The sequence below is a fragment of the Acipenser ruthenus genome, chromosome 2 (assembly GCF_902713425.1).
Source record: "Acipenser ruthenus chromosome 2, fAciRut3.2 maternal haplotype, whole genome shotgun sequence".
NCBI lineage: Eukaryota > Metazoa > Chordata > Actinopteri > Acipenseriformes > Acipenseridae > Acipenser > Acipenser ruthenus.
The window spans coordinates 88,834,200-88,978,378 of NC_081190.1; the positions used below are offsets into that span (position 1 = coordinate 88,834,200).

General features: G+C 41.2%; 3 protein-coding genes across 3 annotated transcripts; 1 reads left to right on the plus strand and 2 right to left on the minus strand.

The window, feature by feature from the left end:
- Positions 1-27,833: 27,833 nt before the first annotated feature.
- On the minus strand, positions 27,834-30,233 carry foxi2 (forkhead box I2). The gene is made up of 2 exons (XM_034013190.3): positions 29,590-30,233; positions 27,834-29,241 (listed from the first exon to the last, which is right to left on the minus strand). Exons 1-2 carry the CDS (start codon positions 30,182-30,184, stop codon positions 28,688-28,690), a joined length of 1,149 nt encoding a protein of 382 aa, XP_033869081.1. The 5' UTR covers positions 30,185-30,233; the 3' UTR covers positions 27,834-28,687.
- Positions 30,234-45,307: 15,074 nt separating this feature from the next.
- Positions 45,308-79,481, plus strand: pik3c3 (phosphatidylinositol 3-kinase, catalytic subunit type 3). The gene is made up of 25 exons (XM_034015903.3): positions 45,308-45,836; positions 46,319-46,507; positions 49,931-50,074; positions 51,094-51,223; positions 54,703-54,789; positions 56,020-56,115; positions 57,198-57,269; positions 58,228-58,332; positions 61,743-61,835; positions 62,391-62,576; positions 62,833-62,981; positions 63,349-63,439; positions 63,792-63,859; positions 64,681-64,786; positions 68,007-68,123; positions 69,162-69,293; positions 69,639-69,767; positions 70,039-70,108; positions 70,654-70,718; positions 71,881-71,965; positions 73,971-74,045; positions 75,422-75,590; positions 76,214-76,304; positions 78,551-78,676; positions 78,988-79,481. The coding sequence occupies exons 1-25, from the start codon at positions 45,769-45,771 to the stop codon at positions 79,000-79,002; spliced, it is 2,658 nt and encodes an 885-aa protein (XP_033871794.1). The 5' UTR covers positions 45,308-45,768; the 3' UTR covers positions 79,003-79,481.
- A 131-nt stretch (positions 79,482-79,612) lies between these two features.
- si:dkey-183c6.7 (urea transporter 1) lies at positions 79,613-101,959 on the minus strand. The gene is made up of 8 exons (XM_034928845.2): positions 101,955-101,959; positions 100,732-100,944; positions 99,005-99,133; positions 98,152-98,344; positions 96,004-96,151; positions 94,450-94,584; positions 83,157-83,206; positions 79,613-80,661 (listed from the first exon to the last, which is right to left on the minus strand). Exons 1-8 carry the CDS (start codon positions 101,957-101,959, stop codon positions 80,485-80,487), a joined length of 1,050 nt encoding a protein of 349 aa, XP_034784736.2. The 3' UTR covers positions 79,613-80,484.
- Between the last annotated feature and the right edge of the window lie 42,220 nt (positions 101,960-144,179).

Sequence of the window (144,179 nt, forward strand, 5' to 3'; positions counted from 1 at the left end):
CTATAGAACTGTGTGTCCAATTAAGGGGGGGCGTGGCGTACATGCTTAAAAGAGACACATTAGTGAGCGCACCCTGTCTGAACCCTGGTGGCCTCCTCCAGACCTGTGTTTAATCCTCATTCCCCGACAGTCACTCAGCCCTCCTCAGCAGTTTTCCACCCCTTTTCTCACCCCACGTCCCAGCAAGTCCCAGGAAACTAAGGGGAAGTTTAGCAAACCAAGCCAGGGGTAACCCTTAGAAAAGCTTACCAAGGCCCTGAAATTTTGCCATCTGTAACGGGCAGTGTTGTGTAATACACTGCCGTTACAGATTCTGTCCTTTCCCCTGTCAGTGACATGAGATGAGGTTAAAACCTCCAAAACAAACAGGAATGCATAGTGGTTTAGACGCTAAGATTTATGGAGATGCCCATTCCAGTGGTACTTTGTTCTCATCTCTTCTCATCCTGGGCTGACTGACAGACACGGTTAGTGTGTGACTGACCTGCTCAGTGCAGTACCCTGGTGTATCTGCTCAGGCAGGAGAAGGCAGTACCCTTGGTTACTCTAATGCAACTATAACATTGAATAAGAGAAAACAACCACAAGTTGTGGCTTTTCTCTGACGTGTCCAGTCATACTGCTGTGGTGCTATGAGTGTGCATTGTGTTGAACACAATACACAGACTTCTGAGCTATGTTGTAGTGACTTTGTGTCTATTTGTCAAGATCCCTTTGTCACAAAAAGCATCTTAAGGGTTCTTACTAGTGGTGTACTGATGCTCATATTTTTCAATTGCCTGTGAGGAAATTTGTTGTTAGCTATTCATTAAATGGAAAAAATTTGTTAATTACTCAACATAAAAATGCAGTCTCTTAGTTTCTCATGTTTGCTGTTATTATCAATCAATAACAATCTGACAGTGTTATTTACTATAGAGCTTTGTAAGTCTATATTGTTGTAAGGAGTGTTTTTTTTTTCATTATACACTATCATTGACATTTTAAATGACCCAATAATCATATAAAATGATAGTCACATGACTCAGCATGGCTGAAGCAGAATTTTCTCCAAATAAGAGGGTAAAATCATTGGTATGGCTGTATTCTGGCTACAAAAAAAGATAGAAAGGGAAATACCATAGAAAATGGCCATCCAATCTGCAAACCAAAACAACCAAAGCAGGAAGAACTTCAGACGTGATGCTTATGTACTTACCACCCAGTGGAGTTCAGAGATGTTGGGGAATCTCAGTCACTGCAATCAACAAACAAGGTAACTTTAATAACAACATAGTATATATAAGGCTCCAATTTTGTAGATTTTTGTTCAGAATTTCCCAGAACATTTTTTGGTACAGCCACTTCCGACACTGACCCCCATTATAACACCTCCTTCAGTTATCGCCACAATTGTACCTGGAACGGATTCCATTTTATTTCTACCATACTGCCACCCTCGCTGTCCACCATCAGCCAAACATTTCTTTGTACAGAAATACAGTTTTCAATTAATTTCGAAGCCGACATTCTGCAACTAACACTACTTCTTTTTTGCCTGCGTATGTAAGGTTCTGGGGGGGGGGGGGGGTTGCATTTCACTTAAGATGGCTGCAACATTTGACTTTTCTGTGTGATGCAGTAATAATGCAATCTAAACTCTTAAATGTGTTTAATTATGAAAATTTAGCAACTTACCAAAGGGTCAATACCAGAACTGGAACACAATGTGCAGTGAGGCTAATCGTGTTCCCAATTAAAAAAAAAAAGTGCAGCTTCTGTCTGTACCGTTTTCTGTATCTTAACATTTCAAAATACATGTTTAGCAATCTCTTTTTGCGTTCACTTTTCATTTTTGTCTTCAACCAAAACACCTGTTTCCAAATCAATTGTAGAACTTAAGGACAAGCTGTTTGGACCTGCTTGTTGTCATTTCTAATCGCGCAAAAAGATACATTTGCAGCGGCATGACCATACACACCGGAAGCGACACAGATGTGATGCGACAGATTGGAAAACTGTCAGATGTATAAAACTATATAAAACAAATTGCTATTGACAAAACTATGAACAAGACTGGTACAAATTTGACAACATGATGTGGAAATTATGAGTGTCTTTTCTGACGGTATTCAACATATATGGCAGTAAGTCATACATACCAAGCATATCCCTGCAGCCCCTTTAAAATGGAATCCCATATATAATCTTTCATCTCTGTATATTTATAATTGCGATGATCTTTGTCATAAAGCTCGTAAAATTTTTCCACGGCAAGTATTATTTTTTTCTCGTTCATTTTGGATACTGCTTCAGCCTGGTGGACCACGTGCATTGAAGCTGTTCTCTGATTGCTTAAAAGTTGTTGCATGAAGCAATTGCCCGGGTGTCGCTCCCGTTTCGCCTATTGCGTCACCTGGGGTGTGAAAGATACTTATCAAAAGTATATGTTCTATTAATTTTGTCACATCGCTTCATATTTTCACTTGTCTGTTGTGTAAGAGCCTTTTTTTTTAACACATCGTTATGCAGTTGAAATGAATAAGGTACCGTATCTTTGCAAAAATTCCAGTAAATATTCAGCTTGTTAAAGTCAACAAATTCTAAGCTCTTTACTTGTGCAGCAGCAGTAATAAATGCAAGTCCTAATTTCTAAAGCAGCAATATCCTTTTTGTAACGAGGTGACCAGAACTGAACACAATATTCTAGGTGAGGTCTTACTTATGCATTGTAAAGTTTCAACATTACTTCCCTTGATTTAAATTCAACACTTCTCACAATATATCTGAGCATCTTGTTGGCCTTTTTTATAGCTTCCCCACATAGTCTACTCTAGATGAAGACATTTCTGAGTCAACATAAACTCCTAGTTCTTTTTCATAGATCCCTTCTTCAATTTCATTATCTCCCATATGATATTTATAATGCACATTTTTATTGCCTGCGTGCAATACATTACACTTTTCTCTATTAAATGTAATTTGCCATGTGTCTGCCCAGTTCTGAATGCTGTCTAGATCATTTTGAATGACCTTTGCTGCTGCAACAGTGTTTGCCACTCCTCCTATTTTTGTGTTGTCTGCAAATTTAACAAGTTTGCTTACTAAACCAGAATCTAAATCATTAATATAGATTAGGAATGGCAGATGACCTAATACTGATCCCTTTGGTACACCACTGGTTACCTCGGTTACCTGGTTACTGGTTATAAGGGTATACAGGACCTTGGAATGACTACCCCCTCCCTCCCTCTCTCTCTCTCTCTGGTTGCTGTCAATAAACCTGTATGTACACTTCCATGCTGTCAGTCTACATTTTAGACTGTATATGTCTACTGGAGGACGACGTTCACCTTCGAGTCTAACCCTGCTTGTATAGCATAGCAAAGTATAGCATTCCGATAACTGTTAGGTACCTTTGTAAGATTTCATACCAATTTGTCTCAGTGATATTAATTCGCTTGAAATGTTGCGATTTTTCACATTTCTTCCCGTTCTAAGTTTTTTGGTCTTTTTCATTGTACTTCATGAGTTGGATCAGTACAAAGATCAGTAATACAAGCAAAATACCTGTATTTCTTTGAATTTAATACGCTCTTGAATTATAGATGCAGCCCAAATTTCCCACCCTCCATTTTAGGAAAAAATAAAACATCAAATAAATATGCGTTTACAAAGATACAACCTCAGTTACACATATGGAGGCAGTTTACAGCTGTCTGCTATCACACAGAGCCTTACAGTTATGTGCTGCTTCTCATTTCCAGCCCTAATTACTCACACCTGTTTTTCTCCCAATTTGTGAACTGTGGTATTGGTTGGCATGTCAAAAAATACGGGGGTCTGATCAGCATTTCATATCTGTCCAAGCTGGTACTGCTTGTTAGGAACACTGAAATTGTACAAGCTTCTCTTTGAATTCCTCAGGAAGCTAATGACGCTTCTTTAAAAATGGCTGCCTGTATGTCATGGATGATTAGAGATCGGCCAGTAATGTTTTGGTTAATCTTTTCTTGGCATTCAGTCACATTGCTGTTTGTGTGCTCAGGTAGTCACGTCTTTTGTTGGCGATTTTAATACACGCATCACTATACTGTACTCGAATTTAAGATGCAGGCTATTTTTGAGAATTAAAAAATGGTCTTAAATTCGAAGAAATACGGTAATCCATATATAAAATTAAGTCAATGTTAATTAGTATATTAGTATTTACTGTAATAATATAACAATTTATCAATGTTAATTTATTATGAAAGGTAAGATTAAAGTACACATAATAACACAGAAATACAGGAATCATAATACAGTACTTTAAACCACCTTTCTAAGCAACATGATTAAACTTTCAATATTCAATCGCAATTGTTTCTCTTTTTGAGGATGGCTGATTTTTATGCATGCATTTTTATTAGTTTGTTGCAACGTTGCCAACCTTAAAGACCAACGTTTTTTTTAGCACCGAAAAGAGTTATTTAACGACCTAACAGGAAAATGCATGATATTTAAAGTATAATATAGTTGTTTTTTTTCTTTACTCCCCTACCTCAGAAATGGATTTGGCTTGTTTTGGGCTTCTTTTGAAAGGCAGTGCCACCTTTTTTTTCTAGAGAGACTTGGCAACACTGCCAATGTAACTTTCTGTTTAGGTGTTTTTGTTATCAGACACCTTCTTTACAGGCTGAATTGGAACCACGAACGTTATTATAAATGGAACCTTACGCCGTATAGTATTTTACTACATTTAATCCTGTACTTTAGAGTACTGTAATCTGTCACAGGTGTTATTTAATCTGTAGTATTTTGTATTTAATTATATCCTGATGTAACTATCACTGACACTGTTATCTGCTCCGTTATTGAATCGTATTTTGTCATATACTTGTACTTGCTAGAACCGAAGTCATTGTATTTTATCTTGCTCTTAATTGTATTAATACTTGTACTGTGATTCTTGAAATGTATTTTTGTTTACGACTTTAAGTCGGCCTGGATAAGGGCGTCTGCTAAGAAATAAATAAATACATAAATAATAATAATAATAATAATAATAATAATAATAATAATAATAATAATAATAATAATAATAATAATAATAGTAAATTATGCATCATGTCCGCTTTCGATGTTAAATATCAAAGTAGTGTCATTAACAGTTTCAATTCAAATTTTCCTCAGCAACACAGGGAACATTCGAAATAATGCCAGACAATATTTCAACATCAGATTGTTCAGAAACAGGAGATGGAATTTGTGGCCGAATTCGACTTTCCCACTCAACGGTGTGTAGACGATTGTGCATGTGTTGTATCAGGAAATGCAAATGAAAACCAAATACGAAGGATGAAAATATGCAATATATATATATTTTTTTTAGGTCAGATCGTTCTCAAAGACCCAATTCCGAAAGGAAATACATCGTTTCTGAATCTCATTTGCTAGTTTATTTGATACGTGTCCATTCTGCAAACATTCCGAATCAGCAGGAGCTGTATCTAAGGCTTTGGGGACATATACTGAAATAACACAGTGCTGCTATAATTGTGGGTAGGTCCCTTAATTAGTTAGAAATGAGAACAGCTCCGTCTTGGGTTTTCTTTTCCCCGAAACCACTTACACAGCACAGACGTGTTTTTTTTTTTGTTTTGTTTTGTTTTTTTTTTGTAATGCAACATTAATCATAATAATACATCGAAATACAACATGCGAAGGAAACATGTAGAGTGTGAAAGATGTCTACTACACAAAACGAAAGCAGGTACAAGTTCCTTCTTTTTGGAAAATTAGACGGACCATGTTTGTAATATAGCTTATACAACGCTTCACTGGGCATGTGCCGGTATGTTTCAGAGTGAATGTGAGGGTACATGCGGAAGTCATGTGTTTTTGGCTCAGCAGATATGCTCAAGAACAGTGATTTTGGACATAGCAGCGTGGCATTATGCAGATGTTTGGGCGCATACAGATTATTATACAATGACCAAATATATTCGGAACAGCAAGGTGGGATAGTTTATGTCATCTTTCATGTAGTGCTGATGTACCATTTAACATTACTTCCCTTGATTTAAATTCAACACTTTTCCCTATATATCCAAGCATTTTGATAGCCTTTTTTTATAGCTTCCCCACATTGTCTAGATGAAGACATTTCTGAGTCAACAGGTCAACAATTCGAGCACTGGGCTTTATTCCAAATACTGGACTCATTTTTGAAGCACAGAAGCAAACGGGACTACCATGGAGAAATGAACTAAGAGAATTTTTAAAAGTTGATGAAAGAAAAACTACATTCCACTAAATTATTAATAGTTATGATTACCAAATCAATCAATCAATCTTTATTTTATATAGCGCCTTTCATAGTGGACCACCATCACAAAGCGCTTTAAAAGATGCATTAACAACAAGAAAATCCATAATACTTTAAATACAGAGAAATGCATAATACATGCTATACAGTGGAAAGTGTATAATACATGATATAGTACATTAAATACAGTGGAAAGATCACGTTTTTTACATCTGGTAAGGATCCTGGCAGCAACATTCTGAACTAGCTGCAGACAGTTTATGGTGCGTGCCAGGAGACCACCATATAGAGAGTTGCAGTAGTCGAGTCGAGGAGACAAATGCATGACAAAGTATCTCTGCATCCAGGAGGGAAAGGTAGGAACAAACTTTGGAGATGTTTCGAAGATGGTAGAAGGAAGATTTGACCACGGAGGAGATGTGGGCATCAAAGGAGAGGTTGCTGTCAAGAAGTACACCAAGGTTTCATACTGTGGGGGAACGAGCAGCAAACAGTTTCCGAGGTTCAGGGCAGCTATATTTAAATTCTTAAGTTGAGTTTTAGATCCTACTAGAAGGAGTTTAGATTTGCTAGTGTTCAGCTGAAGAAAACTGGCAGACACCCAAGCCTCGATGTCTTGAATGCAAGCCGAAAACCAGACCATGGCAGAGGGGCTTCCAGGGTCGAGTTTTAAATAGAGCTGGGTGTTGTCAGCATAAGAGTTAAACATGAGGCTTTGTTGGCGGATGAGGTGACCCAAGGGAAGCATGTAGATATTGAAGAGAAGGGGCCCAAGAACGGATCCTTGGGGAACACCACAAGTGACTGGGTTTGCAACACCTCTGCATCCAGCATAGAAAACAGATTGCATGTGTCCGGATAGGTAAGAGGACATCCAGGAGATACAGGTTCCAGAGATTCCAGCATACTTCTGAAGGCGGTCAAGAAGAATGCCATGATCTATGGTGTCAAAGGCGGCTGTTAGGTGAAGGAGGACAAGCACAGAGGGAGCACCAGCATCAGCATTAAGCAGGAGATCAGTGTAAAGATTCAAGCAGATTGTTATCCATGAGATGTTTCATCAGCTGACTGGCTACAGCCCTTTCGAGAGTTTTTGAGAGAAAAGGGAGATTGGAGATGGGATGGAAATTAGGTAAGACAGCCGGGTCAAGGGAGGGTTTTTTGAGCACTGCCATTACTCAGGAAGTCTTGAGTGCAGCAGGAACCAGGCTTGAAACTAGGGACAGGTTGAAAGTGTGCATAATGGAAAGAGCAAGATCAGAAGCACAGGGACGGACAAGGTTAGACGGCCAGGGGTCCAGGGGGCATGTGGCAGTAGTTTCAACAGTAAGCCGGAAACATCAGCAATGTAGAGAGGAGAGGAGGAGGAGAGGGCAGGAGGGGCAACCGGAGGAGTGTGAAGGTGGTCAAGTAGTAAACTGTGTTTGTGGTGGGAGAGCATAGAATAGATGTTATCAATTTTGTTCCGAAAGAAAGAGGAGAAATCATGACAGGTAAGAGAGGAGGATGAATGGGAAATTGATCTGTCGGTGGCTAAATGTAGGATTTGGTCAATGGTCTGAAATAGAACATTGGGTTTACCTTGTCCCATAGTTATGATTTCAGAGAAGTACTTCACCCTGGCCGCGGCAAGCGCAAGCCTGTAGCTCACAAGATGGTCGGTCCAGATCTCTCTGTCTAGACAACCTCCACTTGCGCTCAAGCTTGCAACAGGCAGACTTAAGCACTCGAAGTTCGAGGGTGTACCATGGGCAGTTTCAATCTTTCTTGACGGTTCTGGTTGTAAGCGGGGCAACAGCGTCGATGATATGAGTAAGGGTGGCATTGTAGAGGGTCCACATCGTCAACTGAGGACGGGAGAGTACCAGTTAGAGGGGATGCAGAGACACATTCCAAGAGTTTCAGAGGATTCAGCAGATTCTTGGGACGGAAGGAGGTAACAGTATCAGTAGCGGAGGAAGGAGCAGGGAGATTAATATTAGCAGTGATTAAGAAATGGTCAGAGAGAGAGAGAGAGATATCTGAGATGGAGAGATTGGAGATATCAAGGCCCCTGGTGATGAGCAGATCCAGGGTGAGTGGGGACGTTGAAAGATTGAGAGAGTCCAAGACAGTCCAGAATTGTGTTGAATTCGGTCACTAGCGGGGAGGACGGCAAGTCAACATGAATCATTTACTTTGTAGAGCCTTCTCATCAACAGGAAATTAGTACAAAACAAAATTATTTTAGTCACACAGCATATCTTAATGTTAACTGGTGTCATACGATGAAAGGATTGCAAAGCACAGTAAAGCCTAGTGCAAGAAAGTTAATAGAACAGGCAAGGACTGAAAAACATAGATAAGTATAGTTTACTATTCTACCAAAGCCATGGAATGCACATTATAATCATGGGAAACTGAACAATTATATTGCAAATGTACCAGGGGAAACAGTTATAATGGAGAGTACAAATACTTGTGCAGATTATCCAGCGAGTACATTTTTCTGTAGTATTTCTTCTTAATACCATTTTAACAAGGTGAAACTCCAGCAAATTCCCAAATGTTTTAGTTTTGCGGGGGTTTAAAATAATGAAAAGTTTCTATAAAACTTCTTTGTGATTTGATTTCTTTTTCTTTTTCTCAACTGAATAGCGGGTTAATAAAATGCAGTTCATGAGATAAAAGTCTGGATAACAATTTCATTTTCCCCTCTCTGCGTCTCTGCTGGCCCGCGCAGTTTCCATTGTGAGCAGGGTGCAGGTGTAGGACATGCTTTGTTGATCATAATCCTTTTTGCAGAGGAAACTTTGAATATGTTTGACATAATCATCCTGCAGCCCTTGCCTGTCCTCTTTCATACGCTGGCCATTTTCACAACCCTTTCATGGGATCCGACAGGCGGAAAAATAATTAATGTTACCTCAACCTAACAGTGACCTGGCTTCGATTCATAGGCACTGCATGTAGCGTAAACTAACCACTTAATTGAGCCAAGGGTGAAAAATAATACATCAGTTCCCCCCTCTGAGCTGAAGTTTTTAATGCGCCTGTCGAGGTTTCTTTTTCTTTTGTTTTTCAATTCACCAGAAAAAAAGAAATATCATTCAGGGAAGTAATGGTTTGTCTTACAGTGTTTATATCTTAATCCGGACATGACGTAACCAGAAACTTACTAGGGAAGTTTTCATATGGTAGTCAGGTTGAATGTTTAGAGCCAGTGCTCAAGATAAGGTTTTGGGTCTGGGAGTAACTTAGCCTCTAATTTTAACATATCGATAAATACTGTACAATCTTTAATGGTAATGGGGTAGGCATTAAAAAAAGAGCCTTCAGGGAGATGTAGTTGTTAGTGGAAGTTTTAGGGGAGGCAGAAGGGGAGGCAGACAAGCTGTGCAAGTTTTACGCATTCAATTTAATTTTATTGCGTATTTCGGATTTTAAAATGCGTAAAAACGGCAGGTACACAGCTTATCTGGACTGCTGCTCAGAGTGAAGGGTAAGGAGGGTTTCTTGTTTTGAAGCCCAGGTAAGCTAAACTAATGTATCTGTCTGTGTAGCCCAGGAACAGTGCACTAGAGATTGGGTTCTACTTGGAAAATACTTGGAAAACCCATGCACTTAATAATTAATTGATAAACATGTTTATTGATTATACAAGTAATTGTATGCATATTGAGTTTTGTTATTTCACTCCAGAAAGTAAATTGCTTTTCTTTTTCAGTTCTCGTGTGCTAATGAATATTATGTTTTTACAAGATTTCTGCATTAGGTTTTTTCGTATTGTTTATTTTAAATATATTATTAAATGCAGCAATATTCGACTTGCATACTGTAGCTTATTAGGTAAGATCCCCTGTTCTTGAAACATGCCTGTGAATGGAAGCCCTTCCAGACTTGAAGCTATCTTTTCTGTCTTCCAGAAACCAAACCTAATACTTTTCAAATATTTCATCAGAATTTGGGGAATCCTGATCAGAATCCTGCATACAATCTGCAAGATAAACGTTAAAATAGTTATTTAATTGAAGTGCAATGCTTATCCCATAGTAATGCTACAAATGTTTTGCAGCACACCCTTTATTCATCTCTGCTAAGACTTCTAAATAAAATACAGAGTTGAATATCAGAATAAATTGAAGAGTGCAGGCTGCCACACACCAGAAGTGATGAGATTTTTCATTGTGCGACAAAATACTTTCGCAGCGACATGACCATACACACCAGAAGTGACACAGAGATGATGTAACAGGTTTGAAAACGACAAGATCTATACAACTATTACAAATTGCTATTTACAAAACTACAATCAAGACTGGTACATATTCGTCAACATGGAAATGATGAGTCTCTTCTCTGACGGTATTTCAACATACAGTGCCTTGCAAAAGTATTCAGACCCCTGACCAATTCTCTCATATTACTGAATTACAAATGGTACATTGAAATTTCGTTCTGTTTGATATTTTATTTTAAAACACTGAAACTCAAAATCAATTATTGTAAGGTGACCTTGGTTTTATGTTGGGAAATATTTTTAAGAAAAATAAAAAACTGAAATATCTTGCTTGCATAAGTGTTCAACCCCCACACAAGTCCCTGCTGATGAGAAGCATCCCCACAGCATGATGCTGCCACCACCATACTTCACTATAGGGATGGTGTGTCTTGAGGCATGGGCAGTGTTAGGTTTGCGCCACACATAGCGCTTTGAGTTTTGGCCAAAAAGCTCTATCTTGGTCTCATCTGACCACAAAACCTTTTCCCACATCGCAGCTGGGTCACTCATGCTTTCTGGCAAACTCCAGATGTGCTTTCAGATGGTACTTTTTGAGTAATGGCTTCTTTCTTGCCACCCTCCCATACAGGACAGTGTTATGCAGAGCTCTTGATATGGTTGACTGGTGCACCATTACTCCACTCCCAGCCACTGAACTCTGTAGCTCCTTCAAAGTGATCGTTGACCTCTCTGTGGCTTCTCTCACAAGTCTCCTTCTTGTTTGAGCGCTGAGTTTTGAGGGATGGCCTTTTCTTGGCAGTGCCTGGGTGGTGTGATGCAGCTTCCACTTCCTGATTATTGATCCAACTGTGCTCACTGGGATATCCAAACACTTGGATATTATTTTGTACCCTTTCCCTAATCTATGCATTTGTATTACTTTATCTCTAACTTCTGTAGAATGCTCTTTGGTCTTCATTTTCCTTCAGATTCACAGCCTGACTAATGATCCTTCAACAGTGGGGTTTTTATCCAGAAAATGTGACAGCAACTTTAATGGTTTACAGGTGGAGGCCAATGGAAGGTAATTGTGTCCTCGTTAGGGCAATTTCTTTCATCGGTGTAAACTGGGAGCTTCCACACAGGTTGAATACTTATGCAAGCAAGATATTTCAGTTTTTTATTTTTCTTAAAAATATTTCCCAACATAAAACCAATGTCACCTTACAATAATTGATTTTGAGTGTCAGTGTTTTAAAATAAAATATCAAACAGAACAAAATTTCAATGTACCATTTGTAATTCAGTAATATGAGAGAATTGGTCAGAGGTCTGAATACTTTTGCAAGGCACTGTATATGGGAATATATCATACATACCAGGCTTATCCAGTTCCTTCGAAATGGAGTCCCATATATTGTCTTTCAATTCTGTATCTTTATAATTACAATGACCTTTGTCATAAAGCTCTGGGTATTTTTTCAACAGCACGTACTGTTGTTTCCTCCATCATTCTGGATACTGCTTCACCCTGCTGGACCAGGTGCATTAAAGCTGTTCTCTGATTGGTTAATTCCCTAGTTGTCGCTCCAGTGTCACCCTGGTGCGACTCCTGTGTCGCCTGTCTTGTCGCCTGTGGTGTGAAATATACATATCAGAAGTATAGGTTATTCTCATTTTGTCGCATCGATGCACAGTTTCACTTGTCACATCACGTCTGGGTGGGTAGCATGCTTAACACTCCAAGAATAACTATAAACATGCAAAAACAATAGAGCACTGTTCTCAAACCATCACACTGACATAGTATAGCTCTTGCTCTTTAATTATCCCCCCAGGCTGGTTTGCTCCCATCTTACTCTGTACAGTGTATACATTTCCGCTGTTTAGATTAAAGCTGTGCAAGGTTTTTTCTATATTGTATTTTTTTTTTTTGCTCAGTCAATTTGATTTTGCTGAAAGACTGGAAGACGACAGGGTCAGTTTGCAGGGGATCAGGAGCAAAATGACCAATTTCACTTGATAAAATGGACCGGGAGTCTATTTTTAATTCCAGGACCGAAACATCTACAAGAGCATCAGATTTGCAAACCAGCCCGGTAGCCCTTGCCTCTTCAACATTTCCAGCTGAGAAACCTTCAAACAGGTAGAGGGAAGGTTTGTGCTCTGTGGGAGCAGGACTTTACCCTTTAAACACAGATTTGGAGATGCACATTTTAAGGAACTGGCATCTCAGCCCATTGAACTGAAAGGAAAGGCAAGGGCAGAATGCAAACCAGTAACCTCACAGAGATAAACATCTTACCAACCAACTAAAGAGCAGGCTCTGTAGTAAAGAGGTAAGTGGTCGATTGGTAAATCAATTTTCTTACCCTTTTCAGCATCAGCAACTGTTTGTATTTGTTAATATGTACAGTTGACCCTGGGCATTAGTTCATGCCGTTACCCATGTTTTTGGGGTTTTTTTTTATCAGTTTATAGTCCACAGTGCACGAGACAAATAATGCTTCGTTTCCACTGCCTTTTCCCAGGTATAGCTGAGCTGGCCGGTCTACACCTAAAACAGTATAGTTTCGTATCCCATACCTAACAGGGCGGAAGTACATCATTGCAAGGTGTGTGCTAAAGAAACAAACTGTATTTGAACAATGACGGCTGTTTCCCACCGCTTTTCTCTTATTGTGTGACGATACCTCATTAATAAGACTACTGACAGCTGTATAAAGACCAAAAATAAAAAAAGCCACAAATGTTTGTCCAACTTTGTCCATCTTTGCTGTTTTGCATATATTCAAACAATCCCTCTATCCAATGTGACCTTTTTACTGCCACACTATGACCTTTACCGCTGCTATTTCCTCAGTCAGCTGTACCTGACAACATTACACTAGAGCGCAGACAGCCATCTTTAACTACACCTCACCCAGACTGTCCAGCTCAGCTATACCTGACAACATTACACTGGAACAGACAGCCATCTTTAACTACACCTCACCCAGACTGTCCAGCTCAGCTATGCCTTGGAATGTGCTGAAATCTGGCATTTTGATTGGCTGTGAGTTGCTTCATGATTTCCTTTTCTTCTTTTTCTTATTATATACTTTTCTTTCAACACAGCTGAAGAAGGGTTTTTGTCCGATATGTCCTGAAATAAATTGTTTGCCCACCTATGTGATTTATCAATCGTGTTTTAGTGCCAACCCGGCAAGTCAGTGTTAGCGCTGGACATGGGCTGAACTTTAGGGGCGTGTCCTCATTTACATACAAATGTAGCGATTTAGCAAACCATCAACAGTGTTTGCATTTGCGTTTCAATTGATATGTGAAAACCAGGTCTAAACTGTGCACAGATTACATGGTTGACTACAAATACCGCTGAAACTACCAGGGAAGCAGGCAAAGAAAAGAGAGAGAAAAAAGAAAAATAAAAGAAATATGGCGTGCTCTCTGGATTTCTACGTGGCGTTTTCTATTGAACGACCTGCACACCTAGCGTAACGTTAGCTAACTTTCTAGGAGCTTACTCTGTGGGAGTTTCAAAATGGCAGGTACAATTTTTTAGTTGCTGTATAAAAATGTTACTTGGTTGAATAATTGTTGAAAAAATAAATTGTTCTACAGTTTTTTTAAATTTTATTTTGCTGTACAACCATACTCGCATATAATAGAAACATCTTAATTGCAAGCGTAAATTGAACTGTAGCCAACTGTAAATAAAACATGCAATATGCAACAATCACAGTACTGAGGAACAATGCTCTCAACGTTCATTCAGAACAGAAAATAGGAGGCACTTTTTTACACAGAGAATTGTGAGGGTCTGGAACCAACTCCCCAATAATGTTGTTGAAGCTGACACCCTGGGATCCTTCAAGAAGCTGCTTGATGAGATTCTGGGATCAATAAGCTACTAACAATCAAACAAGCAAGATGGGCCGAATGGCTTCCTCTCGTTTGTAAACCTTCTTATGTTCTTAACTACATCACAAATGTGTACGCAAACCATCCTGGCTCCGCTCATGATTTGTTTATCCTCGCTAATTCACAGGTGGGGATTTCAGCGTTTCAGCGGGATGACAGTCTTTAGAGAGGCTGGTCGACAGGGGACAGCGGGTATCCATTGAAGCGGTGGCTACTGACACTGCTGCTGAACCCCACGACCCCTGCCTAACAGAGGTATAACCGTACCTTTAAAATGTGCTTGTACTGTAATTGAACAAGCATTTTGAATCCTTAAAATGTGATTCTGATGTTTGGATGTCTCTGGGGGAACACTACAGTACACTCCTCAAAAGGTTAACAATATCATCCTGACTGGTTGTGGTTTACACAACATAGCTCTCCGTAATGGATGTTGAATTTACAGAGAACAGATTACAGGGTTTGAGGGAAGAAGATGCTGAACTTGAAGCCCCAGTGGTGGCAGTTGCAGATGCTGCAAGTGCCAGGCAGGTCAAAAAAGCCTTATAGATGACTTTTTTTTTTAATTTCGTAAGTATTCACTCTCCACCTCCAGGCTGCTAAAAAAAACTTCACAGCCTTGCTTGAGGGGCTTGGTCTTCCTCCTCACTGGACATTTTAAATATTTTTTGCATTTTATCTCCTTTCTTCTTTTTTGGTGGGGGGGGGTTCAAAATGCCACCTGTTCGCTATCGTTCACTTACTCCCCCCACTGTGCTTTGACTGGCTGGGCACATGATTCGCTATTTGATATGCATTAGCCCACACATGAGACCCAACTTCTAAATCACATTTTTGGCTGCACACATATTTGCTAAATAGGGCCCTTTGTGTATGTCCAAATTTTTATTTTTTATTTTTATTTTATTTTTTATTTTTTGGTACAATGCAATTACATTTCCTTTAAAAAAACAAGACGTCAGCAACTGCAAAAAAATGTTAATTCTGCAATTGCACATGCAGTGGCATTGTAACTACAGACTAGTGTGTGTAATTACTGTGCTATTACAGTGTATCTGTCAGTGCAATTAAGAGACCCTTCATGTAATGGGTAATAAAGGAAGCATGCACAACAAAGAGAAAATTGCTGTTTTACTGATTTAATAATAAAAAAATGGAGCTGCCTGGACTTGTAATTTATCCATTAATGGAAATTTATAATGGACAATTGACTTTTTGTGGGAGACAATACTAATGCTAATACTAATACTAATACTAATAATAGCAACAAAAGCATATGTTTATTCTTTTGGCACAGTAATGTGGCGATGAGTTAATTGCATGATTATCAAAAAGGCAGTACAGATTTATTCGCTGCTTGGATGGCACAGCATGGTGATTTATCACAGGTGATAGTGAGGCGATTACATATCTGCCGTAGCTAAAGAGTAAAACATTTAATAACAGCCACCCCACAGCGAAAATCAAAAACTCCGACGACGTCTGGTTTAGCCATGGGTTTTAAGCAAACGCTCACCCAAGAGAAATATATTTTAAGCTTTTCAGCGCTGTATCTGCAAAATATGAGATTTTATTTATTTATTTATTTATTTATTTATTTATTTATTTATTGTTGTATTATTTTTGTACACTGCAGTTATACCTCATTTCAAGGTCACAGACAAAAGTATTTGGGCAGTTAAAAAAATGAGAAAAAACAAAGTGATTTCTATAATTTCTAATTATTCTATTGAAAGATATAAATTAAGAGATTCATCTTTATAATAAAACAGCAAATGATTACATGACATGCATAAAATGAAAAATAACATGCAAAAACTAATTTCATACTAAAAGTATTTGGGGAATCAACATATTTCGTATGAAACCCATCTCAAAATGGCAGTGATACAACTAAACGAAAAGGAGAAACTACCAGAAAAATAGCAGAAAGACATGGTTTACCGAAATCCTGTTATTGACAAACACAGGAGAACAGGAACTATTGCAACTAGCTCCAGGTGCGGAAGACCAAGAAAGATTTCTGCAAACTCTGGAAGAAGAATTGTTCGAGCGGCCCAGCAAAATCCTTGGATTACTGCAAAAGATTTGACATAAGAAATTCACAAGCGAACAATTCAACGATACCTTAACAATATGAATGTCCATGTGCAAAAACCAAGATGCAAAAGAAAGCGACTGGAGTTTTCCATTGAATACTAAATTTTATGGTCAGATGAATCCAAATATAACTTTTTTTCCACCAAGAAAGCAACAATATGTTTGGAGGAAGAGAGGAGAAGAATTTAAAGAAAAGTTTATCATGCCCAGTGTTAACATGGTGGAGTTTGCGTTGGCTTGTTTTTCTTCCTCAGGCACTGGCGATCTTTGTATTGTAGAAGGATCAATGAATGCTGCAAAATATTAAGAAACTTTGCACTCTCATTTGTTACCCAGTGCAGAAGGCTTATTGGACAGAAGTTTGTATTCCAGCAGGATAATGACCCTAAGCATATCTCCAGAAAGATGCCAGGAACTGGTTTCAAAATACAAAAAAAGACTGCAAGCTGTATGTTATGCATTTTATGTCATAATTTGTTGTTTTATTATAAAGCTGAAGCTCTACTTTTAATTTATATCTTTCAAAAAACAATTAGAAATTATAGAAATCACTTTGTGTTTTTTTCTCTATTTTGTTAACTGCCCAAATACTTAAGTCTGCAACTGTACATATATATCCCTGGCTTTCGAAGTAGCACACAGTACTGCCATTGTTAAGCACCATGCAGGTCCTGTTCATCTGAATGTTTAGAATCTTGCAATAGGTTTGTGAAAACGCATTATGCTGTTCTTTCTTTATTCATTGTGAGGTCTGTTCAATTGATATACAATGATGGCTTTCAATACTGCGACCATTTAAATATTTAATTATGAGCAAACCTGTCATTTTACTAACTTTTAAAGACTCAAGTCCATTTAAGATTGGATATGTCCTTAAAGTACCATTCTTTTATGATGTCAAGCAAGGCAGTATCTGCAAAATTAAATAATCTTAATAGACCCCTGTGAGTCGTTTTTCTGATTCCTTCATCCTGGAATACCTTCAGAGTGTAGGTATCCTGGTATCTTTCTTGTTGCTACAATAATAAGGAAGTATCTAAAGTATTGGTACATTGATTTATTTAGTATTGTATACTGTATGTACTAAGTAATGAGCTGCATAGCCATTGTATTGTTAATACAATATATATATATATATATATATATATATATATATATATATATATATATATATATGCTAAATAAAGTAGTTTAGAAGGAAGTAATATTTTAAGAGTTCAAAGAAGTATTATAGAGAAGTGCTGTAAAAGAAAACACGCACATTATAATTTTGTTTTATTTCAAAGGAAAAGAGGATGTGTGGACTTTTGAGGAAGGATGACACAAAAAGCTGTTGAAATATTGACAAGTGTCCAATAATGCTGTGTATCTGTTGTATTACCACTTTGAAAGAGCTTGTATATTGAAAATCACACAGCAACAACTTGAACATTTCACAAATTGTAATCATCACTACAACAAATCAAATCTTCTGATTCTTATATTTATTTATTTATTTAGTAAATTATTAGCATATACAGCACATATAATCTCATACTGACTACAGTGTTGTTAATATAAAATAAATACATACAATAGAAATGAATTTATTTTCAATGTATTTTGACCATAGGCTCAGAGTTTCAGCAGCACTTCCAATCTTTCATAGCACTATAACCAACTGATTCGACTCATTTATGTATGATTTATTTATGAATTTCAATTTGCTCAAAATTAACATACATAAATTTATATTTTAAAAGACAGCTGCAATATACTCAGTCATAAAATATGTACTCTTCTCTTCTTTACTCTAATGTACATCCTTATCTCCACATGCTGTAAATTTTTAAAAAATCTGTGCATTTTCAGAGAATTATGTACCATTGATAGGTAATGCAATTATATTGTTATATTCAAAATAATACTTTTGAAAGCAGCAGATTTAGCATTTTTATATACTTTCTTGATGCTTGATTGGTGAAGTCCAAATCATTCCCCCTGTAATTTCAATAATTCAGGTTGTGCAAAACCAGTGAAATGCTCATTTTACAGCTCAGTTTTTTAAATGTTGTATGTGTTTAAAAGTTTAGCATTTCAAGTAAATTTAAAGATATACAGTACACGTGGTACACTTAAGAATAATGTGTTGTGTTTTTGACACTGTTTGTACTATACCTGTAAAAACTTTGAAAGAACTTCAAAACTTAACAAATTTGAAATCAAAACCATTTCTCAGTTAACATAATAGTAATACTACGACTACTACGACTACTACTACTACTACTACTACTACTACTACTAATAATAATAATAATAATAATAATAATAATAATAATAATAATAATAATAATAATAATAATAATCAGATGAAGTATAACTTACTTCTAATGCTGCATGAACCTTCTGTAATATTGATTACCAGATTTTAATTAAATTTGCATGTAATTGATACAATTCTGTAGAATGCTTTTTCCATTTGATAGCTCTGCTTTCTGTAAGACGTTACTGCAATAACACTGATGGCTTTGTGTCTTTCTGTTTTTTTCCCAAAATAACCTGCTCCTTCTGCCAATTTATTTTCTTTTCCGTTTGTTTTGTTTTATTTTGCTAATGGATTTCCATTACACGAGAGTAGATGTTAAAACTTCATGCTGATTTGAACTCGGCTCTCGCCAAGATAAGCACCAACTAAGACGTAGCTTTACAGTAAACTAATGTGATCCATATGTGTCTCCCTCCATTTACGTTTCCTTCCATATGATGATGTAGATATCCTTCTGTCTGGTGTTAATGGCTGAAGTGTAATGCTGGCTCCAGGGATCAGCTTATTTTGCCTCCCTGGCGCATCAGCACACACAACGGCTGCGATGCTGGCTCCGGGGATCAACCAAAGTGCGGCCTCCCCAGCGCATCAGCATGACAACCGTCTGGATTGAGCTAAGTAGGGTACATCTCTGGGGTTTTCAAGTGGGCACCTTCCATCCTCAGTGTTTCGTCGACTAGCCCACGACACCTCAAGAGGGCTCGACGGTAAGTAAAGTACTTTAACTATTTCTGACGATATTGAGAGGTGGCTTTCATACACGAGTTCCATAATAATAAAAAGGTCAATAGAATATGTGCTGTAAGTATTATCCCTTGAACAAACTACATGTAAATTGTGTTTATGTATTTGTCTGATACTTAATATTGTTGTATACCTGTGAAGGAGACTGTTTGATTCGTATCACTGAGTACACCATAGGCAAGTGCACTGCATTTTGTTTTAAAATTAGGTGTTTCAATTTAAGGACATGTGGTTTATTTGTCACTTGCAATATGTTAACTGAATGGAAACTGATTTGCTCTTTTTTAAGCCACTGTTAAGCTAAAATAAAAGCTAAATTAGTTGCTAAATTGATATATTAATAAGTACAGAAAATAACAACTTGAAATATGAGTTGCAGCAAAACTTGACATTTCTTGTTAACATGTGAAAATCTAGTAGTTTTTCTTCCTTTTCAGAACAATTAGTAGAACCCTGTTTGGTAACACCATCAAACTAGTGCAGTGCATCCACAATTTCATTACAAAGCCATCCACACACCTACAAAATTATTGGGGGAAAGTGCACACTGTATCTAGCCCTCGCTTTGACTCTAGACCTATCACAACCCCTCACTTTGACTCTCACACTGAAGAGAGTCATGAAAGACCTACCCAGATACCTGCTGATGTGATCATACCATTATCACACACAATATCCTATTCCCAGGGTTGTAAGTTTATATGCATTTATTCATTTTATTTTCAAAGCAATTCATTTGGTTTTGGAACTGTTGATCCTTGTGCTTGTTGTATAACGGACACTGCTTTCCCATTGCGTTCAGTGGAGGTCAGCCATTCTGTTATTACTCAATAACAGAATGCCAAATAAAGGCCAGCTGAGAGATGACACCAATTAATGATGTCATCTGGTCTAAAACCACTGCTTACTGCTTACTGGTGAAATGCCTGACACAGATGCTTAAGCGTTAACTGCAATAATTATTTCCTCAGTAACAATGGTTCAAATATTGCCCTTGTTTGATTATTACCTTGTAACACAGCACAGCAATGCCATTATCCCTTAATTATTCCAGAAACTAAACAAAATGTGCCAGTGGCTGCGTGCCTCACGCCTCATTTGGAGGCCACATTTGGCCCCCTCAGCGCTTCAACCTCTTAGAAGATTCTGCTCTGGATTACCACTGTGAGCAGCTACAGATCCTGCTTCATATGGCTTTACAACTGGAATTTAGTCCTTTGGAGAGAGGCATAATTTCAGAACACTTAGCAGGTTTCTGGAAAAGTTCAAATATTGGGCAGGTTTAAATTTAAAGTGGAACCTGCAGTCATCATAACTCCTCAAATACACTGTCTTGCCATTCTAAAAAAACTAATAAGAATAAATAAAATAAATGCACACACAAAGTACAGCTAATTGCAAGTACAGTATGTGAATCTGGCAGGATGAATTACCATATGGGAGTCCTGCCCGATGTAAGCTTTTCTTTCACTGCAGAACGTGCAGTACATTGGGATCAGCCCAAAGTGGCCCGTTTTAATTCTGAGTTCTGGTTAAACTGAACAATGAGAAAAAGTGCTCCTGGAAACATCAAATAACCCCTAATGGACACATTTGGAACCATATGGATTTTTACTGATGGTGCATATACAGTAGCCCAGTTACATACAAACAGAAATTCCATACAAATGCAAGTACACCTAGCAACCATCTTAGGTATTTCTGTGATAATACTTAATGTATAGCCTATTCTAATCTGTCTTGTATTCCTCAAATAGAGAGAGGAGCTTGTGTGTGAACTGGGGTACTGTACTGTCATTATTTCATAAACCTCTGTATCTTGGTGAAGGAGGTTATTATATTCAGCAACGATTAAGCTGTTTTCTTAAAGGAAACTTTTTTGGCAAATTACCAAGTGTTTCCATGCATCCAGAGAACCGCGATTAAAACAGAATAATTGTGTTGAAATGTGCACTACATCTAGCCTCAGATGACTCATGTAATTTTTAAATACAGACGTGCTCAAATTTGTTGGTACCCTTACAGCTCATTGAAATAATGCTTCATTCCTCCTGAAAAGTGATGAAATTAAAAGCTATTTTATCATGTATACTTGCATGCCTTTGGTATGTCATAGAATAAAGCAAAGAAGCTGTGAAAAGAGATGAATTATTGCTTATTCTACAAAGATATTCTAAAATGGCCTGGACACATTTGTTGGTACCCCTTAGAAAAGATATTAAATAATTGGATTATAGTGATATTTCAAACTAATTGGTTTCTTTAATTAGTATCACACATGTCTCCAATCTTGTAATCAGTCATTCAGCCTATTTAAATGGAGAAAAGTAGTCACTGTGCTGTTTGGTATCATTGTGTGCACCACACTGAACATGGACCAGAGAAAGCAAAGGAGAGAGTTGTCTGAGGAGATCAGAAAGAAAATAATAGACAAGCATGGTAAAGGTAAAGGCTACAAGACCATCTCCAAGCAGCTTGATGTTCCTGTGACAACAGTTGCAAATGTTATTAAGAAGTTTAAGGTCCATGGAACTTTAGCCAACCTCCCTGGGCGCGGCCGCAAGAGGAAAATCGACCCCAGAGTGAACAGAAGGATAGTGCGAATGGTAGAAAAAGAACCAAGGATAACTGCCAAAGAGATACAAGCCGAACTCCAAGGTGAAGGTACGTCAGTTTCTGATCACACCATCCGTCGCTTTTTGAGCGAAAGTGGGCTCCATGGAAGAAGACCCAGGAGGACTCCACTTTTGACAGAAAAACATAAAAAAGCCAGACTGGAATTTGCTAAAATGCATATTGACAAGCCACAATCCTTCTGGGAGAATGTCCTTTGAACAGATGAGTCAAAACTGGAGCTTTTTGGCAAGTCACATCAGCTCTATGTTCACAGACGAAAAAATGAAGCTTTCAAAGAAAAGAACACGATACCTATAGTGAAACATGGAGGAGGCTCGGTTATGTTTTGGGGCTGCTTTGCTGCGCCAGGCACAGGGTGCCTTGAATCTGTGCAGGGCACAATGAAATCTCAAGACTATCAAGGCATTCTGGAGCGATACGTACTGCCCAGTGTCAGAAAGCTCTGTCTCAGCCACAGGTCATGGGTCCTCCAACAGGATAATGACCCAAAACACACAGCTAAAAGCACCCAAGAATGGATAAGAACAAAACATTGGACTATTCTGAAGTGGCCTTCTATGAGTCCTGATCTGAATCCTATCGAACATCCATGGAAAGAGCTGAAACTTGCAGTCTGGAGAAGGCACCCATCAAACCTGAGACAGCTGGAGCAGTTTGCTCAGGAAGAGTGGGCCAAACTACCTGTTAACAGATGCAGAAGTCTCATTGAGAGCTACAGAAAACGTTTGATTGCAGTGATTGCCTCTAAAGGTTGTGCAACAAAATATTAGGTTAGCGGTCCCATCATTTTTGTCCATGCCATTTTCATTTGTTTTCTTATTTACAATATTATGTTGATTAAAAAATCAAAAGCAAAGTCTGATTTCTATTAAATATGGAATAAACAATGGTGGATGCCAATTACTTTTGTCAGTTTCAAGTTATTTCAGAGAAAATTGTGCATTCTTCGTTTTTTGTGGAGGGGTACCAACAAATTTGAGCACCTCTGTATGCATTTTGCGGAGCAACAGCAACAGGCAAAGCCGATCTGCCTGCCCCCGCCGCTACAATATCGACTTTAAAGTACGCACAGCCCTTACAAATACTCCCTGGAAATACATTGCCACACTCATTGAATGATTGTTCTATTGATGCAGAGCCGAAAGGGTATCTAACTGAATGCCGTAAAAGCATGGCGATAAATACATTAATAGTAATCACGCGGATAAACGTCAACGAAATAATGACGCATGCCCTTATGTCAAAGTAGTGGAAAATTCAGCAATGGGCAGAATTTGGCACTAAAGCGAGAAGCAGGCTGCGCACTGAGTCATTACAGTTTTTAGGATGGCATTGACCACAAACAGTAATGTTGTTTTGTGTGTGTGTGTGTGTGTGTGTGTGTGTGTGTGTGTGTGTGCACGCGCGTGCTAAAAGCGACAAAGGAAAACTGAAGGAGACTGCCTGTATGGGCAAGCCCAATTCCGCTAGTTTTAAGCAGAACTGGCAACCGTGCATCTTATATTCACAAACGGAGGGATACTTTCTAATTGAACTTTTTTCTGTATTAGTGTACCACATTAGACAGTCATTGGTTGCAATTTAGTGTACAAGTCTGTAGCTGACATGTGTATTTACTTTTAAAATAAAAGAAACACGTTGTATCATACGAGAATGCAACCTCTAAACGTTGTTAACGATTAGCAATATTCAAAATGAATGTTACCATTGTTCAGATGCATACAAATGTATTATTTAAAAAATAGCTAAAACGAGATTTGCCTGTCCCCTTTGGTCACGGTTTTTTATTTGATTTTTTTCAAATGTTAAAACAGTTTGTGCGAACTCTATGGAGTTCGAGAATGGCTTCCCAAAACTTTGAAATAAAAAAATGATTTGCATTATAATTTATAAAAATAGGTACATAGACAGGAAACTAAATATGGTGCAATGGTACACGCAGTGACTGCATGGGGTGTATCATTTTTACAGGTGGCTAGCAAAACACCAACTGTGCTTTATAATTTTCAACCAAATACTTTTCCTCATCAGATTTAATTTTGATCATCAAAAGATGTTGGTCTCTCAAGAATATCTTTGTCAAATGTTATCGGGTATCTTACAAAGAAGGTACTCAATACCATGCACTACGTGTGCTCCCCTTTATGCTAAATTAACAGCAGATATTGAATAATACAGTGTAGAGTGTAACCTCGGTCAAGAGGGGTTGCAGACAGTGGCACTCCTCTCCCGCCCTGGGGATTATATACATTATTATTTTAAGTCATCACCGCGATTGTGATGCAGGTGATCTGTGTTTCTAATTACTCGCAGACCTGACGCCTCGACTACTGACTGCCTGGGCGTTTTCTCAAAGAAAAGGACGATTTCTTACTAATTACTACCTATAAACGTACCATTCAATCCATTCTTATTTTAGAGACTGCCTGTCTGCTGTTGACAAAATTGGCCTTTTGTTATGTAAGAAATGTGCGTTAAGTATGTGCTAGTTTCGATATATTGAATGTGTTACATTTAACTGACCACAGATTCGTGTTTATTTATTTGTATTTAAATTGCACGTGTCTTGTTTACTTAGTTCATGTTTTAGTGCAATTATGCGTTAATTTCACTTTATTTAATTGTATTATTTTCATTTTATTCACTTGTCTTTTGCTTGTGTGCTGTGCACATGCAAGCGAGCGTTTGATTGTAATTAGATAGGCCGTTGCTAACGCAATTCCCCTCAGCCAAGCTTTTCAAACAGGTATAGGGCATTAATTGTTATATATTATGAGCTCTGGTTTGTATATAGGTAGTGTTCTGTAACGGCTTTTATTAGAAAATAAAAATTATTCATACATTTTTTTATTAATAACAAAACTGGCTATTCGTTTTAGTTCTGACATGTAGACTATTCATTCATTCTGTTGTAATCCTTAAATAAAATGAAGGCATAATTGTCTAAAATATTTCTGGTGTACCAAACAATAATATATATATATATATATATATATATATATATATATATATATATATATATATATATATATATTAGTTGTAGATACAAGTGTACATACCCCAATGGAAATGTATAATTTCTAGAAATTTCTTGAAAACAAATAATTATAGGAAAAATCTTTTGTAGCAACAGTTTTGCTTTTGTAGATGAGGAAAAAAAACTTACAAGAAACAGATGTCTACAATTATTTACTTCAGCAATTTTTTGGCAAAACTCTAAAAATGCTAATTCAAAAGTATTCATACCCTTTGATGCCATGATAGTATTGTCTACAAGGTGTTAGAAATTTCAATATGATAATGCAGAACCTAATTCCAGAAAAGTCTAGAAAATGCTGGATTGTGGGTGAACTTTCTTAGAGAGTATAAAAGGATTAGGCATAGGATGACTGCTGTTATTACCAATAAGTCAATATGGGAAAAAGTAAAGAGCTATCTGAAGACCTTAGGCAGAAAATTATTTATTTTCATAAAGATAGAGAAGGATACAAGAAGATTTGCAAACATTTGAGTATCCCAGTTCAACTATTGTTTCTTATAATCAAGAAGTACAAGACTCATGGTACTGTCACAACACTCTGTCGGTCTGGAAGAAAGAAGGTTCTTTCACCAAGAACAAGTAAAAGAATTGTGAGGAAGGTTAATAACAATCTGAGATTGACTGCCAAAGATATTCAAAGTGAATTGGCTGCAAGTGTGACTGGGGTTTCCATTTTAACCATAGTTCGAGTATTGCATGGTGAAGGTCTCAATGGTCGCAGGCCAAGGAAAAAGCCACTCTTAGGAAAACGTCACAAGGAAAGAGAATCAATCTATTTGGTCACACTGATAGTTGTTACTTTTGGAGAAAGTCTGGTGAGAACACCAGACCTACTGTCAAGCATACAGGTGGTAATATCCTTATATGGAGCTGTTTTTCCTCTAATGGCACAGGAAGTTTAGTTTCAATACATGGTAAAATGGATTCCATAGCACACCAAAAGATATTGGCCAATCATCTGAAACCCTCATGCTTAATATGGCAAACCATATGAAAATGAACAACGTGCCACTATTAAAATGTAAAACTGCAACTGAACTAAAACTGTTGGCCAATATTGCAAATTGGCACACTTAAAGAAAGTTGATCTGTTACGTTTACTCTGCAGCAACTTTCTAGATTATTATTATTATTATTATTATTATTATTATTATTATTATTATTATTATTATTATTATTATTATTATTATTATTTAATTACCTCGCCTGACTCGGGAAGATCAAGGAAGTCTGGTCCTAACTGAGACACACATACATTCGCTGTACCTGTTGTATTCGGTAACTTTTACGGCATCATGTGCAGCTCATATATGTGAAATGAAGATTCAAGAAATTACACTATAAATAAGCATGTGTAGAAACGAACACTGAAGTGTCCAATTATTTCAGCTATAACTGAATTGTAAACATGCTTAACAACCAATCATTCAACATTAATAAATGTTTTATGTTTATAATGCACAACTAAAATGGAACAATCTTGTGTTTCTTGAAAAATAAGAAATAGAAATGTCCACTACATTATTTTGTTTCTAAGTAGGCCTACCCGTAGCGTTTATTTAAACATTCAGCAAACCGAATTCACTTCCAATATGACACAGATGATTCTTTCTTACCTATTGCCTATACAACAAGCAAGCACCCGTTACACAAATCTACCAAAAACAAAAACAAAACAAAACAAACACAAAAAAAACGGTTCCTGCTTTGCAAAATTGCAATCAAAATAGTGAAAGCAATAATTATCAGAATTGGGGAAAAAATCTATTTGCACAACAAATTGCAAGACAGATCAATTTAAGTGTGTTGCCAAAGCTCACTTCTTTGCACAATTGTTATTAGACAAAAGGCGAATCCCATCATCTTGATGTGTTTTTTTTTTCTTTTTCTTTTTTTTTCTTTCTCTGTGTGGAAAGTTTGCGGCATTTTTTGTATTGTTGAAAAGGAAAGGGTTCACTGCATCTCACTCTAACCCAATCTAGTAGGCCTACTCAAGAAAACAAAAGCCTATTGCGGGCACAAAATACGCATGAAGAAAATATTAAAATCTTGCAACCTCACAGCAGTTTCTTAACCCCTTGACTTGCAATGAGTTAAAACAATGCAGCCAACCGGGGACCGACCATTTAACCTGTTTGATATACAATGCACATGCGTGCACTTGCCGTCATTAACTTCTTGTTTTTGATGACGGGAAATTTAGCCCGAACTTCAGCTGAAGTGTTCCAAGGTTTTCAAAGTTGGCATGCTGGCAGTATTCTTTCTTCCACAGCGGAATAACACGAGCTTACACTTATGTTGGTGTTTACTCTGGTTTTCAGTTAAATTCATAGACCACTGATAACAATTATTATAGCTGACAAAATTATTTTTTTCAAAATATATATGTGCGGACATGTGTCTTACAGATCAAACATAAATAACTTTAATAACTAAACAAGACTTGAACTAAACGAACTTGTTTTGTTTAGTCGTTTGTCTTAAGTAATCAAATACCTTCAAATTGTGATTAGCATAAATTGCGTTCAGTCAGAAATGATGAAAATTAAATACTCATGGTGATACTCCAGATTGTAATAAACTCAGAAAGCCGACGTTTAGTTCATATTTTTTATTATGATTTTTTTTACAATCTACGTTAAAACAAAATTACATTTGTACGTCACTTTGCAGCTTATAAATAAGTACAATTTGAATGGCATAATTTACAAAAATATAGAAATACAAATATATATTTACATGAATAGCAAACTAACGTATTTGAAGTCAATAGAAAAACGTTTTCATGTAGGCTACGAAAAATAATTTCTAACAGTTGGAAAACAATTAAAAGTTGTTTTCCTTCGGCAGTTTCTTTTGTAAAATGTAGTTGTTGTTATTTCTGTTTTGTATATAAAACATCGAGACAAAATATAAGACGAGAAATATGATTCTCATCTTAAAATAACCTTCAAATAAGTAAACCTACTCCTTTGATCGATGCATTGCATTTTCATCGTGTTTCAACTACAGTCCAAGAGACATCAATCTCACTCGTCTGTGTAAATGTTTTTCAAGTACAGTACGATATAGCCTACAGCAAGTAGCCATATATCAATTACAGCATCTTCTCTCAGTTCAGTAAATATTTACTATATCCTAAAGAACACAGTGATTGTTCAGTGCAAAAAAAACCACTAAGTGTCCCGGTTACTGGGTTTTAGATTACATAACAGCAGTGGCACTAAATAACTGGACGACACACGCAGATTTAAGTACGTGACTATACTTAATAGGAGGCTTTGTGCTATATGCACTTAATATTTAACAAGCAGGGCAGTTTTGGCTGATAATGAACATGACCCAACACCAATGTTTCTATATTGAATGGTTTTGGGTTCTTTCCACTAAGGCGTTTCTACTACGAGGCTTTTAAAAAAAAATACCAATCGTTTTTTTCACCCAGTGTCTCTACACCTCAGTCCCTTCTCTGGGGTATATTAAACTGTTCACGCTAAAACTGTTGTAGAAATGGCCGTTGAATTGGTTCGCCTGATTTCCGGCGAAGGAGTTGTAGTAACCCGTTCGGTTGAGGTGCAGAGTGTCTGTAAGGTCCGTGCTGCTGCCACTCTCGTGTGAACCGTTAGAGGAGTACGAGTTCAGTCCGGAGATGTTACGCTGAGAAAGCTCGTTCATGATCCCCAGCGACACCTGTCTGTTTACAGGCCCCGTGCCGATTGCACTCATGCTGCTGAAGAAGTTATTGAAGCAAGGACTGGAGTTCATTCCTGGAGTTGGGGAACTTTTATGATCCTCCGTGACGGGTTCCAGCTCTGGGGAGGAAGGCTCTATGATCGACGGGCTCTCTGCAGACTTTAACGCCGGGGTGGGGCGCACTTCCTCGGGTTTGGAGATGCCATTGATCCCGTTGCTGGTGTCTGACCTGCGCTTTCTCTTTCTACGGAAATTGCCATTGTCAAACATCTTTTCACAGTTCGGGTCCAGGGTCCAGTAGTTGCCCTTTCCTATAAGAATAAATAAATACATAAATAAATAAATAAATAAATAAAACCTCTTATTAGACAACCTTATTTTCCAGTCAGCAACTGGTGCACCATAGCAACCCTTTATGTATAAATGGCAACTGAAGTTTGACACAAAACACCTTCATTAGCCTGTTAAGTCAATGCGCTTTAACTGGTTTTTTTTTTTTTCTTTAACCAGATGCGACTGTGATTGCCAATACATTTTACTGTGTAAAGACTGAATGCAAAATGTATGATGGAAATTATACACACTATACATACACAGATAATACATGACATTTAATAAATATTTCTGTAAGAAGTAGCCTATATAGGTGATAATCTTACCCGGATCGTCCTCGTCTCTGGGCACCTTTTTAAAGCAGTCGTTCAGTGACAGGTTATGTCTGATGGAGTTTTGCCACCCCGCTTTGCTCTTCTTGTAGAACGGAAAGTTTTCTGCCACGTACTGATAGATTTGGCTCAAAGTTAGTTTCTTCTCCGGCGCGTTCTGGATCGCCATGGCAATGAGAGCAGAATACGAGTACGGGGGTCTCACAAGCTTCAGGAGCTCCTCCTGGCTAGCTATGGACAGCCAGCCCAGGTCAGCCCCTCCTAAGCCCGCAGAATTGGGCAGAAACTGCCTCTGAGATCCATAGGAAGGGGGCATGAAGGAAGCTGAATTGTTCCCGTGTAAGTATGGAGAGGAGCTGTTCACCCCGGGTCCGTTGAGCCAGAGGTAGGGGTTGCTTGACGGAGCATAGTCCCCGAGTCCATAGTTTGTCGGCCGCTGCGAGGTGTGGAGGTTCTGCTGGTGGTACATGCTGAAGTTGTCACAATACACAGTCATCTCTGGAGCTTCCTGTGCGCTTTTGGGGTGGGGTTGGTGTGGGCTTGATACTGGAGAACTCTGCTGGTGGGCTTGCGAATCAATTGAGTTCATAATCTCCACAGGCACCCACTTAAAAACTTTTTTTTTTTCTCAAGGTGTTCAGTATAACAACAAGTGCCAAACCATGGGCCTGGGAGGCACTATTTATACCTCCTTGTTAGGCGCGAGTCTCCACCCCCGCCCCACCCCGACCCACGCAGGGGCTGTGCAGAGGGAGTTCCTTAGTCGGTGACTCTCAGGGGACCAGTTGGAACGCTATAAACAGAAGGGGTGTGGCCAAGGAAAGCGCCCGTAACCAATCAGAGGGACATGAGATCATCATTTTATTGTCATTGATTGTAGCCCGCCTCCCCTCCCATCCTATCTATCGCAGCTACAGACAACTTTTTAACGCCTGTGGGTATTTAACAGGAATATCGCCCCAAAGTTTAAGAACAGTTTACCACCTAAATAATTAATTCCCTTTGATCTGGACTGTAATCATGCCATTTAATCCCTTTCTGTCTTTGTACTTCGTATTACAAGACCACTATACACATTACAAAACTACCCGCCGTGCCGCAGTTTAATTCTTCAGATGGCATGGATAATATTGAATAGCAGAGATCTACACAATACAGTATAATACATATAAATAAATGAATAAACACAAAGGGAAATTATTCAGGACAACACTGTTTGTGTTTAAACTTGTTAATTTATATTAATATATTTATATTAGCTTGAGCATATACTTTTTATATACAATATCATTAAATATTCCTGATTCAAATAAATCAGCTAGCTATGCGGAAAAACCCCCCCCCCAAACTTAAAAGCCTATTAATAACTACATCAATTAATGGCAACAACATACAAAGCATTTCGTTTTTGAAATTTCCATTATCTATTGTATTATTTCCATTCACCTGTTCCAAATAAAACACACTCGTGCAACAGTCTATAAACGCCGACTTTTTCGTGTTTTGATCATAAGTTTCCAAAATAAATACATAAATAAACGGGTTAAGGAAAAACCCCGTTGTGTTTCTCTGAATAAGAACCACACAGAAGCGGTACAGTTTAGAAAAGTGTGTGCTGTAAACACAGATATTGAGAATCAAACATATATCGCTTGCAACAAGTGTTATCAAAACAAATAATTATTAATTATTAAAACGTGTTTACAAATATGTTGCGTAAGCTTTAAGTTAAATTCTCAAACAACTGATATTCAGTATATAGGCCTACGCAAGGTAGTTTCCAATTTAGTTGGTACTATACTAGAAATACTAAAAGAAACTTAATAAATTCAATGACAAACGTTTCGACTAGAAAACCTTAAAAAAGACTTATATAGTCCAACCGTTTGTCATTGAATTTATTAAATTTATTTGAGTATTTCTAATTGAGCGTTTAAAGGCCCTAGCTATAGGTGATACCATAAGATCATATTTACATTACATGAAAACATTTCCCAACATGTTTTAATGTAATGTTACACTGATAGTTTAACCAAACATATTACACCTTGGAGAAACAAATAACAGATGTTGCATAAGGGTACACTGTACGCCCACGAACTCTAAACGGGACACATCGAGGCTTTACATCTCTCCGTTTTAAGCTAAAATAAAAGACAAATAAGAACAAAAAGAAAGACAGTTTATGTGTACATATCACAATGATACATATTAGCAGTAGTCGTAGTAGTAATAATTCAATTTAGCATCCTCAAACAGAGGATTCTAACAGAGATGATCATTAAACTGATTTGAAATAATAAAACCGGTTAAAACAGACTGTAAATTAAACAACGACATCTCAATTTAGAGCCCACTGGTCGACGAAGGCCATCATGTCACCAGCGGACTCCGCATTGGCCTGTTAGTAGGCCTAGTAGTGGTAGTCGTAGTCGTAGTATACTACGGTGAACTAAATTATTAATTTGGAAGAAAAAAATGAACTAAAAATCGGTAACAACAAAGTTATAATCACATGAGGACATTGTATATGAGGTGCAATATTATAACTAATGAGATATGAGGAAATAAATCTAAATGTATATTTCATCTAAACACCCTGCCTCAATTACACAAATGACACGCTTCAACATGACTCTGCTCTAGACCAGTGGCCACACATTGAATGTGCATTCATCGGTCCGACTTGTAATGGCACAAATCCTACAAAGTTGCAGGCAATTAATTATTATGAGCTAATCGGCGTTTAGATTATTATTATTATTATTATTATTATTATTATTATTATTATTATTATTATTATTATACTACTACTACTACTAAAAATAATAATGCAGCGGGAATTATTGGAGATCAGGTCTCAGGAACACGTTTATTTGAATGTGCTTTTAAATAATTAGTTGTAATGGAGTGAGTGTATTAGCCTATATGAGCTGTCTTGTTTTGTTTCTGACTTTGTACAGCGCACTGGGATGCCATATAAAAGTAAATGGCGTGAATAGCGCTATATACAAATTAATTTGTATTGTATTGTATTGCATTGTATTGTATTGTGTTTATTCAGTCTCCGGTTTTGTATATTCTAAACTAATTTCTAATATTTTAATATCAAAGCTATTTATCCAAAGACTCGGAAAAAAACAAAACTCACCTTTTTTTCCGCCTGAAGACTTGCTTTATTAAATAAACTTAATACACTATTATTATTATTATTATTATTATTATTATTATTATTATTATTATTATTAGCAGTAGGCCTAGTAGTTTGCAATAAAAAGCCGAAGTTAACTAAAGTCACCCTGGCTGTACCAGATTAGTCACACATTGACACTAGATCTCTTGTTCAAGTTGCATTGCCTTTTTAGAGGTCGATTGTGTTGCCCCAAGGATTTTATTAATTGAATGACAGACTGCACATTACTGGTAAGTATCACCCTACGCGATAATTCAAATAATAGCCAATATTATTATAAAACGAATTATTTGTTTATTTTAACAGCTAATTCACAATTATGAAAGAGCACACATTGTAAAAGTGCAGTTTGAGAAAGCTGTCTTTCAATCGCTTGTTTACTGTACTTCGTTTTTAGGTGTTCTCGTTTGCAGGGCTCCCTGTGCAAACAAAAATCCACCTGCCGGTGTTTGCACAGGGTTTCTGTGACTTGCCTGTTTCTTTTCTTTAGGCCGCCGGGATTATGGCGCCACATAGAGGCAGAAAGTGGAACTCACTCCAAGCACCGGGTGAGAATGGAACTCTGCATTATCTTGTGACCTCCGAGTCGTTGAGTTTCACACAGAAGCGAATAATATTTGTTTGTGTTTTCTGTGTTTGCACACCCCGTGCCCCGCCACCGCCTCCATCCACCAAAATACCTGACCATATTAATAACTCGAAGACATTAATTAATGAATTAGTTAGTTCGTTAATTAATTATTATCGATCGATTATTATAAATGATAACAATGTATGTCATCAACATATCCTTTCTAAAATTAACATTTAATATTAAAAATACAACACAGCGTTTGCTAAGAAGTATAAGGGAGTTTTTCCCCCCAACAATTAAACAACAACAAAATAGGTCATATAAAAATAATTTGTGAAGTTTATGTTTGCTGGCGTTCGTTTTGTGAAAGGTGCTGAGGCGTTTCAAAATGGCTCAGCAAGAGACGTGTTGCTGCCAAACCCAGTCTCTTAAATGGTTACAGTTATTTTCTTTATAGCTGAGTAGAAACATTTATTAACAATTACAAACTACTGTACATACAGCACGGCACCAGGATTCTAAAAGCAACATGCACAGTGTACATATATGTAGAACACTAACAACATACCTGGATCATAGAAGTAGTGCTGAATACTAATTAAGGGATATTGTTTTACAGTTACGGTTCACAGTGTCACTATTTTATATGGTGCTTCCTATCCAGACGACTGAGACAAAATGGGCATCAATATGTCAGACGGGTAATTGTAGTGTTAATATAGTGTCAACATAATCAGTGCAGTTTTTTTAATCCAAAACATTTCTTGCAACATTATTATCATTATTTTTTTATCCAAAACATTTCTCGCAACATTATTATCACCCGATGCGGCCGATTCAGGGCTGTGATTACATCTAATGGCAGACCTAATGCCTCGACCAAAATGTTTATCAAAGCTTGCTGAGCACATTGGAATAAGTAATTTGGGGTAAAAAAAAAAAAAAAAAAAAAAAGACACGATCCGCCCAGGTGATTCATTGATAAAGGACTGTCCCTATTACCGTCTCCGACTCCAAGGGACCATGTGTCTTAGGGCTTCAGGTAAATTGTTTGTGATTGATTGCGGTATACTATGTATCTCCTTCACGACTGACGCCTGCCATGATTGGCCTTTTTGTAATATGTCGGGCCTGGATGCAATGATACAGTTTTATTGCACTTAAAAGATACAAAACTGCATAAGATCCAATACTTAACTGTTTAGTCCAATCCTAACCGTAACCCAAGCAATATAGATTGTTTAAGACCAACTTTTTATAGCACCTCTAAACTGTGGAAATGGGCTGTCCATCAGTCATATAATACTTACCAATGACCCACTAATATGTTTTGAAATTGCCCTTTGCTGTTCATTATTAGGTTGCAGAATGACTACCTAACTATTCAAATATAGCTACCTTATTTCTGTAAACCTGGTATAACATATGGTAGCCTTTTTTTAATAACCTATTTTAAAAAAAATCAATTTTAGTTGCTTAACTACAGTAACCTAAAAAGCAATCTTCCCTAAAAAGATTCAACATCTTGGGAACTAGACACTAAAAGTTCCCCATAGTAAATACATACAAAGTATGACAAAGCATAGTGCAAGCATGGTAAAGCATATGCAAGCATTGCAAAGCCCAGAGAGGTATGGTTAATCATTGCGAAACTGCAAAATGAAGTGCAAATACACAGTGGTAAACATTTATGAGGTACATTAGTAAACAACTCTCATGTTTACAGTGGGTCATGGTATGTAATGGTTAGAACTGTATGGGTCACTTTGTGCTGATGCTGGTGCCCAGGTTCAGAACCCCTACCGGGTCAGCAGAGGGGCTGTAGAAAGCATTGGATTGACTGCTCACTATGGTCACTATTGTTCTGAACTCTTACGTGACATAATATGGAATGCAGAAGAACTGGGCACATCCACCTTTTGTCCTTAAATTCTGCAGCTGTTGTTGGACCATGGGACTGCATTCCAAGTGGACAAGGGGCTTGATATGCATCCTGCCAAAATGCATAACGGCATACATACTGTGCCATTTACATGTATAAACCCACCTGGCACATGATATATGTGCCCAAGAAGATACCCATTAACACAATTTTTGAAGCATCCTTTTTCAGCTTGTGGCAAGATGGCTTGGTGGTGATGTCAGATCAGGGAGGAGATAGACACAGTACTGGGGTATGGAAGCGCTGATGCACTAGTTTAATAATAAATAAGCAAATAAAATGTTTGAACATAAAACAAAACACTCAACACATAAAACGGCATGATGGCCAAAATAAACAGACAAACAAAACAGACGAAATGAAACAAAACAAGTATTGTGTTTTTGTAAAACCAGCACAGGTAACAATTGTTATCTTCTTTTAATTTTAGTTTCACTTTTCAGGACTCATGTCTCATTCCGCCTCTGAACACACTAACCATGTTCAGCTAAAGCTGTAGGTTTTTATATTGTGGCTGAGGGATTAACTGGCTATTAATTACCTAGTTTATCCCTCAATCACATTTGGCACAGGGTTTCTCATACGCGTGGTCAACAGCCAGTTTGTCAATAATCACTCGCTGTTGACCACGCATTCTCACGATTTTATCTGGGTGGGGCATTTTAACCCCATCCAGGCTGTAATCAATAATAACAAAGCATTGTGTTTTAAAACACATCAAACTATACAGTAAAACAAAATAATACAAAATAATACAATATACACACAAGGACGGGGTGTACCCCATGTAGCACACATGGCCTCAAAGGCCACCTCCCCCCTTAAAAGCCCAAAAGTCTTGGTCAGGGTTCTGGGCCAGGAACGGAGGCATCAATGGGCCCATAAACAGCTATATTGAAGGTTTCAGGCAAGTCATGCTGTTCCTTTTTTCAGGGGTTAGTTTGTGCCAGATTTTTTGTCTGACAGACGAGAATTATACAGTTTGCAAATGAAGAACTTAATAATTTTTTTTTTTTTTGTCACAACTGGTATTGTTCAGACCTGAAAATTATGTTAAAACCTGACTAGGCTAAGCTTGGCATGCTGCTACCGACACCAACAATAATGTTCAAAACCAACAAGCTACTGCATTAGAAACAAAAATGCTATCCCTCTTACTTAATTATCAGATCTTATGTCTTTTTGTTTCCAAATGAACCCCTGCTCTTATTATATCGAGAGGTCAGGGGAAGTCACAAAGACACACCGTAGGGTGCTGATAGGTTTTTTTGCACCCATTTCAGACCTCAACCGCCCTCCTGCTAGTTTAGCAATCTACACCTCTCAAAGTTCCCACAAAGACACACGAGAGTTGATAAAAATGCTTGTTCACGCTGATGGGAAAAGTGAAGATCAAAAACTGAGACAGCTTGATAGACAAAGAGAGAGAGAGAGACAGAGAGAGAGAGGGTTTGTGTTATTTTAGAAGAAACAGTTTCCCTTTGATGTGAGGCCCAGGCTGTATCTGAGATGAGACAGTGAACTCCAGCAGGTGTACAATAGCAGCAACTTCACTCACCTTGAAGACTCCAGTGTTTACCCTTACCCAGACTCACCCTCCCCTCACTTCCTCCTCGCTGCTGGTCTGGGACACGGCTCATACTTCACGGTGAGTCTCACACGCTTAACCTCTCACCCACCTTCTCTGAGAGCCTTTGAAACCTCCATTAGGAACCCATAAAAAAACTGCCTGTGAATGGATGCAAACCACAGTGTTTTTAAAGTGCATTAAAACTATTGCACTGTGACAGCGTTGTAATGGCAATCTGGTCTCACCATTACAGAACATTCTAAATGTAGTCAGAAAAGCACCAAAACCCAGTGTAACCCCAGTCTACACAGGTTTGCAGCAATTTCTAGCACCTGAACAGAGTTGTGATTTGACAGAGTTCTGTTATAAAATCAAGTGTTGAGGTTTGTCTTCAAGTTTTCTTTTTCTTTTTCTCAGGAACAGACTTGTAATCCTTGCACTTGCAAATCTAGAATTAAAGTTAAAAAAAACACAACAAAAATATGCAGTATGCATTGTACAAAAAACATACACGTTATTTAAAATTGTGTTTGGAAAAGCTTGCATGTTATGAGGCATATCAATAACTTAAAGATTTTATTTGACAATCATTTTTTGGTCAACAGAGCGACCATATAAACCACCAGAGATGGTGTCACTGGAATATGAATCTGTGTGTGTCCAAAGTTGAGTAGAGAACATGCAAGATGCATTTTTATACATGGGGCACCATTCACCATTTATTTAGAACAATTTACTTTCGGAGTGTGTAAGTTTTAAAAAAGGCTGTATTTGACCTGATGTTTCTGTTACAGATAGTGGTTACATTGTATAAATAACTGTATTGCCTACACTATGTTTATGCAACAAAGTATCAAATAATTATTCTTGTCTGGTTCGTAGTATCTGGTTGGTCTCAAAACTTTATCAAGTCGGGTCTTATGATTTCCATTACATGTGAATAGATGTTAAAACTTGCTGATTTGAACTTGGCTCTCGCCAAGATAAGCACTAACTAAGGTGTAGCTTTACAGTAAAATAATGTGATCCATCTGAGTCTCCATCCATAAAGGAACCCAGTGATTCAGTATAAACAACATGCTAGGTAACCCATTCCATGTGCTCACCACATTTTGTATTGATGTGTCTCCTACCCTATGTCCTAAATCTGTCTACACCTGTATCCATCCTGGGATAAAACTAAATAACAAATCAATAAAACAATAAACACGTGATCAGTGAAGACCCCAAGAGCAGGGTGTCTGCCTTCGAGCCTTGTATGCGACTCAGGCTCAGGTGAAGGGGTCAGGTGGACCGCCCCTCCCTCCAGAGTCCTGTCCTCCGGGCATCTGAGGAGCTGCTCAGGAAGAAGGATGAGGGATCCAGTATCACAGAGAGACGCACGGGCGATGACAGACTCGGGATGCGCTGGAAACCTGAGTGCAGCTGTCAGACATGCTTCCCTCCTCCAGTTTATTAATGGCTCTTCTCCTTCTGGACTCTCAAGCATCACTGAGTTTCGGAATTCTAAGCTCTTTCCGTTGAGCTCTGACGTGTGCATGGTCACTCGCAGGTCTGCTTCTCCTGCAGCATCTCTCCACTATCAATTTGCAGACTGTTATTACATATCTTGTTATTAAATTAGATCAGTGTCCCATTTAGATTATTCAAACACTTAGCATTGCCATACTGAATCTTTTAAACCTGCTGTAAGATAGACCTGTGGCAATCTGTACTGGGTGCCAGGCCCTCACAGGTCGGGCGTGCCAGTGTAAAAGGGGTAATAGAGGCCGGCTGGGAGACAACAAGATAGTCAGCTCAGAGCCCTGTCAGGCACTGGAGATACCAGGTGAGGAGAGCAGAGGGTTTGTACTCAATCTCTTCCACAGAGATGAGAGACGTATTACAGGGAGCCGTGGAGAGGAGAGGAGTGCACTGAGCGACGTTTTAAAAACGAAACACCTGGGGCCTGATCTTGGGCTGATCTGCAGGGTGTGATTGCCTTTACACATTAGTTCACGTTTGGAAACCTGCACCACTCAATAGTGTAGTCTGTGTGTGTGTGTGTGTGTGTGTGTGTGTGTGTGTGTGTCTGTGTGTGTGTGTGTGTGTGTGTGTGTGTGTGTGTGTGTGTGTGTTTCATTGTGGATTGTTTGACTCACAAATAATGTTTACCAGCATCAAATAACTGGAATAATTTCCTTTGTATAATTGTAAGTCGCCCTGGATAAGGGCGTCTGCTAAGAAATAAATAATAATAATAATAATAATAATAATAATAATAATAATAATAATAATAATACTTTGTACTAATGTTCTTATTTTTCTCATGGTCAGTCATCTTTATATCTGATTGATCACTTTGGTAAGAAACAATAAAAACTAGGCATGCTTTGAGATCACCATCAGCCTTTCACAATGAAAAAACACAGTCAAGAAGGCTTTGGGGGAAATCACTCTTTCCTGCACCTAGTGGTTTAAATAAATCACTAAGTACAATTATAAGTCGCATCCCCACAGGAACCTATTAGAGACATCTAAACTTATAATTTCGCTGAGTGTGTAGAGCTCGCACTCAGAATGTGAATGACAAAGCATTCAGATGTTCGTTGGCTACCTCTAATAAAGTTGAGAGTGTACTTTCTCTTACACTCTCGTGTCTGACACACTAAAGAGTGCCCAAGCAATACACTCTCAACTTGATTTGAGGTAGCCACTGAACACTTACAAGCATACAGGCGAGATTAGTCTTTTATGTTAGTTTTAAAACAAGGCTGTTTAATTACACATGTCATGCACTTGCTAAACTACAAAATACATTCCAGTATATACATGTGCAATACATAAATAAGATTAGTACAAACGAGATAACCTCTACATCTCAAGAGATTTATCTCACTGAAGTTTCATATTTATTTTTTGGTTAAAAGGGCAGATACTGAACTGTAGTTCTATGCACTCTACACTAAGTTCATGCAATATAACAAGACCATGCACAAGACATAAATTCGCTGTAACTTTAGCACGCTACCTTAGTTCTTAAATTGCATTTGTCTTTAAAAATACAGCATTTAAACAGGTAAATAAACGGCAGTCATTGTCCTTACTTATATATACTCTTGTCTTTTTTGTCCCAGGTACTTAGCTATCAAAGACTCCTGAATAGCTGGTTGACCTCTAATTGACTGGCTAATCCGTCAGCAGCCTAGCTCCTTTAAAGAGATCCACCTTCACACTGTGCTCCCATCAAAGGCAGCCTGCATAGAGATCCTTCGGGAGATTAGACGCTTCACTTCAGGATTAGCAAAACACAGAAAAGATAGGGGTGTCAGTGACCACTCTACCTGTTCTGTTATTAACCCCCTCCCCATTACCTGCTGAGCTGAGAGCACTAATCTCTATTTGCAGAACAATGAAGCCCTGCTGAGTCCCATTACTGCTGCACTGAAGTGCTGGGAGGCTAAGCCAGCTCAATGGAAGAGAATGAGAGCTCGGAACCGCACACTCACAGCTACACTTGTTTCGATCACACAGTGGATAAGATCACATTCATATATACAGTACTGACACAAATGACCAAAATCAACAATAATTTACTAAGACAAATGGTGGGGCTGTTATTGGCCATTTTTCCTCACTCCCCTTACTTACTAAATACCTTGTTATCTCTATAGAATAGATCATTGTCACCTCTTTAAAAAATATGCAAAAGGCTTTAATGAGCAATACATCTCACAAGTACCATGGTTCCCACTCACTATCTTATTATCTTCCAGGGGTTGCGCAACAAATGTAAAAATGAAGGCTGTAAACTCCTGTAGAATATAGTGATGTAAACGTTTAATTATAATAACAAGGTGTACTGTTGGAGGAGCTGAGAAACACTTTAGGTTCTTTATCGTGTTGCTGCAGACTCATTGTTTGCAGGGTGAGTCATACAGTCAGAGGAGCGCAGGTTTGAATCCTGGCTGTGTGAAGTCTCTTGGGAATCCTGGAGGAGCTTCACATTAGCCCTGGCACTCTCATGGGTTAGGGAGGCAAAACCGTCAGGGATTGTTTCTCCTCATCACGCTACAGCGGACCCTACCGGCCAGGCACCTAGCGAGCTCAGGCAGACACCAAGCCAGTTTCCTCTTTTATAACCAGGAACTCGAGACTTCCTGGATGCAAAAGAGGAAGCTGGCTTGGTCGTGGTATCAAATTAGTTTATTTTTCTAATTCTAAAGTAAAATAAGAAACTAAGTAAAGATGGCACTAGCTGAAACATTTGTTACGTCTCTTAGGCTCTTATAAGTTTTACCTTACAATTATGGATGATCTTTTTCTATATCAACTGATTGATAATTCAAGGAAAGATACAACCCCAGACTACCAATAACCTTGTGTTAGATGCATAATGGAAAACTACAATTTTTGCAAATTAATTGGGGAATGATGCAGAATATGCATAGAATTCCTTATAACAAAGTTTACATTCATAGTTGAGTGATTAGGAAATATGTCACACACAATCCTACATGTAGACTTTTGCACTGCAGTAACTCTGCTGAGTAATGAGTCAGAGTAATAAAGAAGTAATTCTGTGTTACTGATCTATGCTTCTCACCTTGCCTTTGTGAAGGGGCTGAATTATCCTGGTGTAGAGGGATTCTCAATATGGGTTCCATTATCATTATATTATCAACTTTACTGTCTTAAAAAAATACAGTGTGGTGGATTTCAGTAATAACGCTAAACCATTAATAAGTTGCTGAGGTAACAGGGTGGAGGCTTGGAGTGAACCGGTGACCCTGCACACCACAAGGGATTACCTTAACCTCAATGAAATTCTGCATTTGTGGTTTTAGAGCTTTTGACCTCATCTCATCTCACCAACTGGGGACAGAATCTGTTACACTGACATACTGCAGCCTTTCATTTTTCCATCAGTCTGGGGTCAGTACCATGAAAACGTAGGTCAATAATCTTCAAGAACGTATTGTAACAAATATCCACGCAGAGTTTCATCCAATCTGGGTAAGATTCTGAAGAACCCTCAAGAACACTGTGAAGGAAACACCATGTCAAGCGCCACCAGTGTTTCTGAAGATACAGCTAAAATATACTATATGTGTGACACAGTTGTCAGAGATACAGTACGATATAGCACAGAGAACCAGGACAATAAAGGCAGACCAAGGATACTTATTTGGCTCAGTGGAAGGCCAACTAACAGAAGATACCAGGAGATAGTAAAAAAAAACAACAATAACCAACACCCAGGGATGTCTACAGCAATTCTACAGAGAGATGTGTTTTGGGGCACTCTTCCTTCAGAACTTGAACTCATACAATGCCCCAGCATTTTCTTTTACAATATTTTAAATAAAAACAAGTTTGTTGGCAAATTTGCCTAAATTCCAATGTGTGTCAAAACTCCTGTCCTGAATAAATTCCCCTTACACCATAATAAAAAAGTCATCATATCCCTAAAGACTGGCTCATACTTCCGTCTTAATACCAGCAGGAGATGGCTATAGAACCAGCTAGAGTTAAGCAAGATTTAACTCTGGCGACCAGTCAACTGAATCACCAGTCATTCACACTGCTAGAAATCGACCTCAGAGACCCTCGCACAATTTGAAGAATGAACCAGCTTTTAAAAATGAGATGCTGCACCCCAGTCAAGCGGAAGACTACAGATACTGTATAACAACCTAAGGCAAAAACTGTTACACTTTGTGGCCTGCAAAAGTTAGAAAAGTAATCGTTCTGATAACACTGCCTCTGCTCATTATTACTTAACCCTATTAATGCAGAACAGAAGCATTTTTGATACTGTCACTCAATATTACAAGCATCTGACTTGCTATTGAATACTTCCCAACCCAACAGGTGTCAGGTTTCCCTGCAACTGAGCGAACCTCCGAGCTGAGGACCGGGTCCTAATTAAAGGTGTGAGAGTTTTAATTCCCAGCCTCGGGGGTGTTCCCAGGGAGAATTAGTGGGATAAGGAAGGAAGCGGGATTGTAATCCCTTTAACAGCAACGGCAGAGGTTTCGGGTTGCTAAAAGGAATTCTTTTCAGGCATCGCACTGCCTTTGTGTGAAAGGGGAGGTTTAGAAACTACACAGGATGGACATTACTGTACTAACATCACATCCTTCTTAAACCTCCATCAATCGGATTTAGGTTTGTATGTATTTCTCCTGAACAACTCTCAAAGCACTTTGCAATACCATGGTGCATTTCCCTGCTGCTGTAGATAACAGGGAATTCAACTAAAGGAAATCTGCAGTAAAGTGGGAGAGTCAGCATTATGTCATCAGTGCCACTGCAACCTGGGTCAACAATTTTACTTTACAATGTTACCCCCATTTTTCTCAGTTCAAATGTCGCCTCACCACTGCGGCCGATTTAAGGCTGCTACCCACCAGACGCGATGCGGCAAGCGAAACTGTGCAGCGATGCGACAAAATGAATAGAACCTATACTTTTGATTAGTATCTTTCACACCACAAGCTACGCGAGAGCGGCACCACAGCGGTACTGGAGTGACTCGAAATAAATAGGATTGAATCCTATTTTTTGCGGTTTGTCGTGTGTCAACTAGGACATTGAGCAATCAGAGAACAGCTTCAATGCACATGGTCCAGCAGGGTGAAGCAGCATCCAGAATGATTATTATTATTATTATGATTTGTTTATTTAGCAGACGCCTTTATCCAAGGCGACTTACAGAGACTAGGGTGTGTGAACTATGCATCAGCTGCAGAGTCACTTACAACTACGTCTCACCCAAAAGACGGAGCACAAGGAGGTTAAGTGACTTGCTCAAGGTCGCACAATGAGTCAGTGGCTAAGGTGGAATTTGAACCGGGGACCTCCTGGTTACAAGCCCATTTCTTTAACCACTGGACCACAGCCTCCTATATGATGGAGGAAAGAATGATGGAGGAAAGAATACTACACCCTCTCGTGGCTGAAAAAATACCCAGAGTTTTATGACAGGTCATCGCAATTATAAAGATACAGATTTGAAAGACAATACATGGGAGTCCATTTCGAAGGAACTGGTTAGCCTGGTGTGTATGATTTATTGCCATATATATGTTGAAATACCGTCAGTGAAGGCACTCACAATTTCCAAGTAATGTTGACGAATATGTCTTGATTATAGTTTTGTCAATAGCAATTTGTAATAGTTGTGTTTCCCTTAGGACCCTGGGTCCACCTTTGTGGACATAATATCATGTGTGAAACAAATAAAATTACTATTTTAACACACACACACACACACACACATACAGAGATAGATATATATATAGATAGATAGATAGATAGATAGATAGATAGATAGATAGATAGATAGATAGATAGAGGGGGACTTTGTGGAATGGGTTATATTCCTTTGGTAATATTTCCATCTTGTGGACTGGAGCTGTAATTGCACGTCACTATTCACTCTCCTTCTCTATCTCCTTCTCTATCTACATGGTTCCCATTATACACTAATGTAAACATACTGCCTTACTGTTGTAAACTGGGGATGATCAGACAAATTCAGGTAATATCTGATCAGGATTGTATTGCAGTTTTAAACCTTGATTATAGTACCACTACATCTGCGGATAATCCCCAGGTAACAATGCATGCTTTCTAGTTCAGTTCTACAGCACTGTCTGTGATTCAAAACATTATGTACCAAATACATTTTTCTTTGAAAAAGCACAAGCTATAGTTATGTAATTTTATACATTACACTTAGACTTCACTTCTACGGTTGACAAAATTTGAGTAACAATATAGTTGAAGAGAAAATTAAAATAACAGGCCAGTTAAAAATAAAAGTTGGATGAAATTACAAAATAGCCTGTTTTCAAATGAGGACAAGGGCATATTGATAACGTGTAACTTTGTATCTTTCATTTCCTTCACGGTATGGAATATATTGGTTTGCTGATTTCGCTGCTACAGATACTGTAGCAACATCTTAATACACACACCCCTTTCCCTGCCAGTAAAACATTAATCTTTCTTGATCCCTGGTATTAAACTACTAGGCGCAGTGTTTCGGTGGGTTTGTTACTCAGGCGGTAGATTTTCTACGACATACTGTATGATAACAATCTTTGAACATACAGTATGTACACATATAGTAGATTCATTTATAAAAAATACAATCCATCCATATCTACTTTCCTAAAAAGCATTTGACTAGTCACATATTTAACTACCCCCTACTGGTGCGGCCTTATAGGCACTATCGTTCATCACACTCCGTGTAATTTTGCAGTCTCACCCCAGTATTAATATTATAATAAGCAGTTCCCAAACCTCACTCACAAACCATAATAGAAAAAAAATAAGCTCTCTGTCTCTTTAAAAAACGCTGATGTCATCAAGAAACAGAATCCCCTTTTTCCTTTGCAGCCAACCAGAGAACTATTTCGGCGGGTGCTCGGTCAGGCTGCAGTGTGAATCAAACGATAATCGAGCACAGGGATCTCGTCGCCATTCTTCCGTAGTAGGTGTGCTCGGTAGGGATTACTATTGCCTTTAAACGATTGTTGTGTTTCCTGTTAGGAAATCTTACTGGCTGTGTATCACAATAGTCATGACCGGCTGGGTTCGGTGGTACCGACTGTTCACGTAAATCGTGTACAATCGCTTTTTAGTTTTATTAAAACACCCGGATCGGTGTCACAGCTGTGGGAAGCACCAAACTGGTGCCGTATATTATTATTATTAGCTCTAGCTGGTATGCGAGAGACAACACAGACCGTAATCTGACAGTTTGACGTCAGGCCCCGAGGGATACATTTAAAGTCTTGGTTTCAAGAAAAATACAGCACCGCATAATTTATAGTATAAATTATACAGTGTAATAAATACGGACACTGCCATTATTAAGCTCGTTCTTCACGCAGGGAGTCATGGTGGAAACGGATAAATTCAATTATGTGTACAGCTGTGATCTGGATATCAACGTTCAACTCAAGATGTAAGTGTTTTCTTTGTTATTTTTCTGTCAAGTTTAATTGTCCCTATTGTAGATGTGTTTTTATGTGCTTTCTTAGTTGATATATGTAACAACACATCCCTTCCCGTAGCTCTTATGAAGGGAGCGTGATGGTTTGCTTAGCACATACATGAGTGATACTTGCAAGAGCTGCAGAGTTCGTCTCTGGATGCGTGTCTGCATATTTTTATTCATGAATTAGTTTTTTTTTTTTCTGGGAAGCTTTAAAAAAAAAAAAAAAAAAAAGGTTTCAGGCATGTGTTTGTGCAGTAGGACCTGGTCAGGGGGTTATTGGTTTAATTTAATATTTAGTTGATTGTTAAAAACAAGGCAGCCATTGCACAAGGCTCCCATTGCATAGCAGTTGTAAAAACTAATGTATAAAAAAATCATGCTAAAGTGAGTGCTACTTGCAGTGTTCTGTAGTGTTCACATGTGTTTCTGTGTGCTGCTTTCTTCCACAGAGGCAGCCTGGAAGGAAAGAGAGAGCAGAAGAGCTACAAGGCCCTGCTGGAGGACCCCATGCTCCGGTTCTCTGGGCTTTACCAGGAGACCTGCTCTGACCTGTATGTCACGTGCCAAGTGTTTGCAGAGGGGAAGCCCCTGGCCCTGCCAGTCCGCACCTCTTACAAGGCCTTCAGCACTCGCTGGAAGTGAGTAGGCGTTATTATTATTTTAATTTTTTTCCCTAAAGCACTATCCCTTATAAAAAGTGTCTCATAGTAAAAGCATAGCAATGTGTAATAAAGTACAGTGACAACATGGTAAAGGACTCCTTTGAAAAATAGCTTTTTAATCTCAATGTGACTCTCCGGGTTAAATAAAGGTTCAATAAAAATAAATAAATAAATAAATAAAGCATAGATAAGCCCTGTAAAGAATAGCAAGGTATGGTAAGGTCTGTTAATAACCAGGGTAAACTATGGTAAATGCATAGTATAACCATGGAAAAAGCATGTGGGAAAACTGCAAAATTATCAAGCAAAAATACCATGGTAACCTTTTATAAGGGATCCCTACTGGTATTATATTGTATTGGACACTGGGTCGACACTCCTTGCTCTGACAGATACAGTAACGCTACTCTTCTGGTATCTTTCTGAGACAAATCATTCTCTATCAAAGTCTACCGGCCACTGTGACTCAGCTTTAATTTCAACAGGGACATGCAGCCTTTATATATTACAGTATGGATGCCCAGGATTCCATTTACACAACAAATTAATCAGTCAAGGCCTGCACATTTACACAGTAGGTGTAAGTCTGCCACTGTTTAGGATGCATTAAATACAAGTTTAAGTTAGGGTACAGTCTGATCAGGTTTGGGGCCAATTCCTGTTTCTCAATTCCTGTTTCTCAATTCCTATTTCTCTATTCCAATTCCAATTCCAATTCCAATTCCAATTCCATTTCCAATTATTTTTTAAAATCAATCCCCAATATTGCAACTCCAATTCACATTCCTTTGAAGGAATTGGAATTTCTGTTTTAGAGATACTGCTAATTGCAATTTTGATTAGTGATGCAGGGTTTTGGATTAGTTTGAAGGTATATGACACTTACAAGGTAGTAGGGGGCACCGATCTTGTTGTGGCACATAGTGCCAAGGTTTTTTTGGTTTTTTTAAAGGGATTAAAATGGTGCATTTGTGCATGGTTTAAGCATGTGCTAGACTAGTACTGGTCTTCTTGTTGTGTTTGACAAAGTACTCCATTAGTGCAAAGAAGGAGCTTTATTTCAGGACTGCTCACAGCAAGGCGAGAGCAACACAAAGAAAAATGTACTTTTGTAGCATCAAGGCCCCAGCAGTACAAGACTGGCTGAAAATGTGTGTGGAATTAATGACCGCACTGCACAATTGTGTACAGCTGTAATATGGGAAATAGCATGCTGCAGCTCCCATGCAGTAGTGAAGTCCTGATCTGACAGCATGTAACACAGACAGCTCTTATGATTACATGTTACTGTATATTTTTCAGTAAAAACAAGTTTAAATTGCAGCAAGTTTGTTCTGCTGTTTTCGATATTAAATACACCACGGCAAGCACATTGTCATAGGGCTAAATTTATGGAATAGCATATTTTTTTTTTTTTTACTGCAGTCAAGTAAGCTGCAGTAGTCTTTAATTCCCTAAATATTTCGTTTTTTTTTTTTCCCTCAGCAGTACACTTCCTAATTAAAGTTGCAAGTATTTCTATGCATTTTATTTTCTCCGTTCTGGTCAGTTTGAGAAATAAACTTAGTTTTCCCTGCAACAGCTGACCCTGCTTTAGTACAAAACTCACGCTACAATACTGTTTTTCATTATGGTAGCGTCTTAAATTACAGTGCCAGCTTCTTTGGCCAGTGAGATATTATCTGCTCATCATATAACTAGGGAATCTGCTGCACAATTAAATTGTTCTTAAACCCCTGACGGTAAACAATGTTGCGGCCGATAAAGAAGATGCAACAGACAAAAAAAAAGGATTTGTGGGATGGGAAACTTTATTTAGGCACTCTACGATTTGACTGGCTAAAGATAACATTGGTTTAAAGGAGTTCTTAAGAAAAAAAATCAGCTTGGTACGGTAACCTTTTAATTTTTATTTTTTGTTTAATTATTTAGCTTTTTGCTGCATTACAGCCCTTCATTAAAATTGTTTTGTTAAGTTTTCAGGGCATTTTGTCAATGGCACGTGTGCAACACACAAACCTTACGTGTATTTTTATTTTAGTTTTTCACTGTTCTAAATTAATGTACATAAAACATAACAATTCTTAAAAAAATAAATTAAATACAGTTATGGCCAAAACATATGACTCTATTTAATCACATTAGTAATAATAACAGTTGCCTAGCAGAATAAGATTGTAGTGGTGCACTGGGATTCAAATTAGCGTTGGTACATTTTACGAATGCACTGTTTCAGACTTGGAGCATTTTTGTACAAATGTACAAATGTAACGGTATTTTTAGAAACAATTGTTGTTCACCAAAACGTTGTAATTTTAAAACGTATAAATAGTTTGGAAGCTGTGACAGGTGACAATGATTAGCTGGTAAACTAGCATTTTTGTTTCTTTGACCAAGGCCACAATGTGAAAGTGCTACCATCACATACCACAAAACAAACGGGAAAGTAACAATTAAAAAAAAAATAAAAAGAGGATTTTCACAAAAATGTTGTCATCCCAATTAATCGGATAATATCTAATATAGTTCGCCCCCCAAAAATTGAAAATTCCACGGGAGAGCAAATTCTGTGGGGTTTTTTTTTCCCCATGATCGCAGAATCCTGGAGGAACTATACAATATCTTCTTCTCTCGTATACTTCATATTTCGTCTCCCTCTCTACACATCATCGATGCGATGAAGCCACTCAACAGCTTCTTCATTGACACTGGCCAAGTCCTCATCTTGGATTTGTGGGTGTGCTACACATTCTAGGAGGTGGTCAGCTGTCTGCAGTGCATCACCACAGTTACACATTGGGCTGTCCTTCAAACCCATCTTATAGAGAGTGGCATTGAAGCGTCCAGCTCCAGAGCAAGTCCTATGTAGTTTAGTCCATAGGTTTCGGGGAAGCTTGTACCCAGGTGGATAAGATGTTGGGCTACCTAGAAAACGCTTGAGATGAGAATCAGCATCATCCCAGTTTTTGTGGTGTTTTTCACATGCCCATAGGGTGCTGCTCCCACTTCCACACTGTTGGTCCTTTTGCCTCCTGTCTGAAGGTGTTTCTTGACTTTAGCCTCATATATGGGTTGCTCCACAACTTCATGAAGCAGGTGCTGTACAATATGTATAGCTATTATGTACTATATATTGCCTTACAGTACAACAATATGACAAAAAACAGACTGATAATCCCTGAAAATAATCTTAATATTTTTTAATAAAAGTAGCCAGCGGAAATATAGTATTAGGCGGTGGATTGCGCCAGTCGCTGGCTTTTTTTGAAAATGTTTTATACTTGCCAGTCTTCACTGCGGAGTGAGGGAATCTTGGTTTTTTGAATACGAGAAGGTACTGCATTTTTCTTTGGGGGGGGGGTTGTTTGCCGTTCATGATGACCACCTGTCTCCCCACAGCTGGAACGAGTGGCTGAAGCTGCCGGTGAAATATCCGGACCTGCCGCAGAACGCACAGGTGGCCCTGACCGTGTGGGACGTGTACGGACCGGGGAGAGCCGTCCCCGTCGGGGGCACCACCGTCACACTCTTTGGGAAATACGGGTAAGGAGGGGGGGGCACGAAGAGAGAGGAGAGGTAAGGAGAGACAGGTGAGGTAAGGAGAGGAGAGAGGGTGTGAGGAAAGGAGGAGAGCAGAGCATTAAGGAAAGACAAAGGGGGCAGGGAGGGGAAAGGGGAGAGATGAGAGGAAGAGACAAGGGGTGTGGGGATTAACCATGTCTAACGATGAACTACCAGACTAAAAAAAAATGATATGGAACCCGTGTTAAAGCAGATAAATAAGTGATACATAGGATAAGAGTTTACTGACATAACTAGTTTAGTAAGCCTCAATTAAACACCACAGCATGTGCTTTGACTGTGAGGTGTTGCCAGGATAATCCATAACTAGTCCAGGACTGTTGTCATTGGCAAAATAACACAATTAAAAAACAATTAAGAAACAAAAACACATGTAACTAGTTAACTGCCACTGCAAAAAGGCATGACAATGGTATGGTATGATAAGGCGTGCTAGACCTCCCCAGTTTGTGCTGGAATGTGAATTACTATAAGCTCATTATGAACCCTGATAGAGGTTAGGTGTTTGTCCTCATGGTTTATGGACTGAGCCAGGACTGCACCGTGGTGAGCGCTGTGTGTTCTATTGGCATGAGCAGGGCTGTGGTCAGCTGACTTGCCATCCGTCCTGTCACAAGTTCTTATTTGTGGAGCTCTCTCTCTCTCTCTCTCTCTCTCTCTCTCTCTCTCTCTCTCTCTTTCTTTCTTTCTTTCTTTCTTTCTTTCTTTCTCTCTCGTTCCATCTCGGTTCCTCTCTCCCTCCCTTTCTTTTTTTTTATTTCTAATATATCTTATTGGAAGCTGGAATCAGCCCAGTCTTACTTGCAACAGGGAGATGCACCCTTTATCAGAGTTCATGTTGTTTCTCTCTCTCCCGCTCTGTGTTTCTCTACCTCCCTCCCTTCCTCTGCTTTTCATCCTCTCTCTTGCTGACTCTCACCACTGGCCCCTCTGGTTCCTGTATACCTCACCCCCTCTCCTCCTCCCTCTCACCCCCGCAGGATGTTTCGTCAGGGGATGCATGATCTGAAGGTGTGGCCGGCAGTGGAGGGGGATGGCTCAGAGCCCACCCAGACCCCGGGGAGAACCAGTAGCAGCCTGAGTGAGGACCAAATGGGGCGACTGGCTAAGGTAAAGACAGGGCAGAGGGGGAACTTGCTAAACAATTAGTCCCCTGTGAAAAGCGCGGCAAATTTTTCCAAATTCTGCAGCAAGGGTCCATGATTTCTGCAACAGAAATTCTTGAATTCTGCGGTAGCCTTTTAAAATTTAAAACCAACCTGGTTCTTTTGTTAATTTTTTTATAGGTCTGTTTACAAAGTTTATTACAGTATATGCTAAAACAAATAGCCAATGAATACACAAAAACATGTATTGAAACTTTAATAACTTTTATTAATTCCAAAAACAAAATTGTGAGGCCACTGTCAGCAGGTAGAAAAGTAAAATACATTATCAAATAAATACTGGTGTTTTGCAGTTTTAAACCTTTACTGCAAATAGAGGAACAATACTTTGAAAGTGAGCAACTGCAACTAGAAACTATAAAATTGACCTGAAATAAAAATAAATTTTAAAAAAATGTTCTCCATTTTCTCAGGACTGTGTGTCAGGTGTTTAAAGTCGTGCTTTCCCATTGAAGTAGAGGAAACAGGGCTCTGATAGTTTCTTCAGAAATGACATGCATGGTCTGCAAAACAGTTAACCCCCTTCCTCATGCAAGAGTCTCGGGTATTCCCCAGCACGATCAGTGGCTGTTTTATTTCCTAAGTGGTTTTGCCTCCAGGCACATGTTTGCTCTTAAAAAATGGATCCATGTTAGCTTGGGGTTTGAATAGCCACAGCACGTCAGTGTCTAAAATGAGTGGATTGCTTTTCCTAAGAGCGGGTTGAAGGTAAACAAAGCAGAGGTATTCAAATATCTCACTGCGCCACCTTGTGGAATGTTTAAAAAATTTGAATTTGTTCTTATGAATGCTAGGGCTTGTTGCCATGGAAAATCAATAATTCTGCAACCCAGAGTGCATTCTGCGAAATCGCACCGTGATCCGCAATCGCGTTTTTCACGGGGGACTAAACAATTAGCCAATTGGTGTAAATCAAGTGCTGCTTCTTGATCCCATCCCATTATTTCCCCTGCTCAGAAACTCACCAGCTCAGTTGTTAAGCTGTAAAGCTGTTCCAAATAGCTCCGCTAATTGTTTTAAGTCATGGGTACTGACGTTCATCCCACTATTACAAATCAGAATAACACTACACTCGCAGGTCATTAATGTCTTTCTTACACTACCGAGTTTACTCCCGTCTTAACTCCAGTTTTATCAATAGAGAACATACTTGTGACTCAATAGACTAGTTACATCCTCCCATGTTAATATGTGACAAACAACTTGAGAGAGAATGCTTGAGAGACCCTGGATTGTATCACTAAGTTGTTTGGTTCCAGTTTAGTTTTGTTCTACTTTTCTAAGAATTAGGAGTTAATTACACAATGGAGTGAACACTCTATGTTTCTCAATTAATTACTAATTTACTATCATTCCATGCAAGCTTTTGGAGAATAACAACATTGCCACATAGAGGTGCAGCGATCTCACACAGGAAAAAATAGCCTCATCCCCTGATCTTTACACACCAGCCGTGCTGCAACTCTTATTTTGCTGTCATGTAACACGTTACTGTGTATGGTTGTAAAATAATAAAGCAATAATAAAGCGTGTGAGTGTGCATACACTTTGTTATACAAATAAAAGAAGTAAGTTCTTCACAAAGTCACAAAAAACAACTGTCGTGTATAACAGGGCGATTAATAGATCAATGAATGTTTAATAAATAAAACCTGTAGAGAGTGATGATTTTGATTAATGATTGCATCTCTTTATGTCACTGGGAGGCTCGCTGGTGCAGTGGGTTAATTTGCTAGCCCTTCTCTTGTGTATTGTGGATGAATCCAACTTAAGAAACAAGTGAAATTATTTTTGTGATCTCAACTTTGTCCACATCGCAAACAATAAACCAGCAACCTGTCCAGTCTGAAGACTGAACCTCCCAGTAAACTTCAGAGTTCATGAAACTACCTAACTATGCGTACACTACTACTGACAGAGGGCATGCAATGATACTTCTACTGACAGTATTGCACTGATGGAGTGTGATGATGGTGATGATATGTGGCACTTGTCTGGCAAAAATTGATTGCATTTTTTCCCATACATTTTTGACTGATAATTTATACCATACATAAATGCAACAACTACATTTACAGCATGGGTTTATTGTGTGTCTTTCCCAATCTCTCTGTTCATTGATGGAGAGCTGTGCTGGGGCTCTCTTTATTAATTGCTGTTGTGTGATTCAACAGTGCTAACACAATTCCCACTGAACAGGAGCTCAATAGAGAAATGAATTCAGTGGCTGTCAGGGAGGTGGCGCCATTGCCTAGGATTCTCTCCCAGGAGCTACGAGATAACATTCCACATCTCTCTGTGTTGATCTGTTCTCCCGATTTTTATATTATAGGATTTACAGTTAAGCGACATGCAGTAATTAATTTTCTATATGCGGTATCTTACAACTGGGTACCCTTTTGACAGCTCTCATCTTCAACAACAAAAATTGCTCTTTTGCACACAAGCTGGTAGATTCATGAATCCTGTACTGTCAGAGCAAAGCTAAGAGTGTCTCATAGACTTGAGAAGGGCGTTGCCGTCAGTAGTGCCCACCTCAAAAGGTCTTTGCTGTTAAAACAAGCACATGATTAAAATGAAACTTTTTGTTTTGTATGCTATTTATGCAACAAAAGTTTCCCATAGTGTAATAAAACACGGTAAATCATGTTTAAAAAAAAACAAAAAAAAACGAAACCATGACAAACCATTGCAAACTATGGTAAATGCATAGTATTATGGTGAAACTGCAAAATGACCATGCAGGTTTACTGTGGTGAACTTTTATAAGGGATTGTTCTGCTCACAAACGGTTTCTGAGGCTGTCCTCTAAGTCATCTACTACGTAAAGTGAATGTGATTGTGCTCCCAATTCCCTCTGTACCCTGACAGTGAGGGTGTACAGTACCAGTGTGAGTCCCCTCCGTACCCTGACAGTGAGGTTGTACAGTACCAGTGTGAGTCCCCTCCGTACCCTGACAGTGAGGGTGTACAGTAACAGTGTGAGTCCCCTCCGTACCCTGACAGTGAGGGTGTACAGTACCAGTGTGAGTCCCCTCCGTACCCTGACAGTGAGGGTGTACAGTAACAGTGTGAGTCCCCTCCGTACCCTGACAGTGAGGGTGTACAGTAACAGTGTGAGTCCCCTCCGTACCCTGACAGTGAGGTTGTACAGTAACAGTGTGAGTCCCCTCCGTACCCTGACAGTGAGGTTGTACAGTAACAGTGTGAGTCCCCTCCGTACCCTGACAGTGAGGGTGTACAGTAACAGTGTGAGTCCCCTCCGTACCCTGACAGTGAGGGTGTACAGTAACAGTGTGAGTCCCCTCCATACCCTGACAGTGAGGGTGTACAGTAACATTGTGAGTCCCCTCTGTACCCTGACAGTGAGGGTGTACAATAGCATTGCTAATAACAGCGAGCTGTCTCTCCGTCTCTCCCCAGCTCACCAAGGCACACCGGCAGGGTCATATGGTGAAGGTGGACTGGCTCGATCGACTCACCTTCAGGGAGATTGAGATGATCAACGAGGTGAGACTCGTCATTGATAGCAGGCAGCTGGCAAGCACAATACAATTCACATTTCTATAGCACCTTTCATCGCAAGGATCCCAAAGTGCTTCACACACACACACACACACACACACACACACACAAATGAACATATCTGAACGCTACTGAATTAAAAACAGTCTAATACAAAATATAGTAAAACAGAAATTTTAAAAAGACATACAAAATTTGGTTTTAATTGTAAAATTAGAAAACCCAGGATAAGAAGCCAGTTTGTAAAAATCAAACAATTAAAAACCGTCTAAATAATTCTGATCAGTATTAGGACAGACCATCGTCTCATATCGAAGATGTATCACAGTAAAAAAAGCTGCATTTTGTTGTATTAAACAGTGACAGGGGCTTCGGTAGATGTTTATTGAAATGACAGGGGTATCAAGGGTGTTTAGGGATATTTAGCAATGACAGGTTAACAGGCACATTTAGCAGTAACAGAGGTATTTAACACTGACAGGAGAATTTAGCAGTGCCAGTATCAGTATTTGTGGCTATTTAAGGATATTTAGCAGTGGCAGGAGTTATCAGGTATTTAGCAGTGGCAGGGATATCAGTAGTTTTGAGTATTTAGCAGTGGCAGGGATATCAGTAGTTTGGGGTATTTAGCAGTGGCAGGGGTATCAGTAGTTTTGGGTATTTAGCAGTGGCAGGGATATCAGTAGTTTGGGGTATTTAGCAGTGGCAGGGATATCAGTAGTTTGGGGTTATTTAGCAGTGGCAGGGGTATCAGTAGTTTGGGGTATTTAGCAGTGGCAGGGGTATCAGTAGTTTGGGGTATTTAGCAGTGGCAGGGGTATCAGTAGTTTGGGGTATTTAGCAGTGGCAGGGGTATTAGTAGTTTGTGGTATTTAGCAGTGGCAGTGGTATCAGAAGTTTGGGGTATTTAGCAGTGGCAGTGGTATCAGTAGTTTGGGGTATTTAGCAGTGGCAGGGATATCAGTAGTTTGGGGTATTTAGCAGTGGCAGGGGTATCAGTAGTTTGGGGTATTTAGCAGTGGCAGGGATATCAGTAGTTTGGGGTATTTAGCAGTGGCAGGGGTATCAGTAGTTTGGGGTATTTAGCAGTGGCAGGGATATCAGTAGTTTTGGGTATTTAGTAGTGGCAGGGGTATCAGTAGCTGTGGGATAATTTCCTGTTACACGGGTAAGTACTTTAGCAATGTCAGGTTCTGCTTTACTCTTCCTATTCAGAGTGAGAAGAGAAGCTCTAATTTCATGTACCTGATGGTGGAGTTTCCTCGAGTCAAGAGTGCTGACAAGGAGTTTGGGATTGTTTACTACGAGAAGGTAAAAAATAATGAATCCCCCCCCCCCCCCCCCAAAGGAAAAAAAAAAAAAAAAACAGAGCCAGCTAATGCAGTGCTGCATATCATAAACAGAGCCAGCTAATGCAGTGCTGCGTATCATAAACAGAGCCAGCTAATGCAGTGCTGCGTAACATAAACAGAGCCAGCTAATGCAGTGCTGCGTAACATAAACAGAGCCAGCTAATGCAGTGCTGCGTAACATAAACAGAGCCAGCTAATGCAGTGCTGCGTAACATAAACAGAGCCAGCTAATGCAGTGCTGCGTATCATAAACAGAGCCAGCTAATGCAGTGCTGCGTATCATAAACAGAGCCAGCTAATGCAGTGCTGCGTATCATAAACAGAGCCAGCTAATGCAGTGCTGCGTAACATAAACAGAGCCAGCTAATGCAGTGCTGCGTAACATAAACAGAGCCAGCTAATGCAGTGCTGCGTAACATAAACAGAGCCAGCTAATGCAGTGCTGCGTATCATAAACAGAGCCAGCTAATGCAGTGCTGCGTATCATAAACAGAGCCAGCTAATGCAGTGCTGCGTATCATAAACAGAGCCAGCTAATGCAGTGCTGCGTAACATAAACAGAGCCAGCTAATGCAGTGCTGCGTAACATAAACAGAGCCAGCTAATGCAGTGCTGCGTATCATAAACAGAGCCAGCTAATGCAGTGCTGCGTATCATAAACAGCCAGCTAATGCAGTGCTGCGTAACATAAACAGCCAGCTAATGCAGTGCTGCATATCATAAACAGAGCCAGCTAATGCAGTGCTGCGTATCATAAACAGAGCCAGCTAATGCAGTGCTGCGTAACATATATCTCACTATTACACACTAGAGAGAGAGAGTAAGCATTGCATCGTACACAAGGGCCTGCACTCTGCGCTGTATTCATCAGCATTATTTTTGAACGAAAGAAAAAACAAACAACATTTACAATTCTGAAACTAACAAGAAACCATGTCAGACCGCTCATGACCCCCTTAATTAAATGTCTGGGTTGTTTATCTCTGATTTGGTAACTTTATTGGGGGTGTTTTTAGTTTTTGTTTTGTTCTTTTCTTCCAGGATGGTGATGAGTCATCTCCCATACTAACAAGCTCTGACATAGTTAAAGTACCAGACCCACAGATGTCAATGGTGAGTTTCATTATTGTGTCTGACTCTCGTAACTCGCTGCCTGTCTGCTGACTCTGGATGTATCTATGCATCACTTCGAGTCAGAAGCTTCAATGAAACCAATATAAAAGTGAGCACAAATAAGACGTGATGTACTCTCTGAACTCTTTCATAAACAAATCTGTAAAATACCATTTTTTTTAAGATTATGTCCCTCTCAACACTTATTGTAACATTATGCATTTCCATATCCCCTTCGGTCATGATTTTTTTATTTACATTTTTAGAAATTTTAAAACAGTGTAAACTCTATGGAGTTTGAGAAGTTGCCCTGCCAAAACTTTGAAAATAGCATTGTGCATTATATATAGATACATAGACAGGAAACCTAACATAGTACAATTATACACGCAGTGACTGATAAATCATATACTTCTCAATTTGTAAGTAATATGTTTTTATAGGTAGCTGTAGGGATGCCAAATGGCCTCTTTTTGTTAGTAATTTCTTTTATGTTCTCATGATGCACAGTATAAAATGGCTTTTGTTGTAGCTGACTTCCATAGCCCCCATTCTGTATTCTGTACTGTCTGTATAGATATTTTACTAAAGGCAGGTATTAGAGTGTTGTTCCAGTCACTACTTTTTGAAACAACATTGTAGGGACAAGCCTGTCTTGGTGCCGTCTTCCTGTGCTTACAAATGAGACACTGTCTACTCCTGTAGGCCCAGTACTTATTTTCCAGCTTTCGTAATGCATAGCAAACAAAAGTAACACTGTCAGTGTATGCTAAAAGGGAGTTAATGTAAAGTGTTAGGTCCAGTTCAATTCCTGCTGGCTCCACAAGTTAAATGAGTTTGACAGTTTCTGTAGACAGCAGTTCACACCACTCAAACCACAGTCCCATAGAACCCCCATGCTCCTCCCCGCTGCAGTGTGCCTCTCTCACACTGGCTGCTATGTCTCTGTGTGTTTCAGGAGAACCTGGTGGAGAGCAAACACCACAAGCTGGCTCGCAGTCTGCGCAGCGGCCCCTCTGATCACGACTTGAAACCCAACGCTGCCACGCGCGACCAGCTCAACGTGAGTACACTGCGCCCCCAGAGGCTGCTGATGAACCACCGGGATCCTTTAAGACAAGACGACAAAGCGTTCTGATCAATCAGCTGCTAAGAACCGAGCGAGCACTGAGGAGACAAATGACCTCTTGTTCTAAAATGTATTGCTGTACCCTGGGCAGTTCAGCAACTCTGTAGCGACAGGGATGTGCAAGAGATCTGAAAGCACCCTTTTAACACTATTTATTTTTGTTTGTATTGCAAAGTGTGCAGTGCCACCCGTTGGGCTAAACATTTTTGAAAATGTTGCACTTGCAGCCGAGATTATAAAAGAAATAAAAAGTTTTCGGCACACTAATAGTAAGACTAAGGGCCTAATTTACTAAAGGTTCTTAAAAGTAGCCATAAGACACGTGTTAACACAATCCCGTAACACACGTCTTAAAACTATATATAAGATGGTATTTACTAATGTGAATGTCACTTATTAAGACGCATGCTATGGAAATCATTAGCACATTAAGACGTGCCTTGTCACAGAAGATAAGGCGCGTCTTAAAGAAATGATGACATAGGGGCCACTGAGGAATGAGCAGAGATTGAGATACCCAGTTGTCAGTTCTTGACTTTTGCGAAATGTATGTATTAAATAATCTAACTGCGTTTGAAAGGCAGGATCACAAAAATACATTTAAAAAGTGATAAACAATCCTACCTAAACACTGTCATGGCTGTACAGTTTATATAAAAAGCATTTAGTTTATACAGTATAGTAGCCTATTCTTTTTTTTTATCCATCATTGATTAGATCAGTCTGCAGCCCTTGGGCTACATTAATGAAACAGTGAATACAATGAAGTATGGAGTTGGCATTTAGACCAGGTGGCGTATATCAGTGATCAACGCATTTCTCTACATTGAAATGCCGTTCACATGTTTTACAACGTGGATCTCGCAGACACCAATTGCAAGAAATGCACAGGTAATAATAACTAGGAGTAACTATACTGTACATAACCTACTGTATAATCTATTGTAGCTAGAGAAAAAATCATTTTGTACACAAAAGTGCAAATCGGTTACACTGTGAAGGTACAGAATTATTTGTACAGAAGTAAAAGCAGGTATGCAGAAGGTTTCGAACCGAGTGCCAGCCGGCTCATGAAAATGTTTTTCTCATTTTGCATAGTAAGTTATGACCATTTTTTTCGTTTGCATAGTAAGCTTTTGCATGCTTTTTATGTCTATAGGCTACATAAACACATTTATTTTCAATGTCCTGTTACTTATTTTGTTGTTACAGTTTTATTTAATCGTAATATACCTGTATATAGACGCATTTCTGTTCAAAAGTTGTTTTTTCTTTATTTATTTTATGCAGTCGGCTTATTTACAGTTTCGGATGTGTAGTATTGTACATACATTTACCTGTACCTTGTGCTGACAGACAGCTTTAAGACGGATCTCGGCTCGTAACACCTGCTTTCCATCAGTGCTGTCTAGCATGCGATTTAAGGTGTGCTTCATGACAGTTTAGTAAATATCGACTGAATACACTATGTAACACAATTTTTGTTCCTGGGTAGTAAGTGTTATTTCCTAATTGCTTATGCCTCAAAAGTATAGAAAATGGCTATTATTCCCCACAAACTTTGCTTTTGTGACCAGGAGTGATATTTTGAAATTTACCTATTTCCAATGAGAAAATGGGCGGATTTGTGTCTTTTCGTTCACATAAAGTCAGAAAAAGACAACATATGAATCCAAATTAACATGTATTTATACTAAAGTAATACAAAAATGACTACAAAAGATTTAGAAGTGAGTAGTTTTTCGAGATTTACGATTATACTGTAAATCACTTTCACGAATCAGCCCCCAAATGTAGTCTCCCATCATGTTCTCGTTATACTGTCCTTCATTGACAGCTCATCCAGGAGCCTCAAAGCCGTGCTGCTCCATAATGGTAACAAGTACCCGTCTTCCCCTGGCTCACTCGGTGCACCTCAAAGAGGATTACAACAGCATCAAGACCTTGCTGGACGCCTTGAAGTATGATGAGTACGACTGGGACCCCCGGAAGGTGCTGATGCCACCGCTGCACATCAAATTGGGCCTTATGAAACAATTTGTCAGAGCTCTAGATAAGGAGTCGGCAGCCTTCAAGTACCTTCAAGACTTCTTCCCTAAGCTGTCTGAGGCAAAGGTCAAAGCCGGTGTCTTCGTCGGACCACAGATAAAGAAGATCCTGGAGTGCAATGAATTCCCCAAGAAGCTCACTAGTAAGGAGAAAGCGGCTTGGAACAGCTTTGTCACAGTGGTTCAGGGCTTCCTGGGCAATCACAAGGCCGAAAACTATGTGGAGCTGGTTGAGACTCTGGTGAAGAACTACGGTACAATGGGCTGTAGAATGTCCCTCAAAGTCCATATCCTTGATGCTCATCTTGATAAATTCAAGGAGAACATGGGAGCGTACTCGGAGGAGCAAGGCGAACGCTTCCACCAGGATATACTGGACTTTGAATGCCGCTACCAAGGACAGTATAACGAGAACATGATGGGAGACTACATTTGGGGGCTGATTCGTGAAAGTGATTTACAGTATAATCGTAAATCTCGAAAAACTACTCGCTTCTAAATCTTTTGTAGTCATTTTTGTATTACTTTAGTATAAATACATGTTAATTTGGATTCATATGTTGTTTTTTTCTGACTTTGTGAACGAAAAGACACAAATTCGCCCGTTTTCTCATTGGAAATAGGTAAATTTCAAAATATGACTGTCCTGGTCACAAAAGCAAAGTTTGTGGGGAATAATAGCCGTTTTCTATACTTTTGAGGCATAAGCAATTAGGAAATAACACTTACTACCCAGGAACCAAAAAAAAATAATAATTTGTTACACAGTGATATCATTAGCCTCATTAGTGCTCTCGTGCCACTCATTTGAATACATCACCATGCATTTTGCATATTCAGCAGATGCTAATGTACCATTGTGTTATTTTTAAGGCTTACGTGCTAACTCATGTCTTATGCTTTAAGTCGCGCTTTATCGTGGTTGATAAATACCTGATTATCTAGCATGCGCCTTATCCTTGGATGATGTGTGTTATCGCATAAGAACCTTTAGTAAATGAGGCCCTAAGACGGCAAAAACACCTGAATTCATGTCCAAAAATCAACCCCCTTTGGTTTATTATTTTTTTATTACATTTTAAAGCTGATGGGATGTCAGAAGTTCTCCTTCCTGTAATGGTATGTGTAAATTGAACTGCTTTACTCTGTTTATCTCCGAGGGGATTTGAAATGGAGATATTCTACCCCTCGTCATTAACCCTCCAAGGGCCGGTTGAAAAGCTGCATTGTAATGCACGTAATGATTAGGTTTTCTAATCTAGGTGTGTAACTTTGATTCTGCATCTATCTTTACAGATCATTGTGAGTTACCCTCCCACCAAGCAGCTGACATCAGAGGAACAGGACCTGGTGTGGAAGTTCCGGTATTACCTCACCACTCAGGAGAAGGTACCGTAACCCTTATAAAAGTATCCTGTAGTAAATCATAGCAATATCAATGATAATAATATCAATGATCATTGATAATGATATCAATGATAATGACAATGATAATCAGTGATAATATCAATGGGATCCTCCAGATTAAATAAAGCTTAAATAAAAAAATTAAAATAAAGCATAGGTAAGCATTGTAAAGCACAGATAAGTATGGTATAGGTATATTAAAAACATGGAAAACTGTGGATAAGTATGGTTAATGCATTGTATAACTGCAAAATTACCATGAACGTTTATCATGGCAAAACCTTTTATAAGGGAAGGAAATGCAGCTTTAAACCGGAGATGTGTGAGACAAAATACTTCATTGATTTTTACATATTGACATAATATTACAAAAAAAAAGGAAACACAGTTATCTTATTGAAAAGATTGTCGGGTGTCATGGAAGTGTTTATTTAAAAAAAAGATTTGAGAATTTTTTCTACTAATGCAAATATTTATTGTGAAGCAAAAACAGTTCTACTGCATTTCTAATAAGGAGTGCTTGTGCCCTCTTCACAGGCACTCACCAAGTTCCTGAAGTGTGTCAACTGGGCTCTGCCCCAGGAGGCGAAGCAGGCTCTGGAGCTTCTGGGGAAATGGAAGCCCATGGACGTGGAGGACTCCCTGGAACTGCTGTCCTCCCAGTTCAGCAACCCCACTGTCAGGCGCTACGCCGTGGCCAGACTGGAGCAGGCAGATGATGAGGTAAGAACCCCTTCAGAACCTCTTTAGAACCCCCTTCAGAATTTCTTCAGAACCCCTTCAGAACCAATTTAGAACCCTGCAGTGCTCAACACCTGTAGAGAATTGACCATGTTGATCATTAAGTGCTCAGGGCACCTAACTTATCTAGCAGGTAATGACTGCTGCATTTGACATTTAAGTGATAATGCAGACAGCCAGAGAGCCCTATGGTGTTCAGTTGCAGTGACAGACAGTACCTACTGTTGTCTGTCCCTAGGACCTGCTGATGTACCTGCTGCAGCTGGTCCAGGCTTTGAAATACGAGAATTTCAACGACATCAAGAACGGACTGGAGCCCTGGAGCAAGAGGGACAGCCAGGGGGGGATGGCAGAGAGCGTGGCATCCAACCTGGCAGACACAGAGAGGTGAGAGAGACTGGTAGACACAGGAGGGGGAGAAAAAAAGAGAGAAAGGGGGACAGCCTCACAGAGAGGGGAAGAGAGAGAGAGGCTGGCAGACAGAGGTGTGAATGAGAGAGGGAGAGAGACTGACAGACACACAGGTGAGGGATAGATACTGTTATTTTGTTATAAATATGTTTATGTTCAGTATTTCTGTACATTTACTACATTATATTTGGCAATACTTGTATGACTTGTCATGCCAATAAAGACCATTTGAATTTGAGAGGTAGAGAGGTAGTGAGTATGTGTTTTATGAGGTGACACAGACCTGTCGAATGCGCATGAGTGAAGACTTGTTGATGTTTTTTTGTTTGTTTGTTTTTTCCAGCTCCCAGATTCTGTCGAGCCCGCCCCCCTCCGCACCCCCCAGTGGCCCCGCCCCCAAGGGGAAGGACTCGGCTGACAGCGATAGTTTAGAGGTTAGCAGACAGGACCATCGCTGTTCTTTCGCTGTGAGCTGGGGGTAGCAGTTAGAGCCTATGGACTGTGGGGGAAGGAGGCTGGGTGAAGGGTTTGCTTCAGTTCCACAAGCGGTGGTTTTAGAACAGGTGTCAGTAATAATAATTAGTAGGGGTGGGCACCAATATCGATATTTTGATATGATATCGATATCGATAATAATTCCATGTTGCGATATCGTGGGATAAAAAAAATTCATGTACTCTCACAGACATATACTTTTTATTGCTAATACTGCTAAAAATACAAACACAATGTAATCAAGTTTCTTTTATATTAAGTTTTGAACGTCTCCCTTTTACTGTTTTACAGCAAGACCTGTGTACCTTCCTGATCTCCCGAGCTTGTAAGAACTCCATGCTGGCTAACTACCTGTACTGGTAAGAGTTGACTGCTCACTGATCCACCTTCTCAAGATCATCTTACCCTTCAGTCTCCAGTGCTGTCAGGAACTTTTTTTTACATATATATATATATATATATAATAACAATTGCCATGTTGTTAATTATTTATAAGCTAATAAACCAATGTAAATTACATTGATATGATCGATTCAGACTTGGGTGTCATTACGTAGAGAGGTGGAATGGACACTGAACTTTACCTATAAATGTACAGTCAGTACATATTAAAAACATAGCAGAATAATCTGTATTAATTTGTTTTAAATAACAATGAAGACATGTTCACCAGTCTTAATCGACATAAAACCCTGATTATTAGGCATTACCTTGGTAGATCCTAGACAGTAATGCTCCAATCATGGTGCCATTGCTTAAATTAAATATGTTAGAAACCTATTTAATAACTTTTTATAAGCAAAACAAAAAAAAGCTTAAATTAAAAAGTTGAAAGTAACAGTAACAAAAAAAAAAAAAGTCAATTTCGGTGCCCTTTCAAAACTCCAAAGGAAGGCAGAATAGTCTCTGCTCCCCCCTGCGTCTGTGTGTCTCCAGCGACACGAAAACCATTGCAGGGATGGAAATCAGACTCCTATTGCAAAGCAGTTTCACGCATTCCAGGTTTTATTACGACCTTGATTAGCCACAGTGTATCGGTAACAAGCTCAGGTGTGTCTTATTAAACTCACAGTGAAACCAGGAATGGATCAAACTGCTTTGCAATGGAAGTCTTATGTATGTTTTACGTTGGTATTGTGAGTGCCTATGCTGAAGTTGTGGGTGCTGCCGTCCCTGTCAGGTACGTGATCGTGGAGTGTGAGGACCAGGACACCCAGCAGAGGGACCCCAAGACTCACGACATGTACCTGAACGTCATGCGACGCTTTAGTCAGGCGCTGCTCAAGGTAAAACTTATCCAGCTCGGGGATGGAAATAAGACTCCTATTGCATTAGAATTGGCCCCCGAGAGAGAGAGAGAGAGAGAGAGAGAGAGAGAGAGAGAGAGAGAGAGAGAGAGAGAGAGATAGATAGATAGAGAGATATTAGCGCCCCCAGAAATCTATCACATGGTACGCACAACTAAACCACACTGACATCCTATCCCATAACGACTCTGCATCGCCATGCTGTTAAGTGTTTCAGCCTATCAGAGAGCTGCATTTCTGTTCTTTCACAGCACCTAGCTTCAGTTTCTCACACTGGCCATGTAGTTTAGGATTGATTTCCACAGTGAAAAACTTAAGTTTTTAAGTTTCTTCAATTCACCGACGCTGTAGCAACTTGAAGCCATTAACAAAAATAACAGTATATAAAATAACACAATAATTGTTTTAAAATTAAACATCAGGTGAATTTATTGCAGATCATAACAACTTATTATTTTCTTTATATTGTCATCTAGTCAAAACATGTTAAATGTACAAAATAGATCAGCTATTACCATTTAAACATATGATATACACATAACAGACTGGTTAAACAAAGAATCCATAGGATTGTTTATTTTATTTTTTAATGGTGCTAACACACAACCTAATACATTACTCTGCTATTGAGCACACTGATATAATTTTGTACTTATTTATTTATTTTTAAATACAATAGCAAAACTGGGACAATTAACAATTTTCCTGTTTCCGACTGGGACACAAAATGAAGGCTGTAAACTGTGACAATCTCAATTTTCCCAGGATGTCTGGTAACCCCAATGCAGCTCCCCGAGACATTTTCTGTTTTTTTGCTCTACTTGTTTCCTCAGAATATGAACTAAACCGTGAAATGTTTACTTCCTAGTCAGGTTACCATCTACAGTTTGTTTCCTATGTGCAAAAGGACAGAGTCCAGCAGTTGTTCACATTGACGTTTAGTAAGCGAACCAGACGCTGTGCGTTTGCCAAACAGACCGAGACCACCTCTTTAGGTGGACTCAGTACGGTACGTTTCCCAAGCGGACTTTGTTGTTCACACTTCACACCAAGTGCGGGCCAAACCCTCTAAATGGACCCAGTGTGAACACAGCGACGCTGATACAAATGAAACTTGTATAAATGTGCACTTACTGTGCTCAATCCTGGAAGAGCAGCAGAATTCAGATAATGCAGACGCAGTACTAACATTCAATGCCTTGTGCCGCCAACATATTTTTTGGCACTTAAAACTCCACCACCGTCAGAAGCACAGTTCGGTGCTTTCTCTTTCCTCTGACATCTGGCTCATGAGAAGAAAGATTTTTGCTATTTTTCAACCAAACTTATCATCTTCCGTTTTCTCATTACTACCACTAAATAAACAGTACAATCCTATAAGCTTAAAGTGTCTGTTTTTTGCTTCAGCCGATCGCACAAGATTATATTGCGAGTCCACACTTTTATACGCAGTTAACTAATGTGATTTTTTTGGAGATTAATTTTTTTAATGCGCGTTAATCGCATTGCTGTGTCTTGAGCCTTTTGGCACACCGTACTTCAATCCCGGCCGCGGCAACATTGGATTGAGTGTCTGAGTGCAGTTATTGTTTAAATAGAAAGTTAGTCACTGAACCGCGTAATGGAGAAAAGCACTACAAATTAATGGGAGTTTTTCTTTTTTTTTTTTTTTTCTTTAATGTTCTGACGGCTCAGTGGACAGAAAGACACTTACTTTTCTGTCAAAGATGAGTGTATCTAGTCTGCTGTGTGCTGAACACGCTTTCACTTCTCAAAATACACTAGCAGCTGTTCTGCTACAGACAATAACAGTAATATATGATGTATGATAATATAAGACTTTAAAAAAAAAAAAAAAATAAATAAAAAAAAAAATTGAGTTGTCTTTGTTGCTGCTTTTTTGTGGGTAGTATGGAAATAATAATGTATTTCAGTCCACAACTTCTGATCTCTGTGTGCTGCTGATCAAGCTTGAACCGCACATTTTATTGTGTTTGTATTTGTAATTTCTAAATTATTGGTTAAATAAATACATAAATACATATTAAACGATTTTATTTACAGTTAAAGATAATAATAATAATAAATAATAATAATAATAATAGCATCAGTAATAAAACAAATTTAAATTAGGTGGATATAATAATTGTGTCGATTTAATGTGTGATTAAAATCGAGATTAAGATTTTAAAAAATTAATCGCGATTTATATTTTTTTAATCTCTTGACAGCTATATTTAGGGGTCTACTTAAATCGCGGTAAATTTACGTATTTTTCGCAGGTAGGTTATGGAATAAAATTAGGAGTTCACTAGAGATGTTAAATACATGCCAGTAGCAATCCACAGCATTCGGTTATTCTGCTAGTATCAATAATTAATGTATCAATATTGTTAACTAAGGACTGACATAACTATACAAGTATGGGTCATATGAAATATTTTAAGTATCAATCTGTGTTAAATGTAAGGGTTTTTATTAACCGTTCTGAGTTTGACCCTTCTGATTTGGAGGCATACGGCTTGAATTGATACGGGAGACAATCCCTGTTTTCTCTGTCTACATCAGATCCATCACTACATGATTCACATTCATAAGAGGTGTCTGAAACTGATAAAATTAGGCTACTCTCACTTTCACTGTTGTTGTCAGCCATACTGGCAGATGCAAGGTTTTTTTTTTTTTTTATTCAAGAAAACATAATAAACATATATACAATTACAGGCAGATACAAAGTTACAAACTAAATTATAAAAACATTTCAATACCCTCACCACCCTTCTAAATGTTTCCCACAGTAAAGGCAGCCAAGTGTGATAAAGCATAGTGAAAGCGTTATAAAGCATAGGTAAGCATTGTAAAGAATAGTGAGGTATGGTAAGGCATATTAAAAAACATGGCAAACCAGAGTAAACTATGGTAAATGCATAACATGACCAAGGGAAAAGCATCATAAAAGTGCAAAAATACAGAACAAAAATACTGTGGTAAACGTTTATAAAGGCACTCGTGAGTAAAGACATGTCTCCTACCCTCTGCTCTACGCCTGTCCTCAGTTTCATAAGTATAGGATATGCAGATATCTCAAGTACTGTACAGAATCAGAAGTTGCTGTTTGTTCGCGGTGCCTGTGCAGACTGGGTGTGTCATTGGGATCGTACTGACAGCGCTGTCATGGCTCTGCTTCGTGTCCCGGCAGGGTGATAAGAGCGTGCGAGTGATGCGCTCCCTCCTGGCCGCTCAGCAGACCTTCGTGGACCGGCTGGTGCAGCTGATGAAGGCCGTGCAGAGAGAGAGCGGAAACCGCAAGAAGAAGGTGAGGAGACTGCAGGCTCACAGGGAGTGACACGCTGTGTGGTTAAAATGAGTGTGCTAGGGATCTGAGGCCATGTTTTCAAAGCATTTACTCCAGTCTTTAATACATGCTTTGAAAGTGGTGAAACACAATTTTACAAAACAACAACTGAACAACTAAGTTATAGATGTCAAGTCCTCTTCAGCATTCTCAATGTGTTTTGTTTTTCATTTTGTAACATTAACATGTTTTTTTTCTCCTTTCAAAAAATAGGAATGAAATAAAGAATTAAGGAAATGCTTTGAATATATGATTAAAGATGTTTCCAAAGTGTATTTGTTTTCCTGTATGTTTAACTATTTTTTAAATCTATGTGTTGTAGTGTAAATGCAGTAAGATGTGTGCAGTGTAAGGTTTTTAATGAAATATTTACTCTTTTCCGAGCACACACATATGTTGTACACATGTAATCTCATCCACATTAATGTCGCATCATGAAGAAGTAACAGCACTCCAATGGAGTACTTAACATGATGGCTTTTCTGATTGGTAACAACAGTTTCAAGAAGTGAAAGTTTTTAAGCATTTAACCTTGTTTAACCTTAAAGCTTAAAGTTTGTTGTGCAGCCTTGAATGAGTGTGAATGGGTTTAAGACATACCACTGGATTCTCCACCTTTCATTAGAAGGCTGTGTTAAAAATACTCCTTTGTTTAAGTTTGCTAGCCCAGTCTTGGGTGCATGCGGTGTTAAACATGTTTCATAATAGAAGTAATTTATTTTAAGAGTAAAAGTAGACCATGAAACAGGTTTTAATTACAGAAAGCATGATCATTGGTTGAAATTACTAAATTAAATACTCATGCCTCAGCATTATGGATAGATAGTAAGGCCCATACTATCTCAAGGTGCAGGTGTAATCACTGCTTAGAAATTACTTCAGTTTCACTGTGCGTATTTGGACGAATTGAATAATAAAGCATGGTAAACTACAGTAAATGCATAGTATAACCATGGGGAAAAAGTTATTCCCTAATGGTAGCACCCCCTACTGTTTCAGACGGAGAGGCTGCAGGCTCTGCTGGCTGACAACGAGAAGGTGAATCTGTCTGAGATCGAGCCCATCCCCCTGCCGCTTGAGCCTCAGGTCCGCATCAGAGGAATCATCCCAGAGAAAGCCACGCTCTTCAAGGTGAACTGCGCAGAGAGGAGGGCTGGGGGCCAAGGCTCCTGAACTGAGAAAGGAGGGAGAATGAAGCAAGAAACCCTTGTGGAGAATGAGATTTGGGGGGGCAGAAATGTATATATTAACGGATATCTACCAAAACGCTGAGGCTTGTTAGAATGTCAGTTTCCTGTTTTTGTATCCTGATGAAGAGTGGGTGTGGTAGTTTTACAGCACCCTATGAACAGTGGAGATTGCCTGTGCACCTCATCCTGCCAGATTTAATTGTCCTCCAATGAAACGTTTCTCCAAGGCCTGCCCTGTCCTTCTCTCTCCCCCTCTCACTCTCTTTGTATAACTCTCCCTCGACAGAGTGCTCTGATGCCTGCGAAGCTGATTTTCAAGGCAGAGGACGGGGGTCGCTACCCGGTGATCTTCAAACACGGAGATGACCTGCGACAGGACCAGCTCATCCTGCAGATCATCTCTCTCATGGACAAGGTGAGGAGGGGGAGGGGGTTGTAGGTATAATCTCTTTTATGGACGAGGAGGGGGTTCTATACTCCTCTTCAACACATTGACAGCCGACATACAGGAGACATAACTGGAACAAAAACTCTTTTCACCAAGACCTTCACAACTGAGGTTGCTGTAATTGGGGTGTCCTTGTAAGGAAAGTGCCGAGTTGCAAATCTTGTATTAATAAATCTGCAGTAGATGGAAACAGCCCATGCCTACCACCTGACTTACTATTCCTGTTGCTGTCTTTCAGCTTCTGAGGAAGGAAAATCTGGACCTGAAACTGACCCCGTACAAAGTGCTGGCGACGAGCACCAAGCACGGTAAGCACTAAGGAGTAAAGCTCAGGTCTGCTATAGAGGGGAGGAGCACCAAGCACAGAGCAGTGAAGCACAGGTCTGCTATAAAGTAGAGGAGCACCAAGCACAGAGCAGTGAAGCACAGGTCTGCTATAAAGTGGAGGAGCACCAAGCACAGAGCAGTGAAGCACAGGTCTGCTATAGAGGGGAGGAGCACCAAGCACAGAGCAGTGAAGCACAGGTCTGCTATAAAGTGGAGGAGCACCAAGCACAGAGCAGTGAAGCACAGGTCTGCTATAGCGAGGACCATAGACCTTCACTAAGCTAACAAAGGCAATGGATTGGATTGAATGAGGAAGGGCAGCAAGAATCATTTGTGCAGAAAACAGAAATGTAGATACTGAAGAATATTAGCCGAAAGGATTGTTGGGTCCTGTTTTTGTATTCTGATTGAGAGTGGGTGTGGTACAGTGAGCAGGTCCAGATATCCCCCATGCAACCTGCGGGATGCTTTATGTTTGTTTGTTTGTTTTCGGTGTGTTTGCTAACGTCCTGCCCTCCTGTTTCAGGATTCATGCAGTTCATCCAGTCAGTTCCTGTGGCTGAGGTTCTGGGCACCGAAGGGAGTATACAGGTGTGTGCTCTGTGTGCTCTATTCAAACACCACTGGTTTTTTTTTTCTGCTATTCCCCAGATAAACGTTTCCACATACTAAAAAACATAGCAAAGTGTAATAAAGCACTGCGAAAGCACAACATAACATAGTAAAGAATAACAAGGTATGGTAAAGCATATTAATAGACATGGCAAACTAGGGTAAACTGTGGTAAATGCATAGTGTAACCATGGAAAAACTGCAAAAATACAGTGCAAAAATACTGTGATTAACTTTTATAATGGTCCTGTACACCAGTAAAACTAACCTACAAAAAAATAGAACAAAATAAAATGTTTACATTAAAAATTCAAAACCTTGTAAGTCTCACACAGAAATGTAGAGAACTCAACCATGTCTTTGTTCCTTCTGTCAGTTTGTGTGCTTGTGAGGACTACGGACCCTTCTAACACACATGTACATTCAAGAGTTGTGATCTTGCATGCGAGTGTGTGTGTGTTCATGTTCTTAAGGGATTTAATCTATTTGATCTGGAAATTCCGTTTTCATAATCCAAGGTTAGAATGATCCCAGGAGTGTTTAATATAACTGCAACTGCTTTCCTTTGCATTTTTAAAAGGTCATCAACCTTGGAAGCCTTTTTTGCTTTGTTTATAAAACGTTAATAAATAGCTTTCCATCCCTGTCTTTGGTAAAATAATGTACCTACTGTAAACCAGGGGAGTTCTGAAAACCAACACTGGGTGCCTGGTCACTGCTAATTATTATTTATTTATTATTATTATTATTATTTTTTATTTCTCAGCAGACGCCCTTATCCAGGGCGACTTACAATTGTTACAAGATATCACATTATTTTTACATACATTTACTCATTTATACAGTTGGGTTTTTACTGGAGCAATCTAGGTAAAGTACCTTGCTCAAGGGTACAGCAGCAGTGTCCCCCACCTGGGATTGAACCCACAACCCTCTGGTCAAGAGTCCAGAGCCCTAACCACTACTCCACACTGCTGCTAATATAATATAACAGTGTAGTTCCCTGTGTAAAACAAGCAGGCAGAAAGACTAAGCAAGGTTTTGGAGTCCCTGCACTCCCCCAGCATGATCCCAGTGGAAAGACGTGACTCCCTGCCTGGCCCCCCTCCTGACTGTCCTCTGTCTGATTTTTTTTCTGCAGAACTTCTTCCGGAAGCATGCTCCCAGTGACAAGGGTCCATACGGCATCAGCGCTGAGGTTATGGACACCTACGTCAAGAGCTGTGGTGAGACTCGTAGTTCCAAAGTACGATATGTAGGTGTGATTCATGCAGCTCACACATCCCAGAGAGAGAGGAACGAGACTCCCTAACACCCAGGAATGAGTGTGCGCACTGCCACTACCATACTGTAGCCTAGAGGGATGAGCAGTGATCTGTAGGACTGACACATCACAGAGCTATTGAGTTCAGCCCAGGGCATCACTATACAACTATACCAGAGTGATGTAATGCATATATATATATATATATATATATATATATATATATATATATATACAGACGTGCTCAAATTTGTTGGAACCCTTACAGCTCATTGAAATAATGCTTCATTCCTCCTGAAAAGTGATGAAATTAAAAGCTATTTTATCATGTATACTTGCATGCCTTTGGTATGTCATAGAATAAAGCAAAGAAGCTGTGAAAAGACATGAGTTATTGCTTATTCTACAAATATATTCTAAAATGGCCTGGACACATTTGTTGGTACCCCTTAGAAAAGATAATAAATAATTGGATTATAGTGATATTTCAAACTAATTAGTTTCTTTAATTAGTATCACACATGTCTCCAATCTTGTAATCAGTCATTCAGCCTATTTAAATGGAGAAAAGTAGTCACTGTGCTGTTTGGTATCATTGTGTGCACCACACTGAACATGGACCAAAGAAAGCAAAGGAGAGAGTTGTCTGAGGAGATCAGAAAGAAAATAATAGACAAGCATGGTAAAGGTAAAGGCTACAAGACCATCTCCAAGCAGCTTGATGTTCCTGTGACAACAATTGCAAATATTATTAAGAAGTTTAAGGTCCATGGAACTGTAGCCAGCCTCCCTGGGCGTGGCCGCAAGAGGAAAATCGACCCCAGAGTGAACAGACGGATGGTGCGAATGGTAGAAAAAGAACCAAGGATAACTGCCAAAGAGATACAAGCTGAACTCCAAGGTGAAGGTACATCAGTTTCTGATTGCACCATCCGTCGCTTTTTGAGCGAAAGTGGGCTCCATGGAAGAAGACCCAGGAGGACTCCACTTTTGAAAGCCAGACTGAAATTTGCTAAAATGCATATTGACAAGCCACAATCCTTCTGGGAGAATGTCCTTTGGACAGATGAGTCAAAACTGGAGCTTTTTGGCAAGTCACATCAGCTCTATGTTCACAGACGAAAAAATGAAGCTTTCAAAGAAAAGAACACCATACCTACAGTGAAACATGGAGGAGGCTCGGTTATGTTTTGGGGCTGCTTTGCTGCGCCTGGCACAGGGTGCCTTGAATCTGTGCAAGGCACAATGAAATCTCAAGACTATCAAGGCATTCTGGAGCGAAACATACTGCCCAGTGTCAGAAAGCTCTGTCTCAGTCGCAGGTCATGGGTCCTCCAACAGGATAATGACCCAAAACACACAGCTAAAAGCACCCAAGAATGGATAAGAACAAAACATTGGACTATTCTGAAGTGGCCTTCTATGAGTCCTGATCTGAATCCTATCGAGCATCTATGGAAAGAGCTGAAACTTGCAGTCTGGAGAAGGCACCTATCAAACCTGAGACAGCTGGAGCAGTTTGCTCAGGAAGAGTGGGCCAAACTACCTGTTAACAGGTGCAGAAGTCTCATTGAGAGCTGCAGAAAATGTTTGATTGCAGTGATTGCCTCTAAAGGTTGTGCAACAAAATATTAGGTTAGCGGTCCCATCATTTTTGTCCATGCCATTTTCATTTGTTTTCTTATTTACAATATTATGTTGAATAAAAAATCAAAAGCAAAGTCTGATTTCTATTAAATATGGAATAAACAATGGTGGATGCCAATTACTTTTGTCAGTTTCAAGTTATTTCAGAGAAAATTGTGCATTCTTCATTTTTTGTGGAGGGCTACCAACAAATTTGAGCACGTCTGTGTGTATATATATATATATATATATATATATATATATATATATATATATATATATAGTATTGATAATGATAATAGTATTGATAATGATAATGCTGATGTTGTATAATCTCACAGCTGGTTACTGTGTCATCACCTATATCCTGGGAGTTGGAGACAGACACCTGGATAACCTGCTGCTGACCAAGACAGGTGAGGCAAACTGAACTGGACACCAGACACCCACCACTGTATATGCACTCTCCTCTCCCCTCCCCTTCCCTCCTATACTCTCACACCGACACACAAACCTAAAAAACCTGCTGTTGACCAAGACAGGTGAGGCAATCTGAACTGTACACCCACCACTGTATGTGCACTCTCCTCTCCTCTCCCCTTCCCTCCTACACTCACACTCTCACACACCGACACACAAACCTAAAAAACCTGCTGCTGACCAAGGCAGGTGAGCAAAACTGAACTGGACAGCAGAAACGAAACAACAAACCACCACCACCATTGTGATAAGACTCCCATTGCAAAGCAGTTTGATCCATTCCAAGTTTTACTGTGAGCTGAAAAAGACGAGCTTGAGTCCTATACACTGTTCAACATGGATATTCAAGCTCACAATAAGACCTGGAATGGCTCAAACTGCTATTGAATCAGAGTCTTATTTCCATCTCAGCCACCACACAAACTCAATTCCTGTCCATTTCGTCCTTGGTGTATTAACTGCTTACTTCATTATCATTAAGCCTGTTGTATAATGGCCCTTCAGGATGGAAGTTTCCCATATCTGCCTAACAGCATTAGACATAAAGTAGTTTACTGCCCTCTTATAGCAAGGGTAAGGACTTGGATAGTCAGCCACAGTCTTTTCTGTCCAGCATGTTGTGTTGTGTTTTGTACTGTTGTACAGCAGGGGGCAGTATAGATCCATTTTGTGCCTCCTCTTTGGAAACAGATGTCTGAGTACAAAATGTCTTCTAATGTGTCTGCTGGTCTCTCTCTCTCTCTCTCTCTCTCTCTCTCTCTCTCTCTCTCTCTCTCTCTCTCTCTCTCAGTGTTGATTGGGATACTTTACCATTCTGAGTGAACTACCTGAAGAAACAACTGCTTGGGTTTGTGTGGATTGCTGCACTACAGTAAGAAAAGCAGCTATCATCCCAAACCCAAGCAGCTGTTTCTTCACTTGTTTCATTTAGAATGGTAAATTAGCCTAGTCAACACCAATGACCCTCACCTGTTTGTTGTCACCTGATTTCTGTGGAGAGTTCACTCCAAATAATCGAATGATTATTTTGTGCAGCAGTACAGAAAACATTTTGTATTGGACTGCTCTTGACTGTTTTTAGTCTGGTCTCTGTCTGCATGTTTCTGTTCTGTGTACAGTCACTTGTGACGGCTAGTAACAGGAATTAAACAAAATAAGTTCTAGCTCGTGAAATAATTACACAACTCACATCTCTTGTGCACTTGTCTTCATTGTGTTGGTTCTGCTATGTGGGCAAGAGGCTGAATTGTGGCTGAAAGGAAAAATATTTTTGTAAATACTCTGTGTGACTGGGTGTCCCTGCTGTTCCCAGGGAAGCTGTTCCACATTGATTTTGGATACATTCTTGGAAGGGACCCCAAGCCCTTGCCTCCCCCCATGAAGCTGAGCAAGGAGATGGTAGAGGGGATGGGGGGCATGCAGAGTGAGCAGTACCAGGAGTTCAGGAAGCAGTGCTACACTGCGTTCCTGCACCTGCGCAGGTAAATAACACAACACCAAACACACTGACACACCGACACACACACTGATACACAGACACTAACATATCGACACACACCCGACACACTGACACACACAGTGAGCAGTACCAGGACTTCAGGAAGCAGGGCTACACTGCGTTCCTGCACCTGCGCAGGTAAATAACACACCGACACACACACTGACACACAGACACTAACATATCGACACACACCCGACACACTGACACACACAGAGCAGTACCAGGACTTCAGGAAGCAGGGCTACACTGTGTTCCTGCACCTGCGCAGGTAAATAACACAACAACACACACACATACATCAACAAACCCACATGCACTGCCGAGAAGTACCAGAATTTCACAAAGCAGTGTTACACAACCTTCTTGTAACTGTGTAAATATACAAACACACACATTCACACATACTCACAAACACTGGACTTGCTCAGATAATTAACATAGTGACACACACACACACACACACACAGCAAACAGTACAAGGAGTTCAGGAAATACAGCCTTATCTCACGTGCGCTGGTAATTAAACAGTGCCACTTACTCGCTCACACAGACTCGCACTCCCTCTTGTGTCACAGTCCAAGCTGACGATGTTTCTGTCTCAAGGTACTCCAACCTCATTCTGAATCTCTTCTCTCTGATGGTGGACGCCAATATCCCTGACATCGCACTGGAGCCGGACAAGACCGTCAAAAAGGTTATAATCATCCTGTGATTTGTAATTGTTTCTGTGTATGTAAATTCGGACTCTTTGGATCCACAGAGGTATAGGAAAACAAAGACTCATCAAATGAACCAGAACCCTCCACCTCACTTTGCACATCTTTTTGTAAAAATAAATACATACTTCATACATACATCAGGGATGGACTCACATTGCATAGCAGTTTCACCCATTCCAGGTTTTATTACGAACTTGATTAGCCCCAGTGCATAGATAACAAGCTCAAGTGTGTCTTATTAAACTCCTCGTAAAACCAGGAATGGATCAAACTGCTGAGCAATGGGAGTCTTATTTCCATCACCGATAAATACATGCGGGGGCGGTCCCTGTTTATATACTGTATTTGGTTTTTGGACAATCTGCAACTTTTTGGATGTCCATAAAGTTAACGTCTGTGCATTTGCAGTTCACATTGTTTGTTTTGCATTTCAAAAATCAGGCAATCATTAATCAGTCGCTCAAACTGCTTGCAGTCCGGATAGCCACAGCCAATACGGGGCAGCACTTGGGGGCAGGATTATAGAGCTGTGCCGGCTTGTATTGCATTAAGGAAGAAGGGCTTTAAACAAATGCTGGCCCATGAGAGGAGTGGGAAGAGTAAGCACTGCCATTGAATCATCATATTGCTGCTGGGGAAAATAAGGCTTTTTTTCTCCCACTGTTTTTAACTGAAGAGGAATTCTGTAATGCAAAGCTGTAGCTCTCCCAGGTTAAAAAAACTAACAACCTAAATGTGCGATCTCATGCACTATCACTGAGCTGCCTTTAGTTACCTCCCCTGTCTTCTGTATACCACCCTGTCAAAACAAGCATATAATACTATTACCAGAGTATACAGTGCCACTGTGATATAAAACACACACACACAACCTGTTCATAACATGCAGATATTATTCTGAAATGTTTAAAAGACAGGTATGTAGTATATTATGAAAATAACAGAATCCTCTTGACTGTCCTGGCTGATTTAGACCAAAGCTCGCTCTCCTCTCCCCTACCTGGACTACAAGTCATGAGGAATGTTCAGTAGGAAATCCATCAACTCAGAGCTACACCATTAATCCATCCCCAGTATTTAAGAAATGAGAAGGTGCTTGGTGTCTGAGCAGAGTCGATAATCATTAGGCGCCTGTAGCACTGGGGGATTTATGGGGGAGTAGAGGTGCTCACCCGTCCCTAAATGAGGAATGTGTTTGAGAGTGTGGGCCGGCACAGAGCGGGGGGCTACAGAAGTCTCTGGAGCGGGAAATGAAGCTAGGACAGCAGGATTAGGGGAGAAATACAGCTATCGCCAAAATAATTAACTAATTTTGCTTCATAAAGTCTAATTAAACTTGCTGAATAATGTTACGTTAACATTAAATTACATATGCTTTGTAGTTTTCCATATACTTCCAGAGCTAACACTGAGTTCTCATCAGTACCAGGCAACAAAACAACAACGTGTCTCGGCTCTGACTCGCCACACATCAGTAAGATAAATCAGGGTCTCTGTCACACTGACACATAAAATGGTTTTTGCAAAGATTATGGTCAAAGGCTTTTAATGAAAGGCACAGTGTTCAGTAAATGCTTTACAGTACTGTGCTGCCAGTGACTCATCCAGTAAAGGCACTACCACATGGACTGCAGGGTGAGTCATGCCCTTAGGAGCTTACTGGCTCAGATCCTGGTTGTGCTGAGTTGCCAATCTTGTCTGGGGGCCCCACAGGGAGTGCTGCTTTGAATTGGGGAGGGAGAATTGGGGAGGGTGGATCAGCTAGTCCAGCCAGAGACTTTGCAGACTGGGCCCTGTATCCTAATCCATGTTTTATTATTTAGTAACCATACATTTGAGACAGGCTTAGATAAGAGCTTTTTTTTTTTTTTTTTAGGGCAATGTCTACTAAATTTAATAAATTGTTTTTTAAGGCAAAGTAGGATAGAGTTTGACTACAGTGCCACGTATCCAACTTAATACATTTTTGTATTTGTTTTTTCTAGCACTAAAAAGTTAAAGCCAAAAGTCAGAGCTGTCACTGGCTCTGTGTGATTGTATCACTGTAATAACCCAGTGAGAGCCGGTCATAATGAAAAGGGCTGGATACCAGGGCCCCTCCCCATCCAGACACTGGAGGCGGCGACTGTGACCAGCCCAGCTCTCTGTGGGCGTGGCACTCTCAGCCCTAGCTCAAGCTGCCTATTGGCTCCTGCTCATTGCTTTTGCTCTGCCCCCTCAGGTGCAGGATAAGTTCCGATTGGACCTGTCGGATGAAGAGGCGGTGCACTACATGCAGAGCCTGATTGATGAGAGTGTGGGGGCGCTGTTCGCCGCAGTCGTCGAACAGATTCACAAGTTTGCACAGGTGGGTCGCTTCATACCAGCAGCCCAGCATGTCCTTTGATACATATATATGTGCTGTTCGCCCTGTCTCTGATTTAATAACCATACATTTGAGACAGGCATAGAGAAGAGCTTTTTTTATTTAGGGCAATCTGGGGTAGGAGAACATGTCCTCATTATTAATTTATGTTTACATGTGCAGTCAACCCTGCCTCTTAAAGTATAACCCAGTCTTTCTGCAAGCACTGGGCAGGAGAGAGTGCAATTCTGTCAACCACTGAATATGTGTTTGAATGTTGAATGGATGGAGTGCTTTTTTTTTTTTTTTAACAGTACTGGAGGAGATAGAGAAGCCTGGCCAAGACAAGCGAAGGGAGGCAGACCTGCTGAACACCCCATTGGTACCATCACCGTCAACATCGTCATCATAATCATCATCATCAGCAGCAGCACGTGGAGGGGGCTCTCCTCTGGTTTAGACTGTTTTCCATGCAGAGCTGTTCTCTTGTAGCTGCCCACGCTGAGAGTGCCTCCTGCCTGGTGTGCCGTACTGTGCAGGGAGACACTGGGAGCAGCCACAGACCTGACACAAGGACTGGGGGAAGGGGATAGGTAGTTGTATGAGTTGCCAATATTTGAAGATTTATATGTATAGAATAACACAATAATGTATTTCTTTATAACACAGTAATGTCTTTTATTAGATATATTTTTTTCTGTTATTGGTTTTGTTTCACAGTAAATCAGATCATGTTGAATGCAAAAGATCACTATATGGTTACTATGTTCAGAATGCCAAAATAAACAGTAGAAAATACACTTATCAACCACTGTCAGAAATACTTTTTCTGTTACAATGTTTTATTAAATTCTTTTTCGCTTACAAATTAATCAAATGAGCGAAAGCATGGATTGTTCATCACTTTGTAACCCGGTTGTATGGTTAGACATTTCTCTTATTTAACATTCTGCTTTATAAAAGTGTTTAATTGTGGAGAGCAAGGAGTGGTGCAGGCTGGTATCAACAATAGTTCTTCTGCTTCTTACAGGAACAAAAAACAGACATGCAGAAGCTAATTTCACAAATACAAAACACAGCCCATCAGAAAAGTTGGTAAGGCACATAATAGAGGCACTTATCCAATTTCCTGTATTAATCATCCACTGACCTTTTGAGCAGCTGTAATAATGGCTATAAATGCAGCTCTTCACTCACTCCCCTTCCACGCTCAGACTGCTGTTTATGCTGTTACCATGATAGCAGGAAAATGGGAGTAGATATTTACTAGAAGCAATAAGCCATCAGATACAGGATGGCATTGTACACTCTCTGTGGTGCTTTAGTTTTGTATTCAATTTTATTGGTTTGTTTATTATCCCTTGCAGGGAATGAAATGGAGATACAGTGAAGACGCATGTGAAAACCATACGTACGCCACGCTTGAAAACGTATCTTGAGAATGCAAGATGTTACAGTCCACATGCTGCAAATCACTGACTTTAATGTATATTTATACATTTTCAGGAGCTAGCTCTAATCCATTTAAGAGCATATTTAACGTGAACTCTTTGCTTTGTCAGGCTGTCGTGCAAAGAGTGCAAGAGAAGTACCCTCTCAGCTACGGAACACTTACATACATAAGTCATTAAATCTAAATAAAAATCGAATGAAACCCTGATATTAATGCACTTAATATTTTTATATAGAACTTGTTGTGGTTTAAATGTTCAGAATGCTTTGGCATTGACATTCTGAGTGTGAGATCTACACTCTCAGCAAAATTCTAAGTGTAGTCAGACATAAGTGGAGGTCAGATCCTGAGTGTGTGGTCAGATGTCCGTGCTCTTTATCTCCACCGCTGTCCAAGTGCTGCGTGTCCTCCAGGTGCACTCGGGGATAGAGACACTGCCGGAGGGGATCCTGTGGACACTGAACTTCCTGGCGCTGACCAGGACAAGAAGAGCGATCGTTAGTGTAGCAGCCCAGCTACCAGCGGGCAGCCCCACCTGTCAGACACAACACAACACAAAACATCAAGATGAGCACTGCAGAGACAGAAAGCATTGGCACGGGAATTTAAATATGCAGGATGGAAGATACATTAGAAGAATGGCAGTCAGGAGGTGACTGATTTAGTGCGAGGTCTTTGACTTGTTCTGGAGGGACGTGTGACCATTCCTCAATGCATGCCACCTCCGGTTCCTTCAGTAGAGTCTGGCCTATGGGAGTGTGGTCATCTTTTATTTTGCACATGTTCCTCATGAAACAGTCTGCAAGCAGCTACTAGCCAAACACCTATTATTATCAGACCTTTATCAAAGGCTGGCAGGTCTGCTTGCCCATCATGATTGAAACTGACAGTAAAGGCAGATTTTATATATTACAAAATACATTGACAGCTCATTTGCAAAAACATATTTGCTACAGAACAGATGTCATGTATTTATAATTAATGGTCTAGCATCTGAATTATTATTAATATTATTATTGTTGTTGTTACTACCATTGTTGGTTTCCTGCAGAATCTTTCCCTTGCACAGCTGTGCTGGTATCTTTGCTGCCTCTGCTGTTCAGACAGTCCTGGCTGTGTCTCTCGAGACCTTTCTAAACTCTTTCTTTATTCCACTCCTGTAGCTCGAGAGCCTGCGGGGCCGCTGCCCTTTCAGAGATGAAGTAGTTTTTAGAGAATGTATTGTTGCCTTCCCCTGATCCCCATCCCCCATCCCCCAAGCTCCGCCACTCACTGCGATTCCACCACATGTTTAATTTACTGCCTGAGTGGGCGTGACTCTGCAGCAAGGCTCAACGCAAGCTATTCCAGCTCTGTGAATCATTTCTGGAGACGAGTAAGTGGCATCTCAAGGTTAGGTGCAGCGCAGGGGGCCCCTGGGTCAGAGTTTGCGGTCTTAAGAGTAATTTTAAGAGACTGAATATACAGGTTCAATGACTTTCTCTTAGTGCACTCTCATTGCAGTGAAACCCACAAGCTGTCATTTAGCTCAGAAGACAGGACATTTATTATTAATGACCCTCTTTTCATATGGTCACCCCCCCACCCCACCCCCACTGAAAACACACATATTCTCAGACTGAACTTTGACATGCTGTAATATAGGCACCTCTCAGCTCTTCCCCATGCCTTAAAAGAACCAGAGGCTTCAGTATATGACAGAACAAAAGTACCACTTGGAGTAACTTATTACTTGCATATTTAATATTTTTTTCAATTCCATAGTAAAATAAATAATTCAAGCAGATTTGCAATGATACAGCCCTTGCCAGTATCTGACATAGTGCTGACCCGGGACCTCCTGTAGTAAGTGTTGCATAACTACACAGTGAACAAGGTTCTTATCCAATGAGCTGCTACAATTTTATAGATGCTCAACTAGGAAGGTCACTAGAGTGTGATCTTCCGCTTGCCGTTTCTAGAGGTGTGTTCTTCTAATCAGTGCGATCACATCTTATAATCACAGCACTGGGGCCCCAGTGTTATGACTGCCTTAATAATTCCAATTATACAGTATTAGATTTGTACTGCTACCAGGAAACTGCAGGAGATCGTGATGTGAACATGTTTGACAGTGAAGCAATTATCAGCAGGGGGGTCATGTCTGGCGATACACAAAACTGCTCAGTGGTTTTCTTGATGTGCATATAAATTCAAGAGAAGCACCAGAATGAATATGGAAAGATAGCCTGTGTTATTTAAGTGCAGAGGGAGGGGGTTGCAATAATAATTAATAGAGTAGGTAGCTTCATATTTCTAACTGTCCCTTTACCATGTTTTTAACATGTTTGCAAATCTGAGTGTTTCTTATTTTACTCAAATACTCTGTTAAGGTACTTTCACTGGAGTTCAGGAGCTGCTTTTCAGTAGTTCTAGTTGCCTGCCATAGGTACAGTATGTAACATAGACTAGATCAGCCAAAGTGTCTTTATATTAGTGAGAGAAAGCTCTGCTGAGCAATAGATGGTGCTTACTAACAGAAAGACACTTTGACTAATCTAGTCAATGATACATACATCTATGATGGGCAACTGGAACTGAACAGCAGCTCCTGAACTCATAGTGAAAGCAACTTAACACGCACAACAAAATGAACCATACAGTGTCTGAGTAGGAACAATGTTTCAGCACTATCAAAAACACTTACATGACAGTAAAGGAGCTTCTTACAAATATCCTGTATACCACAATCTGCAAAATGCACTGATGTTTCACTACACTTGATGTGCGCAGAGAATGAAAGAATGAAAGAATTATGAGAAATATTAGGATTGAGTGTAATACCACGTTCCCCAGCAGCAGCAGAGTAATTGGTTAAAAAACACAAGCAGGTGATTGGATCATTTTAAGTTGCTGTGGAGAATCAAATGGGAACCTTTCATTATCAGAGAGAGAGAGAGAGAGAGAGAGAAGATTTCCAATGGAGGAGTGATTAGTACATTAGATCTCCAGCACTAAGTGACTGAACAGGTACCGACTGTGAGCACCTACCCCTGCCAGGATGTTGACTAGGGCCATGTCAGTGTAGGAGGAAAGAAACGCTGTGAAAAAACAAACAACCAACAAGGACAGTTACTCATTGGGAACCTGCAAAATCGAGTTCCCAATCCAGGCCTTTTTTTAGCTGTTTATGGCAGTACTATTGCAATGGAGATGTGGACAGAGAAGTGCTGCAAAGGAAACTTGGTTGAGGAAATCCTTTTGATTTTAAGAAAAGTCAAACCACACCAAATCAGTTTGTAAAACAGCACAAGCACACAGATTATATATATATATATATATATATATATATATATATATATATATGTGTGTGTGTGTATATGTATATGTATATATATATATATTAATGCATAGTGTGAACTACTTTAAAAAGGTTCGATAGCCATTTTTAAGCAGACCCAGACACAAAAACAGTACCTTTTAAGCACGTGTGCCATTTTATTATTTTCAGAAATAAAAGAAATGAAAACAAAACAAAAACTCCCACATGGAGTACTAAACTGAACTGTTTTCCCTGAATCTAACTAAAATTGGACCGCTAAGCAGTTTACCGATTAAAAAACAATTTTACAAACATACTACCTCTTTATAAACCACACAGGTCTGTCCACACTGACAGTCTCTTTCCCTATTTAAACACAGCCTCTTCTTTTTGCCCTGTTTAAACACAACCACACACAGAAATCCCTGCCAACCCCCAACACATTTCTTTCAGGCAGGGATCCGTCCTGCCACAACAGACAGTATCTATGGTAGCCTAGAACCACTGCTGATCTTGATTACAGAGGAGTGACTCAACAGCACTCAAGAATGCACAGTTGCAATAATCCATAGAATGGTACAAAGAGGGAATGTGTTGAAGAAGGCAGTTCAATTACTGTATATATGTATTTAGTACTGATAAGTGGCTATCGGAAAAAATATGTGTCTGAAAATAAAGAAAATATGTTAGTCAATTAATCAGCCAAAATATTTTCTAAGATGTGAGGGATGACTGCCTTTTCTATTGGGGGGAACATGCTAACTCAGAAGTCAACACATTTTGGGATTCATTAAAGCAGTGCAAATTGGAAATCAACACATATGTTATAGAGCAGAGGTGTCAAACATCCGGTGCAAATGACTGGGCTGAGGGTATCTTTAGTATCGAGTTAAGGTATGTGTCAGTTATCTGAGAATTAAATTTAGATTTGTTGATATTGTAGCGATCCATGTACTGTAATTCCCACTCTGTATTTCCCGCTGTAAATATGTGTTTACATGCTGTGTGTTTCCTTCCCTGCTGTATTCCGCTGCTGCTTCTTTGCCTTTTGTGTGCCCTGATCTGAATAAGGAGCGGGGCTAAATGTATAAAAAGGGCTGTACCCGGTAATCTGTGTGACTGTTGTATCCTGAGAAGCTGACAGAGCGGTGGATTCTAGTTAAATAAAGTGTTGAAAAGAAACAAGTGTCTCTCAAGTTTTCTGCCTGTGAAGAGCTACATTGGCAACCGAAGCGGGATTCACGATGGAACCCACGAGGGTCAAGCAGGACCAGTTAGGAGATGGAGAGACGAGCAATGTGCTGAAGCGGCTGCTCCAGTGTGAGAGGGAGATCACCCAGATGGAGGAACGAGTCTTGGCCAGTGCTAGAGAGCAGCGTTCACCGGCAGCGGAGCACGTGAGGCCCGACTGGGTCCCACAGAACACCGCTCCAGACACCCGGAGCAAGGAGAGACAGGCAAGAACACAGACTAACCAACCTGACAGCAGTGGCAGTGCAGCAGGATGGCAGATCGCAAAGCTGCTCAGCTTTGACGGCACCACGAGCTGGGAGGCTTTCCATGCTCAGGTAACAGTACTGAGCAAGCTGTGCAGCTGGAGTGAGGGAGACAAGGCGCAGCAGTTGACGGTGACGCATAGAGGAGATGCCTAGATGGTGCTGCTGAACCTGGCTGAGGAGGAGATGGGCAGTTACCACACCCTGGTGGCCACCCTCCAACGTCAACAGTACGGGAAAACCGGAGCTACTAGAGCCCAAAGATGGGAGCGGATGGCCGGAAAAAAAACCTGCTTGATTGGTCACCAACCTGGAGAGGGAATCAAGGCAGGCGCTGCCCAAGAGGAGCAAGCCTGGTTCCAATTCATCAAAGTCATAGGACCGGGTGAGCCCGTCCACAACCCACAGTCCAGGGGTCCGAACGGGAAGAGAGCGATACCACCCAGAGCATCGCACCACTAATGGAGATTCTGCAGGAGATCGTGGCCATCCAACAAGTCATGTTGGAAGGTCGGGGCCACCACCACCCACAAGTCCCTGCTCTATTGGGGATGTGGCCAGCCCGGCCACATCCACTTCTACTGCCCCTGGCAGGATCTGCGACCCAAAATCAACCAACCACTGGTGGGAAACAAGAAAGTGTCAATGTAAAAAGGGAAATATCGACCCGAGTCTCCAACCCTAACCCAATTACCAGCTCGCCAGTCATCATGGGAAGAACAAGTATTGGGACCTCATCGCTGGATCCTCTTGGTTCAGCTCCCTCGACCTGAGAAGCGGATACTGGTTGGTGGAGCTCGCCCCTGACGTCAAGCCAAAGACCACTTTCTGTACAGGACAGGGCCTCTGACAGTTCAATGTCATGCCGTGTGGATTGTGGAATGCCCCGTCCACGTTCAAATGGCTGATGGAAAGAGTACTGGACAGCATCCCCAGGCAAGCGTGTGTGGTGTACCTAGATGACCTGCTGGTACATGCCCGACCTTCTCCGAAGCCCGATTCCACCTGTGGCAGGTGCTACAGAGAATCCAGGCCGCTGGACTGCGACTGCACCCCGACAAGTGCCACCTATTCCAGCGATAGATGACCTTCCTTGGTCACCAGGTCAGTGAGGAGAACATCACCACTGACCCTGGAAAAGTCTCCGACGTGCAGCAGTGACCCATCCCAGCCAACACAGGACAGCTATGAAGTTTCCTGGGCCTCGCGTTGTACTACAGGAAGTTCGTGCAAGGGTTTGCAACCATCGCTAGCCGCCTGCACCACCTCCTGGACAAGGATCAGCACTTCCAGTGGGCCGAACATGAGAAATCCTTTTCCCAGCTGCAACACGCTTTGACCAGCGCCCCTGTACTCGCCTTCCCCTCTGTGTCAGCCCCCTTCACCCTGGACACCAATGCGAGCAACGAGGGTATTGGCGCGTTGCTGTCGCAAGGGACTCCTGAAGAACAAAAACGGGTTGTGGCGTACTACAGTCATGCCCTCAGTAAAGTGGAGTGCAATTACTGTGTGACCCAGAGGGAGCTACTCGCGGCAGTGGAAGCCATCAAACACTATAGCCCCTACCTCTGTGGTCACCGGTTTGTGCTCCACACTGATCATGCTGCCCTACAGTGGTTGCTGCGCTTCAGGGAACTCGAGAGGCAGGAAGCCTGCTGGCTAGAGATGCTCCAATCTTACAAGCTGGACATATAACATCAGCCAGGAGCGAAGTATGAGAACATGACACCATGTGCAGGTGACTGTTCAGCAAGGAGGTGTGCCACTACTGCTACTGCGACCGGCAAGAAACACGGGAGAGAGAGGCACTGGGAGAATACGGAGAGACGGTCAGCGTAAGGGAGGTGTAGCCCCTGCTGCGCGGAGTGGCAAGAGCGGCAACAACAGAACCTAGAGCTTGGTCTGCTCATCAGATGGAAGGAGGAGGATCACCGACCCGACTGGCTGAAGTAGCCCCACTCTCACAAGAACAGTGGGTTCTCCAGGTTCAGAGTCCCCCAGGAGCTCCACTCTGACCAGGGGTTGAACTTTGAGATCAAAGTCTTCAGTGACGCCTGCAAGCGGCTGGGAATCAGCAAGACCAGCACTACCATCCTTCACCCCCAAACCTATTGGCCTGGTTGAGCAGTTCAACCTCATGCTTGGCATCCAGCTGGCCATTGCCACCAGCGAGCACCAACGGGATTGGAATCTGCATCTGCCATTGATCCTGCTAGCGTGTCGCACCGCCATGCAGGAGTCCACACGCTGCACCCCTGCCCAGTTGATGATGGGGCAGGAATTGCGAATGCCAGCTGACCACCAGGGGTAAAGGAGCCACTAGGGATGGAATACACCCAATGCTTGCAGGACCGCCTGGACAGCGCCCACACCTTTGCCAGAAAGCAGCTCCAAGCCACTGGGGGTCTGACAGCGGCGAAACTACGACCTGCGGGAGAGAGGAAGCCACTTTCAACCTGGGGAGTTGGTGTGGGTTTACAGCCCTCGCCGGAAGAAGGGGTGGTCTCCAAAACTCGACGCTCCCTGGATGGAACCTTGTACTTTGCTGCAACAAGTGGGTGAGGTGGTCTACCGGAGGCAACTCCGCATCCGAAATCGAAAAGTTGTGCTCCACCATGACCGCGACATTTACAGGCTGGATCATTTGCTTCGTTGGTCTGAAGCTGGTGCTGTTTTTAACAGCAGTCTTGATAGTCAGAATTCCATTTGATTTCTTACCTCTGTTTTTACAAGGTTCAGCTGAGAAAAAAAAGTTATAATTCTGCAGTACTGTGTGGCAAAGCCAACATATTCATGACAAACTTGACAAGAGTAGGAAAACGTGGCTCTCCGCTACGTGTAACAAGAGTGCAATTTTGTGCCTGTTTTCATCAGCTGCCAGATCCCATCTAAAATCTGTCAAGTCAGTCACTTGTTACTGCATACATTCCATCTAGGCTATCCAGCATATTTCCAATAACAATCTGTGGTAAAAGCATTGTAAGTTGGACGATGTCTCACGTGCTCGCTGTGCTTTGGCTACTTGGTTGTAGAACGCATATACTAATTTCAGCACAGTACTGTTAATTGGCATTCTTCTTTTGATACTTCACACTGCCATCACATAAGGTGTAGGTATATGTCATTCGAGCTGATTGGGAAAGCCACAAAGCAATTAAAAATATACCATCCTTCATTTCCATCCAAAATCATCGACATATTTTTTTATCTGACTGGCCTTAAATGTATGATGGGCTGGCAACCTTAAATCAAATGCAGTTTAAAGTGGCTTACTTCTTTCTCAATCTTCAACACAGCAAAAGCAGTGAGCTTTCATTGCTTTAGTGTTGATCAGAGGTGGTTTTTGACACGCTTCATTAAGGAAATGCTCTCTCTCCAGGGTCGGGGGAAAAGGTTTACAGCAGTTCGGGGCTTTCAGCACCAATTTGTAAAAATATTTCTAATGTCCCCCTAACGCTTGCATTCTTCTTCTTCCCGTTTCTTGTGTTTATGCTTTGCTGTCCCCGAAAGAGACATTGTTGGCTGTAACATAAGTTCCTGGTCAGCCAGTTTGATTTTGTGTGAACACAAGTGAGATACACTGCCTGGGTTGAAATGTCAGTGAGTGAAGTTCTTCCAGTTTGTGCCCAATTCCGTATCTGTTAAAAAAAAAAAAAACTTTTCATTTCAGGCCCACCCATGACTTTGGGCCCTTGGCAGCTGCCTAGTTTGCCTATGCGTTAATCCAGCCCTCACAGCAACATGACAATTTGTGTTGCTCATGCAAAGGAACTCGCTCAGAGGCATGTTTGGAGGTGATGGTGAGTGAAATAATCTAAATATGTACTATTTAGTAGAATGTAAATATGATATGTATGATATTTTTTGTTTAATACCATAATTGAGGTTTTGGGTTTGTCTTTCTATTTTTATAACTGTCATTCGGCCTGCGCCAAGCGCCATGGTATTGGTTCAGGCCAGCCATATGAGAGTGATTTACTGGCAAAAGCACTTATTGACTAAAACATACCAGCTATTGATCCTGAAAGGGCTTGCATATTAAGCAAGGCATTGAAAGACATTCTTTAAATAAGTATATTTTTTGAAACAGCTCATTAGTTGAAGCTTTGTGAGTAAGGCCCACACTATACACTGAGAAAGGTATAGAGATACAAATTGAAATCACATTTTTATGACCTTTCTAAACTACCATCAGCTCACTTTCTCTGCAATCTAGGCCAAAGAGCATCTCATAAAAAATGGTTTAGTAGCTATGAGACTAATCTATCTGCTAAAACATAAATCATGTAATCATTTGTGACTGCTTCTTTAATGAATATATATTGACTTTTAAGGAGAAAGCATCAATCTAGTCATGACCAACAAGAAGATAAAATTAAAATTGAATGAAGTTGTTTTATCTTGACAGCATGCTAATTGTTTTGGGCATTTTCTCCATGAGATTTATTTTAAATTTAACTTTTTTTTTTATAGAGTGAAATAATAAATCTATAAAATGCATGTAGTTGCCAGTTATTTAATGATGCTTTGTTCTCAAGGTAAATGCTGTCTTTGCTGTTCTTCTCGGTTTATACATTGGCTTGTTCCCCTGTTTTTCATCTTATTAGGGCAGCATTGACACCTGGCAGCTTGCTCCCAGGGGAGTGCTGTGTATGAATTCATCACCTCATTACCTCCGCTTCCAGTACTCTGCCTCCACCCAGCAGGGTCCCTTATCTCTTCACCTGCTCAACACTGTTCCACAATTGTTTGTCAGAACTGCATAGTTGCAATCTAGGAACTGGGTTCTTTTCCTTTATTATTTAGGGGTTTGCGTTGCAAAGACCCTTGTTTTTTCACGTTTTCAGTTGTGAAACTACTATCGGAAAGAAAAGATAATAATTGTTTCAACAGAACATGGTACGGGTGGTTTATACTTCATTCTTGCAAGCACTGGGAGTTGTTTGTGGGACACGACCAGCTAGAGTGAATAATATTCAGTCATCCGTGGCTTGGCAGACAGTCACATTACTCGAGAGACTCGAAAGCACCCTGTGGCAATGTGCCCCGCCCCTGTGTGCATGTGTGTGTTATGTGTTGTATGTTGCGTGTGTTAATGTTGGTGTATAGAGATTGGTACACGGGATATAAACGGGTCTGTGTTTCACGTGTATTTAAAAATGTAGATTTGTATTTAGGCACGAGGAGGGCACAAATCACTTCACGTACTGGTTAAAGTATAGTATGTGAGCACGGGGTTGCACAGAATTAATTCACGTGCTGGGATTCAAGTGAATAATTCATTAGTAATTGAATCCCAGCACAACAGTATATATAGATGCACATTTCATTCACTCGGGTTGGGTGTTCGAGAGTGGAGAACGGGTGAGAGAGAAGGAGAAAGTAAAGTGAAGGAAAATAATAATAAGTGTTTTGTACTCACCGTGTTTGTTTGTCTCCGTGCACCGTTTGTTAAGTGTTAGTTCGTTTTGTTTGTCTATTTATTTTGGCGAAAGTGCCGTGTCCTGTTTTGTGCTTGTGTTTGTTTGTTAAAACCTTTTATTTTCTGTGCTGTTTATTAAATGCTGAGCGAAACCATTCGCTCAGCTCCACCAAACCACACCTCTCTGTCTGTTTATTTCCTGCTTCTGGTCTGATGCCACCCACTCCGGCCGTCTTTGTGACACACCCTTAGCATTGGTTGTATGAATCAGCCTTAAGACTTGATCTCTGACTGGAGGTGGTTTTATTTCTGTCTCTTCTACCTTGGTGTAAGGACCACTATCTAAATAATATAGGCAATGGTATTTGTATGTTTATCTGCAAACACTTTATAGTAAGGTGACATTTAAAAGTAGTTTAAAACTTTATATATGCTTAGTAGATTAATTACAATGTATACATTAGGCATTATAGAACAGTAGGAAATATAAGTGGTATTAACAACATTATAAAGGATTTTGAAATCATTTAATAAATTATAGATGTTGCAATACTACCATTAACGCAAGGCGATATTACGTTTTTTAATTTTTTATCCGGTGACTGTTTTTTATTTATATGGTGAGTGGATATTAACTGCATAGGTTAGTATATAAATTAATTATAGCATCTCAAACAAAATATTATCTAACTCTTATCAAAACAAATTAAATTAAAATACCAAGATTAATATATATCTTCAATATATCCTTTTTCTGTTTATAATATATAGCTAATTTAACATTTTAAACAATATTCCCCATTAACTTAATAGGTATCATATCTTAAGTGCTTTAACAGTGCTTTAACATCCAAAAATAACATCCTACAACTCAGTTTAAAAGTAAAATTACTTTGGTTTATTTCAATGTTACAAAAGTTCTATGCACCAAGAAATTCAATAAATCGTCTCCTAACAAAGTTGTTCACTCCTCTTGGTTCCAAGATTTTGCAAAGTCCAAAGAATGACTTTGTTCCCAATGTTTTAAATGATGGTTTTCTTTTTTTCCTTGGGATTTCCTCAAAGAAATGAATTTCTGGTGATGGCCTTGTTGGTAGAAAGTTCCAGCAGGATACAAGCATGAAGCTTTATGTGTTGAAAGTTGGACCCAAGCAGTGGTTCCTCTCAACCAGGGCAGTTAGGGTAGGAAAGGTAGGCACTGCTTGCCTTTAAATCAAAATAAAAATATGTATTTTTTTATATTAGTTTATTATTTTGTTTAACTGTCTATGAAAGAAAGATCGATAATGCTTTTCTGTTTACACCCTCAAGCTGTGTCGGAGGAACGTGATATCCACAAAAGCTGCCTCTCAAGCTGCTCTTTACCATGTATTAAGATGGATGTGTACTCTTCTATGCACTTTAAAGTCAGGTCCACGCCTGAGCGATCATTTGCACAACAAAATCGCTCTCGAAATTGCCAGCTTAATCGCCTGCAACTGCTTTGTCCACACCAGAGCAACGAGTCGCGCAATAAGTTTCCCGCGTTTAGAAGTGTGTGCAGTTTTTCTGGCAATTACACTGACCCTGCTGGTGTTGTCGGTTCTTTCCTTCATTCTGTCACTATTTTTAGTAAACGATGGCTTATAGTTGTCTCATCTGTAGTCATTTTAAATGCGATATTAAAAGCAGAAGCAAAGCCACGTAAATGCTGGACAAGACCTTGGCTGAGGCGTCGTCAGACACATGGGATATATAGTTGACATATTTTTAAATCGTTTACATCGTTTTAAATTCACTGCCTCTTTACCACAGCAAAGTAAACAGTCACAAGAGTGTAACAGCCAATCATATTTCACAACTGTGCGCGTGTTAAAAAACGTCACAACAAATCGCTCAGCAGATCGCTTGAAAGTAGAGCTTGTCTCTACTGTAAGCAACCAGTTGCGCAACAGCTTGCAACTGGTTGCAGAAACGTCTACATGTAAGCGATTCAGTTGCACATAACCAAGTTGCGCAACTGAGCGCTCAGTAGTGGACCCAGCTAAAGGGACAAAAAAAGCCGAGGCCGTGACTGCTTTTGGTTCTGTTCGTTCTATCTGTACGAGACGTGATTTTTGGCAGAAATCCAAGCAGACGTTGATCAAATAGACAGGAAATAAGCACAGCTCGGAACTGCTTTACCTCTAGTCTATTTGTCAATCATATTTGTCCAGCCATTATATGGTGTATGATCTCAACATCAGCACACTGCTGGATAGAAGTACTACTCGTTTAATAACAAAAAATTGCTTTATATTTTTAAACATTGCAATAAATCAAAGTCAAGGGAAGTTGGAATGGTTATCGAGACTTTGAAGACATTTTCAAAGGCATCCTTTCAAGAAAAACAGACAGATGGACTTCATCTATAAATGACTATGCAAGTAAAATCAAACTTTTATTAACAGTTATTACTGTTTAACATGTATAATGCTTTTTTCGCTAAAAAGATGATTTTGAAATGTAAATGCTGCAACCCAGACTACCATTTCTGTGTCTCACTGATTTGTGTTGATGATAAAACAGTTTTGTATGCAATCAAGTTGGACGTTGAACTTAGCAATGGAATATAGTGGAACATGTTTGGACAGTTTGGCTACTTGTGGTTAGCGTGAAACCATAACGGTCTTTATAAGGTACAGTCAGTCCTTGAAATATCCTCCGAAGACCAATTGTCGTAAGCAGACCATGTTTGTTTATTCGAAACAATAAAACGAAGCTTGCTCACACCTTGAAAAGTCTTTCTTGAAAACAGGCTTGCACAACCCCCCCGCCCCCCCCCCAGCCAGAAGATACTATTTCGAAAAGGTCACATTTAGGTTTGGTAAAATCCTTATAACCTATACAATATACATTTAAACATTTAAATAATAAATTGTATCATTTATCCGTCACAATGGGTAGTTTTATTCATTTGAATTACTGAAATTAAGCTCTAATTAAAGAAAAATAAATGCCTGTTATGGTTCTTCTTATTTATTGCCATAGTAACACTTTAGTTTTAATGTTGCAATATTCATGATGATTATAGAATGTTATGACACATTATTTAATAACCGTGTTATAAATAACTATAAAATAGTTTGGTATTTTGTAATGTCAGCACTTTACGTGCTCTAAAACTCAATGTAAACTTCTTACTGATATTCAAAACAATTATTTCCTAGAGCATGATCTGTTATTGAATTGACGCTTACATTCATTTCTATTTCATGCTCCAATGCTTCAGATCTCTGTATAATTGTACTGTTCATAATAAACCATTTAAAAAGACATCCTTTCCCTTTTGACTTTCACATGATAATTATATTTGTACAAACCCACTCTGGAGCTAGGTGAAAAAAACAACATCACCCTATAATCTAGTCATTTAATCATATCTAAGATTTCTATTAACCTTTTCCTACCATCATTTGATGGTAGACCAAAATTGAAATTCTCACACCCAGAGGTTTTCATGCAGGTAGGTATATAAAAGGATATAAATAACAAATCTGAGGTGTTTGAAAAATTTGCAATTGACTGTGCATCAACATCAAAATCTATCATCCTTGTTTTTTCGTTTTGCATACGGACGGAGACAGGACAGAAACAAATTACCACGCAGACTGCAAACAAACGTCTTTACCACAATACAAAAGAGCCAGGCTTTCTGTGAGAGTGCTTATAGAGTTTTTCACCTAACCTCATCTCATCAGTGTATTCTTTTGTTTTACTTTCATACATTTATAGCATGGTTGGTTTCAAACAAAGAAATTAATTTGACGAGGGATGTCCAGCCTACGATGCAGTGCTGGCTGCAGCAGTTTGCTGTGCTCAGTTCTGGCTAGACTGACAAGCATTAACTGGGGCTGTCAATACAAGAATATTACCAAGTTGCAGGGTGCTTTCTTGTATCAAAAGCTGACAAAGAATGTTCATCACAGTTTGTAGCAACACTTCTCACATTCATGGAATGACTACATGTCAGTGTTTTCTGGTTGCAATAATGAGACATATTCCACAACCATGAATTCACATCATTGTAGTTGGGATGCTCTACTCCTCCAGGGCACACATCCTGTAGTGATGGCTCTTTCTTACCGCTGGTTATGGCGAAGAGGTGGGTCTTCCAGTTAAAAGCAAAGAAAAAGCCCCCAATAGCCATGCAGCCCAGAGCACCATTGAACCCAGCCAGGCCGGAGTAGAGCCTGCTGTGGGGGACTGCCAGAGAGAGACCTGCACACAGCACACAGGACAGGCATGGGTACAGCATTCAAACACTACCCCCCACCACCCACAACTTAAGAACACAATAGTACAGTATCAGGCTTCTGAGATAACAGTGATGCGTTTTGAATTTCAGAAAGTGTATACTGCTTGTACCCTTTGAGGAATGGTGTGTCAGAAGCAGGATTGATAACCAGTGCAAAGATTGTGCCCTTTTGTTTTGTTTTGTTTTTTTTGTCTATAATTTAAATAAAGTCAAATAGTCTGTGGAATAGAACTTTGAATAAATCAATATGTTTACTCAGGAGTTCATACATTGTTCAGTTCAATGTTAACTGAAGATCAGCGATAATACAGCATCCTTGCATGGACTTGATGTTGTACACTGATGTCTAATCTCTGCTTCTGTGACAACTGATAAATCTGAATTGTAATATAATTTTAACCCCAACCCTAATCCTGATCCTAACCTTTACTAAGCACATTTTGTTGCTTTTACTAAACAATTCACTCATTGACCTTTCCACATATCACGCCTGTTGAGAGCAATCATAAAACACTAATTTCATACTTTGACAAAAGTATTTGGGCACCTTTACATTAGTATTGTGTGTGCTCACCCTTTGCTTCCTTTACAGCTTAAAGTCTTTTTTCGTATTTTGAAACCAGTTCCTGGCATCTTTCCGGAGATGTTTTTGCCCATTCTTCAATACAATTTTGAGTTCTGCAATCAAATTTGGTTTCCTTTTTGCAACAGCAGCCTTCAATCAGTCCACAACATCTGTTCCTTGACCATCTTCTCTCAATTTGTGTGTCAAATCTTTTGCAGTAATCCGAGGATTCTGCCAGGCTGCTCGAATGATTCTTCTTCCAGATTTTGCAGAAATCTTTCTTGGTCTTCCACACCTGGAGATAATAGTAGTTCCTGTTCTCCTGTGTTTGTCAGTAATAGCCCACACAGTGCTTTTCAGTAAACAGTCTTTCTGCTATTTTTCTGGTAATTTCTCCTTTTTCTTTTAGTTCTATCACTGCCATTTTCAGATTGTATATGCTGATTGCCCAAATACTTTTGTCAAAGTATTAAATTAGATTTTGCATGTTATTTTTCATTTTATGTAATAATTTGTTGTTTTATTATAAAGCTGAATCTCTAATTTATATCTTTCAATAGAACAATTAGAAATTATAGAAATCACTTTCTTTGTGGTTTTTCTCTTTTTTTAACTGCCCAAATACTTTTGTCTGCGACTGTATATATATTTGCATGCAGTTTAGTATTGCATACAATAATAGGTTTTTAAAATGCATTTACTAAAAATAACATTTGTAAGCCAATCTAATTTACAAGAGACACTGCAAATCATTTCATGCCATGCATGTAAGTTACTTGACTGCCAGAGTATTTGACAGTGTGTTCGAGATGCTTACCAGTGATGATTCCCACGCAGGACCCCAGCAGGGCGTGAACGCAGAGCAGTGGAGAGAAGACGAACACAGCGAGCAAGATAAGTCCGCAGGCCCACAGGTCATCACAGGCAAAGATCTGACCCACTCCCAACGGCACCCCCTCCAAGAGCTGCAGGTACAACTGCTCTTAGGATAGGACATAGGGCAGTGCTAGTGGTGCATAGACTAGGATGGTATCAAAATATAATCCTTAAATAAGCTTTCACAAATGATTGAATGATTCATATTTTAGCAGATAGATTAATCTAGTTCATACTCATTTCTCTTTTATGAGACAATCTTTGGCCTAGATTGCAGAGAAAGTGAGCTGATGGTAGTTTAGAAAAGGGTTGTAAAAATGTGATTTCAATTTGTATCTCTACACCTTTCTCAGTGTGGACTCTACTCACAAAGCTTCAACGAATTAGTTATTCACAATCCTCATACCCCACACCAAGTTGTTGAATGAAAAAATGTTGTATGTTTACACAGGTTAAGAATAATCCCTGAGGTGTAAATGAATAAATGTGTGAAAAGGGAAATAAACCACGACTGAAACAGCTCTCACAAGAGATGGTGTTTTTAGGTAATACCTATTTAAACACCAAGCTGTCTATTTCAATGATCTGCCTAGTCCTGGAGAGCCCCAATCCTGCAGGTTTTATAGATGTCTTTACGTCATCTATGGCTAAAGATCTGGAACAGTATTTGTTTATTTAGCAGACGCCTTTATCCAAGGCGACTTACAGAGACTAGGGTGTGTGAACTATGCATCAGCTGCAGGGACACTTACAACTACGTCTCACCCGAAAGACGGAGCACAAGGAGGTTAAGTGACTTGTTCAGGGTGACACAATGAGTCAGTGGCTGAGGTGGGATTTGAACCGGGGACCTCCTGGTTCCATGCCCTTTTCTTTAACCACTGGACCACACAGCCTCCTCTGTTAACATGTTAATGTTAACATGTTAATCTTGACTAATTAAGCCAATAATTGGTTCAATTAAGTAACTGGGAGCTCGTTTGAAACGAAAACAAGCAGACCATGAAGAGCTCCAGGACCAGGGTTGGAGACCCCTGATCTAAACCAATAAATGAATTCTGCTGCCCTAAAACAACATTGTTTTTATGTTCCTTCACTGAGTCCATCATTAAGTCCATCTCTAACCCATTACATCGTATTTCCATTGAATTTAGTTATCACAACAGGTCACTGAATCATTCCAGGAAGAAAATAGCAGTGAGATGAATTCTGATGAGAACAATATAAACGAGCTCTGCCAATGCAATATTATTATCTGGTGGTCACAGACTGGCCGTCACTGGCATGGCTTTGTTGTGTTGTGTTGTGCTGCTGACTCACAGGGATCAGCTGTGCTGCTGCTGCTTTGTACTGTTGAAGTAAAGACTTCCCTGTCACACGGCATTATAGTCAAGCAGCTGTAAGCTGGGGACAACATGCTGCCCACTGCAGATCCCTCATGGAGAACATGGGAATCTTGCACACCATCACTTGACACCTCCATCGCTGTTTATCACCGCCAGCATTTGAGACAAGGAATTCAATTGGCAAGCCCTTTTAAAAATGCACTGTAGTGTAGCATGGTAACAGCTTGGCAATGTGTTGCACAGGGTATGCCAGCATGCTATGCTGTAGTGTGCCTAGTACTAGAATAGCTGAAGCAAGGTTAAGAAAAAATAACCTCAAATGGTCTAATATATTTGGGATCACATTGAGTAACATTGGGTAACACAACTGTCTTTCTCTTTTTAAGGTCCAATAGTGTAATCAGGGTAGGTGTAGGCTGTGAATCTTATCATACCTCTATATAAGTAGTTTAATTATCACTATCGCACTGTACATATTGAAAGAGTCAAAGTGGGGCTATGGACCTGACTGCACCTTGTCACGATCGTGTCATGCCCTGGTGTTCCTTGTTACCTTGTTTAAAGACTGTCCTCCTCCCAATCAGGCTGTAAGGATCCCTTTTAGACCTGTCTAGGGCACCTGCCTTTAATAAATGTGTGAGGCCTGAGCATTATACTCGGGATCGCAGTGCAATCTGGCTTACCCTTGCACTTCCAACTGCAGACTATACACCTTATAAAACAGTGAGGGTCAGACAGCTCACCCTGAGCAGGTCCAGGTCTGTGACATTGCTGTGGGCCAGCACGATGTCTGGCTGGACGTGTTGTTGGGGGAAGTAGAGGTTGTGTGGGCCGGTGGCTGACATGTAGAGGGACAAGGCACTGTTGAAGGGGAACACCATGACCGGGATGTCCCATCCCTTTAACAGGGTGGCCAGGCCACTGAACAGGAGCGTGCTGCGGACACAGGGACACAGGGCTTCAATCTCAACACGACCTCACAAATACAACCTCATTTATTAGCTATTAGCATATTGTTTAAAGACCCTGTAATGGCTGCTAGGAGTGTGCAACTGCAATTTGCACACACCTAGGAGTCATTACGGAAATGACAGCAACTTCCCAGAAATGTGTCTTACTCTAACCGTGGGTCTCACATCGATGATGCAAACAGCCCTTGTGGGATATTGAACTCAGGCTACTTGAAATGATCTTCAGCAGCTGGACTTGTGGCTATGAACCTTGCTGAACTTTAACTTTTTTTTAAATGAGTTTCAATGATGTGATTAAGACATCAAGTGGAAAACAATGACACAAATAACATAAATGTCATCGATTTAGCAAATCTATTTTACCTTTAAGTTGTAGTAAAACCCAGGCTTACATCTGCAGGATTCTGTAACCCTTATAAAAGTTTTACATAGCAAACTGTGGTAGAGCATGGTAAAGCACAGGTGAGCATTGTAAAGCACAGAGAGGTATGGTAAAACATATTAAAAAACATGGAAAACCATTTAAAACTATGGTAAATGCATTGTATAACCTTGGGAAAAGCATGATAACACTGCAAAATTATAGTGCAAAAATACTGTGGTAAACTTTTGTAAGGGGACTTACCACGAAGCACCAGCGAAGCAGCAAGGCAGGAGGAGCCACCAGTACCAGTCCCCCATGGCACTGAACACCGCTATCAAGAGAGCCACCAGCGCACCGTTGAAGCCATAGACACCCTTTGAGACATCTGCGCTGCAGGGCAGAGGGACATGTTGTAATGTCTGACACACAGTCTACCCCTTTAAGAGTTCATATTTGCTCATCTGCATATCTCCTCCCAAACAGCAGATAGAATGCAAGGCTTGGTGTCCAGTTGTGGGGAGTTGAAGTGAAGGAGACCTAGTGAGCAGTCCAATACTCTGTCACACTGCGGAATATGTACTGTTTTCTTTATTTGTAGTCTCTCTGACTCTCATATGTGCTTAGTTGTACTGAGATAATCTTGTGCTTGTTGATGAACACCTACAAATAAAAGGGGCCAGTTATTTTACTTGCAAGAGTCTTGTGGAATTATTAATTTCAACAGTGAAGATTGCATTATACATACAGTTCTTCACGTCAATGGTTTACTTCATTAAAACAGGGTCCTGTCCTTGCGTACCAATGTTAAAAAACAACATCTCTAAAAGTGCATGTGGGACTCTGAAGTATTTTTCTATTATTTATTATTATTATTATTTATTTTTTAGCAGACGCCCTTATCCAGGGCGACTTACAATTATTACAAGATATCACATTATTTTTACATACAATTACCCATTTATACAGTTGGGTTTTTACTGGAGCAATGTAGGTAAAGTACCTTGCTCTAGGGTACAGCAGCAGTGTCCCCTCTGGGGATTGAACCCACAACCCTCCGGTCAAGAGTCCAGAACCCTAACCACTACTCCACACTGCTTTCATCTTAAAAAAAAGTCCCAGAGAGGACACTGCTATAATTATTATTTAAACAATAGTTGTATTTATACGCAGCACCATTTGGATCAAAGCAAAAGACATCCGGGAGAGTTACTAGAAGTTTCTAAACTTGTGGATCCACTCAGGAAGGCGAGCGGTGATAGAAACTCAGAGAGGGTAGAGTGGCCTCACACAGAGCACGTCCTGAACGACAGCTCCCTTTCAGGATCAGTCTTCTAACCAAAAGGATTTCAGCTGCTTGTTATAATTGTTAGTTGATTGTTTTATAAATCTACTTAACCTGAATAAAAAATAAATAGTTATATAACAGAGAGTGTTGTGTGATGCGCTGCTGTTTCCATCAGTCTTTAATTAACTTTAATTGACTTAATTATTAACACTGGAACGAAACAGTTAAGCAATATAACTCAAAACAATCAAGAAAGGTTTTCCAAATTTGCTAGTAAAGAGGGGCTGTTTCTGATCTGTTTGACCAGTGTATTTATATTTGGACTAACCCTCTTAGAGACATTTCTTTCTTTCTCGATCTACTGTTTTTGTTGTTGTTGTTGTTTTATCTGATAGCTAGCTGATGTCTATGGTCCAATACTCTGCCTCGTCATGACTCTGCCGTAGTTGATGCTGTGAGACTATACATAAGAACATAAGACAATTTACGAACGAGAGGAGGCCATCTAAGCTTGTCTGATTCCTACTAGCTGCTTGATCTCAAAACTAAAAGGATCCCAATGATTCAGCCTCAACAACATGACTTGTTACTCTCTGTGTGAAGAAGTGCCTCATTTCGTCTATTCTATATCTCCACTTACTTTCCAACTGTGGTATCTGGTATCTACACTGAGACGAAAGTACTGGTCAGGGTCCTGGCTTACCTGTCCTGTCCAATGATGAGTGCAGTCAGGGTGGAAGACAGCAGCCCCACAGTGGTGGTGAGAGTGTACCAGGGGTTGTAGAGGATGAGAGCGACCAGTATCAGCACCCCGCTCAGTGGGTTGTCAACCATGATCACCTGGGACAGTCCACGCAGGCTCCACTCCAGCAGCTGCAACAGGAACGGTTTCTCTGACAAAACAAACACTCGGAAACTGAGCAAGAACCAGGGAGCAGCGTAACACTTCAGAAGAAGCATCCATCTGTTATTAACACCATTTTAATGACACATTCTGTACAGTGGCTTATTGGAGACATGTATTTAACAAATAGTCAGGTTGATATTGTATCTAAAGATCATGGCATTTCAAATTGGTTACGACGCATTTATAAATTATCAAAGAGTTTATTACTCATCCAAGTTAAATTGTCCGTTGCTTCGTTTATATTAAATAGATAAGTTCCATATGTACAGAACACTATCTAATTATTTTGTTGGCCATTTATTAAGGGTGTGCTTGATTTTTGGCTGCCTTTCACTTGCTTTAAGAACTTTGTTTAGAAAATATTTCATGCAAAGTATGTTAAAGTGACGTGATCTTGAACTCTAAATGCTATATTAATGTTGTATTTTAAACACACATTTTATTTTTTCTGCTGGCTGGTGGAGAAAATGCGTTTAAAAGCTTTGAATTGGGGTAAAATATTAAGATATAAAAAGTGTTGTCAGTCAGAATAGAATAAAAAGATTTTTCTGCTGCTGGTGGCTTAAGGGGACCCCAAGGCCTCTGCTTTTTTCTATGTCCCCATTTTTTTTGGCCACCAGCCGCCACTGACCATAGGTAACGATAGGTTGCGGATGCAACCCCGGTTCCCTGAAAGAGAAAATAACCATCAAGGTATGGGATATTGCCGTCAGGCAGTAGGGATTGGCTGAGCTTTATAGCAAAGCTGCCGATAGGCCTCTGCGCGAGCTGCCGTGTAAGCCCGCCCCCCTGGGAGCTTACTACACGCAGCACGCAGAGACTCTCTTCCTCTTTTGCTCTTCAGGCCGTGAAGGCTTCCGGAGCGACCTCGCAGCTTGATGGTTATTTTCTCTTTCAGGGAACCGGGATTGCATCCGCAACCTATCGTTCCCTTTCAAGTCGAAAATAACCATCAAGGTATGGGAACAGTGTGCCCAAGCCGTCGCGAGGGAGGATTCTCGGCAGTAGGACAAACTTACGTCATAACACAACTGCATAGGCAATACATCTACGCATATGCGGAGCTGCGCCTCAGCGTCTATGCTCGCAGTGACACCTGTCCTAAGGTGGAATAGTGAACACCATATAGTCAACCACTCTACATGTCCGCATCCTGAGGCATCATAGAGTGTAACACAGATGCTCCAAATAGTGGAGCAGAGGAATCCAGTACGTTAAACCGGTAAAACCTCATAAAAGTATGTGGTGTAGCCCAATTGGCTGCCGCGCAAAATATCAGACACCGGCACCCACTAAAGAGGGCCCAGGATGTCGCCATACCCCTAGTGGAATGCGCCTTCAACTGCCCTGGTGGCGGAAGGCCTGCAGATTCATAAGCTAATTTAATAGCATCCACTATCCCGTGGGAAAGGCGTTGTTTAGACAACGGCTGACCCAAAGTCCTAGAACCATGGCATATTGTAACAGGGCAAGCAGCCCTGTACATTGTTTTGTTTATTTTAGTTTAGAATGTAGTCCCCTCCGCCCCTGTGCAGATTATTGTTTTATGTTTATTATGATTTAGTAATGTTTTGTATATTATATGCCTGACGGCGAGTGCCGTATGTTTTGTTATTGTTTTGTATTTTGACGGCATAGCCGTTTGTGTTATTATTTAGTAGCGTGGATGGGAAGCCCCATCCACACAGTATTTAAAAACTCGTGCAGAAGGTGGCCATCTCCCGAATTAATTAAGTGATTTAATTTGTTGCTAATCGGGAGATGGTCACCTGTTATAAAAAGCCTGCAGCTCTCCAACTCGAGGTGGGTGTCAGAAGGAGAGAGTGAGCGAGAGGAGTGACGGAGAAACGAGATAAAGAAATTAAACATAGGAACAGTGAAGGCAATCTGCCCAGCCTGACCTGTGTTGCATTTATTACTTTTGTGTTCGTGACTTGTTTCTGTTTATCTGTTTTATTTTGCTCTGTGAGCACAGTGTTTTTGTTTGACCATTTTATTTATTTTTGTTATTTAAAAATAAAAAGACAAGCCGTCTTTCTTACTTTAACTGCAGTCCCTGGTGTCAGTTTATTTTGTTCCTGCTTCTGCCGTGACGTCACCACCCAGCCACCCTGTCACACATATGAACAACTGTTCTGTTTGCCTCACAGTCGTTGTATGGTCAATATAACACCTCAATGCCCGCACGGGGCAGAGCATGTGTAACCGTTCTTCCTCTGGGGAAGAAAAAGGAGGAGGATGGAACGCCATCAACTCGACTGGTTGGTTCATATGAAACGGGGATATGACCTTGGGTAAAAAGGCCGGATTTGGACGCATGGAGAACTTAGAACTGACAGTGCATGTATCTCGCCCACGCGTTTGGCTGATACCACTGACAGCAAAAACGCAGTTTTGATAGACACGAGCTTCATATCCACGCTGTGGAGAGGCTCGAATGGTGCCTTGGTAAGGGCTTCTAACACCACGTCAAGGCTCCATGACGGTAAACTGGTCATTCTTGGAGGCCGCAAGCGTTTTGCGCCCTTCAGGAACTGAGATGCCAGAAAATGGCAACCTGGTGATATACTGTCAATGCATACATGGCAAGCCGATATGGCGGCTAAATACACCTTAAGCTTAGAGGGAGATTTCCCTTCATCTAACAGTTGATATTGGGTCATGGCCCTCCGCCAGACACCAATCTTGAAACAACTGCCACTTGTACGTGTACTGTGACCTAGTAGAGGGCGCTCTAGGACTCTGAATGGTTGAAATCACCGCCTTCGAGAGCCCTAAGGCTGACAGGTGCTCCCGTTCAGGGGCCAAGCCCATAGCTGCATGAGCTTGGGGTTCGGGTGCCAAAGCCCTCCTTGGGCCTGGGACAATAGGTCCGCTCGCAGGGGAAGCTCCCTCGGGTGACCGTGCAGCAACTGCACCAGGCTCGGAAACCATATCCTCCGAGGCCACCGAGGAGCAATCAGGATCACTGTCGCTTGCTCTACCCTGACCTTCTCTAAGAAGGCGGGGAGCATCGGAATCGGCGGAAACGCATATAGGAGCCCAGGCGGCCATTCGTGAGCCAGTGCATCGACTCCTAGGGGGCTGTCGAGGTCCCTCACCGAGAACCATATGGGGCAGTGCGTGGTCTCTCGCGAAGCGAAGAGATCTACTTGCGCTATGCCGAACCATTCCCAAAAGCGCTCTACCACCTGAGGGTGGAGACACCATTCCCCCGCAAGAGGGCCTCCTCTGGATAGGAGATCCGCTGCATAATTGACTCTGCCCGGTAGGTGAACTGCGCGCAGAGAGGTCAAACGCGGTTGTGCCCATAGCAACACCATCCGGTGAAGGCGAGGGGACCGTAGGCCGCCCTGGTGGTTGATATATGCCACAACCGTGGTGTTATCTGACCGCACTAACACGTGCTTGTCTAGAAGCACTGGCAAGAAGTGCCGGAGGGCGAGGTCCACCGCTCTGAGTTCCAGAGCATTGATGTGGGCTGACCTCCAGGGTCCTGACCACACTCCGCGGGTCCCTGAGCCATTCCAGACTGCTCCCCAACCTTGGTTGGAAGTGTCGGTCGTGATAACCTCCCTTCAGAAGATGGGACCCAAGCGTACGCCCTGGCGGATGTTCGACAGAACTTTCCACCAACGCAACGCTTCCCAGCTGGTTCGGGATACCGTCAATCTGCGGTGTTTGTCTCTCCGCGGATGCAATGCGAAGGCATTGAACCAGGCTTGCAGAGGTCTCTGGTGTAATAAGCCCAAGGGAAGGACTTGCGAGGCGGCAGCCATCAATCCCAGCATGCGCTGACACAGCTCCATGCTGACTGTTTCTCTCAACCTGAATAGGGAGAGACACCGCTCCATCGAGGCAACTCTTTGTGTCGACAGGGTCGCTTCCATGGACACAGAGTCCAGATGCAGACCCAAGAATTCGGTCTGTTGGCTCGGCACGAGGCGGCTCTTTTCTGAATTGACCTTCAGACCTAGCCGCTGAAGATGGTCTGTAACCATCACTGTGTGCTGTGCCAACTGCTCCTTCGACTGCACACAGACGAGCCAGTCATCCAGATAGTTCAGCAGTCGGACACCTTGAGCCCGCAAGGGAGCTAGAATGGCATCCATACATTTCGAAAAGGTTCGAGGAGCTAGTGACAGGCCGAATGGAAGGACACAAAACTCGTATACCCTGCTCTGAAATGCGAAACGCAGATACTTCCTGTGACCCAGGCAGATGGGAATGTGAAAGTACGCATCTGTCAAGTCCACGGTGGTGAACCAGTCGCCGTATCAGACTGACTGGATGATGTGCCTGTGCGTAAGCATCCTGAACGATAACACCCGCAGGTATTTGTTCAGTACTTGCAGATCTAAAATAGGGCGGAGCCCGTCGTCCTTTTTGGGCACCAGGAAGTATTTGGAATAGAACCCCTGGTCGATCAGAGCAGGGTCTACTTGTTGAATGGCACGCTTCCTGAGCAATGCCTGTATTTCCACATTCAGAGCTGAGGACTGAACCGAGTCCTTCACTGCAGTTACCACCACTCCCCGGAAGGGGGGAGGTTTTAACTGGAACTGAAGGGTGTACCCGGTGAATATAGTTTTGCGCACCCAGATGTCGTTGGTGCATTGTTGCCAGAACTGGAGCTGTGGGACAGTGTAGGGGTGGGTTAACAGCTGCCTGGAGTTTTCAGGGCTGTTTCGGCTGCGCTCGTTCGCGAGGGGCCTGGCCAGAGCCACGAGAGCGTGGCCTGCCACCTCCTTCAGGGCACCACCCTTCGCGCTGCGGTCTTACAGATGTGGATTGGCCGCGCGCTGATGGACCTGAAGGGGAGGTCTTACTACCCCGTGATTGCGCCTACTGCTGTGGCGGTGCTCTGCACCACTGGCGCTCCTGCGACTGCCTTGGCTGGAAAGGTTTGTTTGGCCACATCCTTGTCAACTGCTGCGACGCCTCACGCGCCTTGACGGAGCGTTGCAGCATCTCCTCAACCGCTGGGCCAAACGTGTGCCCTGGTGAAATTGGAGCATCCAGCAATGGGACCTTATCAGGCTCCTGTACCCTCGCCTGTGAGAGCCAGAGCTGCCTTCTTGCCACCACAAGAGAAGCGATGCTCCTGCCCTGCGCTCGCGCATTCAATTGAGCCAGCTTCACCAACAGCTGAGCAATTGTGCCCAGCTCGGTCCTAAGGGCAACAGAGGGGCACTCAGGCAGATCCCGGATGAGCGCCGCCTGGTAGACCGTCAGGAGGCTGGCCACGTTAAACAGCCTGACTGCCTCTGTAGCCGCAGCGTACCCCTTTTTCAAGTGGGTCTCCGTGATCTTGCATTGCCTGTTAGGGCACGAAGGATCCTTAGTCAGCCCCGATAATGTTGGCGCCTTCACCAACGCGGCGAACGCAGCGCCCACCGGTGGGAAGGACGCTAACCCAGCTTCGCCCGCCCCTTGCATTGTGAAGGCCGAAGCCTTGCGAGAAGTTGCAGGGGCGAAGGCTGGGGCCCCCCAGGTGGGGTTCCTGGGGTTGGGCCACTGGTGGAGGAGCCACCGGCTGATTAGCGATGGGCCCAGCCGATTGTTCTGGAACCCGAGGCGCCACGTTCGCTAAGGTCATGAGGAGGGATTGCTGTCCCATCATGACCTCCATAAACTGTGACATTTTGGAGGTGAGCTCAGCCACTCCAAATCTGTCCTGATGTCGCCTGCCCCGTCGAGGGGAGCGAGAGTGCCTTCTACGGCGAGGCGATCGAGATCTCGACCTGGACTCCCGACGGGGACGTGCCCCGCGAGAGGAGGGGCTGCGGGAACGTTCTCGAGCACGCCTGGCTGGGGACCTCTGACCAGCTGTAAGCTGGGAGGATGGGCTCCTGGAGAGCTGCAACGCCATCGGCGGCGTCATAACAGACGACGGCGGAGCCGAGATAGTATGGGACGACCCCGAGGATGGGGACTGACCCCCAACCGCCCTCTTTGCTCTCTGGCGAAGGGTGCGTGTCTGGAACCCCGCACATAGATGGCAGTATGCCTTATCCGCCAAGGCAGATGCGGTGTGCTCCGGCCCCAAACACGCTACGCAGTCATCGTGCGGATCGCTGGCAGGCAACTTGGCCTGGCAGGTCACGCATCGGTGAAAGCTCGATCACCGATGTGCGTGTGTCGAGCACCGAAGCGTCGAACACCAAAGCGTCGAGCACCGACGGTACGTGCGTCGAGCACCGAAGTGCGTGCGTAAAGCGCCGACGCGTCAGGGACCGAGCGTCAAGCACCTGAAGTGTGTGTGTCGAGCGCCGATGCGTCAAGCACTGAGCGTCGAGCGCCTAAGTGCGTGCGTCGAGCACTGAGCACCGAAGTGCGTGCGTTGCGCGCCGAGCACCGAAGTGCGTGCGTCGAGCATCGAGCACCGAGCGTTGTCGAGCGTCGAGCACTGAAGTGCGTGCGTCGAGCGCCGACGCGTCAAGCACCGACGCGTCAAGCACCGAGCGCCGAGCGTTGAGCGTCAAGCACCGAGCGTCGAGCACCGAGCGTCGAGCACCGAGCGTCGAGCACCGAGCGTCGAGCGTCGAGCGTCGAGCACCGAGCGCCGAGCGTCGAGCACCAAGCATCGAGCACCGAGCGCCGAGCACCGAAGTGCGTGCGTTGAGCGCCAAGCGTCGAGCACCGAGCGTCGAAGCGTCGAGCTTCGAGCACCAAGTCCCTAAGCGCAGACGCGCTAGCACCAAGCGCTGAAGCGCTGCACAAAGCGCCGAAGCGCTGCACCAAGCGGCAAAGCGCTGACACCAAGCGCCAAAGCGCAGCACGCCGGAGCGTGAGTACCGAGCGTAGAGCGCTAGCACAGACGCCTACGCGTCAGCTGACCCGCAGAGCGGAGACGCTAAGTGCTGGTACTACTTACCTGTTGGTGCTGGGGAATTGCGCTTTGTGGTCGTCTTCCTCTGTGCAGTGAATGGGAATTTTTTTTTCGGGACGCTGCAGCAGAACTACATTCTAGTGATATGTGACTGGGGCACAATATTATGTGGGCACAGTACAGCTACCACGCGGTTGGTGGAACACACCGCAGAGGTAGTATGTGGGAGACTGCAGTGCAGGCTCCACACACGCGGTCTAGCCAAGGCAAGACCGGGGCTGCAGATACGCGCGCGGCTGAGGCCAACGCAACGCGCGTCCTTCACTATATATATATATATACACACACAATATATACAATTTTATTTACAAAAAAACCCAAAACACAACACTAATAATTAAAAAATAATTATTAACACAGGAAAGACGGAGACCACGAGACAACGCGACGCCGAAGCAAAGCGTGAAGGAAATATATATATATGTAAAAACAATTTATATAATCCTTAAACAAATAATAATAACACCGTGTAACAATTTTTTTTTTTTTTTGTTCCTGGGTAGTAAGTGTTATTTCCTAATTGCTTATGCCTCAAAAGTATAGAAAATGGCTATTATTCCCAACAAAGTTTGCTTTTGTAACCAGGACAGTGATATTTTGAAATTTACCTATTTTCCAGAATATTCCAGATAGGTTCAGTGCTGAGTAAACTTGGAGTAACTTCTAGAACTTTCTAGAACTTTCCAGTAATATAAATAGTAGTATAAATACAGGGGCCTTAAGCCCACCAGGGGCCTTAAGCCCACCAGGGGCCTTAAGCCCACGCATTTTGCTATGTCTGCGGCCAATTTATCAAGACAAGAGCGAAAAAGTACTCCTTGGAAGCATCTGCTAAGATGTGTGAGGCCTACAAGGCATATTTTGGCATGCCTGTCGGGGATCAAGACAAACCCTGGGCACCTCATTTCACCTGCGAGCACTGCAAAAAAACTCTGGAAGGTAAGATGGACAATTGTTGCTCGGAATTTTATGTTATAAAATTTGTTAAAATTTTTAAAATTGTAAAAGTTTTTAATTTTAAAATGTTTTACAATTTTCAATGTTATTGAAAAAATATATCATATATGAAAAATGTTGAGAGAATCTCTTACACATTAGTCATGGGGGAAATAAATGTATTTTTGTAGGATGGTACAGAGGGGAAAAGAGAGCCATGAAGTTCGCTATCCCAAGAATTTGGCGGGAACCCACTGACCACTCAAGCAACTGCTACTTCTGCATGGTGGACCCTTCCAAACGTCGGACTGGCAAGAATGCACCTGCTATCACGTATCCGGACCTTCCTTCATCCTTCGCCCCGGTGCCACACTGCCATGAGCTCCCCGTACCCACTCCTCCGGAGAGAGAGCAGCCGTCTTTAGAAGAGAGCAGCAAGTCAGAGAGCAAGGAAGACGTTGTAGATCCAGATGACAATTTCAGAGGTGGAGCTGAGGAGAGAAACCCATACTACCCCAACCAAAAAGACCTCAACGACTTGATTAGAGATCTTGGTCTCACCAAGTCCAATGCCGAGCTTTTGACGTCTAGGCTCAAGCAGTGGAACTTGTTGGATGAAAGTGTGCAAGTCGCAGATCAGAGGAAGCGTCACCAACCTTTTTCCAGCTTCTTCATCCGTCAAGATGGGCTCTGCTTCTGCCACTATGTGACCAGTCTGTTCGAGGCAATCGGAATCGCCTGTAACCAGAATGAGTGGCGCCTCTTCTTTGACTACTCATCCAGGAGCCTCAAAGCTGTGCTGCTCCATAATGGTAACAAGTACCCGACTCTTCCCCTGGCTCACTCGGTGCACCTCAAAGAGGATTACAACAGCATCAAGACCTTGCTGGACGCCTTGAAGTATGATGGGTATGGCTGGGAGGTCATAGGAGACTTCAAAATGGTGGCATTCCTGATGGGTCTCCAAGGCGGTTTTACCAAGTTTCCCTGCTATCTTTGCCTTTGGGACAGCAGGGACACCAAGGCGCACTACCACAGGCGGGACTGGCCACAGCGGACCGAGTTCTCTGTGGGGAGGAACAACGTCAAGTGGGAGCCACTGGTGGACCCCCAGAAAGTGCTGATGCCACCACTGCACATCAAATTGGGCCTTATGAAACAATTTGTCAGAGCTCTAGATAAGGAGTCGGCAGCCTTCAAGCACCTTCAAGACTTCTTCCCTAAGCTGTCTGAGGAAAAGGTCAAAGCCGGTGTCTTCGTCGGACCACAGATAAAGAAGATCCTGGAGTGCAATGAATTCCCCAAGAAGCTCACTAGTAAGGAGAAAGCGGCTTGGAACAGCTTTGTCGCAGTGGTTCGGGGCTTCCTGGGCAATCACAAGGCTGAAAACTATGTGGAGCTGGTTGAGACTCTGGTGAAGAACTACGGCACAATGGGCTGTAGGATGTCCCTCAAAGTCCATATCCTTGATGCTCATCTTGATAAATTCAAGGAGAACATGGGAGCGTACTCGGAGGAGCAAGGCGAGCGCTTCCACCAGGATATACTGGACTTTGAACGCCGCTACCAAGGACAGTATAACGAGAACATAATGGGAGACTACATTTGGGGGCTGATTCGTGAAAGTGATTTACAGTATAATCGTAAATCTCGAAAAACTACTCACTTCTAAATCTTTTGCAGTCATTTTTGTATTACTTTAGTATAAATACATGTTAATTTGGATTCATATGTTGTTTTTTTCTGACTTTATGTGAACGAAAAGACACAAATTCGCCCGTTTTCTCATTGGAAATAGGTAAATTTCAAAATATCACTGTCCTGGTCACAAAAGCAAAGTTTGTGGGGAATAATAGCCATTTTCTATACTTTTGAGGCATAAGCAAATAGGAAATAACACTTACTACCCAGGAACAAAAATTGTGTTACATAGTGTAATCACTCCGAAGAGTATAACTGAAATAAACTCAGAGAAGGGGCAATAACCAGCTTCTCAAGCCTAAGCTTAGCGAGTACAATCAGTTACCAGCTCTATTACCTACCGCTACCAATGCTGAAGACAAAAGAGGAAGAGAGTCTCTGTGCGCTGCGTATAGTACGCTCCCAGGGGGGCGGGCTTACACGGCAGCTCGCGCAGAGGCCTATCGGTAGCTTTGCTATAAAGCTCAGCCAATCCCTGACAGCAATATCCCATACCCTGATGGTTATTTTCGACTTGAAAGGGAACCATGGTTTGCAATGCTTTTAATGTGCTTTACCATACCTACAATGTGCTTTATCTATGCTTTATCAAACTCAGTTAGGCTTTTACAATGGTACCATCCTATGCATTTACTGACACTCAAATGGTTTATGAATACAATCCCATTTGAACATGTTATTAATGCATGTCAGTGTACTCTGAAACATGGTTCTGTGGACACGACCAGCAGATATTTGTGAATTGTAATGAGTTCAAAGTCAAACTTGACTATGTGCTGTTCATTTAATATTAACAGGATAGCATTTTAATGCAGTATTGTATAACTAGGCTGTTCTTCCATTCCCTTTGCAAATAGTTAATGAAAAGATTATAAAACTATGTTTCTGAGTGCAGCTGTACAAAGCATGGTGCTATCTGGCTGCTATCGGGGAAATAATGTTTTGTTGCCTGAGAAAGTGTCAATAAAACTGACCTCATCTGACCTGGTGCAAGTAACAGTTGTCTGGTCACACAGAGATATACCAGCAACTAAGCTTTGCATGCAAGGGGTGTAAAAACTGTACAAAGAGCATGCATTTCAGGTGCATTCTAAAAGCAGGAAGATCCTCCATGTGCACACACCAGCTCCGGGTCCGATGCCTCTCAGAAATTGGTAATTTCTGTTAATAACTAGTGCTCTCATTATTGTATCTAATGATAACTGATAACGATTAAGCTGTAAAGGTGTGACTTTCAGCCTTGCAAATGATATGAACAAGTATAGGATTTACTGTTAAATTTAAAATAAATAAGCAGTAATTCCTTAAAAGTAACAATAATTAAATTTGAACAAGCGTGCATCTTATAGTATGGCAGATATGAATAAGTATTGAATGAATCTTAAATGGAGGTATATGTCACCCAGTCAATCAGAGTATAACAAATACACCACTGCAGAGCAGTTAAGCCATTTGAGTTTTTACTTTTTAAGTTTAGTTATTTAGATATACATTATAATAAAGGCATGCTATACAATACAATACAATACAATACAATACAATACAATACAATACAATAGGGATTTATAAAGCACCTTCTGTGAAACATCTCAAAGTGCTGTACATATTATAATAATAATAATAATAATAATAATAATAATAATAATAATAATAATAATAATAATAAACTAAAATCCCTTGTGAAATAAATAGGTTTTTAGTCTAGTTTTAGAAATTGGCACCTATACTGAGTCCCTGATATGTTTTGTTAGAGAATTACATAAATAGGGAGCATCGTACCTGAATGCCCTACCTCCCACAGGTCTGAGGCGAGCTTTCAGGGTGGTCAATAGTTCTGCAGTAGAAGGATCTTATAAGATCTTAAACTCAATCCAAAATTTAAAAAAACAGGCAGCCAATGGAGACAAAATGAGTTCTGTCTGTAGTGATGCTGCTGTTTAAAAATATAAATAAATAAATAAATACATGCACAGACACTATAGAAACAAACACATCTAGATGTAAAAATTGGCACAAGTGCCCAGTCCCTGATATGTTTTTGTAGATAATTCCATAAATAGAAAACACAGTACCCGAATGCCCTCCCTGCCTCCTACAGTTTTAAGCCGGGTCTTCTGGATGGTAAGTAGCCCTGTAGTAGAGGAGTGTAGAGAATGTGCTAAGATGTATTCAGACAACATGCCTGAAAAGTATTGAGGAACTAGCCAATGAAGGATCTTATAAGTCAACAACAAGATCTTAAAATAAATCCTAAATGAAACAGGGAGCCGATGAAGTTGTATCTGTAGTGATGGTGCCGTTTAAAATGATAAATACATTAATAAATAAATACACAGACACTACAGAAAATGAGCCAGATGTGTCTTACTTTGCATGAACTTTCTGAAGTCCTTCATGTCTCCGGTAATGTACATTGCCACCTTGTAAAGATTCTCTCTCAACTTGGTTGGCTCAGGGCGCTGCTTTTGGTAACTGGACTGCAGGGAGAAGAGGAATCAATTTGGCTTATGATTACCCCGCGTGAGTTCTGGAGCTGATTAATGTTTAGAACTCTTTCCATGTGCTGTACTGAGAACAGAAAGTGCTATCTGAGAACAGAGCTCCTTCCATGACTCCTCGGGATGTATAATTATTATTTTTTCTCTCTCTTTTGTGCTTAATGTTCTATAAATACTGCACCTGAAAACACATAGGAGTTCTGTTATTTGTCACTGTTCTTGATAATTGCAACTGCTGCTGCTGATACCAATGTGATAGACGTTTTTCAGTTTTTTTACTGAGGGTGGAAAGCATGATTTGTGCAAGGATGATTGTCTAATGTCCAATGTTAGTTTGATTTATCCGGTATAAAGTTTAGACAATGAGTAAAGCTCAGAGTACAAGCTTTCATTTCATTTTCAAGAAACAATGTCAAGCTATACATGATTATTCCATTTGAAAATGGAGGGAAGGTTACGAATATGGTATTATATACAGCAAGTTAACATGTCCAGCTGACCCTGTCTCTCTTTTATGGTTTAAGAATGTCTTCTCGTGAGTGCTGCGGGAGGGCAAGAGAATTGCAAAGAGACCGGGGTCAGCAATACATATAAATGTATTATTCATCATTTTTTACTTAAAAAAAAGAATAAAATACACAGTTAATAGCATTATCAATGTCTGTAGAAATGTTGTCCATTGCAGGTCTACCATGCACGAGGTGACATTTATAGCAAAATAAGATGTACTGGAATGTTTTGAAATCTGGCTGAGACTGGCTTCCTGAATTTTAATTAGATTTTTGATGTTGAACAGTCATGGTCTGTCAGCATACACATGTCAATTAAAATTATTTAATTTAGCAGCTCTTCAAAGAATCTCTCCTGATTGTACAAAAGCAAAATGTTTCTTGAAACATGTTTCTCAAAATAGAACGATAGGTTGCGGATGCAACCCTGGTTCCCTGAAAGAGAAAATAACCATCAAGGTATGGGACATTGCCGTCAGGCAGTAGGGATTGGCTGAGCTTTATGTCAAAGCTGCCGATAGGCCTCCGCGCAAGCTGCCGTGTAAGCCCGCCCCCCTGGGAGCTTACTATACGCAGCGCGTGGAGAGTCACTTCCTCTTTTGCCCTTCAGGCCGTGAAGGCCTCCAGAGCGACCTCGCGGCTTGATGGTTATTTTCTCTTTCAGGGAACCGGGGTTGCATCCGCAACCTATCGTTCCCTTTCAAGTCGAAAATAACCATCAAGGTATGGGAACAGTGTACCCAAGCCGTCGCGAGGGAGGATTCTCGGCAGTAGGACAGCCTTACGTCATAACGCAACTGCGTAGGCAGTACATCTACACATATGCGGAGCTGCGCCTCAGCGTCTATGCTCGCAATGACACCTGTCCCAAGGTGGAATAGTCACACCATATTGTCAACCACTCTAGACGTCCGCAACCTGAGGCGTCATAGAGTGCAACACAGATGCTCCAAATGACGGAGCAGAGGATTCCAGTACATTTAACCAGTAGAACCTCGTAAATGTATGCGGTGTAACCCAACTGGCTGCAGCGCAAATGTCAGACATCGGCACCCCTCTAAAGAGGGCCCAGGATGTTGCCATACCCCTAGTGGAATGTGCCTTCAACTGCCCTGGTGGCGGAAGGCCCATAGAATCATATGCTAACTGAATAGCATCCACTATCCAATGAGAAAGGCGTTGCTTAGACAACGGCTGACCCAAAGTTTTAGAACCATGGCATATGAACAGCTGATCTGTTTGCCTCACAGTCTTTGTGCGATCAATATAACACCTCAATGCCCGCACAGGGCAGAGCATGTGTAACCGCTCTTCTTCTGGGGAAGAAAAAGGAGGAGGATGGAACGCCATCAACTCGACTGGTTGGTTCATGTGAAACGGGGATATGACCTTGGGTAAAAAGGCCGGATTTGGACGCATGGAGACCTTAGAACCGTCTCCTGCGAAACGAGTACATGATGGATGCACCGAAAGTGCATGTAACTCACCCACACGTTTTGCTGATACCACTGACAGCAAAAACGCAGTCTTAATAGACACGAACTTCATATCCACACTGTGGAGAGGCTCGAACGGTGCCTTGGTAAGGGCTTCTAACACCACATCAAGGCTCCATGACGGTAAACTGGTCGACCTTGGAGGCCGCAAGCGTCTTGCGCCCTTTAGGAACTGAGATGCCAGGAAATGGCAACCAGGTGATAACCCGTCAATGCGTACATGGCAAGCCGAAATAGCGGCCAAATACACTTTAAGTGTAGAGGGAGACTTTCCCTCATCTAACAGCTTCTGCAGAAACTGTAATATCACTGCCATAGGACAGGAGACCGGGTCATGGCCCTCAGCCAGACACCAACTCTGAAACAATTGCCACTTATACGCATATTGCGACCGAGTAGAGGGCGCTCTCGCACTCTGAATGGTGGATATAACCGCCGTCGAAAGCCCTAAGGCTGACAGGCGCTCCCGCTCAGGGGCCAAGCCCATAACTGCATGAGTTTGGGGTTTGGGTGCCATAGCCCTCCTTGGGCTTGGGACAACAGGTCCGCTCGCAGAGGGAGCTCCCTCGGGCGACCGTGCAACAACTGCACTAGACTCGGGAACCATATCCTCCGAGGCCACCGAGGAGCGATCAGGATCACTGTCGCTTGCTCTACCCTGACCTTCTCCAAGAAGGCGGGGAGCATCGAAATCGGTGGAAATGCGTACAGGAGCCCTGGCGGCCATTCGTGAGCCAGTGCATCGACTCCCAGGGGGCTGTCGAGGTCCTTCACCGAGAACCATAGGGGACAGTGCGTGGTCTCTCGCGAAGCGAAGAGATCGACTTGCGCTGTGCCGAACCAGTCCCAAATGCGCTCCACCACCCGAGGGTGAAGACGCCATTCGTCTGCAAGAGGACCTCCTCTGGACAGGAGATCCGCTGCGTAATTGACTCTGCCCGGTAGGTGAACCGCCCGCAGAGAGGCTAAACGCGGTTGAGCCCAAAGCAACAGCCGTGTTACCAACCGGTGAAGACCGGGGGACCGCAAGCCGCCCTGGCGGTTGATATACGCCACTACCGTGGTGTTGTCTGACCGCACTAACATGTGCTTGCCTAGAAGCACTGGCAAGAAGTGCCGAAGGGCGAGGTCCACCGCTCTGAGTTCCAGAGCATTGATGTGGGCCGACCTCCAGGGTCCTGACCACACTCCGCGAGTCCCCGACCCGTTCCAGACTGCTCCCCAACCCTGGTTGGAAGCGTCGGTCGTAATAACCTCCCTTCGGAAGATGGGACCCAAGCGTACGCCCTGGCGGATGTTCGATGGAACTTTCCACCAGCGCAGTGCTTCCCAGCAGGTTCGGGATACCCTCAACCTGCGGTGTTTGTCTCTCCGCGGATGCAACGCGAAGGCATTGAACCAGGCCTGCAGAGGTCTCTGGTGTAGTAAGCCCAAAGGAAGGGCTTGCGAGGCGGCAGCCATCAACCCCAGCATGCGCTGACACAGCTCCATGCTGACTGTTTCTCTCAACCTGAATAGGGAGAGACATCGCTCCAGCGAGGCAACTCTTTGTGTCGACAGGGTCGCTTCCATGGACACAGAGTCCAGATGCAGACCCAAGAATTCGGTCTGTTGGCTCGGCACGAGGCGGCTCTTTTCTGAATTGACCTTCAGACCTAGCCGCTGAAGATGGTCTGTAACCATCACTGTGTGCTGTGCCAACTGCTCTTTTGACTGCGCGCAGACGAGCCAGTCGTCCAGATAGTTCAGCAGTCGGATGCATTGAGCCCGCAAGGGGGCTAAAATGGCGTCCATACACTTCGAAAAGGTTCGAGGAGCTAGAGACAGGCCGAATGGCAGGACACAAAACTCGTAGACCCTGCTCTGAAATGCGAAACGTAGGTACTTCCTGTGACCCGGACAGATGGGAACGTGAAAGTATGCATCTGTGAGGTCTACGGTGGTAAACCAGTCGCCTTGCCGGACAGACTGAACAATGTGCCTGTGCGTAAGCATCTTGAACGACAACACCCGTAGGTATTTGTTCAGTAGTCGCAGGTCTAAAATAGGGCGGAGCCCGCCGTCCTTTTTTGGCACTAGGAAGTACTTGGAGTAGAACCCCTGGTCGGTCAGAGCAGGGTCTACTAGTTGAATGGCACGCTTCTTGAGCAATGCCTGTATTTCTGCATTTAGAGCTGAGGACTGAACCAAGTCCTTCACTGCAGTTACCACCACTCCCCTGAAGGGGGGGGGGGTTTAACCGGAATTGAAGGGTGTACCCGGTGAGTATAGTTTTGCGCACCAGGATGTCGTTGGTGCATTGTTGCCAGAACAGGAGCTGTGGAACAGTGTAGGGGTGGGTTAACGGCTGCCGGGGTTTCTCAGGGCTGCTTAGGCTGCGCTCGCTCACGAGGGGCCTGGCCAGAGCCACGAGGGCGTGGTCTGCTACCTCCTCTGGGGCGCCACCCTCCGCGCTGCGGTCTTGCAAACGCGGGTTGGCTGCGTGCTGAAACCCCCAAAGGGGCGGTTTTACTGCCCTGTGGGTGCGCTTGCTGCTGCGGCGGCGCCCTGCGCCATTGGCGCTCCTGCGGCCGCCTTGGCTGGAAGGGCTTGCTTGGCCACATCTTAGCCAACTGCTGCGACGCCTCACGCGCCTTGACGGAGCGTTGCAGCATCTCCTCCACCGCTGGGCCAAACGTGTGCCCCGGGGATATAGGAGCATCTAGCAACGGGGCCTTATCAGGCTCCTGTACCCTGGCCTGTGAGAGCCAGAGCTGCCTCCTTGCCACCACAAGGGAAGCAATGCTCCTGCCCTGTGCTCGCGCATTCAGCTGAGCCAGCTTAACCAAAAGCTGCGCAACTGCACCCAGCTCGGTTCTAAGTCCGACGGATGGGGACTCAGGCAGGTCGCGAATCAGCGCCGCCTGGTAGACTGTCAGGAGGCTGGCCACATTAGACAGTCTAACTGCCTCTGTAGCCGCGGCATAACCCTTTTTCAGGTGGGCCTCCGTAGTCCTACACTGCCTGTTAGGGCAGGAAGGGTCCTTAGCCAGCCCCGATAATGTCGGCGCCTTTACTAGCGCGGCGAACGCGGCGCCCACTGGCGGAAAAGACGCTAACCCAGCTTCGCTCGCCCCGTGCATGGTGAAAGCCGAAGCCTTGCGAGAAGTCGCAGGGGCGGAGGCCGGAGCTCCCCAGGTGGACTGCACATCCTTAATAAAATCCGGGAATGCCGGGAGCATCCTGGACTGAAGGGGCGGAGCCGATGGCAACTCAAATAGAGAGCGTCGTGTTGGCTCTAACGCAGGCCAGTCCACGCCCAAGTGACGGGCTGCCCTCTCCACCACTGACCAGATAGGGTCATTAGTATCCAGCATTTCAGGGTCGTCCTGCCCAGAGTGCTGGGATGCCACCTCAGGCTCTGTGTCTTCAAAGAGCGGGTCTGCGTCAGATGCGTCCCTTGAGACAGCATCGGCGTCCCACTCTACTTCCTGGGGCACTGGTGGAGGAACCATCGGCTGTAGCGCTGGGTCCGGTTACTATCTCTGGGGCCCGAGGCGCCACATTCGCTAGGGTCATGAGGAGGGATTGTTGTCCCATCATGAGCTCCATAAACTGTGACATCTTGGAGGTGAGCTCAGCCACCCCAGATGTGTCCTGATAGCGCCTACCCCTTCGAGGGGAGCGAGAGTGCCTTCTCCGGCGAGGCGATCGAGACCTGGATCGAGACTCCCGACGGGGGCGAGCCCCGCGAGAGGAGGGACTGCGGGAACGTTCCCGCGCACGTCTGACTGGAGACCTCTGACCAGCTGTAAGCTGGAAAGATGGGCTCAGAGGGAGCTGAGACGTCGCCGGCAGCGACACGACAGATGACGGTGGGGCCGAGACGGTGTGGGACGAGCCCGAGGATGGGGAACGACCTCCAACCGCCTTCCTAGCTCTCTGGCGAAGGGTGCGTGTCTGAAACCCCGCACATAGCTGGCAGTATGCCCTATCTGCCAGGGCAGATGCGGCATGGTCCGGCCCCAAGCATGCGACGCAGTCCTCATGAGGGTCGCTGGCAGGCAACTTGGCCTGACAGGTCACGCAACGGTGGAACCCAGACATAGTAGAACGCCGAAGCGTCTAGTATTGACGTCAAGCACCAAGAGTGTGCGTCGAGCACTGTCGCGTTAAACGCCGAGGTGCGCGCGTCGAACGCCGAAGCATCGGACACCAAGCGTCAAGCACCTGAAGTGCGTGCGTCGAGCGCCGCCGCGTCGAGCGCCGAGGTGCGTGCGTCGAGGGTGCGTGCGTCGAGCACCGAGCGCCGAAGCGTCGAGCACCGAGGTGCGTGCGTCGAACGTCGAGGGTGCGCGCGTCGAAGCGCCGAGCGTCGAGCGCCGAGCGTCGAGCGTCGAGCGCCGAGCGTCGAGCGTCGAGCGCCGAGCGTCGAGCGCCGAGCGTCGAGCGTCGAGCGCCGAGGTGCGTGCGTCGAGGGTGCGTGCGTCGAGGCGCAAAGCGCCGAACACCGAGCGTCGAGCGCCTAAGCGTCGAGCACCGAAGCACGGAGCACCGAGGTGCGTGCGTCGAGCGTCGAGGGTGCGTGCGTCGAGGCGCCAAGCGCCGAGCACCGAGCGTCGAGCGCCGAAGCGTCGAGCGTCGAGCACCGAGCGTCGAGCACCGAGCGTCGAGCACCGAGCACCAAGCGTTGATGGAACGTGCACCGAGCGTCGAGCACCGAGCGCCGAAGCGTCGAGCACTGAGCCCCAAGTGCAGAAGCACTAAGCACCAAGCGCAGAAGCGCTGCACAAAGCGCCGAAGCGCTGCACCAAGCGCACAAGCGCTGACACCAAAAGCGCCGGAGCGCGAGAGCCGGAGCGCGAGTACCGAGCGTGGAACGCTAGCACAGACGCCTAAGCGTCAGCTGACCTGCCAAGCGGAGACGCTAAGTGCTGGTACGGCGTCTGATGCTGTGCAATACCTACCTGAAGGTGCTGGGGATTTTGCACGTTGGTGGTTGTCTTCCTCTGTATAGTGAAGGGAAAAGTTTTTTTTTTTTTTTTTTTTTTTTTTTTTTCTGGACGCTGCAGAAGGTAAGAGGGTGTAGTGCAATACCACGTGGCGGGAACGCGCCGCGGGGGGGGAACACTGCAGAGCAGACTACACGCACACACACGGTCTAGCCTAAGCTAGACCGAGGATGCAAAATGCACGTGGGCCAAGGCCAACGCAACACGCGTCCGAACAGACAAAATATACACAATATATATAACAAAATATATATATATATACAATAAAATACAAAAACCCAACACAATAATAATTATAAGAACAGAGGAAAGACGGGGAGACCACGAAGAAACGTGATGCCGAAGCAAAGTGAGAAGGAATATATAATGTAAAACAATATATAATCCTAAATAATAATAATAACAATAATAATAATAATAATAACTCCGGAGAGTATAACTGAAATAAACTCGGAGAAGGGGATAAACCAGCTTCTCAAGCCTAAGCTTTAGTGAGTACAATCAGTTAAATAGCTCTAAGTCCTACCGCTACTGAGGCTGAAGGCAAAAGAGAAAGTGACTCTCCGCGCGCTGCGTATAGTAAGCTCCCAGGGGGGCGGGCTTACACGGCAGCTTGCGCGGAGGCCTATCGGCAGCTTTGACATAAAGCTCAGCCAATCCCTACTGCCTGACGGCAATGTCCCATACCTTGATGGTTATTTTCGACTTGAAAGGGAACCAGATCTACACTGAAAAGGCTACAATGAGAAACCCCAGGGCTACTCTGAGAAACTCCAGGTCTACTCAGTTAAACTCCAGGGCTACTCAGATAAACTCCAGGTCTACTCTGAGAAACTCCAGGGCTACTCCAGGAAACATGTTTCCTTGTTTCTGGAAATACGGAAACATCCAGCAAACAAGTTTCGTTGTGCATGCTGGGCTTAATGGCGCCAAACTGACTAATATGACAATACATTGTACCTTGACCTATGACACCACTGCAGCACAGCAGATGGCTAAAGGCAATGCCATGAAAAGATGATTCTTCACGATGAATTCAACCTTGATAATAAAATACGATAATGGAATAATGGAGTTGGATAACAAGTTGTTGAAACTCAGGAGCCTATCTGGGCTAGATATTTGTAAATTAATAATTCTATTGTTTACTTCATTAATCCTCAAGGAAACTCACCTAGCTGTTGTTAACGCAATTCCAGTTTTTTTTTTTTTAAACAATTATTTTTCATTAATTCCTGATTTTCTCCCAATATTGGAATGTCCAATTATTATTCAACCTGGCTAACCTCTTCAACTCCTGAACTAAGCACCTCCTCCGAAACGACTGTCAGCCATCCGCTTTTTTTTGCTCTGCAAGCCCGCTGTGCAGCCATCTTAGAACTTACAGCGTTGGAGGACCATGCAGTTCTTAATTGTGTAGAGGCAGGCCTGGAGGTGCCCGGCCAGCCACAAGTGTCGCTGGTGTGCGGTGAGCCAAGGACTCCCCAGCCGACCTAACCCCTCCCCGCCCGGGCAGCCCTTGTCTGTGCTCCGTCTCCTGGGAACTCCCATTCACGGTCAGCAGTGGCATAGCTTGGATTCGAATCAGCGATCTCCAAGCTATAGGGCCCATCCTGCACTCCCGGATGCACCACTCGGGAGCCCCTGCAATTCCAGTTTTAACTTCATCTTCCACATCCTCACCTTCCACTTTAGTTGCCGGCAGTCACCTTGCCTACCTGGCCTCGTCAGATGATTTCCTCTTTCAAAGGGCAATGGCTTCCTTCTCCCCTTGGGATGTGGGACCACCGGTCAAATCTATAAGCACTAACATCACCCAAACCGTAAGGAAGTAGCCATGATCCAGACACTGAATAAACAAGGGGCTTTATTTGTGCATCTCTTTAGAACATTGCCCCCTCTACTAATCCTCTGTTGTCAGTTCTAAAGTAGGAGCAGTTGTGTTATTTAATACCTAGTTTTAGGGTTGGGGGCACTGAGGAGCTACAGAGTTCACCAACTGCACTTCCAAATGGCATGCTTAACTATTTTTTTAATAAAATATTAATTATTTTCTTATATGGGAAACGCTAAAGTTCAGTTGTGGAGTGTGCCCACACTTTTCTAGATGGCTTAATTAAAAGTCACTCAGACACAAGGGTCTAAATTCTTAAATATGTTTTAATATTTCTTAAATATGTATTAAAGTGTTACACCTCTCGCAATAGTTGCAAACCAGTTGCAATACACCTTATGTCGGACAAACATATCTGGTTTAGCGAGGGGCTACTCTATGATTATGAAAAGCTTATTGGGGGTGAAGGTGGGGGCCCCACTATAGAAGCTGATGGAATTAAAGTGCCTTTCATTTATATATATATATATATATATATATATATATTGTAGCGCTGTGCCCTATAATTCCGTGTTGTGTAAATCCTTACTGTCACTTTAAATATGAATTGGAAAACAAGGAGGGATGTGGTTGGAGGATTTCTTTTCGGTGTAGAGGTTAAAAAGGGGGAATGGGGTTTAGAGGAGAAAAAAGAGAAACATGGAGACGTGCTGATTTGGGAACTGCAAGTGGATGATCAACCAGTGGTTTTAAGTTCTGTTGTTTTTTTCGTTTAACCCAAGAGGAAAGGTGCACTGATGGTTCGAGTTACGAGACTGCTATTGTTGCTGTGTTGGTATCGTGGTTGATGGCGTCCAGGCGAATCGGAGCTGCAAGCTTTAAGCGGGTTTGACTCTGAAAAGCTATTATCAGTATTGCTGGATTTTGTTGTGTTTGGGCAACTAACCATGTGCGATTAATTCTGTACTGTGTGCTGTTATCTTGGGACTGTTGCTATTTTGGACGGCGTGGGGACTTATCTGGTTGGTTATTGCGGTTTCCCGGGATGTAGGAGTTTGTTATTGTTTTGGCCGAAATAAGGACAGATTCTGGTATATAGTTCGGGACGGTTTCTTTTTCCTTTTTTTTACTCGGCAGAAGAAATATTATACGTACTCTTTCCCGTTTGGCAAAGATATTACTTTGTATGTTCTTTTTCCTGTTGTGAGGTTGGGGAAGATAGTTTAAGGAACATTAATACGTTTTGAAACATATATGCATTTGTCTTGTTGTCAGTACTTTTATTTTGCAGTGCACTGCAACGTCCTAGGTGCTTTATGGTTTTGTTTATATATATATATATGTACATACTTAGTTACCAGGCTCTTGACCCATTAATTGCGCTAATGTAGAATCATTTGGGTAGCTGTAGTTAGGTACATTTTAAATGAATTGTAAACCATAGAGCATAATGGATGTGTTTTTCTTTTTTGGGTTTGTTAATATGTATTTAAATGTGTGCAAATTGATTAACAACTCTGCTTATTAATTGAAGGTGTTGCTATTGGTCATGTGCAATATGTATTTAAATGTGTGCAAATTGATTAACAACTCTGCTTATTAATTGAAGGTGTTGCTATTGGTCATGTGCAATATGTATTTAAATGTGTGCAAATTGATTAACAACTCTGCTTATTAATTGAAGGTGTTGCTATTGGTCATGTGCAATATGTATTTAAATGTGTGCAAATTGATTAACAACTCTGCTTATTAATTGAAGGTGTTGCTATTGGTCATGTGCAATATGTATTTAAATGTGTGCAAATTGATTAACAACTCTGCTTATTAATTGAAGGTGTTGCTATTGGTCATGTGCAATATGTATTTAAATGTGTGCAAATTGATTAATAACTCTGCTTATTAATTGAAGGTGTTGCTATTGGTCATGTGCAATATGTATTTAAATGTGTGCAAATTGATTAACAACTCTGCTTATTAATTGAAGGTGTTGCTATTGGTCATGTGCAATATGTATTTAAATGTGTGCAAATTGATTAACAACTCTGCTTATTAATTGAAGGTGTTGCTATTGGTCATGTGCAATATGTATTTATAACTACTACCTCTGAATAAGTGCTACTGTTATTTGGATGTGCAATATTTACTTAAGGGTGTGCAATAGTTGGCGCTCTTATTAATTGTATGAAATGACTATTTAAATACTAATATTTTGTAACTATCGAATTGACTCTTGTTAATTGGTGGAATGTTATTCATTGCTTTTTAAACCCTTGTTTCTGGTATTTTCCTTTCTTTAGTTAACATAATAAATTCAATCTATTTTCCCCTGGATATATAGGGTGTAGTGGAATTTTCTAGTATGTCCTAGTAGCGGGTTGGTGAGAATAAATAAATGGTAAAATTGTAGGTTTACCTGGCACCCCAGATCGCCAAGCGTTACAATATAACAGTATTAAAATTGGTAAAATGAACACGGAACAGAATGCATTGTACAGATGATGTTTACATTTAACAAAAACAATGCTAATTTTGATTCTTGCACCCTTGCATGTATAGACGTTATCCTTCGGGCACCCTCTGCTGCAGCAAACCACAACTCAACTCCTGCAATTTATTTGAACAATATTGCACGACTCTCCCAATGTATAATGCTAGAGATCTTGCTAAGAAGACACAACAAATATTGAAATTAGTATACTGCAGCTCTTTTCATTAACATATTTTCTCTTAGTACATAGGACAAGATGTATACTTCGCGAACTGTCGCAACGAAAATGCAAATTGCGGTATGTTTGCGCTGCGACTGGCCCATCTTACATCTACCCCTTAGAAGCCACTAAATCAAATGCCTGTTTTTTTTTTCTTGTTAGTAATATTGTTGAGTCCAAATAACGATTCAGAGTCAGAATCTTTGAGAATCTAGCTCACAGTGCATTATTGTATTAATCAGATTATCCCTTATAAAAGTTTACCATGCAGTTTATTTTTGCAGTTATACCTTGCTTTTCCCATGGTTATACTATGCATTTACCACAGTTTACCCTGGTGTGCCATGTCTATTAATATGCTTCACTATATCTCGCTATTCTTTACAATACTTACCAATGCTTTACCATGTTTTCACTGTGCTTTATTACACTTTTTATGCTTTTACTATGGTAGACTGTTGAAAAACAGATATTATTTGTTTGTGAAGAAAAGTTTGACCATCTTATATGTGATTATATTATATGACTGGGATTATATTATGTGAGTGGAAGACATAATGTCATATTGATTGTCTGGGGGGGCAAACTAAGGTCTGGGAACTGCCCTATAGCAAATGACACCCTGCTTGGAGATTACCAGTAGAACACTCCAGTTACATCTGCTGTAACCCTAGATGGATCACAGCGTATTACCTCTATTTTCATTGTAAATGTAGCCACTGTCTTCAGTAAGCACGGTTTATCTCTCTTTGTTTAACGGGAGGTCATTGCAGTTAGTTGTTTATCCCGCATTCCATGTGAAGGCAAGATGTTGCACAGCTATTTACTCAGGCATTTTGTTTTTGATTACTGCTTATGTGTTAAAGTTGTGCCTACTTGCTGAATAAACACCATAAACAGTGATTTAAATCTGCTGTTGTGGGCAACAACTTTCATTCTGACGCACACACAAGCCTCTGCAGTTACAGGAAGCTGTCCTGAAGGTAATGGGCGGGGGGGGGGGGGGGGGGGCAGGGGGGTCGGTCATCATTGTAGTGAGCCTAATACAGTATACAGTGTATAGTTAGTGTGGACTGCATGTTCAGGAGGGCTGTACTTTAAGCAATAAAAGCACTGTTTACCAGTTTCTTCAGTTATTGAATCCTGATTATAAGACATGACTTTGGCAGTTGACCTTGTCTGTTCAACTTTATACTCACTCACCCTGACTATGTCACTTCAAATAATTTTTTATTTTGTACTGCTACAGAAAAACACAAAAAAACACTTCTACACATTATCCACCCCTCTCCGACACAAACCTTGAAAAATGACTGAAATCAGTTCTGCTGAAACAGCGTCTTGTACTCGCAGTGTAGTTCAACGTTATAAATGGTACTACTTTTGTGGTCTCTTTGTTGGCGTAAGGATATTTAATAAAAAATAGCATTTGTTGCCCTAAAAGATTTTTTACAAAATATAACTTTTCAATTGCGTGTAGGCCTACAGGTGTTGTGTCTTGGTGAGACACCTGTAGCCGGAGAAACTTATGCCCGTTAAATGATAACTTCTTTTACCTTGTTCAGATTCTAGAGATTTTATTTTTATTTCTGCAATTTCGGTAATATTTTCTTAAAGTTCCCAGGTAAAGTATGTGTGCTTTTTGTTTTGTTTTGATTTTTGAATGTTGGAATAGGGTGTGGTGTTCTATGTATTGGAATTTTGGCAAATATGTCACTGTGATTGGTTGATTTCTGATATGTGATTTATAATATTGTAGCATTGTGCGTGCTGTGGGTTCCAAGCAGGGATGGTTCAGTAGCGGCAGCAGTAAAATAATCAGGCAGACCAAGGCTTGTTGAAAGGGGCTTTTAACTCACAGGGAAATAGCTTTTAAATTAATCCCAAATAACTCAACCCGGGCAGCGGCGCTGTTCGCCCTATATAGCCCAACAGGGCTCTGTCATTGGCAAATTACGGGTTCCCCTGATTAACATACTAGCCCCCCAATTCCCCACTAGCTATGTTCCCACCCAATCCCAGCTGCACACAGATGACCCTCATACCCCAATCATAACACAAGTGAACGAAAGAACAACAGTCTTTGACAGCCGCCCCACTGCTACAATATGTTAAACAATATTGGGTTCTAAAGGTTTTCATATAAAACGCGCTGGTCATGTAGGAAGGAACAAATATCCTGATTTCTTAATTCCTTTAGAGTATTTTCTCATGCGCAGAGGCGCGTGCCACAGCTAAATATATTTAACAGAATGACAGCAAACAGGAAGCAGGTAACACACATCTAGCATTTGTTTGCTACTGCCTGAAAATGTCGTGCAGTAAATGACGAGCTGAAGGGCTGTGAGGGACTTACGTTTCCACCTGGAGTATGTTTCAGTCACGCAGTAAAACAATCTCTTCAGACCACAGGGAGAAATACCACATAAAACACATGTTATCAGCTATGAAACACAACAAATTACCTGAAAAGAAACCTGCAAGGCCTCTCATGAACTTCACCTAATTACAGTGATTATACACAAAGGCGCAGAAGCACTACTTCATAAGCTATCAGCAAGAATAGAATTCATTTGCAAATTTACCCCAGTTGCAGTAATGAAATGCAATTAGCCTGCTAAATTGTAGCAGTCTTAACTGGCAAGATGATTGTTAATCAATCACAGCGGAGCACCATAAGGTGCTTCTTTATAAGAAGGAAAGTTTCTCAAAGTATATCCTACACAGTAACAAATTATTAGGTCAATGTCAGAAGGCATTGTTAGCTTGTTTTCCTTCATTTAAATGTACCACTAAATAAGCAACATTATTATTATTATTATTATTATTATTATTATTATTATTATTATTATTATTATTTTGTTCTGGTGCATTTTAGATTCTTGTAAGCATTCTTTGTAAATAGTTGGTTGCAGTTTGCTTGTTTTTTCCTAGCAGTAGACAAACTTCTAGATAACTATCAATAAACAACCTTGAGATGCAATTTATAAATTGTGCAAAAGATTTATTTCAGATGAGTGTAGTTCAGCGAGAAGCACAGATAGAGTAAGCGGGTTTATATTATAGATATAATCCTGCTATCATCCAGAGATAGCTATCAAGCTATTTTACTCAGTTGTGAAAACTGTGCGCATGCAGTCGACATACAGATTTAGACATACAGTTTGTAATGTATGAATGATAAGGAGCAGGATGCATTTGACATCATCATATCACTGTACAATCATGAAACTTCAAATCCATTTTCTCTGTTTTAAGAACTAGCTTGGCAAGCTTCAATGAGTAAAGTTTCATCCTTAGAGAGTCTTACAGTCCAGTTCAGCTTTGTAATAATTTAAGCCAGCAGGATGTTCTGACACATGTTTGGCACGACTGCCTGCTGGGATGCAATGTGTCTGGTTTTGGCTCCAGATCACAGTGTCCGGCCTCCATAATAACTGCACTCTCTCCGCTCACAGCATGAGCAAGATGCTCAAGCAATCTTTCCAACTACACTGAAATATTGTTCCAGACATTCAGGGAGTGGTTCAGGAAAAGTTATCCCACAGTATACTGTTATATTGTACACATGAATAATTTTATGAAGCTGCAATTCTGAAAGCTGGTATTTAGCTGATAGTGTTCAAAGTGAATCAATTCCGCAACATCTGGTTTGCAGATTTCAGAGTTTGAAAAACAAAACAAAATACACTGTGATCTAATTCAAACCAAAACATACCCACCTACCTACCTATCTATCTATATATATATATATATAAAACATAATAGATTTAGATATGGTAGTTGTGTATACAGGGTGATCCATTGTTTGTGCAATATGTCAGATAAGGTTGCCACCCGTTCTGTATAATATGGAATTGTCCCGTATTGGTAAATAAAATGTTGCGTTCCGTTTCAAATCGATACGGAACGCAATGTGTTCCATATTTGGCACTACTGAGCCAAATGTATTTTTCAAGCATGAGGTCAGAGATGGGAGGTGTAGTTCATTTGATTATCATTATTCACTTTACACATACTGCGCGAAAAGGATCGACTAGCGCGAGGCAGTTCTAAATCCTATTGGGTGGTGTGTCCGCTGTCAGTTATGTAGCTATGAAACATAACCTAGCAGACCGATTTCGGACACGATGGCAAATTCGGCAACACCTCAAAAAAAAAAAAAAAAAAATGGGAGACGAATGGGAGAAGGATTTTACATGGGTGAACAAAGTTCATGACAATATTTTCAAAGCCCGGTGCACTGTGTGCAGAAAATAATTTTCTATCTCTGACGGCGGAGTTTGTTACCATGAAGCGGGAGAAGGCCATGCTCATAATTGTCGAACAAGGAGAACCAATCAGGCTATTCAGTCGTTCTTTGTTCCAGAGTGATCACCTGAAGCTGATAAGGTAGGCAGGCTACTGTACTCCTCCTTGCATAATTTATTCCTCTAGCTAGAGGAAGCTAGAGCGATTACAATTATATTAGCTAACGTTAGATAGCCAATGTTACCCACCGCAATTTCTAGCCATTCACGGACCCGAGCACGAAGTTATAAATTTCTTCTGTAATGCGGTCTCCAGTCTCTTTTTTTGCTTTCTTGTGGACTTTAAGTTTAATTATTTTCATTAATTATGCATTGAACAGTGTTGTTCTTGTGTAGTTTTGACTTTTGATCGTTTACGAAATACATTTTCTGGGTCGCTCTCACAACTGAAAGCGCATCACGAATTAGTAGCTAACGTTACTCTTAACGTTTTAAATGGACTTTATACTTTACGTGCGTGCACTCATAATCTGTTCACCATTCTAAGTGTATTTTCTTGATGCCTGATATGTAAATAGCGTTTTAATGTATCGATCATTTTCTGGGTTCTTATAATCTAAGACATAGGTTCTTAAACTTTTCTGCTTGAGGAACCAAAACAACGACTCACTGCCTTCTTGCAACCCTTCTCAAATTTGGAAATGGAAACAAAAATACAGGGGATATATATATATATATATATATATATATATATATATATATATATATATATATATATATATATACACACTATCATGGAAATTAAGTAAAAGTTCAAATCAAAGATAGTAAAAAAAAGTTTACTACTAAAGTTTACTAAAGTCTTAATGGGAACAGTGAGGTTCCTGAAAATTTGCAACCAGCATGTCTATCCTTTGCTCAGTCTTTGATAAGGCCACCCTGAGATCATGCTCTGGCCTCAGTCAATTCCTGTACTTGTTCTTCAAGTATGACAGTGTTGAGAATCCAGATTCACACAGGTAAGTGGTTCCGAATTGCAAACGATTGTTTATGGCTTTTTTAGCCAAGCATGAAAAGATTTCCTCCTGCAGACACAGATGGGAAATCCAGAACTTACTTATTGTCTTTGCTTCACAAAGCATTTTGCTGCTGCCATTAGCTTGCATTGATACTAATTCTTCCATCTCGGTCATAATTAAACCCAAGTCTGAAGATGTTGCTGCCAGCAAAGGGAACCTTACCCACTGAAACTTGCCAAAGTTTTCAGAAAAGTAATTCTTAAAATTCTCCTGCAGGCTTGTCATGTGCTCCAGTATGTCCCATTTTACATTTTCTGCAAGAGAATTGCCATTTCCTTCAAGAAAGGCAGAATGTACAGGGAAGATAGCATTTTCTCCCAGTACCAGTCTAGAATGCCAAAATTTCAGAAATGCCACAAAGCCTTGAATGGAGTCATGAACAGACAGAACATTGGACTCCCTGCCTTGAAGACCCAAGTTTAATTCATTCAATTTTCTGTATATGTCCACCAAATACGCAAACCTTGACAACCAACTGGTATCAAGAAAGAGGCCTGAAAAGTCAGACTTATCTTTCTCCTAAAAAGCTTGCACTTCCTCCCTCAGTTACCAAAGTCTATCCAGCACCCTCCCCCTGGACAGTCATCAGATCTCTGTATGGAACAGCAAATGTTCATGGGCTGCCCCCATCTCTTTACAAAGACCACCGAACAACCTGGCTTGCATTGGACGTCTCTTAATCAAGTTTACGATTTTGACAACTGAATCTAACACTTCTCCCAGATTTTATTGCAATGACGGATGCCAGGGCCTCTCTGTGCAAAATGCAATTGGTCACTGTTACATCAGGTGCAAGTTTTCTAACATGAGCAATAAAGCCTGATTTTAACCCACCATACTCTTGGTACCATCTGTACAGATCCCGATACAGTCACTTCATTCCAAGTGCAAGTTCTTCATGTTTGAATCCACTAACCTGAAAATGTCCTCACCCTTAGTGGTCTTATCTAAGTGATCATAAAAAAGAAATTCCTCTCAAATATCTCCATTACTCACAAACCTTACAAATACCATTACCTGAGGCAGTCCAGATACATCAGTTGATTCGTCCAACTGAAGAGCAAATCTTTTGTAGTGCTGTATTTTCTCTACAACAGCTTTCTGAATATCACAGGACATATCCTGAATCCGCTTTGCTACTGTATCATTTGAGAGGGGGATTGAATCCACTTTCCTGGCTGCTTCTTCACCTAACAGACTTTTACAGATGTCCTTGATAAGATCCTCTCCTATAGTGTGTGGTTTCTTCTCCTTTGCTATGCGCAGACTAACTTGATAAGATGCTTTCAAGGCTGCGCGGTTTCCTTGAAATGCCTGAAAAACAGATTAATTATTAAGTATATAATATAATAATACACTTATACCAATACAAGCCATTATTATTATTGTAGTTGTTCACAGACCACAATGTTCATTATCGATAATGTTTATGGTGAATCTCACCGGCTTTATTCTGTGACGGATTCGACACCTGTTAACATTAGCAACAATTTACTCAGCGAGCACGGAGGCTCAACCGGTGGAACAATCGGTGATTAAAACAACGCTCAACTCCCCTCTCCTTTTGTGCCTATTATTTATGAACGGCCACTTTTTTTTACTATCATTTTTTTTTAACAGCGTTGTCTTTAACAGAAAACTACAATGTCCACAATTCAGTGCGGTGATGAGCGTTAGATCTGCAGCTGCTCAAACTACACAACCCAGATTCCCAAGGAACCTACCCGTTATGACAAACTACAGCTGTAAAATTTATGAATACAACTTAAGAAAGAAGCTTATGACAAAAGCCGAAATAGACATGCAGTAACTTATAGGTCTGCGGTTTGCTATTAGCGGGTAGCTCAAGTTATTTTTTTTAATTTTTTTTTTTAATACGGCCCAATGCTTAAAACAGCACAGCTTTCGAGTGCCATCCCATAATTTTAAATGAAAAAAAAAGTCGAAAGATAATCGCATTTGAACTTACTTTTCCACTGGCCGCTCGGGTCTTGAAAAACTCCAGAGGTTTTTGTTGATGTTGCACATGCTTCGTTTCCAAATGTCGCCTCAGTTTATTTATTTTAAGGCTTTCATTTGACAGCACATCTCCACAAAGCACACATCGAGGACGCTCCTCTCCATTCTGAATGGCTTTTATAAATGCCAAAGTCAAGAAACTGTCACTGTATTTTCGTTTCATCGTGTATGAAACTATGATTGGAGTGTACTGTACTACAGGTGATTTAGTATTCCCGCATACTCTGATTAGCGGCGGCGCGCACGTTGGATTAGGACGCACTCCTGAGAAACACAGGTTCGCGTCCGCCTGTAGCCCTGTTAAAGCGGCACCAGAAAGATGTTCGAGACCCACTTTGGGTCGCGACCCATAGTTTAAGAACCAGTGATCTAAGATGTAGCCTATTTACATTGCCATGCAAAAGTATTCAGATCCCTGACCAATTCTCTCATATTACTGAATTACAAATGGTACACTGAAATTTTGTTCTGTTTGATATTTTATTTTAAAACACTGAAACTCAAAATCAATTATTGTAAGGTGACATTGGTTTTATGTTGGGAAATATTTTTAAGAAAAATAAAAAACTGAAATATCTTGCTTGCATAAGTATTCAACCCCTGTGCTGTGGAAGGTCCCAGTTTACACCGATGAAAGAAATTGCCCTAACGAGGACACAATTACCTTACCATTGGCCTCCGCCTGTGAACCATTAAAGTTGCTGTCACATTTTCTGGATAAAAACCCCACTGTTGAAGGATCATTGGTCAGGCTGTGACTCTGAAGGAAAATGAAGACCAAAGAGCATTCTACAGAAGTTAGAGATAAAGTAATACAAATGCATAGATTAGGGAAAGGGTACAAAATAATATCCAAGTGTTTGGATATCCCAGTGAGCACAGTTGGATCAATAATCAGGAAGTGGAAGCTGTATCACACCACCCAGGCACTGCCAAGAAAATGCCGTCCCTCAAAACTCAGCGCTCTAGCAAGAAGGAGACTTGTGAGAGAAGCCACAGAGAGGCTAACAATCACTTTGAAGGAGCTACAGAGTTCAGTGGCTGGGAGTGGAGTAATGGTGCACCAGTCAACCATATCAAGAGCTCTGCATAACACTGTCCTGTATGGGAGGGTGGCAAGAAAGACGCTGTTACTCAAAAAGTACCATCTGAAAGCACGTCTGGTGTTTGCCAGAAAGCATGAGTGACCCAGCTGCGATGTGGGAAAAGGTTTTGTGGTCAGATGAGACCAAGATAGAGCTTTCTGGCCAAAACTCAAAGCGCTATGTGTGGCGCAAACCTAACACTGCCCATGCCTCAAGACACACCATCCCTACAGTGAAGTATGGTGGTGGCAGCATCATGCTGTGGGAATGCTTCTCATCAGCAGGGACTGGGCATCTTGTTAAAATTGAAGGAAGAATGGATGGAGCAAAATACAGGGAAATACTGCAAGAGAACCTGCTTCAGTCTGCTAAAAAACTGAAGCTTGGGGGGAAATTCACCTTTCAGCAGGACAATGATCCCAAGCACAAGGTCAAAGCAACATTGGATTGGCTCAAGAACAAAAAGGTGAATGTCCTACAGTGGCCCAGTCAAAGTCCTGATCTCAATCCCATTGAGAATCTGTGGCACTATTTGAAAATTGCTGTCCACAAGCGTCGTCCAACCAACCTGAACAACCTGGAGCAAATCTGCCAAGAAGAATGGGCTAAATCACTCCAACACTGTGTGCAAAGCTGGTACATACTTACCCCAAAAGACTTAAAGCTGTTATTGCAGCGAAAGGTGGCTCTACCAAATATTAATGTGTGGGGGTTGAATACTTATACAAGCAAGATATTTCAGTTTTTTATTTTTCTTAAAAATATTTCCCAACATAAAACCAATGTCACCTTACAATAATTGATTTTGAGTTTCAGTGTTTTAAAATAAAAATCAAACAGAACGAAATTTCAATGTACCATTTGTAATTCTGTAATATGAGAGAATTGGTCAGGGGTCTGAATACTTTTGCAAGGCACTGTATATATTTGCATTTTAATATGATGTATTGAACGTGTTGCTGTTATTATTTGCATTACACAATTTGTATTTAAATATTGAAAAAACTAGCTAGTATTACTTAATGTAGCTAGAGTGAAGTTGTATTCCTTATTCATTATTATTGTATTGTATTTATATTTATATACTCAAATATTTTAATACTTAAGATAAAATAATTGCCAGATACATATTTTAATACAGTAATACAGTAATCAGTTGTTTATTAGCCTATTTCTTATTATTTCTATTAAGTATTTAGTGTAGCACAACTTGAGCTACAACAGTACAGACTGTGCTTTGAAACTGGCACAGAAAATGTTTAGTGATTCATACATCTGTAAAAGACTTGCCTGTGGGAGAACAAAATCAGTCACTTGTGAAGGATGTGCTTGCCGCAAAAGCAGTAGCGGACATCATCCCGACCTTATCATCCACCAATGGGAATGAGAAGCCACTTTCCTGTTTCCTATTGCAGTCCAGTTCTTCACTCCTTAGGATGGTGTAGCAAATAAAATTATTGATTTTGTGAAAAATCCAGATGAATCTGCAGATGGCATTGTGAAATGCATCACCAGCTCACTGGAGAAGTATGAATTACCTCTGAACTCAGTTTCAGCTTTTAGTGGCGACAACACACATGTCAACTATGGTGTCCATCGCAAAATAAATAGAGCGACAGCCGAAACAGGTGTTCTGTAGAGCTTATCAAAAGTGAGCTCCTTGTGAGCCTCAATTTTGATGTGGGGTGTGCAGACTTCCACTCCTTGATCATGGAGGACAAACCTCTCCTTGCTGCTGCACGAAGCAACCAAAAATATGCATGGAAAAGGAAATAAAGAACTTAATGGCTGCCAGTAAAGATTCAATATATGTTGGTACCATCCATGTTTGGACACAACAGCATTGTTATTAGCTCATCATAAGCAATTTGTAAATCAGTAATAATTTCTACTTAACTAACAATTTTTAAATTCACATATCTTAGCCATTTTGACAACCAAATCTGATTCTGTAAAGACTTACAAACTCAGGCTGAGAATTTAGCAGAATTTGTATATGCAGAGAGTTTACGAAGATCAATATATCTATTTTTATTTATCTTTATCTTTATGCAGCGAATTCATTCTGTCATGTGACTTCCTGTCAGCAGAAATTACATCGGGAACCATGGCAGGTTGCATATCCACTGCTTCATTTGAAATGTGCAATAGCTTGTGGTATTTATTTTAAAGGGAACTTGTAATCCCACATAGTTCTAGGTTTTTCACTGATATTTGTTTGTACTGAATGTGTGTGAAATCCTGACATTTGTTTGAATTGCCAAGAATCTACAAAAGGTGCCCTGGAACTAACTTGATATATAATAAATGTTTTGGGCCAATAGAAAATGTAAAAAACCTATAATGCTTTCATTTGTCAAAATATTTTAAAATACATTAACTAATAATTATGTTTTAAGAGGTCTACTGTATCTGTGAGAGTAAAAAAAAAATGTGTGTGTGGGGAGGGCAAGGGTGTTGCATGGCGTTGCGTTAGTGTCTGTGTCTTATTTTTGAGGTCATGAGGTGGCAACCCTAATGTCAGAGCACTGCAAAAACTGGAGGGTACGTGGAGGATGATATGCAAATAAAATGTCTGACAGAGACAGTCAGTGATGCACCATTGGGCCACCACAGTAAAGTATAACTGAAAACAATGATAAACAACAATGTTGAATCACCCTGTATATATACACCTATACAACTCTGTTTCGCCCTTTGTGTGTGACGACGAGTAAAAGTTCCTGTGTTTCTGGAAATATGTTCAGTGTTGTGCAGTGCTGGTACATGTTCGGTGTCTGCTTTTTTATTACTACAGATACAATACTGGCTGAGAGACCAAACACAAATTATAACTTCAGCTTAATTTTGAATGGAGTTGCTCGTTCTGGCTTGGTAACATGTGATGAACAATCTGATGAAAAATGTAAAAACTCATCAGGTTCACCCCACATTCAAATACTCTCAATCTCTCTATACCTAAATTAGGACTTAACTGTGACAAGGTCCTGGACTGGACTGGGAACCACTGTTCTACACAGATTCAGATTCAGAATCATGTTTTTAGTTTGTCGTGGATGGCCAAGCGCAGCTAGATTTCCAGCCTCTCATGTCTTAAACAGCAGAATTGCTGTGTGGATCAGGGACGCCTCGCTGCACTGCACTCCAGAATCTGATTTCATCAGCCCTGCCTCTTTGGGGATATGTTCCCATTTTATACATTTATAATTAAACCTCCTCCTCGCAGCCTGGCACTCAGGGATTACTGGAGCTCTGGCGGAGGGTTCAAATCAAGGCATGATACAGCAGGCACGTTGCTTTGGAATAATAATAATAATAATAATAATAATAATAATAATAATAATAATAATAATATACATTTATATAATTGAATCACTAATTTGTAAAAAATAATAATAATAATTACGTCCATGTTGATTTTCTGATTCATTTATTTTCATAACACACATGAAGCTTTTCTGGTAGTGTATGATACAAAAAAGTATACTGTATATTGTATTACATGTTTATTACATGTTTATACCATGCTAATGTTCATGAACACCATCACTACCGTGTGTTTAGTTGCCCACTGGAACATAAAAGCAACAATTTTCTTCAATCGAAACAAAAACTAAAAACTATCAGAGAAGCAAGAGAAGAGTTAAAGTGAAGGGCCTTGAATGCAAAGCATGGAGAATCAGTGTCCTCTTGGGAATCAGCATCTATATATTATATATTACACATTTCAATGTATAGGCTGCCCTTGTATGCTACTTAGTGAATTCAGAAATAACAACCACCATTATTCTGTTGGGGTTACTTCACAAGAAAACCTGCTTCAGTGGAAAAAACAATCAAACGATAATTTAACTTGAAGTGCCATTGAAATGTAGCGATGTGGAATTAAAGCAAAGCCAATTTTGTTAAGAGCTGCAGCTGTAAGCACTGCTGGACTACCTAGTGCTGTTACTTTGCTTTGGGGCATATATAAATAGACAGGAGTGGAGGTGTACTGTCTTGTCTGAAGATTTAAAAACATCAGATATTGGCAGCAGTTCATGCTGGGTTACACTTTAGCAGCACATGTTAACATTGTGCTCTGTTAGGATGGGAACAGTGGCTTTGTTGTATATTGATTTGGGGAAATTATTTGTCAACAGGCATCACTATTTCAGCCCTGGGATGAGAATGTAATTAAAAAAAGGAGGAAGACTCCCAGCCACCAGTGTACTGCTGTTCTGAAAATGCTGGCGCTTGTTTTGGACAGATTGATTTGCCTTCCCCATACAGGCAATCTGATGTATTCTAGAGTGGTGACTGCAACTGAGCCCAGAGGAGGGTGCCATTAATTACAGGTGCTGTTCAACATCAATCAACAGTCAAGGCTATTACTGTCAGGGTGATACATTAAGGATAGCAGCTTAAGGTTGTAACAAACCCTGTTCAAAGTGTTACCCTGCTGTGTAGTACTTTTGCCCCTTTAAGTGTCCAGTGACCCCACAATTTTGGTTATATTAACTCTTACTGATAGAAACATACATCTCATGGCACACATCTCACGGCACCTAGGCAAATTAATAATAATAGCCCCATAATGCCCCAGATATGTTTTAAATCTACATCAGATGAGTGGAAACGAACAGTTCAGGGTTATTTGTCTTCTTGTATAGGGAGAGGGCCCATCCCATTTTAATCACTGGCTTCAGAGTGAACCTATGGAATGCTCAATGAGGGTGGCAGCATGTCCCAGACTCAAACACAGCACACAGCCCACTCAATGAGCAAATCCATCAGAATGCTATTTGTCTTGCTCCCTTACAGCTTTCGAATTGCTTTATGTGATTTATGTGTTTACGGCGAGTCTTTCTCTTCCGTTTCATTGACAGGCATCACTTAATCACAGAGCATAGCCGAGGGAGCAGAACCTAATGGAAAGGATAAGAAACAGCAAAGACCTTAAGAGTGCTTGAATGATATTGTTCTTGAATTATATTACTTAGCTGTTTGGTTCAAGTTGAAGTAAAAAAAAGTGATTTATTTTCGCTTTTGCTTAAGAAATATTTTACATTTTGCACTGTATGTCTTTCCCAATCACTCTTAAATTAGGTAAGTATTAAACCCAGTGAGAGACACATATTTTAGGAGGATCAATGACCTGTTAAAAATATTTAACTTAACACTTAATGCCCCTATATATATATATATATATATATATATATATATATATATATATATATATATATATGTGCGCTGTGTATTAGTATTGTTTGCGGCGCAGACGAAAGCCGCTGCCATTATTTGTTATTGTTTTGTGTTTTTGATTAGAAAACCTTGTGAGGATGCGTGGCTGATCAGCTACTGATTATTTAACTAGCTGACAGTCACGCATCCTTATTAAACTCGTGCAGACTATGGCCGAGGAGTAATAAGATAATGAATAACTAGTTAATCCCTCGGCCAGAATATAAAAGCCTGCAGCTGTCTTTGTTCAGGGGAGAGAGTGTCAGAGGAGAGACAAGTCTGTGGGAAAAAATAAACATTTGCTACGTATGCTGGTTTTGCAACCAGCATACTACTTGTTTAATGTTCCTGTTTGTTTGGCCAACGCGATTTTTGTTTTGCAGAGTTTTGTTTAAACTGTTTGTTTTATGATTTAATAAAATAACTGAACGCCGTAGCGTTTCAGTTTTGCCCTGCTATTCATTGTTTTGGTTTTGTGTTCCTGGTCTGTGACGTCACCGCAGCTACACACTGCAGCCATCCTGTCACATAGGCTCAATCAATGACAGTCTGGAATAGAGTCACGAATATCAAACCAGACTTAAACAGACTTTATGTAATGGGAAGTGTTACATGATGCATCGTTGTTGCGGATTCTGTCCCTGTCAGTGAGATGAGGTTAAAAGCTCTAGAACCACGTATGCAGACGAGCCCAGCTCTTTTACACACTGCTTAACATGCGTGCTTGCGGTGCGTGGAGTTGCCGGTTTGCACCCAGCCTCTGTCCACCCTGTTATATTTACATATTTATAACTAACTCTTAATAAACTATATTAAACTATGTATATTATTTACTACAGTTACTTTATTTTGATGTAGTTTGGCAGAGAAACAGGGTTGCCAATTTCCTAATTAATTTAATTAATTGAGGTCCTCCTGGATGCAGAAAGGCTCCTGGTCCCTCACTGTAGAAAGGGCAGTCAATGACCTGGCTGTGTATTGAGTTGATCAAACACTTGAGTGAAGTGCTACGAGATGTTTTGAAAAGTACTATTTGTTGAAGATAAGACAGAGTTCTGAAACCAGTGAGCCTGTTTAAATCTGTGTTTGTGTCTATGTCATGGTTTGCTGTGTCTCCCCTTTAATAACTTGTTTCCACTGCCTGGCGCTACTTGCTTCGACCGCCCATGGCTAGCCACCGAAATCAAAAAAGCGTTTCAGTGCTTTTTCACAAACTTGGCAAACCTCAGAAACCGGCAGTAACACTGTGTTTGGAAAAAGCAGTCCAAGCAATGTAAGTGGAAATTGAAAGAACATTCATGGCTATTTTCCTTGTGGCACTACATATGATTTTTCTTTTAGCTTTCAGTTTGTGTGTTCTCTTTTAAAAATGAAGGCTTCACACTACTAAATGTAAAACAATAACACATCATAAAGAAAGGCCTTAAAAACCTATGCAGTTACTGGTGTGAAGGAAAAAATGCTATTCTTTTTTGGCTAACATTGATATATTTTTGTTCCACATGTTTCATCATGGCTGTAAACTTCCTTTGTAGCCAGTTTAACTACATCGATTATGCGATACAAAGCCTGTCCAGAGAGCTGCGCTCAGCCACTTGTGCTCACAGTGGAAACGCCAGGCAGTGGAAACGTGGCACAAATGGCCTGAGAACTTCTCTTGTTTGTGTGATTCCTGCTTGACCTCTGTCTGTCCTGTCACAGGCCTTTCACATAAACACTTCAGGGTACTTTTTGTTTGACTTGCTTGATAATTTGGACTGAATTCACAGGCAGCACGTATAAGAGGCCTCGGGAGGCCAAGCCTCCCGAAAATAAATTGCCCAAACCCTTACAAGAAATTGTTCTGACCAACACAAAAAATATTTGTGAAAGAAGATAGATTTTTTTTTTCCCTGCAAGCGCGCAAAGCAGCATATTTATCCTTTTCCTACTGCGCAACCTCCAGACCGCTAGGACAGCTGGGATATCAAAATCAACACTGTCGTACAGATTCAGGATTTACTTGCATTTCAATGTCATTCGAGGAGACAATGCTTGGATGGTTTAACATCCATTCTTCCTGCCGATCTGAGCCCCCCATATCGCTGCAGGAGGCAGCCAATGAAAACTGAATCACTTTTGCTCATTCCCTTGCCTGGAACATCCTCTTCACATTTTCTACATTTATTCAAATTGCTGTTATCTACACAAACAGCTTGATCCGAATCTGATTTTACAGAACTTCTGGCAAAATATTTTTGTAGCATACTGTCTGTTTTCACGAACCACTGTTTCATTTGTGTCCGTCAGTCCGACTATTTTTCAAACTTAACACAATGAATGAAACTTACTATTCAGACTCACTAGTAATATATATAATGTGTGTGTATCTTACTGTACATCGTTGAGTTCAATAAATGCAGGGGGAAAAGTATGGAGAAAACTAAACTAGTCAGAATGGTAATTTAGAATGAAAAATTAGTGCATAGGTCATCTAGATTTAAAACAACATGATGCTTCCTTTAAATGTGATTTAACAGTAGACTAACATGTTACGGAAACGAGATACAGAATAATTGAACCATCCACAATCGATAAAAGACTTGGAGACAGATTTAGCTCCTTATCTTGTTACTCGCTTAACTAATGTGAACTGGAGAAAGATTATATCTACTCAAGATTTAATGGTTTCACAAAGAGAGAGAGAGAGAGAGACAGAGAGAGAGAGAGAGAGAGAGAGAGAGAGAGAGAGAGAGAGTCTGTTGCCTATGTGATTTGCTTACCACATTCCTGGAAATACATTGTAACAGGGCGATGTTACATACGTGGGTCGTCACTGAATAATACTCAATCAGACACAGAACAGTGGGTGTTGACACGCCGCACAGGTGCACAGTTTTAATTACAACACATGCCCGACTCTAGGGTACCAACAATGGTAATCCTAGCACCCGATTTAATAAAGAAAACAAAAGAAAACAAAGCTAAAAATAAAAGTTTGCCCATAAATGGAGCAGAAAAGGAATGTCCCGCTTCAGGAACCTACTACACTACTAACCCTCATTGTACTTAGCTTGGGATTAAATACCCTAAACTGACCTACTTCGGAGTCCCAGCATCCTCACGGCGAGTCTGGCCTCTTCAATCGGCCTTGGCTGGGCAATGCCTTCACAAGCACCATCTTGGAGTGGAAGGGTTTTGTGTAGTTTTCTCCATGGAGCCGACACTCTCCTCCTTGATGTCAACAAGTGCAAGCTTTCGGTCAGCGCACGCCTCTTTAGCTATGATGATGCTGTCACCTCGAACGTTGGCTCTGCTTCCTTCTTAAACAGGCGTAAGCTCCCCCGGCACGCCCCCCAGCCAAGGAGGACCTCCCAATCAGCTCAAGGCAAGCCTTCCTGTTTACCAAAGCAGCAGCACAGCTGAACCAGTCACAACATTTCATTCTGATTCCTTTCTTTCTCTTTCAAGCCATGCAGTATTTTGGGTCTGTCACTTGTGCCTAGCTGAAATGCTGCTTGCTGTATTCAGTTGGGGCCCCTGTTCCTTACACTGACTGCAGAAGGCATAACTCCTACATTTCTTAGATCTACTGCCAGTAAACAAAAACAGAATTATACACAGCACAGTTAAATCCCCTTTATGCATTATTTTTTTTTGCCTCGCTCCTGGGGGATATTTTTCTCAACATACTATAACTCTTGAAAGTGGCCTTGAAAGTTTAAACATTTTCCAATACCAGGAATGGCAACAACAAATGATTTACAGCAAGACTAGAGGTGGGGATTGCATTGCCCATTTTTCTTCATTCAGACCTGTTACTTACTAAATACCTTGGTATCTCTGAATAGATAATCATCTCCTCTTTAAAAATATGCTACATATTTTAATGAGCAAGACATCTCACAAATAGAATGGTACCCCAAAAGGTTCTCCTTTATCTAGGAAAGCAGTACAACTGGGGATGGGGAGTTTGTTGTCAGATAACTTCACAGACACTTGCTCACTAAATATCTTGGTATCCCTGAATTGATAATAGATAGTGTGATATCTATTATCAATCTATTATATATATATATATATATATATATATATATATATATATATATATATATATATATATATATATATTTATATATATAAACACATCACACTGCAGAGGGCAGACAGAATTTACAATGAAAAAAAGTATTGTCATGCAGCACACTTTTAAGGGTTTGATTGTGACAGGGTGACTATTATATATATATATATATATATATATATATATATATATATATATATATATATATATATATATATATATATTATTAGTGGGGGTAGACTATGCCACTAGATACCTGGAAGCCATTCCCCTAAGGAATATAGCTTCAAAGCAGAGGTTTAAAGGATGTTAGGGTTGGGAGTCATTGAGGAGTCAAATAATTACTGGAGTAGCTCAATGGTATTGATGCCAAAAGCAAATGGGACTTGGCACTTCTGTAATGATTTTCAAAAGTTAAATGAGGTATCGAAGTTTGATGCATATCCTATGCCAAGAGTGGACAAACTAATAGATAAACTGGGTTGTCCACTCTTGATCTAACTTCAGGCTATTAGCAGATTCCACTAACACCAACAGCCAAAGAAAATATAGCGTTTGTCACCCCAGAAGATCTTTTTCAGTACATGGTGATGCCATTTGGTTTGCCTGGGGTACCCGCAACATTTCAAAGGTTGATAGATTGTGTGTTAAGACCACACCTCCCCTACGCATCCACATACTTAGATGACATTATCATTTTTACTGAGGATTGGGAGACACACTTGGGGAAAGTGGAGGCTGTGCTTGGTAGTTTCAGGTAAGTAGGGCTGACTGCCAACCCTGAAAAGTGTCACATGTTAAGCGGTAAAGTGGGTCATTGAGACTCTCAGGTACTACCTATTAGGTAGGGAGTTCACACTAGTCACAGATCATGCCCCTCTACAATGGATGACATTTAAATAAAAAAAGGAATGCCAAAGTAATCCATTGGTTTTTATCCTTACTTTAGCATAACAGAAGCAGAAGTGTTAAAGGGACTAGGATCTCTTAAAATAAACAAATCCCCAGGGCCGGATGAGATCCTCCCAATAGTACTCAAAGAAATGAAAGAAGTTATTTACAAACCGCTAACCAAGATCATGCAACAGTATCTTGACACAGGGGTTGTACCGACAGACTGGAGAATTGCAAACGTAATACCGATCCACAAAAAGGGAGACAAAACTGAACAAGGTAACTACAGGGCAATAAGCCTGACTTCGATTATATGTAAACTAATGGAAACTATAATAAGATCCAAAATGGAAAATTACCTATATGGTAACAGTATCCTGGGAGACAGTCAGCATGGTTTTAGGAAAGGGAGATCGTGTCTAACTAACCTGCTTGACTTTTTTGAGGATACAACATCGACAATGGATAACTGCAAAGCATATGACATGGTTTATTTAGATTTCCAGAAAGCTTTTGACAAAGTCCTGCATAAAAGATTAATTCTCAAACTGAACACAGTAGGGATTCAAGGAAATGCATGCACATGGATTAGAGAGTGGTTAACATGTAGAAAACAAAAAGTGCTGATTAGAAGAGAAACCTCAAAATGGAGGAGGAGTGGCAAACACTGTTGCAGCAGCAAAGGTCATTCAAAATGAACATAAGAAAGTTTAGAAATGAGAGGAGGCCATTCGGCCCATCTTACTCGTTTGGTTGTTAGTAGCTTATCAATCCCAGAATCTCATCAAGCATCTTCTTTAAGGATCCCAGGGTGTCAACTTCAACAACATTACTGGGGAGTGGTTCCAGACCCACACAATTCTCTGTGTAAAAAATTGCCTCCTATTTTCTGTTCTGAATGCCCCTTTATCTAATCTCCATTTGTGATCCCTGGTCTTTGTTTCTGTTTTCAGGTCGAAAAAGTCCCCTGGGTCGACATTGTCAATACCTTTAAGAATTTTGAATGCTTGATTCAGATCACCGAATAGTCTTCTTTGTTCAAGACTGAATAGAATCAATTATTTTA

Bases quoted from the DNA above. Each gene is read 5' to 3' on its own strand.
- si:dkey-183c6.7 (XM_034928845.2), bottom strand. The intron at 96,152-98,151 runs GTGAGCTGTCTG...TTGTACCTGCAG, and splicing joins CAGACCTGGACCTGCTCAGG to CTCTTGGAGGGGGTGCCGTT. The intron at 80,662-83,156 runs GTAGGTGCTCAC...TGTGTCTGACAG, and splicing joins TAGTCAACATCCTGGCAGGG to GTGGGGCTGCCCGCTGGTAG.
- foxi2 (XM_034013190.3), bottom strand. From the start codon at position 30,184: ATGAACTCAATTGATTCGCAAGCCCACCAGCAGAGTTCTCCAGTATCA. The intron at 29,242-29,589 runs GTAAGATTATCA...TTATTCTTATAG, and splicing joins CAGAGACGAGGACGATCCGG to GAAAGGGCAACTACTGGACC.
- pik3c3 (XM_034015903.3), top strand. From the start codon at position 45,769: ATGGTGGAAACGGATAAATTCAATTATGTGTACAGCTGTGATCTGGAT. The intron at 62,577-62,832 runs GTAAGAACCCCT...GTCTGTCCCTAG, and splicing joins TGGAGCAGGCAGATGATGAG to GACCTGCTGATGTACCTGCT. The intron at 69,294-69,638 runs GTGAACTGCGCA...CTCCCTCGACAG, and splicing joins AGAAAGCCACGCTCTTCAAG to AGTGCTCTGATGCCTGCGAA.